The sequence below is a fragment of the Phymastichus coffea genome, unplaced genomic scaffold (assembly GCF_024137745.1).
Source record: "Phymastichus coffea isolate CEN01 unplaced genomic scaffold, Cenicafe_Pcof_1.1 PCOF00036, whole genome shotgun sequence".
NCBI lineage: Eukaryota > Metazoa > Arthropoda > Insecta > Hymenoptera > Eulophidae > Phymastichus > Phymastichus coffea.
The window spans coordinates 103,950-245,428 of NW_026706847.1; the positions used below are offsets into that span (position 1 = coordinate 103,950).

General features: G+C 37.4%; 14 protein-coding genes across 26 annotated transcripts; 8 read left to right on the forward strand and 6 right to left on the reverse strand.

Annotated features, from left to right (window-relative positions):
• Positions 1-2,364: 2,364 nt before the first annotated feature.
• LOC131663485 (synaptic vesicle glycoprotein 2B-like) lies at positions 2,365-7,648 on the reverse strand. 5 transcript variants are annotated; one of them, XM_058933927.1, is made up of 12 exons: positions 7,134-7,644; positions 6,991-7,044; positions 6,352-6,513; positions 6,085-6,262; positions 5,899-6,020; positions 5,016-5,260; positions 4,770-4,930; positions 4,534-4,696; positions 4,300-4,417; positions 4,050-4,209; positions 3,834-3,961; positions 2,366-3,759 (listed from the first exon to the last, which is right to left on the reverse strand). In XM_058933927.1, exons 1-12 carry the CDS (start codon positions 7,195-7,197, stop codon positions 3,686-3,688), a joined length of 1,629 nt encoding a protein of 542 aa, XP_058789910.1. In that variant the 5' UTR covers positions 7,198-7,644; the 3' UTR covers positions 2,366-3,685. The 5 variants fall into 5 exon arrangements, with proteins under 5 accessions (XP_058789914.1, XP_058789910.1, XP_058789911.1 ...); XM_058933928.1 differs by lacking the exon at positions 6,352-6,513 and having other exon boundaries at positions 7,134-7,646; XM_058933931.1 differs by lacking the exons at positions 4,534-4,696; positions 4,770-4,930 and having other exon boundaries at positions 2,365-3,759; positions 7,134-7,648.
• Positions 7,649-12,828: 5,180 nt separating this feature from the next.
• LOC131663556 (kxDL motif-containing protein CG10681) lies at positions 12,829-14,233 on the reverse strand. 3 transcript variants are annotated; one of them, XM_058934024.1, is made up of 5 exons: positions 14,074-14,230; positions 13,819-14,012; positions 13,360-13,559; positions 13,146-13,274; positions 12,829-13,046 (listed from the first exon to the last, which is right to left on the reverse strand). In XM_058934024.1, the coding sequence occupies exons 2-5, from the start codon at positions 13,971-13,973 to the stop codon at positions 12,916-12,918; spliced, it is 615 nt and encodes a 204-aa protein (XP_058790007.1). In that variant the 5' UTR covers positions 13,974-14,012; positions 14,074-14,230; the 3' UTR covers positions 12,829-12,915. The 3 variants fall into 3 exon arrangements, with proteins under 3 accessions (XP_058790007.1, XP_058790006.1, XP_058790008.1); XM_058934023.1 differs by having other exon boundaries at positions 13,819-14,233; XM_058934025.1 differs by having other exon boundaries at positions 12,941-13,067; positions 13,819-14,233.
• A 3,418-nt stretch (positions 14,234-17,651) lies between these two features.
• On the forward strand, positions 17,652-19,643 carry LOC131663497 (ubiquitin-conjugating enzyme E2 C). The gene is made up of 4 exons (XM_058933945.1): positions 17,652-17,890; positions 18,103-18,217; positions 18,289-18,493; positions 18,847-19,643. Exons 1-4 carry the CDS (start codon positions 17,787-17,789, stop codon positions 18,969-18,971), a joined length of 549 nt encoding a protein of 182 aa, XP_058789928.1. The 5' UTR covers positions 17,652-17,786; the 3' UTR covers positions 18,972-19,643.
• Positions 19,644-19,859: 216 nt separating this feature from the next.
• LOC131663496 (valacyclovir hydrolase-like) lies at positions 19,860-21,753 on the forward strand. The gene is made up of 5 exons (XM_058933944.1): positions 19,860-19,941; positions 20,042-20,132; positions 20,238-20,558; positions 20,650-20,905; positions 20,991-21,753. Exons 1-5 carry the CDS (start codon positions 19,906-19,908, stop codon positions 21,079-21,081), a joined length of 795 nt encoding a protein of 264 aa, XP_058789927.1. The 5' UTR covers positions 19,860-19,905; the 3' UTR covers positions 21,082-21,753.
• A 2,931-nt stretch (positions 21,754-24,684) lies between these two features.
• LOC131663657 (valacyclovir hydrolase-like) lies at positions 24,685-25,922 on the forward strand. Its single transcript, XM_058934171.1, has 5 exons — positions 24,685-24,804; positions 24,898-24,985; positions 25,061-25,381; positions 25,462-25,717; positions 25,788-25,922. The coding sequence occupies exons 1-5, from the start codon at positions 24,685-24,687 to the stop codon at positions 25,894-25,896; spliced, it is 894 nt and encodes a 297-aa protein (XP_058790154.1). The 3' UTR covers positions 25,897-25,922.
• Positions 25,923-42,713: 16,791 nt separating this feature from the next.
• On the forward strand, positions 42,714-51,331 carry LOC131663514 (tubulin beta-1 chain). Its single transcript, XM_058933966.1, has 3 exons — positions 42,714-42,916; positions 48,849-49,513; positions 49,590-51,331. The coding sequence occupies exons 1-3, from the start codon at positions 42,860-42,862 to the stop codon at positions 50,209-50,211; spliced, it is 1,344 nt and encodes a 447-aa protein (XP_058789949.1). The 5' UTR covers positions 42,714-42,859; the 3' UTR covers positions 50,212-51,331.
• Positions 51,332-54,054: 2,723 nt separating this feature from the next.
• Positions 54,055-54,945, forward strand: LOC131663591 (uncharacterized). Its single transcript, XM_058934069.1, has 4 exons — positions 54,055-54,178; positions 54,245-54,418; positions 54,538-54,649; positions 54,724-54,945. Exons 1-4 carry the CDS (start codon positions 54,122-54,124, stop codon positions 54,795-54,797), a joined length of 417 nt encoding a protein of 138 aa, XP_058790052.1. The 5' UTR covers positions 54,055-54,121; the 3' UTR covers positions 54,798-54,945.
• Positions 54,946-55,607: 662 nt separating this feature from the next.
• On the forward strand, positions 55,608-67,444 carry LOC131663441 (tubulin beta chain-like). The gene is made up of 4 exons (XM_058933853.1): positions 55,608-55,846; positions 63,684-63,792; positions 64,789-65,288; positions 65,350-67,444. Exons 1-4 carry the CDS (start codon positions 55,790-55,792, stop codon positions 66,049-66,051), a joined length of 1,368 nt encoding a protein of 455 aa, XP_058789836.1. The 5' UTR covers positions 55,608-55,789; the 3' UTR covers positions 66,052-67,444.
• Positions 67,445-67,616: 172 nt separating this feature from the next.
• On the reverse strand, positions 67,617-88,047 carry LOC131663440 (organic cation transporter 1-like). 4 transcript variants are annotated; one of them, XM_058933849.1, is made up of 11 exons: positions 87,493-88,047; positions 81,148-81,347; positions 79,928-80,536; positions 78,749-79,213; positions 71,924-72,182; positions 71,760-71,851; positions 71,484-71,687; positions 71,155-71,410; positions 69,909-70,040; positions 69,479-69,836; positions 67,617-69,408 (listed from the first exon to the last, which is right to left on the reverse strand). In XM_058933849.1, exons 3-11 carry the CDS (start codon positions 80,051-80,053, stop codon positions 69,129-69,131), a joined length of 2,172 nt encoding a protein of 723 aa, XP_058789832.1. In that variant the 5' UTR covers positions 80,054-80,536; positions 81,148-81,347; positions 87,493-88,047; the 3' UTR covers positions 67,617-69,128. The 4 variants fall into 4 exon arrangements, with proteins under 4 accessions (XP_058789832.1, XP_058789834.1, XP_058789835.1 ...); XM_058933851.1 differs by lacking the exon at positions 87,493-88,047 and adding an exon at positions 84,346-84,765; XM_058933852.1 differs by lacking the exon at positions 81,148-81,347.
• Positions 88,048-90,979: 2,932 nt separating this feature from the next.
• Positions 90,980-91,875, forward strand: LOC131663529 (large ribosomal subunit protein bL27). The gene is made up of 3 exons (XM_058933989.1): positions 90,980-91,164; positions 91,349-91,512; positions 91,587-91,875. Exons 1-3 carry the CDS (start codon positions 91,083-91,085, stop codon positions 91,791-91,793), a joined length of 453 nt encoding a protein of 150 aa, XP_058789972.1. The 5' UTR covers positions 90,980-91,082; the 3' UTR covers positions 91,794-91,875.
• Positions 91,802-93,423, reverse strand: LOC131663528 (tRNA-splicing endonuclease subunit Sen34). The gene is made up of 6 exons (XM_058933988.1): positions 93,249-93,423; positions 93,029-93,170; positions 92,684-92,955; positions 92,394-92,604; positions 92,155-92,313; positions 91,802-92,080 (listed from the first exon to the last, which is right to left on the reverse strand). Exons 2-6 carry the CDS (start codon positions 93,114-93,116, stop codon positions 91,878-91,880), a joined length of 933 nt encoding a protein of 310 aa, XP_058789971.1. The 5' UTR covers positions 93,117-93,170; positions 93,249-93,423; the 3' UTR covers positions 91,802-91,877.
• A 794-nt stretch (positions 93,424-94,217) lies between these two features.
• Positions 94,218-102,921, forward strand: LOC131663439 (centrosomal protein cep290-like). Of its 4 annotated transcripts, XM_058933847.1 has the most exons (21): positions 94,218-94,371; positions 94,452-94,640; positions 94,790-94,925; positions 95,000-95,136; positions 95,210-95,454; positions 95,534-95,669; positions 95,747-95,937; positions 96,003-96,379; positions 96,453-96,618; positions 96,700-97,743; positions 97,972-98,269; positions 98,338-98,728; positions 98,827-99,241; positions 99,835-100,038; positions 100,220-100,400; positions 100,471-100,667; positions 100,780-100,927; positions 101,014-101,388; positions 101,811-101,977; positions 102,043-102,469; positions 102,676-102,921. In XM_058933847.1, the coding sequence occupies exons 2-21, from the start codon at positions 94,578-94,580 to the stop codon at positions 102,745-102,747; spliced, it is 5,370 nt and encodes a 1,789-aa protein (XP_058789830.1). In that variant the 5' UTR covers positions 94,218-94,371; positions 94,452-94,577; the 3' UTR covers positions 102,748-102,921. The 4 variants fall into 4 exon arrangements, 2 of the variants coding, with proteins under 2 accessions (XP_058789830.1, XP_058789831.1); XR_009301856.1 differs by lacking the exons at positions 102,043-102,469; positions 102,676-102,921 and adding an exon at positions 101,478-101,742 and having other exon boundaries at positions 101,811-101,944; XR_009301855.1 differs by lacking the exons at positions 102,043-102,469; positions 102,676-102,921 and adding an exon at positions 101,478-101,737 and having other exon boundaries at positions 101,811-101,944.
• A 1,812-nt stretch (positions 102,922-104,733) lies between these two features.
• LOC131663566 (peroxidase) lies at positions 104,734-113,145 on the reverse strand. Its single transcript, XM_058934037.1, has 18 exons — positions 113,142-113,145; positions 112,708-112,814; positions 112,223-112,245; positions 110,216-110,389; positions 109,621-109,700; positions 109,399-109,492; positions 109,140-109,331; positions 108,538-108,734; positions 107,605-107,857; positions 106,890-107,035; positions 106,563-106,804; positions 106,358-106,490; positions 106,150-106,277; positions 105,770-105,879; positions 105,523-105,615; positions 105,155-105,324; positions 104,973-105,081; positions 104,734-104,902 (listed from the first exon to the last, which is right to left on the reverse strand). Exons 1-18 carry the CDS (start codon positions 113,143-113,145, stop codon positions 104,779-104,781), a joined length of 2,379 nt encoding a protein of 792 aa, XP_058790020.1. The 3' UTR covers positions 104,734-104,778.
• Positions 113,146-120,541: 7,396 nt separating this feature from the next.
• Positions 120,542-121,521, reverse strand: LOC131663592 (mucin-2-like). Its single transcript, XM_058934070.1, has 2 exons — positions 121,419-121,521; positions 120,542-121,187 (listed from the first exon to the last, which is right to left on the reverse strand). The coding sequence occupies exons 1-2, from the start codon at positions 121,500-121,502 to the stop codon at positions 120,699-120,701; spliced, it is 573 nt and encodes a 190-aa protein (XP_058790053.1). The 5' UTR covers positions 121,503-121,521; the 3' UTR covers positions 120,542-120,698.
• Between the last annotated feature and the right edge of the window lie 19,958 nt (positions 121,522-141,479).

The window sequence follows — 141,479 nt, forward strand, 5'->3', positions numbered from 1 at the left end:
CATTCATTAAAAATAAAGATCGGCAACTTAATTTTACTTCATGAAACTACCTATCTTTCAATGAGTAATAAGTTTTATATAATATTAGTAATAAAGATAATTATTCTTCCAACTTGGATTCTTTTATAAAAAGTATTTTCTGACAACGTCTTCTAGCGGCCGTTTGAAATAATACTTCACTTGGATACGAAAAAATATTGAATAAATATAGCGAAAGCGCAAGTACGAACATTCAACACGTGTCTATTATGCTGAGAATGAACTATTATCAGATAAGTGGCTTCTCCGCTAATTTTTAAAAGATTATCATTGAGCGAGCTCATGATCGAGCAGAAGATTTGTATAAAATTATCATATCGATATCATCCGATTTGCGATACGATCGTAGCGCTATAAATTATTCATCGAATTCTAGCAAGTTCCAAAGAGGAAAAAATCAGGAGGAGCAGCGAGATTACTTGTAAAGTCATTGGACAGAGGATGGGCGGCAGAGTGACGCAGCTTATCGCAGCTTATGCTAGGCAAAGAGCGGCCTGTGCGGCTTGCGATGCACAGCGGCAGAGCGGTTTTAGAAACACGTGCGCGCAGGTGCAGCAGGTGCTACGTGCAGGCAGCAACGAGGAAGAGGGAATCTGTGCGCGACGACCGATCGCCGGCTGTTGGCAGAAGACCGAGGAAAAAAAAACGCGGAAGTTACCGTGCGCCATCGGTGGCACTACGCGCTTCCTTTTTTCTTTTTCACTCCTCTTTTTAATTCTCTCACTCTCTCTCTCTCTCTCTGTTTTCATGCGGGAGCTGTTGGTTCTAGATTGTCAATGACGACTATCATGCTATGTAGTTGATATTATGTTGATTCAGGGCCCACGATATTGCGGGTATATGTGTGTGTCGATGGATGAATGCGATTAACTTGTCTGTTTTTTCGTGCGTTTGTATCGAGTACAAGCGTCGGAAAAACGCGTGCGTTCTTGAAATGAATGTATCCAGCGTGATTGATGCGTGACGTTTTTTGCTGGAAAATTTCAATCGCAAAAATCCGTGTGCGCTTGTGAAATTGGAATGTTCTGCCAAGAAATGTCGCACTATGAAAACTAAGATCCTGCATTTATTCAATAAATGGATTATTCGTTTTTTCCTTCTTCTTTAATTTGTCACTAGAGGTCACATTCGATTAAAACGGCAAATAGAAAATATCGATTCGGCACGAATGAATGAGAAGAGAGCGCGAGAAAGCGGAATCCCACTCTTGCGGCTGGCAGCGTTGGGGTAAGCACCTGAGCCACGTGCAAAGTGCCGTCCGAAATAAATAAAAATGTATCGAAAAAATTCGGAAGCGGAGCCACGGACGTAATCCACGAATGGTTGAGCGGCAGCGCAACTTGTGCAGCTTGCATCGCGCAGATGCGCCTCCCTTCGCTTCGGTAATTGACTCGTGATCGATCGAGCGAAATCGGCCGTGGAAGCGCACGGCCGCTCCTCCACCTCCAACTTTGTCACCGTAATCATTTTACTTGTTGCCGCTGGAACGTGACGCGCCTTGTTGTCGATGTGGCGATATCGGAGCTACCACATTGGTCGCATTTCACCGAACGATTGATCCGTTTGCCGCTCGCGACTGCGATAGGATGATGCTCGTCGTATGACGGGCGCGTTTAAATTAAGACGCAGAAGCGGCCGAGAGACAACGCGCGAGAGTAGTGCGCATAGCGCTTACGAGAACGCGCGACGTACAAGGATGCACGAAGGAGAGAAAATCGGAAGTGACGCATAGGTCTGGTGCCGGGCAGGGCATCGAGAACACAGAGATGAGGAGGAGAAGGAGGGGGATGATGTGGGCTATGTAGACGTGTCGATACCACGAGGAGTGGATGTCAATTGCACGGGGGTGGGAGGGAAGTCAACTGCAGGCGCAATCACGGCACCAGCAGCGCATAGTGCACGTCACTCGCAATTTATAATGAGACTGAGAGAGAGAGAGAGAGAGAGCGCGCGACTTCGTATTTCCCGGCACCGTCGTTGGGCTTTTGTTGCTGCTGCTCGCGCCGCAGATTGCACAATGTTTGCTCATCGGATTTGTACGCGCGTTGTCATTGTGTGCGCACGTACCTGGTACTTCACTTGGCGAGCTTTCGAGCTTGAGCGCGTCATAATTGTTTGCCGAATCAATTTCGAATGCTCCTTGCGGTGCAATCCCGTTTTTATTTATTTATTCATTTTTGTTGTTGTCTGGCTTTATCATCGCACAATCTTGACGCACTAATAAAAACGTGATTTAGAAGACGCGGAACTGCACAGCCAGAGACTTTTATCTCAGCTTTGACATTTAGAGATCACTGCGATGGAATGTTTTTTTTACGCTTTATTTGAATGTGGATCCGTTAGATAAAACATTAAAAATAAGTTTATCGAAAATCGTATTGCCATTAGCAGAATTTACATTTATAAATTAAGCGTTGGTAGGTTTTCAACTTAAGTACCGTCTTTTTCTTTTCTTTTTCAGCAGTCGTTGACAAATTAAACAAGCGCAATTGCGCGCGCACACGCGGCATCCCAAAGTATCAAATAAACGAGCAGGTGAAGTGTGCGTATAAGCTGGAACAGCTGTTTCACAGAATTTCACTCTCGCGCGGCTCTCTCTCTCTCGTCCTCTCCCCGCTGCGTCGCTCTCTCGGCGTTTTTCTAGATTTTTCCCTAAGCGGCGCAATCGTGTCGACGATGATCACAGAAACGGTACCTCATAGCTCCAGGCGGTGAGTTCGCCACGCGGCGAAGACATTTGACGGTTGTTTGTTACGTATATAACAACACGTGTGACGCACGTGTGCCGCCGCGTGTGCGGATTTCCTCCGGTACCTCGCGCGCCCACGAGGCAAGAAGCCCATACGGAAATACGATATGAGCGCCTTGCTGAGCGATCTTTAAAGAGGGATGTTTGCGAAATTAAATTTTGCCACGTTTCAGAGAACCAAGAGGCTTTAATGCTTCACATCTGTTTGTCATTATTATGCGAGTATTCTGCTTGTTTTTAACAAATGATTTCATTGATACTAACAATATCATATGATTATTTGTATATATATAAGGTAATAGATGTATAAACATATGAAATCTTAGAAAATGATAGATTTCTCTAGCGCTAATAAATCTTAATGGTACGACTTGTACAAGTGTAAATGGGTTATTAATTACAATGATGCAAGTGAATATACACAAATGGCTATATGAAAGATGGTTTTTGTTGTTTATAAAATCTTTCGTTAATAGTGACTGTTTTTGGGGTCACACTGTCAACTCACCCTTTAAATCGACAAACTTTCAATTGTTATATATCTTCGGAATGTTATCCGATCATTCAGAGACATAAATCATTTGCTTTCTTACTTCAATAGCAAGCATTTAAATCTTAACATCTTTGTCTGCCGTCACTCGTGTTTCCTAGGCGCAGCTTGATAACAATCAAGTTTGATGCGATCTTTTCCTATCCTTATCTTTGATGCTTGACAATGAATATAGGTTAGCTCTATTGACAATTCTTAAATTATTTTTCCCTATTTACATACCAAGATTCACAATATTTTGTCACAAAAATACCTTTTCCCGTAATTTTATGTAAAAAAAAGTTACTTTTTTTTACCAAATCGACATTATTTCGTGTAGTAATGCAAATCCGTCAAAATTTACTCGTTTAGAACCTTTCGATTTTCACTTTATCATTTTCAGGCGGTTTCTTGATTAAAAAGAAAGCTAAAATGTAGCAAACTGAAAGTATAAATTTTCTCTGTTAATGCAAGTTTAGTGACTATAAAGCAAGGAATCGTGAAATTGTGTATTACCAAACGATAAACATCCAATTTCCATAAATGCAGTCAGACAGCTTGCACCAAGGACCACAGAAAAAAGTATTGGACCTAATGCCGCGCCAATGTGCCCAACAAAATTCAAACTATGGTTCACAGTGGGCCTACGTGCAAAAGAACAATTTAATGCTGCAGATTATTGTGAAAAAAATAACACAGTGAGAAGTTCATTGGTAATTGATATGGTATTACCTTATCATCGTCGGTGTCACATCAGCAACGTATGTCGCAATGATGTTTGCAGCTATCTTCATTGTCACTATGATCGATGACAGGAATATAAGCATCCAAGGTATTTCTATTGCCCAATTAGCTACCACGCTTCCAACCGTCGGAAAGAGAAAGGAGAAAACTGAAAATAGAATTGATTTCGAAATAAAGCAGGTTCCATTAAATCGTGGATTTATTTACCGGAAAGCCAAGAGAGAAAGAAAAATCATACTTATAGCCGAAACTTTTCGCAAGCGCGTGTTTGCCGCGAAAGTAAAAATAGAGCTAAAAAGTATTGTCGCTGATGCAATGATCATCGAATTGAAATATACCGCTGATTCGATTTGAGCCTGCAATCAAAATATTTATTATTCGACGCGAATAAGCTCCTAAGTAAAATATTTGTACGCGACGGAAAAGCCGGCGTTAGTACGCAATGGCCAAAATAACAATGTGACTTGGTTACCGCGGTATAAGCACAGGATGCATAATCTATGTTCTCTATGCGAGGAAACAGCATTTCGCACATAGTTATAGCTTCGCCGGGAGGATACGAGGGTCGGTTTATCGAGTGAAAATTATTTAGCGTTATGAAAAATTGCGGCACCCACAATCTCATCGTATTGAATCTGAAATGTGAAAACATATAGAGGTGCGAATGAGAAGGTACGATTGATAGTCGCGTAAAAGTCATGTCCGTACCCAACCATACTTGAAAATTGCAGGAGTAAAATGATCAGAAATGATTTCTGATAAGGTTTCGACAGCGCTATTCGCAGATTCGAGATGCTGCTTTCTATTCTGTCGGTGCACAGCTTTCTAATGCTGCGGCTAGTCTTCTGCTGATGAACGAGCGTTGAAATCTTTAAGAAGCATCAAAGCGCGTCTTTTCAGTTTAAGTACACTGTGCCCGAGCCACGACGGCCCCGCTGCATATCATATAATTACCTTAAATGAGTCCGGCGATTCGAACTTATTCATGCTGTACATCATTTTGAATACCCGCAGGGCTTCGTGATGCTCTCCTTTCGTTAGAAGAAACTTGGGGCTCTTTGGCATCAAGCATACGGTTAGAATGCCCACCGCTGGCGGTATCGTGCATATAAGCATGTAAATGCGCCAAGTCGCATAGAAGCGGTTAAAAATTGTCAAATTAAACCAAGAGGTGTGCAGTATCAGTAAAGAAGATATCGCTAAAAAATTAGATTTTTTTTAGTCAAATGCCGTTTGTCAATAAAGAAACAATATCTGTTCAAATAGCTATTAAAATTATGTCAATGACATTAAAAGTGATTTTGTTTAAGCGATCAATTCATAGAAAAAGTTATTTTTTGAGTGACCTGTCATTTCATCTATTTTTGGCTCTTGGACATTTCACACGTGTATTCTAGATATAATTTTAGGTCAACCAATAGAGCCACTTCGATCCATACTTTCTAATTCAAATAATTTGTGTCCGTAAGGTTGTAATTTGTACAAATATTACGTAAACAAGTTTAATTTATTCTAGTCATACTTTCTAATTAATTTAAATTATAACCGAGGTTTATTATCTATTTGGGCTTCACCGCATCGAAAAGTTATTAATCTGGAAATTGACATTAATTTATATAACGATACCGTATTTGTGTAGTTTCATGTTCACAGTTGTAAAGATCCCGGAAAAATAAAGTGTACACTATTTTCGAGCATACTATACTTAAAGTGTTAAGATCTAATTTAAAGAGACGGCCGTTGTTAGGGGAGTTATTGTTCACTTAAAGTCCATAGGTTAGAGTACACCACATAGCGAATGCCATTAAAAAAATAAATGTCAATTTATCGAAAATACCTGGTGGGAGAATATTGGAAATCGAAAAAAGCACACCGGCCCATTTGGCGAAAGTTGGTTGATACGTCGGTGCATGAAATTCGGAGAGATAAGGCATTAGCACAGATAATGGACCAGCGATTCTGTAAAAAAAAACGCGCAAAGCTCAAAGTAACTCTCTATAGTAAACAATTCATTTACACTTACAAGATTCCGTTGAGGAATTTAAATAGAATAAATGTGTAATACGTAGTTGCGTGTGCCCAAAGTATGTTACAAACGGAATCGAGTATCAAGCCCATAATCATCACATTGCGTTTTCCGTAGCAGCTTATAATAACGTCTTGAAAAACAAAGTCCCATAATGGTCCAGCTATCACCATTCCTGTGATATTTTCAAAATTTATCTTCAAACATTCTGACTCTCATTAAAAGTTGTTACTTTATATGTTTATAATACAATAAAATGAAAACCTATGTACACTACGCCAACGGCAATGCCTCTCCGAAATAACGTTAATTCGAAGTCGCACTCGGTTGACTGTATGAAAAAAGTCGTTACAGTTGTATCTAACACGCATGTCCAAGCAACAGGTACGGCAGCCAAAAGCATTAAAACGTTGAAAAGTCCATAACCTTGATAAATGAAAAAGAAACTGTATATACGAAAGTTTTCCACTTCAACATTAGCAATGATTTTTCCATTACGAATAATCTCGACGCCAATTAAACATCTGATAAGTTAAATTAAGTGTAATTTTTTATCATTGGAAAGGTCTCAAAGAAGATATTCACAGGCAACGTTTTTTAATGTAAAAATTACGTTTTATTTATAAAATTACCATCATGAGTAGTCCATGAGTTAAAAGTTAGGCCTAATAAGAAAACGTATTGAAATTTTGATAATGGCAATGTAGCATGATTTATCTGATGTTTGCAAAGGTGTTTCGTACGAAAACTGAAATTATTCGATGTGTGTAAGATTTGAGTAAAATTTAGATAAGATTAATGGAAGTGTTCAAACTATATTTTCTCGCCTTTATCAGATAAAACCTTCTGTGTAAACGAAAAATGACTTAATGTAATTTTAACGAAATGTTCTAGAAAACTTACCAGTCTCAGCGATCGCTTTTTCGTAGTCTGCGGGATGCTGCTGCCTATCATTTTCTTGTTTCCAAACAACAACGAATAGATTATACTCGATAAAATTCAAACAAAGAGATCACGAGATACATATAGATAGATAACATCCTCACTTATATCCTCTCCGACAGTCCAAGGGATGCTGATTCTACGCAAAGTTTGAATTTCAGTAAGCATTCTATCTCGGTGGGCACGACACTCGCGAAAAGTATGTGAAAAAAAAAACAGTCGCACTGGAGCTGCAGCTGCTCGTCACAGAGCCTCGCGGAGCGGAACAAGTGAACGCGTCGACAGCTCGTTACAAAATGTGTGGGGATACAATGAGAGGCTTACGCAGTATCAGCACAAATATACGTCAAGACGCATATCAATTTTCATTTTTCCTTCTCGAGGAAGAGCCCGAATACGCACCGTGCGTCCATTTCGAGGTCGGCGAGGCGACTGCTGGCTGTTACAGCGACTCGAACCGATTTCAATTTGTCTTGAATTCGCACGAGCCCTGCCCGTGCCGCGGCGCCTTCGGCTTTTTCTCTATGTCTCCACTCCCCTCAGCCGTCGACGCCGTCATTCGTCGCGGCGGTGAAGAAAAACGAAAAAAAAAACAACATAAAAAGAAATATCGTTAGCTCCCAAATATGTGTCCACTTCGCGAAGCACTTGTCAGCGCTCAAATATGCAGATTGAGCTACAATAATTTCTTGCATTACGTGCGTCGCTCGGACGTGACCAATCAATCCGAGCTTTCCGTTTAATGCGTCACGGCGCCGAAAGAAATGCGCGGATGCGGAGTCTCCTGCGAAGGCGACGTTGGAGCTTTCATAGAACGCGCGCCGTTCAATTGTCTACGGAAAACTCGTGATTTGAAATTCTGCCAAGGACATTTATCAACAATTAAAAGTTTATGCTCCGGAGTGCATAAAGTGACGTCAGGATCTTTCATTTGTTTGAATCGTCTTGAGAGCCTAGATACATTTGACCTTAGACAACAGAATGCAAAGCGCGTAACTTCATTACCCTACATTTCGCTTCTTCGGCAAGAAAGCTTGCATTTGTTTTTTGTCAAGATCCTTATGTCATTCGCATTGATTACGTGTTCGAATTTCGTCGGATAAATTTTCGGAACTTTATTTGAATGATCTTAATTTGTGTGTTAACGAATATATTAACATAAAAATGCCCTCGTATGTTCATTACAAAACAAATGATGAATCAAATTATTATTATAAGAATGAGGAACGGTAAAAAAACATCGATACGCTTCGGTAAAAATAATATCCGCAATAACGGTGAAAGTACTGAACGATGAATATACAATAGTAATAACTATAATATGTACGCATCGTATATAACAAAAGTTATGCATATTTTTAGTCATGTAAACTGCAACTACACTAATAAGAACAGTTGAATACGAATCAATATTATCTTTGTTTCTATTAGTCTTGTATTTTATATCGGTCTTACTTCTCTTCCAACACTAGAGTAAAGATCTTTTCATGAAACGTCGATTTGACATTGAAAATGGCAATGAAGAAAATAACGCATTTCAATTTTCATAAGTCACTTTCTATTCCAATAACAAATGCACTTTTTGCAGCTGCATTGTCTAGAGGTAAAATAAAACATTTTATTGGTGTTAGTTTTATTTTGCATAAAATATTCAAAACAACTTTATTAGCAGGCAAACTTCAAGTCATTTTTCAAAGGCTATGTATAATATTGAAATGTCAATGTTTTCGGACTATTAACTAATATTGATTACACGGTGTAATTTTGATTTGATCGATACCGAAGTAATTGATTGACAGTTATTAATAAAAGCGTCGCAACGGCAATTGGCTGAATTCTCGCTGCACCGGCGTGAAAAGAAGCACGAGAAGCCAATCGCGAGATCACGTGAGATCTTTAGAAAAGGAAGATGAGGCGCGCTCGCGGCCTTCCAATGAAAACTGAAGGGGTCGTCGCGATCCGATTGAAATTAGAAAATCGCCCAAGCAGGCTTAGTCAGATCTACGTGTATACGCGTACACATCCTGCTAAGGCAGATAGGCAAGGCTCGTTGCGGCTTGCCCACTTCCGCGCAAGCTGTGCTCCGTCTATATCGCGCGCGCACTTTATCCACGGAAAAAAAAGCGTGTATAGGTAGGTGCGCACACTGGCAGGCGAGAGCTCTGGCGCCAAGACACTCGAAATCACCGGCCGGAGAACAGCTGAGACACAGCTGGCGCGTGCTACGTACAATGCGCGCCGAGCACACGTGCCACTGGCCTGCCGCCGCGGACACTCAACTGCGAGAGAGAGAGAGAGAGAGAGAGAGAGAACCGCCTATATAACTCCGTCTCATGGCTCTTTTTGCGCCGGCTGTCGCACATTCGGCCCACTATCATTTCGTTTTTGCTTCTTTCCTCGTTCGCTTGTTCGCTCAGTCGTCGGCTAGGCCCGCAATGTCAATTGATTTACACCGATATAAATGGCTTCATTGAATGCGTGCTCTGTTCGGGGCGCGCAGCGATTCGAGACTTGCGGTCGCTATGCCCATTGACGATTCTTTACATTTGTTTTCGAAATGTACACGTGCACTTAGCAGTTTGTGCGTCTAGAATACTGCCAATTTTCAGAGTTACTTACGATCCTCCGTAAAGACAATTCATTTAATAATGTACTTTAGTAATCTATGCTTATTTTGAGCGCGAACATTTCATTCATATTTAGCTACTGGAAACAGTAGACGATTGACGCACCGATATTATTGTTATGCAGATTTTTAATATGGGGAATTGACCGAATCTTTTTGAAAAGCGAGAAAACAAAACGAAAACCAAATTAAACATTGTAAAATGAGATCTAGAAAGTGTTTGCTTCATTTCTTTCAAGGATGTTACACTGATATACTAGAATTTCGCGATTCGGGAAGTTATTTAATAATGATACATTTGCGGCAGTTGAAACTGTTTTGCGATTAATTATCTTAATTGTTAAAACTCCTTGATCTTTGAGTTTTTCTTTGATGAGAAGACGAATGCTCGACAGTGATTTATTAATAGGATAGTGAATAAGGTGGTGTATCGCTGACTGCTAAGTTTTTCCTTTCAAAATCTAACCCTACAGAATTATTGCTTTATCAGGTAATAACGAGCTCTCCCAGAGAACAAAATTTGCATATCCAAGAATTTAATGATATTGAAGTTCACCTTTCTTATGTGCGACAAGTTCGATTCAATTTTCGCTCTCGTTAATAATTTTAGTAGAGATTGAGAGTATTGTTCTAATTTTATTTGTTTTACTGCTACACCTATAGTATTTGACCACCATTCATTAATTAAACAGCCGTTATATCGTAGTGGGAGGTGAAAGATTTTAGTTACTTTATTAATTAGAATTAAGTTTAGTAACGTTCACTTTATACATTGTCAGTGCATGATGTAACGCCACTGTTAGTTGTGGCGAATACACTGAGTCTTATATCCAAAATATGCTAATGTTCGCATATTTTATATATGCACGTATATGAATTGCATTCATACACCATAGTTATAACGCTAAGAAGTGAGCAAATGTTACGTTAGTTAAGCTTTAAAAATAATTTCTAAAAAAATCATCTAATTCTACGAAATAACTTGTAATATTTCTACTGTAATATTCGAAACAGCTCTGATATAAAAAAAAATTAAGTTATTAAATTTACAAACTAAAAGATAGCAGAAAGATAAAAGGAATCTCAAATAAGTATTTGCTTAAATTTAAAGATTCTTCAGTGAAAATTCAACATTATTAAGACATTACTGCAATTAAAATATAACATGTAGGCCATATATGTAAGAAGAACAATTTTTAGGGTATGTTATTGATAATTTTTCGAAGTTGCAGTCATTTTTTAATTTAACCAAAAATTGTGATTTCGTCAATTTACAAAATGACATAAATTCGAAAATAATCGATAAAATTCCTAATATTTTTTCTAAATACTTTTGTATATGTGGTCTATATTATATTTCTATTTTATTGACATCTTCGAAGTTTTGATTTTCCGTCGAAGAAATACGTTAAATTTATTCAATGTCGCATCGACAGTTAGTCCATTGACGACAAAGTATTCGCTTCTTACAACCCTAGCTCAGCTTTTACTACAGAAAGATTGTTGAAATTTTGATGCAGTCAAATTTTCTATTGTTACGAGAAGAAATACACTGACAGACATTTATTGTTAGAAGCTTGTGCAAATTCGAACGTTTTATGAACATACGAGTATATCTGAAGAGCAAAATATTATCTTGAAGTCTAATGCATACATCTGACGTAAATTGATTACAATAATATTAGTTCTTAAAGAATGTATAATTAGTATAATGAAATTTTCGTGTTTCCGACGATAATCTCATTCAATGTTATTTTATTCGATATAAAACGGTGTATGTGAGGTTCAAATATTTATCGTAATCAAAAATTTTTTGATTTTCCTCTACATATATAATTTTAAAAAATATAGTAAATTAATATCTCTTAAACTTTTTTCAATTCAGCATTATAAAAAATTAAATGGCTTTCGAAAAATAAAATGATGAAAAAATTAATCATAATTTAGTACTAAATTTACTAATCTTCAATAAATATTATTTTTTTAAATATCCAAGTATAGAATTATATTTCGAGTTCACAATGATTACATATATCTCTCAGAACTGTTATTGAGATGTTAAGATTTTAGAAAAGATCATTGTGGTATGATAAGTCGCGAGACTTGTACCACAATGATCAACAAATTAGTTACACTATCACATATGTAAATAATCTGAGATCATGCGTCAATGTGTTTGAAAAATTATTGATTTGAAAATATTCTGGTTAATGATATTTATCAAGTTTAGTAATCTGTTTATTTTATTTTTGAAGGGAGGTATCATACTTCATACTTTTATGCTGCATAAATTCATATTAAATAAAAATATTAGTTGAGAATACAAAGTAAAATTTTCCTTTCACTGGCATTAAAATAATAAGCTTCTAGAAAATTCAAAATGATAATAATCATGTTGAATATTAAAACATAGATAGATTACTAAAATTTATTTCAAAATCATTTAATTTACTTATAAAAAAATTCAATGTTGATTGCAACAAATTACTTGGATAATACATTATTTTGAAGATGGATATTATGCAAAGAATGTTTTTTTTTTTATAAAACTATATTTGCCAAATGAATTTTCAGAAGTGGAAAAAAAGTAATTGTGTTTGATTAAATGTTGCGTCGAGTATATCGGATGTATACGTATATGTGAAACGTATAATTTACGACTTCAATACCATCAACCAGATTAACTTTCATAAATTACAACCGTGTACACTGTTTTGCAGAGATGCAAGTTTGATTCGCGTTTGTTAACTTGGGTCAATTTGGATATAAATATTTCTAAATGGACATTTTTTCCTAAACTACCAGGAAAGCTGATGTTCTTAATGTTTATAACTTTGAATATTGTTTATTAAAAATCCAGTGAAGGAACTTATTATTAGTCTTAAGTCTATTTAAGAGGTAAATCATTAGCTACATCTTCAGGTGCGAAATGTTTGATTTAAATAATTTTCACTCAAGAATCTAGTCAACCTATTCATTCCAATGTGTAAACATGATTATCAATCTGCTGATTGCTCAACAGTCTACTCATAGTATTGAGAGCAGCGCTAAATAGAATATTTTTGTTTATCTTATATTGATAAACTAGCAATAAATTGACAAGTGTACAAAAACATAACAAAATTAAAATTAAAATTTAACAAAATTAATCATTATATAAAATTTAAGTTTTTTATTGTGACTTGATGAAATGAATTTAATATTATATACAATGACGTGATGTTGTTGAAATTTAAATTGTTAACTTCAATTGCTTGTGTTTAATTAGTATCAGAAGAGTATGGCGATGAATCTTGTTTAGCTTGGTCATTCTCACTATCAGTTGATGAACTATCTTTTCTTCTTGTACCCTTGTCACATATTTTTGCAAATTGAACTTCTTCTTTTGGAGCTGTAAATTATAAATACAATACTTTGAAATATAAATGAGGAATGAATATAAGTTAAATTATTATAAATTTAACTAGATAATTAGTAAGCTATTTGTTACCGTTAGAATCAAGATTTTCATTTGTAACAGTATTAGTTTGTGATTCCAATGATTCTTCTAACACTGCAGGTTTTGAAGGTGATTCTCCATCTTCAACAACTTCTTCAGCTAAACTACTTCTCACTGCCTCTGCAAAATATAAATATGAAATTAATTTCACTAAATAGTCAAAAAAATATTAAGTAACCTAAGTGTCAAATAAAAATATCATTACCATTGTATGCTTGTGGATACTGTTGACTCAATTTAGTTTTTAAAAGTCTGATTTTTTTAAAAATATAATCGAGATCTTTCTTCATCTCAACTAAAAGAGCAGTATGTTTTTTGAATTCAGTCCCAGCTGCTTTGAGTCGAGTCACTGATAGCTGATTACAGTTTGTCAGCATTTCATTAGTTTTTTCAAATCGCTGAAGCCTGGAAAAAATTTACAGTGCAATTTTAAAAAGGTTCAATGAAATAGTTTTACTATATAAGTACTATTGGTTAATATGAATATCTAAAACTTGGAGTCAGTAGTAGACCAAAGCAATGGTGAAAACAAATATATCAATTAAAGGCTTTTTCATTTACTAGATTATTTTATAAACTTGTATATTTGAATATATCAAGCACTAATAATGAAACAGTGAATGCGAGATAGAATAAAACAATGAAATGTTGTTTAGAATCTAACATTTGTTTTTGAGCACGAATCATGGATTCGACGTCCTGTTGATCGACGATGCCAGCGAGTCCCTGGATAAAGACTTCAGGGGCAGTGTAATTTTGAAAGCACTCAAAGCTACAAGCTTCGGACTCTGGTGTTCCATGAGTCCCACTAGCCATCATCTCTTCCTCCTGATGTAATTCTTCATCAACGCATGCCGCCTGCATTTAAAATTGTCATCCTCACATCACGTTGCGATTTTCTACCTTATCGCGCGCGCACCTATTATCGAGCGTTATTATCAAAGCCTGCGGGCTAGGGTACCATCATCGCGACGCTTTTCTGCTTTCCTGATTTCACCGAGACTCCTCTTTATTGATATCCGATGGCTCAATTTGACTTGTGGCGTTCGCTCTGCAGCCGAATTGCTCCGAAGATTATGTTTACGTTCTCGTACGCATGCGTACTATGTAACATGCTGAAGAGACCCACCGCCATCTAGTAAAGTAAAGTAAAGTAACATGCTGAAATATACGTCACGTATTTTATGTATCGCCATATGTGTCATCGTAAGGTAGAATACTCTACATGAGATTTTGATATTCAGCACGCACTAGATTCAAACAAATACAAGTTGAGTGTAGAATGCATATGCATAGCTAAGTAATCTGTAGATAATATATATTTGTACCGTTAAATCGTAAATGTAAAAAATCACTTGGGAACAGGGAAAATTTCAACAGGTCCTAATAATAAAGATTGCTTGTTCTGCACATTTGCAATTCATAGACTGCTGAAATATTGCTATGTTCAATGCGTTAATATTTTACGAGTCTTTGAAGTGCTCGTCCGCACCGGCAATCGGAAAAACCCTAGGAAAACAATAAATCTTTAATAACCCTTTCGAAACACGTACAACATTCCTTTTCTTTGATCATACGTCGGATCCAAGTAGTCAGTCCCCTCCTGTGTTCTCGCTCTCTCAAAGTGAGGCGAGCCAGAATGCACCCTTTGAGGGCGGCAAGGGAAAGGGGAGGCATGTGGCGTAGGGAAAGATGCAACAGTCAAGCCGAGAAGAAATCCAGGAGTTAGCAGATAGTGACGAGTGTTCACGAGAACAAGTCGATTCTTGATATTTGTACCTTTAAGAAAATAAATTAGTATTTCGCCTTTACTACTGAAGTCTTGTCATTAGGTTTTTTACGCTCAATTTCATTAACTGACCCAGTATTCATTTTAAATGACGCTACCCTTTTAAACATTCAAATCTAACTAAAATTACACGCCATGTTCCTAGAGAGGATATCTGGCGGTCTTTTTCAATTCAAGTCTCAGTTTTGGAGAGCTATCGTCATCTAGTCAAATAAAAGTTAAATGCAAATATTCATCTTCTTAATTTTTAATTTGTATCCTCCTCTATCTCAAACTTGTTTACACACCACCTCTTATTTACAATCAATTTTAAATACCATCCAGATCAGTTCCAGAAAGTGTTAAAAATAAAAGAAAATGTATTTTTAATTTTAAATAATTTTACTTGTTTATAGATATACATATATATAAATTTATATTACGGATCACTTAAAGTGTAGTATGATTTTTTATAGGCTGTTTTTTATTAGAAAAGCAGCCATTAGAACATTATAGAAGAATCTGTAAATCGATTATACACTAGCAAATAAACACATGCACCTATGTAGTACACTCTCCGATAACTATATAACTGATAGACTATTTAAAAAAATTAAATGTGATTAGGGCCCTACGAAAATATCAAATAACATAGTCTAATATATTGATTAATAGTTTACGATTAAAGGCAACGTTATTAAGTATAGTTTCTTTAATTTTATATATTGTTATTAATATAGTTATTTGTACCATCTAGGGATAAGCTAGATGACGTTTTAAATTCGATATTTTATGTATTATATAGTTATTAATTCGTTATTTATTGAAAAAATATGTAAATTTACAAATGATGCGGAATACGTACTGTGTCAACAGGACCATGAATAGTTCCAACCCATTTGAACAGATTTTCTCCGTCTGGAAAAGCAGAAACGCTTTTTTCCGTACTCGTCATCAACGCCAGAAGTTCCTTTTGCAGTCTAAAAAATCGCGTGAACAAATACTTTCATTTACCGAAGTAAAAAGAGAAAGAAAGAGAATGAGTACCATAGCAGCAGTTTTATTTATTGTACTGAAATACCATAAATTTATTCAAATACGTTACACAAAAATTGTCTAAAATCAAGAAACAAATAATTTTAAAGAATGTATGTATACAGACATTGTAATTAGCGTAGTAAAAGTGAATATATATTATTTCTTACTTTTAAAAATAGCCCATTCTGCAATTTAGAACTAAGTCTATATTTTTCTGTGACTAGGTCGTTTGTAATTTACATGATTGTGGTAAGGGATATAAGAAATTTGCTAAGCTTTTCATACAGCGCATATTTTTATTTCTTCATTAAAAAATCAGATTGGTGCCTGGTTGAAAATACCCACGTAGTTTCCCACGTGGGATCCCACGTGAGTAAAATTCCAACCGGATGTAAAATCTATAAGTGTTGTACATACTTTTTTTCGTTCAATTTTAGTCGATGTCTTTGTTGTACATACAGATGTAATTGCTTGTGACTAAAACGGTGATCTGAAATCTCATAGTAAGGCACTCGCACGAATATTCAAATATTGTAAAGCACATAAACTATTATAATATTTTTAAATTATTTTCAGAGTTTGTGCATACTCACGGTTGTAAAAGTACATCTACTTTTCACGAAGCTAAAACAGTTTTTGAAAATCATGATCACTTGAATCGCGACATGTTCTAAAACCTGACGGCCCATATGAATTTCATTTTCATCTTGAAAATAAACAGCTTTAGACAAAAGAAAACTCAATCGTCGTCTAAATGCGATTTTATTATGATTTTTCCCGAAAAGGGTATATGAGGATGTTTTCGTCGCTGAGATTGCACGTATTTAATTTCAACAGGTGCGAGAGAAAGGAAAACCGGAGAATAGCCCGCGACCGAAGGAAAAGGAAGAGGAAACCGATGTACGAATTTATTCGCACGTGCTGAGAGAGAGTATGGGCTATAGGCTTTTTCTCCCACGCAAGGGTCGTAGCGGCAAACATCGGAAGCTATGACTACTGACTCGTTTTTCTCTCTTAAATTTATATTTTGTACTTACGATATTTTTTTAATACATAAAGACTTAGATGGTTAATCTATAAGTTCCATTTAAAATTAATTTACTGGAGTTTTCTTCGTAGAACAGTTACTTTTCGTTTAATAATAATCATTTTCGCAATCTGAAATTGAAATCAGCTCAAGACACGCGTCATATACATCCCGACTGAGAATATTGCAATTAATGTGTGCGACGTTACAGACTTGGTGATGGGTTTGTACTTGCTAAGAGTATATTGAACTGAGCGTTTAATCCATTGAGCCATGAGTATCATTTCAAATGAATTCTTACGTTTGCGAATGAACGTTACGATATATTTGCAGCATTACTTTAGTACGCATATATATTGCGCGATAAATAAAACAAACCTAGTATAAAATTCAAACTTCAACAAATAAATGGTTAGTAATAATCAAGATCCTCGTTTATAAAAGTAAAGCACCCTTGCATCTTTATTCTCATTATCGAGTATATTATCCTCAACGAAAAAGTTATATTTCAGAGCAAAATATATCATGAATATTGTAAAAATTATTACAAAATTTTCTTATAAATACATAAACGTACATTTTTAATAGCGCATGCGTATAATATGGCGTCAAAGATAAACAGCTGTTGATGCGTTAGTGCACTTGCATGTTTTCACGGTGACTAGTACGGGCAGAGGTATTCAAATTTCTGAAACTTCCAGTGACTGTTGTGCATCTCGCGAAGCGAAGACCTTACACGAGAACTTTGGATCGTCTAGAGGCGATTTTGGTGATAGTACTATCAGTTTTGTCGAAAGATATGGCACAAAACGTCAATCCGTACTTTCCATCGCGCGGGGCATCAGGCAAATCACAAGAAGAGTCATTAAGTATGCCCAAAGACAATCACGCAGTGAGCAAACGGTACGAAAGGGTGATGATTTAAAACCCATCAATTCGCATTTCTCATTATCATATTCACGCGCTTTTCGTTTAATAAAAATTTCCAATTTTATAACGTTCGTCATTGAAAATGATTTTTCCCCAATATTTGGCTGAAATTTTGGCGCCTAAAAGACGGTTAATCAAACATAACCTACAACTTTGTAAACTAACTTGTTCACGCGATTTTTCAGACTGCAAAAGGAACTTATGGTGTTGATGACGAGTACGGAAAAAGGCGTTTCTGCTTTTCCAGACGGAGAAAATCTGTTCAAATGGGTTGGAACTATTCATGGTCCTATTGACACAGTACGTGTTCCGCATCATTTGTAATCAAGCTTTAACCTTGAAATGATTCAATATTTTGTTAATTTTTTCAGGTGTATGCTGGCTTGACTTATAAATTAGCATTAGAGTTTCCTCATAGCTATCCATACAGTGCACCTGTTGTGCGATTCATCACTCCTTGCTTTCATCCCAATGTTGATAATGCTGGTAATATATGTTTAGACATTTTAAAGGATAAGTGGAGTGCTCTTTATGACGTACGAACAATCCTGTTATCAATTCAGTCACTACTTGGTGGTATGTGTTTATTACTATTAAATAAAAAATTTAGATTATTATTATTAGTTAGTTTCAAGATTAGTTTTTTTAAGATCTTTACTTTTACATTAAAATAAATTAAAAGTTTAATTTATTAAAAGTTTATTAAAAGTAATTTATTAAATTAAAAGTTTAATTTATTTTAAATTTTAAATTAAAATAAATTAAAAATTTAAAATAAATCAAGTTCATATTTACTAAAAATCTTTTAGAACTTGTACTAAAAAAATAATTTTTTCTCGTGTTTCTTATACTTTAGTAGCTTTAGATTTAATTATATTTTTTTCAAGTTTGTAAATATACTTCTAAATTTTGTATATTTATGATTTCAGAACCAAACAATGATAGTCCTTTAAATCCAACTGCAGCAGAGCTGTGGAAAGACCAGAAAAAATACAAGAAACATTTGACTGATGAATACTCCAAAGCACAAAATAAACCAGAACAAAGTTCATGATAAGCAATATTCACTCTCACTCATAAATCATTCATTTCACTTCATTTAATCTTGTAGAAGATCTGTTTTGAAAAATTTATTTTGATTGGTAGTAAGAGTCATTACATTCAAAATGAGCATAGTTTTGTGCTATGTCTTAAAATTCAAAGAACTTTTCCACAATTTTGTGTTGCTAAAACTTAGTCAATATAAAACAGCAATTATAAAATAACTTTCCTGAGTCCTAATAATGAATCAATTTTTAATTAAAAAGAGGTATAAATTATTTAAAAATATTATACAAATACGTTGATTCTCTCTATATAATAGGTAAAGGAAATTTTATTTGTATTTATTATTTTATAAGTTTATCACTGTATCACAATACAAAGAGCACTTTGACAATTTCATTTTTAATTTGTAAAACATGTGAATTAAAATTCAAAAGACTATCATTAATTTTTGTAGATTTTATGTTTATTGAATGAGGAGAGCGTCATTTTTTATAAATTTTTCATATGCATACTTTTAAATAGTGTTTTCTAAGGCTAGTATATTTGCATACCATAAATTTTGCAATCTTTACCATTTAGACTCAAATAGTAAAAATTGATCAATATCAAATCTGTATTGATCATCAATTATGTAACTTGCAACGCTCAACTGAATAAAATAGAGCAAAAAGTATCAGTCTTTGATTTTAAGTGGACCTTCCTACAATAATTTTAAACATTTATAATATCTTCCAAGTATAAAGTAAAACTTGGCAGGTAGAATGTATCTGAAGTTAAAAGATATCAGTTTACTCACATTATAATGTAGATGAAAAGATGTTCACTTAGATACATTCATATTAAAAACATTTATAATCATGTTATCCACTGTTAAGCATTTTTCAACGATTTTCGTAAAAAGTAAAGGGCTTACAAATTTTAAATTACCAAATATTAAAGTAATGAATAATTTGACAACACAGGCAAGCACAATTGAAGTAAGACATTATTTATCACCCATTTCATTGAGAAATGACGGAATATTTCTTAATTGATTATCTATTATTTTTAAATATATTGTATTGTTAAAAATTACAGGAAAAAAAAATAAATATAGATGGAGTTAGTATTAACTATGCTAAGGCTGGGGTAGGGGAGCATGCAGTACTTTTATTGCCAGGGGCAATAGGTAGTTTTTTAATACAAATAAATTTGAACAATTTGATCTTTAAAATGTGTATGTTTTTACCATAACTTATATTACTTTCATGACTGAAACTAATTATTCAATTAGGATCAATATGGACTGATTTTAAACCTCAAATTGAGTTTCTCAACAAAGAAGGATTAACAATAGTGGCTTGGGATCCTCCTGGTTATGGAAAATCTAGACCACCCGAGAAAACATTTCCTAAAGACTTTTTTAGAAGAGATGCCACTTGGGCTTGCAATCTAATGAAGATTTTGGGCTTCAAAAAGTTTTCACTGATAGGATGGAGTGATGGTGGAATAACATCTCTCATTCTTGCTGCAACATATCCTGAAAATGTTCGAAAGATGATTGTTATAGGAACCAATGCATACATAACACCTGGAGAAATGGAAATATATGAAAGTAATTAGAACTTTATTGTTAATTACAATTTAAATTAAATTTAAATTTAAATAATACAATACATAAATTATTTAATACCTATTTTTGTTAGAACTAAGGGATATTAAAACATGGTCGGAAAGAATGCGAGTACCTTTAATTGCAATATATGGAGAAAAATATTTTCAAGACACTTGGAGTAATTGGATTGATGCAATGAGATTTATTTTTGAGAATAATAATGGTAATATTTGTAAAGAAGACTTGTGCAAGATAAAGTGTCCGAGTCTCATCGTACATGGAGAAAAAGATACAATGGTTTTTAGAGAACATCCTGACTACTTGAAAGCACACATAAAAAACTCCAAGTATTATTCTTTTTTATCTCGAAAAATAAATTTAATCATACTGATAGATTTCTATGCTATAACTTATAATTTTTTTGTATTTTAGACTTGAAATATTTAAAGCTGGAGCCCATAACTTACATTTAAAATATTCAGATGAGTTCAATACCATGGCTTATAACTACCTTCTTGATTAATAGGATCCAAAGCTACGATTCCGGTAAACATAAAGCTTTTATTCTTTAATGTAAGACTTTAAGTGATATGAAAAATGTGATTTTTTATAAAATATGGGATAACAATATTTTCTGTCTTAATTGAACAAGGTGTAAAGTTGTAAACTATAAAATGGCAATTTTTGAAATATTTTTTGTGAAATCTTCTTTTAAGTGAACACAGAGTGAATCTATAAAAACGAATAAATAAAACTTTGCAATTAATATATTTTTACATCCTATTTATTAGGTCTTTATTGATTCAATTAAGAAAAAATATGATATTTTAAAATCCAGTCCAGAAAATGCTACATACGAATACTTCTCTCCTTTCATTCTCAATATTGGTATTTATAGTACTAAATATTAAGATTTAGGTACAGTAGAAAATGAGAGAAAACACACATTGAGGTATGGCCTTTTCCATACCAGACTTGTGAAGATAAAATTTTGTTCCACTAACGAATAGCTGTATAAAATACAAAATCTATTGCAACATAGTTTGACATCACTAATCTTTTAATAAAAATAGAAATTAGTATGGAAGTTTTCTATGAACAAGGGTTACAAAAATCATTTATAAATATTTCATGCATATATATTATTCAATAAAACTTTGTAAAAGGATACAGTAGTACATTAAATACATTAGTACATTGGGATACCATATATATAGTAATTTTAAGTTATTTTTTGATTGAATAAGAAAAATGAAAGATAAAAATTTTTAAATTAAAAATCCATTTACATTCAACTTTTTAATATTCAAATAAATATTTTATAAAATATTTTTTATAAATATTTTAATGTTCAAATTAAATGTAAGAGTATAGTAACGTATAGCATGTACAGTATTATATATCTAATAAACAATCCAAAAGTATCTTATGAATTGTCTTCTGCATATTCTATCTCAGTCATTATCATTGGTATATTCAATCTTATTGAATATCAATCTAATTGATTATCATATGCGTATAGATAATGTCAAAATAATTTGTAGTGATATTTATCTTCCATACAAAGCACTTCCCAGAGATTAGTAATTTATAAGGAAATGTAATTGAAATATGTTCATGTTTACAAAAATAATTCAGGAAAAATAATTGTAATGTAGTATATACTTATATATAATAATTTATACTATGTATACAGTATAAATTATTATATACACATATAGAGTATAAATTATATCGAAAACTGGTGTATGAGAATACACTAATTCTACTACAAGAAGTGGTTGGTAAACATTATGCATAAAACGTTTTAATAAATCTGACCTTTAGAACTAATGTAGCTTCTAAATATACAAAGTTGTATCGTATTGGACCTATTTACATAATGTACATAAGTATATCGTATGAACAGGATCACTTTGTTATAAAACAAAGTAAATATAAATATCAGGTTTTTCGAACTATGTTAGTGCACTAGAATATCAATAATCGTCAGTTTCCCGCCTCGTCTCTTAAAAAAAATTAGCTGATAATCTAAACATAAGATTATCACAACATTACTAAAAAAAATCCCCAATTGAACTCTTTAATTTGAAAGAAAAAAAGAAGAGAGAAAAGATTGAATGTACCAGTAGTTCGCCCCTACTATAATATTATTATACAAATAGATTATATATTTTTATTCAACAAAATCATCTTTAATGTATCCAATAGATTTATTTTATTAATATTGAATTTATTTTTTGCTTCTATATTACTGAAACTTATTCAATGAAAAAAATTTGATGAAATTGGATGAAAAAAATCAAATGAAAAAAATCAAATGAAAAAAACCACCATCACGAGTTGAATATAAAAAATATTATACCTAAATACATCTCTTTCGTCTCTATTCTCTTTTTCTATTTCGGACACAGAACTATCACGAGATTATGCTGTACTGAGACTGACTATTTCTTCTGTTGATTATATAGTTTTCTTTATTATTTATTTTCTATCCCCCTGATAAGGGTGTTAGTGATTTAATAAAGTACTAAAATTACATAAAAAGAGACCATGTAATTGAAATCATATGGAAGATCTTACATATATAACGTCACTGAAATGAATTACGTTTGTATACTATTTTGTGTCATTTAACATTTTACGCGTAGAAAGATTTGTTAGCTTGTGTTAACTTTTAATTTCTTTATTTATTAAAGGCTGGCAAGTAATTTTTTAAAATGTATCTTTACTTCCGGAAAGTTAACGGTTTGTTCTGAGAATAGTTTAAGAAAGATTAAAGTGTTATTGTTGTCAAATTTAAATTATCAATGTTATTTATGTTTGTTTTTTTACTTTTATCAAATTCTATTGCTTTAATTAGCTCGTAATTGTCAGTATATACAATTTAGTAGTAGTGTTGTGTAAACTTTCAATAATTTTATACATCAGCATTTCTAATAATGTTGGTAAGCTCACAAGGGAACAGTCCCAACTGTCCGCCTCCGATTTTGCTACAATTTGGATATGTTATAGCTAATTAAAAAATAAAAGATACCTGTTTTTTTTTCTTTTTTTTATCGTCGGAAAAGGCTTTCTAAAAGGTGAAAGCCATCCTCGAAAATCACCCCTCAGAGCCGTTTTCTATTATTATTTTTGGTTTCCACTAATATTTTTCAATGAAACAAAATGGAACAAATTTTCTTAGGAAAAAGCAACTGGCTTCTATTTTGTTTCATTAAAAAATATTAATTGAAACCAAAAGTATTTATAGAAAACTGCTCTGAGAGGTGATTTTCGAAGATGGCTTTCACCTCTTAGAAAGTTTTTTCCGTCGAAAAAAAATACACGTATCTTTTTTTTATTTTTTAATTAGCTATAACATATCCAAATTTCAGCAAAATCGGAGGCGAAAAGTTGGAAACGTTCCTTTGTCAGTCAACACGTCATGTTTTGAGGCAAAAGGTAGTTACTATATGTTTATATTGCCTGAATATTGAGTTTTCAGTTCAAGTAATTATTGTTTGTTACTAATTATGAATCTATTATTCTTGAGTTAAAAATTGTTATTATATAGTTTGTAAATCAAAAATCACATCTCTTTGATCTTCAATTGTGACTCTTTTTCTCTTTGTAAGAGTTATATGAAAGTCGATGAATCAATAATTATTTTAATGTGAATTTCCATGAGGCATAGGAATAAAATTTAAAAAATATTATATTTTATAGTTTCTAAACTGTTTTCTGTAAAGAGATCTTAATAAATAAATTTTGTAAATTTGACAAAAATATAATTATATACATTTTTCTCCGATGTTTTTGTATATTAAGATTAGCAAGTAATTCGCTATTCATAATTGCTAACATATGGAGACGATGTATTTTTTATATCTAGATTGAATAAAAAAAAATTTTCAAAAATAAAATAAACAAATTTTTCTGTTTAAAAGCATTTCAATGGTCTTGAAAATACTATAAAATTAAATAAACTCCTTATAGCTTGTTGGTAGCCATGTTTTTGTAACTACCAATCTCAAAAGATAATAAGATATTTCACGTTTATAGATAGTCTGTTTCATGCTTACATAATAAATTGTCATCTGCATACGCTTAAGGTGATAGCAAACAAAAAATATTCACAATTATGATGTCAACAGTGATGAAGCGTCTCTCAAACATTTTGATAAAAAGTAAAAAAATAAAAAAATTACAATTTGAATGTGTAGAAATAAAGAATAATTTATCGACGCAAGCAACTGCAATTGAAGTAAGTTACTATATACAATCATTTATATTTTTATGAAATAATGTGTTTTCAATTTTTATGTAATAAATATTCCATTGATATCAATTTTGAAAGTACAAAGTAAATGTAGATGGAGTTGATATAAATTATGTAAAAACTGGTTCAGGAGAACATGCAGTGCTTTTACTACCAGGAATGATGGGTATAAACATTGTATGTATAATAGCTTGATATATACATTGAATATCTACAAATTCTTGTTTGTTGACTCAATCAGGCACCATATGGACTGATTTCAAACCTCAAATTGATAATCTTAACAAAGAAAAGCTGACAATAATTGCTTGGGATCCACCTGGATATGGAAAGTCTAAGCCACCAAATAGAACATTTCCCAAAAACTTTCACAGAAGAGATGCTACATGGGCATGTAATTTTATGAAAACTTTGGGTTTTGATAAGTTTTCATTGATAGGATGGAGTGATGGTGGGATTACATCTCTCATTCTTGCTGCAACATATCCTGAGAATGTTAGAAAAATTATTGTTACAGCAACACATACATACATTACACCTCAAGAAATGGCACTATATGAAAGTAATTGAAACTTGTCATGAAAACTATAATTTAGTCTAAAAGAAAATTATATATAAATGTTCTGATAATAATAATTTTAGTATCAAAAGATCTTAGTACATGGTCAGAACGAGTGAGAAGATCTTTAATAACAATTTATGGAGAGAAATATTTGCAAGATACTTTAAGCAGTTGGATTGATGCAAGGAGATTTATTGTGGAAAATAATAATGGTGACATATGTAAAGGAGATTTGAGTAAAATAAAGAGTCAAACTTTAATTGTACATGGAAAAAAAGATATAATCATTCCCATAGAACATCCTCATTATATAAAAGCAAACATAAAAAATTCTAAGTATGTCTTTCTTGTTGCTAAGAATAGATTTCAATTATATATTCACAACAAACTAAATTTCCAATTTCAGACTTAAAATATTCAACGACGGTAGGCATAACGCGCATTTAAAATATGCAGATGAATTTAATGCTCTAGCTAACAATTTTCTTATAAATGAAGAGGATAAAAAATTGTGAATTAATTTTATAAATTAAATATTAAGTGGTGGTGTGCTAAATTATTTTTTAAAATGTATATATGTGTATATATATATATATATATATATATATATATATATATATATGTATATATATATACATATAATTTTCATAATGGTAAATATATATGTGATTTTTTTAATTCATTAAATAAAAAATTTATATTTCTAATCTTGTTTTATGTTTATATTCCATAAAAGTTATATGAAAATATTTTCAACAGTAACTTAGCTTCAATATATTTTTCAATTTTTCATTAGAAATTTTTTATCTCCCTTTCCCATGAAAAAGAAGATATAAGTTTATCGTAGTGTTGTCTGATAAGACGCAATAGAAATTTTACGAATAATTCTAATTTAAAAAATTCCGATAATTATAATTGTAATATAGTAATTTTTAACTTAAAGTGAATCAAAGATGTAAATATCTGAATACAGCCAAAAAGTTGCTATTTTGTAAATAAAAAATGTGGAATTCACTATTACATTTATTTTGATTTTCTATATTATTTTAACTACTATCTAATTTTCATTAAATTTTCTTCATTAAAATCACTCAAATCAAGAATTGAACGATGCAATAAATAATATATGACACCGTTTTAATTTTAATACATTTCACTTTTTACAATTTATTATTCATGTTATATGACATTTCTATTGGTAATATGAGTGAAAGAATCGTGGAAAGCCATATTTATAGTTCCTTAATTGGATTTTTGATTATAGTAAATTATGATGATGATAAAATTGTAACATGTGTTACTGATTATTACGTGTCTTGTATCATGAAGTTGATGAATAAGGGACTTTCTACATAAGAGCCACTGAACATCGGACATCAGACGTGCACGAAGGTGTAAAAATGAATTCATTATTTCATATTAATTCGTAAAATAAAAATAAATATTGCACATGGTTTTTTCAGATCATGTACTAATCTTTGGTAAAATAATGATAAACGATCGTTTTTTTACCCTAGTATTCATTAACATCCTACGTCCGATGTTCGATGGCTCTTATATAGAAAGTCGCTAACAAAATTTACAGATTTTCTAATGTATATTTAGTTTAAACTGTCGTAGTGAATGATTTTTTATTCAACTTGTAATTTTATTCAAATTTCAATAGTTTGCTTATTAATACAACGTTAATACAACGTATGAAAATAGGGTTTATAGATTTTAATACATGTATTTATATTTCAGAACAATTATTCACATTTATTTTCAATTTTATTCATTTTTTTTCTTTTTTTATAAAAAAAAAAACGGGTTTTTTTCCAAAATAATTTGATCTGAATTCTCTATTAAAAATTTTTTATTTTTTGTAATTATTTTTCTATAAATAATCAGAATATTCAAGGATGATTTTCCTTTAAAGGCCTGGGCTCGGAGAGGGCCATTTAATAGTAGATTTTCTTACAAGGGGGGAAAATGGAACTTTCGCACGAAGGTGGTATGACGGCCGAGGCGAAGCCGAGAAGGATAGAGAAAAAAAATTTTTCAAACTCCAACATTCATTGATTGTGCTTGGTTAGAAATTATTTCTCCAAATTATTGCGGTTCAATCCGAGTTCCCAATTCCAAAGATATACTCTCAAACTGTGCAACCGTATCGCCGTATAATGTTCGATCTAGTGTTGTACTTGCTGAGCTATACTCAACCGTAATCGACTGCTGACGAGCTTTTCATCAAATTTAACATTTAATAATTAAGTATACCAATTATGGTAGTAAAAAGCTAGATTAAAGAATTGTAGGTTATTGTATAATATTTATTAAATCATTTTGAGTTATGACTGTGTTCTTTGATAATTGACCAGGTAAATGCAATATACTTTTTAATTAATATTTATTTATTTACTTATTTTAGAATTAGAGATATAGAGGTTATATGTCAAAAGGTTGCACTCATATACCTTGTACGACTAATTAATGAAAAGCTCGTCAGCATTCGTTCGTTTCGTTTCGTTTTAATGGCTGTGGGTGCCTGAGGACTCCGATGCACCACAATTCAAATTTCGTCAGCATTCGAATTAAGTTACACTTCAGTAAGTACGACACTGATCGAGCATAAGACAAAGTTTGAAAATTTATCTTTGGAACTGGGAATTTGGATTAAACCACACTAATTTGGTGAAATAATTTTTAGGGACCCGAGAGATATCTTTCGAACAGCCATCGTTGGTGGACGATTGAAATTTAAACGTTTGATTTGATTGGCTCAGACTTCCTATATATAAGAGCCATCGGACATCGGAGATAGGATGTTGGACAAATACTGAGTTAATAAAACAAATTGCTTGTTTGTCATTATCTTATCAAAGATTTCTGCGTAGTCTGAAAAGACCATGTGCAATATTTATTTTTATTTTCCGAATAAATGTCAAACAATTAATTCATTTTTACACCTTCGTGCACGTCTGTTGCCGATGTCCGATGGCTCTTATGTTGAAAGTCCCTTACTGATGTGGTATCAAAATTAGGCACGGGTTCAAAATTATTTATTTATTGGGTACTGAGCAACGAATAAATTCAATTTAACTGTTATTGTCTTCAATTTATTCATTTTACAATGATTGTACTACATTTTAGTATATTTAACCAATATTTTGCTATTAAAAATAGTAACTTACTTGTGTCTAATAATAATTACTGTTTCGTTAGTTGATAAAAAAATATTTTCTTACTGTATAATACAGTATTATAATTTTTTTAAACTCAAATCACGTAAATCAAAGTTGTTCAAACAAACTATGAAATTAATTTAATCGAAACATTTTTTCAGACGATTCAATAATATATTTGATGATACTATTTCTAGCATATCTATGTTACTAGAAAAAGGCAAAGAATTTATCCAAATTATTTAAAGAGATGGTGCTTTAACTCAATGCTGCCCCAGTTGAAAAATAAATACTACTCATATCAAAAGCATTCGTGATAAACTTAAAAGAGATAAAGTTAAAAAGCAACTTACATCTACGTGATGTTATTTTTTAATTTTCTTGCACTTGCTTTTGGATCGTATTACATGTTATTTTATGTAATGTGAATCCGTAATTTAATGTGATCATAATTTAAGGTGAATCCAATTTACGTAATTGTATAAGTTAATATGATAATGATATTAAAATTATTGCATCAGAAACCATTAAAAAGGTACGCGTATATATGATAGTTAACGGAAACAAGTGCATATTTTTCTTTGTATAATATGTACAATAAATAGCAATTGAAAATCTAAGTCAATTACAATACATTTATGATAAAAATAAACCATTTTTTATTAATTTTAACGTTCAGTCTTGATAAAAAATGTTATTTTATTCAAGTTTGCTATTTAAAAAAATAACGTTCCGTCTAATATTAAAATTTGACTGTATTATGAATTCAAAAAGAATTTAAGATTTTTTCAAGATTAGCTCTGCACTTTATTATATTGCGACATAGTCGGTGTGGAAGAAAAACTCAGCAACCCCCTACTTCACGAAAAAAAGAGGCTTTTGTTATGCTGAAACTATTGAAGTTTTTCTAGGTTTCTAGGGTAATCGGTATAAAGGATATCGATACTAAGATATACTATTCAATTTATTACTCAATTTGATTTATTATTTTTAGATAAATTTATTATTTTTATTCGTTTTTTGTTCGTTATTTTTATTTTTAATTGATTTTTGCAACGTATATGCAAATTTGCAGTGACGTTTCAAATTCGTTGTCGATAAGTTTCTTGCCGTTGTAGAAACGTTTCAGTTTTTGAAGGCATAAAGAAATTGTTTTTTCAAAAAAATTTGTTAAACTTTCCAGTGACGTTGCATGCATATATCCATCTTTTAACCAGTCTGAAAATCCCGTTTATAGATATTGTAGGAAGGTTTTAGACAGGTTGCAAAAACATTACCGACTAACGTTGCTGCAACGTTCTCCAGATCAAGATTGAAACGTTTCAATGATTCACCTTTTGAAACCGAAGCGGACATTCAGAGGTCGCTAAAACCTTTCTGAAACTTTTCCACCTCGTTTCTGCGATGGTTGCTATTCGGTTTTATAATTACCGTTCATGTAGCTTTTCCACAAAGTATAGTGTTATTTGGAATTTAGGATGCTTATTATTGAAAACAAGAAAATAATGGTAACAAATAAAACATACGCATCTTTAATAAAGACTACCGGTGAGATAGATTAATAATTGAGAAAGATTATTAGTACAGAATAATATGAGTATCACCCCTGAAATAAACCTTTATTAAATGATGAATGTATTTTTTTCGATCCCAATTTCTTAAAGTCCAAAGGAAACAATATATGGTCTTTGCGAATTGACTAATAAGTAACTGAAATAAAATAAAAATGTTCATTATAATAAAATTATTAAAATTAGCAAGATGAGTCATATAAATGGTATCTGTATAATATTAAATGCATATTTATTCAAACTGTTCACATAAACTTACAAGCTAGTTTGGTAAAAACAGGTCTGGCTTATTAAGCTATCCTAATTATATACTGTAGTATATCATTGTGTTCTTCCATACTTCGTCTCGATTATGTATGTTCAATTGTTGTTTCATTTATGCGAGTTTTCTACTTCAAACAATTTGAGCGTCTTGAATTTTCTTTTCATTATATGGGAAATGTTTACGAATTAAAAAATGAGTTAACGTGTTCAATAATTTAAATATTTACGATCATTATAAAATAATAATAATTTAAATAATTTGTTAACTTAAATATTATATTGTTCCAATGAAGTTTGATAATGATTTTTTTTACGATAGATTAGAAATTTGGTCGACTCAAAAGTAATGCTTTCATTTATTATTATATTTTGTTGTTTGATGCAATATTTTTTACTTTTTATATGGAGAAGTAATGAAATACTATTGCATGAATATGTACAAGAATATTATATTGACATACTATTATGCTTGTCTGTCAATTGAAAATTATAATCGTATACTTCTTTATTATACTTATTATATTATATAGAATATTAAATCATTATTCGTTTAAAATATTCTGAAGATAATATATAATTTCTATAATAAAAATAAGCGTATAAATCAATAATAAAGATAGATTCTTAAATTCGTATTATGATTTTCTATGCGAGTGTATATGAGACACTAACGACAACATCAGAAAAATAATTATGTGCGAAAGTCTTTTGTTTTTTTCAACAAACGTGTACCGATTCGAATGGCAGGTTCTTTATTTTCTTGGATCAAATAGCAATTCAATTAGACATTTAATTTCAAATCTTTGATTACTGATCAAAATTTAGTGAACGTCGACAGATCTAATTATTAATAAATAATCGTGAAATGAGATAAAATTTTTCTTGATGCGTTTCATTTTTTCGGATAGAAAACTTAAAGGTAATTTCCCTTGGTTACGCTTCAACTCAGTCTCTATCAAATAGACAAGGTTCTCATATCGTTCTTATATTTTCTACTTAATACTATGAAACATAAAAAAAAACACAGGCAAGAATAAAAGTAAAATATGGCCCACCGTGTCACATTATTTATATTCGATTGAGCACATACTGTTTGTATTACATATATATTTTTTAGGTCACTGCAATTGTCACACGTCAATGCGTCATCGTTAAATTTATTTGTACGTTGAAAATGTAAGCGAGTTTTTATAACATCATACCGTCATGGTTTTATAAATTAATTATAAATGAGTTCAGTGATATAATACTTACCAAAATCATATGCTATAGAATAGAGGATCTTTAACCGCGAAATTCCGTCTAGTCCACCTAGATATCTAATTGGATCTTCTGGAATATCCAGCTGGAAATCCAACTGGACTTTTTCAATAGCTTGTCGATCCAACGTGGAAGATAGAAAGTAAGGGTGCTTAAAATTTATCATGATGTAGCTAGGCTACATAAGTTTTATTCAATTTATCTGAATAACGGATTTTGTTCAATATACGGGAAATAATATTATTCTATATCTAAATCTTATAAATAATATTAAACCTTTTTTACTCCATTGAGAAATTATTCCTAAAAATATAAATCTAATTTCTTTAAGTGACTTTGAAATACATATGGTTCAAAAACCGAGTACCAATCCGCCAAGGAAAATATTAATGCAACGAATGTTTCTTATTTATTTCAAGTCACTGAATCCTAGAAATACTACCTATATTTTCGAAAAACTAGTAGTACCGTTTGAAATGCCATTGTTTAAGCAAATCGTGAAAGCAAATTGCTTTCCAGTTGTTTTTTTCCAAACAAACTCATGGATGTTTATAACTGCTTTTCACTGTAAAGATTCCAAGTTTCAGAAACGAAGTACACTTGAGAAAGAACGCCCTTGTTGGAGTATAAGGCACGTAGGCGTCGTCGTTCCGAAATTCCTATGACAACAGCAGCAGCAGTTGACTTTTTTCAGCTTTTGCTGCCCACATGATTTCTCCCGTAACCGAAAATGTATGTGTGTGTGTGCGCATATATCACGGTCATGCAGTCGTAGGTGATGCTGAATTATGTTCCATTGATTCGTCATGAGTGCGCAGTCGTGGCTAATAAAATTGCACTGCCGCCAGTAAAATTAAAATTAGCGGCAATGCAATTTCCTTAGCTCTGACGAGACAATCTAGCTAGATAATTATTGTGAATTCGTTGTTGATGGAAAAAACAACGAGCCACGATTGGATTGAACGATCACGATGATAATTATTTTTCATTCAAATATACGTGCAAGCGCAATACTGTTAAATTAAAAAAAAAACATTTGACTCATCACTTAACGTCAGAGAACGTAAGAAAATGGTCAGTGGTTTCACGCAGCGACGCGAGAGAGCTCATTTCTCGTGTCTCTTTAGCCTTTCCAAAAGTGCACACATTTTATTTGCAATCTCGCGTTGCCAAGAACAGAGATAAGACCACGAAGAAACGAGTTTCACTGGAGAGAGGTCGCTACATCGTTATAACTGTACATGCACATATCTATACATGTAATTTTATTGCGCATTGAAAAAAATTGTAAATTTGAAAATTTAGCGTATTCCTATAATTTATCTTCGCGAAAACGAAGAAAAGCACTATCAAAGAGTTTTTTAATTAGTCATTTAATTATAGTAAAGTGCGTATGGATTGAATTAATGTTACAATACATACACACATTTTTTAACTATGTGATATAATAAATAAGAGCTTTATCCTTAATTATGTGAGAAGAATTAAAGTTATATCGCAAGCGCGTATGTAACCAGTATCTTTATAGAAATTTAGGTATAAAGAGAATTGAATTATTGAGTATGGTTGATAGTTTGCTTTAGTTAAAAGAATGGAAAAGTAAAGTAATATTTATTGAATAACCATACACTTGAAAGCTTCTATATTTATACTGAATTCAAATCTTTTGCTGAACATAAATGTAGGATATTAAATATTTAACGTTACTTATTCTAGAAAATCAAATATACTTATTCTTATCCCCAAACTACTAGAATAAGGTTATTATTACAGAAAGCCTGCTGAAGTCTGCTATTTACATAGCTACAGTAGTCTCTATACCGTTACTAGCACTTAATATTGCCTCCGTTAGAAATTAATGTTATATGATAATCAATTGAATGAAAATTGGTAAACACAAGTATTACCATGTAGCATTCTATTTTTATTTTTGTACAGGAAATTTTTATAATATTGTTACAATATTGTTACAATTTTTATGAATAAAATTTTATTTATGACTTTGGAATTATAGATACTAAATAAGATTTTTTTCTATCAGTAACGAAACGATAATTCTTGATTCTAAATATGACAAATTAATGACATATCATATTTATAAATTAAAGTAAATGTCAGCTAAATCAAATATTCATTACTCGATTCCTCAATACAATCGAAAAGTCGATGAATTTTATTAGCATTGACAAGAGGTAATTTTAAATTATTGCGCCCAATTCTAACGTCATATCAGCAAGCCAAATCACCAACTTCGATGATTAACTAATCATTTTTCAAAACTCTCTTTTTAAAAGTAAAATGAAAATAAATTCAAAAAATTTTATAGTATACGATAATATGATGATAAAAAAATATAAATAATATTATATATAAAGGAACATAAAAAGTTTGAAAAAATAAATAACAATATAATGCAATATATATAAAACTTGTTGACAATGAGTCAAGTTTGAAAAAGCGAAATGTGACATCTTTTTTAACAATAAATGAATAATTTTGAAATAAATTGAAGATATTCTGCACATTGTCGCTTTTTGACTAAATAAATCTTGAAATTTTGAATTACAAAAGTTGTTCATCAAGTCTAGATAAATCGAAATTTAAGCTCGGTACCGAGTTTCACATTGCCGAAGTTTCACTGTACCCTAAAGCGTTGCAGTTAACAATAAGCTCGCAATAAACAAATGCAAAAGTGAAAATAGGCTTGGCTAAGGCTTTAAATCATCCATGACAACGGCAAGCAGGCATGAAGATAGTTTGTGAAACGAGCGTGCATTCAAGATGTTTTTGTCACGAGGTCGTCGTGCCACATATATCCATCGCGCAGCTCGCTTTCCAACATAATTAAGGAATGGGCAAAAAGCTACCGTCGCGCAGTTACACGCTGGACACAATGTGTTTGCAAGTAACGAGTTTACGCTTAAAATTCAGTCGGACGCGTGTAGCGCGAGAATCGTCCGTGTCAGTCGCGCAGACGAAAAACGAAGTCGCGCGATTGCGACATATCGCAAGTATTGGCTTTCGAAGGTGTAGATGCGCGCAGAATACGGCGAAATAAGAACGCTGCCCGGCTCTCTCGCGGGGATGAGTCACGCGCGCACGGCGGCAGCTCGAAAACCCCCCTTCGCCAGACGACAGAGGAGGACGTCACCATTTACGGAAGCTTGCGCCGATTCGGGCACAGCTCCTTTTTCCGACTATATACGTCGCGAGAAAGCGACGGGGACTCGATCTCGTCGGCGAACTGCTGTTGCCCTCGCGCTATCAAAATCTTGCGGCCTCGATATCATTACCCCCTTCGAGCCACTCTATCTCTCTTTTATGTAAAGCACCCAGACGTCGTGTGTTGCTTCATCGACCGCTGAAATAATTCCAAAGGGATTTATTATTTTCGTTGGTGATTTTTTGCTATTTTGCAATTCTGCGCAAGCTCCTGACACGCTCCACGAGTGTTTGACTAGGATATCGTCCGTGACGTCGTTTTCTGCTTTTCATCTTGACATTGTTTTCTGCCAGCGAACATCCTTAACATTGTTGCACTCTAGATCACCTCGTTTGCATACATACACTCTTTTTTTCTTCATTGTGTTCTAAGGTCACGTGTCAGTGGTTCTTCACTGACAATTGAGTCTTTTAATATTGCAATAAGTCAATTTCGCTAACACAGATATGTGCATTTTCAAATTCATAAATTTACGCCTGTGTCATCACTGAATCCGGTATTTTATTTTGGTTCGCATTAATCTCCAATTATAATTGATATGCTAATGAGTATAGTTTGCAAAAATCCATTCGCGATCCGCAAATTTCGTTTAAATATTAGTTTGTCGCCTTTTTCGTCAAAAAAGAAAATATCTTTATAGCTATTTAATTAACGCGAAACCGCAATACAGCTCGTCAACAAATCTGATCTCATCGTGAGTTTAGTCTATGACTCAAAGACCGAGAAAAGACATGCAAACAACTCCGTTTCGAGGCACACTCGCGCGTAAAGGTATATATCATCCAGGACAAATGTTCAATTTATATAATCGAAAGGAAAGGAAAAAGGAAAATGGAGGAAACGAGCTGTTGCTCGTCGAGGGCTTTACGCAACATTTCCCAAAGTTCGATTCGTCATTTTCCATCCAGACATCAATCCTACACACTCCCGTCGAACTTCACAGCACCTTTCCCTGAAAGTCAAAAGTTGAGCGCAGGCACGCGAGCAGCCCGGTGCTCACAGCTCGCTCAATAATAATATCCACAATTCAATCGAGCCTCGCGTCGAGCGTCACGTCAGACGGAAGCGTCGCGGCGCCAGCCCTGTGCCTGTCGTTTTCGATCAATAAACACGAGTAGCGTACACGCGCGAGCGACACCGCCTTCCCTCCTTGTTTCTTTGGTTTTTCAATATGTCCGTGCGTGGTCGCGTACCTGCTGCTAGATAGGCGGCGCAGCTCCGAAATAAAGGTCGGCTGGCTGTGTGCTACGTAGCTCGCGGAAACCACCCCTCTGGCGATCGATTCGCTAGCCACGTGGACTCATCGGTCCGTTTTGTCCTGGCGTCGCCGTCCGATGTGCGGCCAGATTGCGAGGCGTCGATTCGAGGACGGCCGTTCTTATTTATTATTATTCTTTTATCGGGGCTCAATGCAACGAAAACCGCTGAGTAATGGCTCGCGTTATTTTGGCGCGCAGGCAGAACCATTATTTCTTTGTTTTTCCTTCTTCGGTTGAAAATTTGTTGGGCGCGCTGGGATCGCAAATAAAAAGGCAGCGTCGATGAATTAAACGCCCGTAAATTCCGTCAAAGCCATTAACATGAGTTACAGCCGGCTTCGATTTTGCCAATAACTTGGCGAAGCCCAGCAAAGAGTAGAGAGCAATTGGCATATTGTGCCGCTCGGCTCGTGAAAAAGGCAATCCACCGTGGCAAGCGCGACGGCAGCTATGAGCGGGCGGCGGCTAAATCATTATCTGGAGCATCGCGCTAATTGAAGTGCGAGCGTGATGTCATTGCAGTCAGCTCCGTTCCAAAGAACAATAGGCAATGAGATAATAAGCCGAGCGTATCGGCCTGCTCGCGCTTTCGGCTCGACCACGTCCTGTGTACGTGCGCGCGTCCGCGCGAACATGCGAGATTCGCTTGCGCAACGCGGCGACGTATACAGCAGCGAGCGCAATATTGATATCTCGGCCGGCGCGGCTGCCGCACGAGGCTATCCTACATGTACGCGCGGCGCTCTCGCCGCGATCTGTCATTTCCTTTTACTCCCATTTCGCGCGCGCGCGTGCAGCTCGCTGTATGCGCGGCGGCGAGCAAGCCTCTTCGGTGATCCCCGCCCGTTGCGTAACAGCGCACCATTGTGCCAATTGCCACGACAGACGCAGACGCCCGCGACGCGGGCGGAGCGTTTTACTTCGGTGACTTCGGGCTTCGTGCTTGAGTTCGCTCCGTTGTTCCATCGTCGTTGCCCGCGATAATCTCATTACGTTGGCACTTGATCGCGCCGACGCACAAACGTGAAATTTCGTTACCACGAGGTCGAGCATTTTATTTTTCAATTAAATCCGTATCCCGTTCCGTTTCAAGTTTGCACCCGTACGAGAAATTCGTTCTAAAGGCAATCCCGCTGGTTTTCTACGTGTCAAGCTCTCTGCTGAGAGCGAGAAGCAGCTTTGAATCCGATCTACTTTCACGCTCCTATTTTCTGCCTCTTTCTATACATCCTCGACGGCGCCTCGAAAAGGAAACGAAATTTATATTGTCAAATCACAGGACGAGACTCGATAGATACCCACGGCACGATTGCAGATCCTGATAAGCTTTGATCCGTGTGTAACCGTTTAATTGACTATGAAAAAAAAAAAAAAAAAAAACGAAAAAAAGAAAAAAATCTATTGGCCTGTAAATGAAATCGATCGCAGCGCAGAGTTGAGAAAAGAAACGATAGGTCAGGTACTTTAACGAGGGAGCGCTGAGAGAGAAATGCTGATGGGGTTTCCATTGGTGCGCATCAAGATCGAAGCTTGAGAATGCAGGCACCCATACAGAGGCCGATAATCTCGCTGCTCTCTCGGCACGAGCTCGAGCGCGCCTCGCTTCGATCCGCGTCCGGCACCGTTAAAGCATGCCTCGCGTCTGTCTGCCTGCTGATGCGCCGTTAAAACTCGCAGTCCACATACACAAAGATCCGCGATTTCTCTCAGTCAGACGCATACACACTCGGCCCTGTTAGTCTGTCTGTCCGAGGTGCAATTACGGGTTCTCGCGTCGGGCTTAATTACTTCATATACCGCACGCACCCATAATACAATTGTCGATAATCCTGAGTCCACGTCGAGTCGTCAACTTTTTTTCCGTCGCCATGCACGCAAAGCAGTCGGTCGATATCTTCGATGCCGTTCAGGCGAACTCTTTTGTCTTTGTTGTCGAAAATTTATTTACTTTTTTTAGGTAGTATATGCATATATTTATTGAGCTATTCAAGGGACATTATGCGATCAATTTCACGTATTAATTGTACGTCTCAGCGGTTTTACGCGTGACATTCAATCTTGATTGGACATTTCCTACTGGGGATTTACTAATGCCTTTCTTTCAATGCACGTAAGAGGTTCAATTCACTTTTCTCGTTGTAATTGCTATACCGCGAACGCGATGAAAAAGATCGACTAACAATTAAATTTTACAGCTACGCAGCACTGAAATCACGTTGCTCAAACGCAGGCCTGTGCCTCTCGTTATAATAACAGCGTGAGTTTGAAGAGAAAAAAAAGAGGAGGAAAAAGAATTCCCTTGACTCTTTTTTTTTTTTCAATGTAACGAACGAGCCCTGCTGATGCGCACACTGTCAGAGCGTGTAACGCACGCACAGCGAATTTTTCAGCGAGAGCGCAGCGAAGGCGACGACTGTACGTTCCATACATATAAGGCAACACGAGAGAGTCGCCGGCACGAAGTATATAGGTATACACCGAGCGAACGACTCGCTTGCAACTCTCGCGCGAGAGGAGACAAGCCTTCGAGCTGCATGCGTCGGCGCCGCTATCTGCGCGCATTGCAACAAAACGTCCGCGCCGCTTGTGCTCCCTTATACACCGCGGCCAGCCGATATACCCGGCCTCCGGTAAATATTTGTCGTTCGCGGTGCCTATACGCGTCGCTCCTCCCGTGTCCGCGCGAGCAGCTTCCGCGCTCGACGACGACGCCAATTAAAAAGGAACGAGCCGCCCGAGCGCGCGCACCCCGGCGTTCGAAGCTCCCCCGAAGCGTGACACCCGCGCCGATGGGACAAGCGAGCGAGCGTGCTGCAACGCGCGCGTGCAACGGCAACGATAAAACAAAGCATGAAATACGGCTCGCTCGCGAAGGCAGCACTCGGAGGGACGTTTCTCATAGCCGCGCGCTGCGGCCTGCGAGCTGCCGTGACGAGGGCATATTCACGACGGGAGCGTCCATTACGCGAGTGTGCGGCAGCGTTCCGTGTAATAACGAGAATGCCTGTACAACGCGAGCGAGAGAGAAATATATATCTTTCCGCGTTTTATTATTTCTTGCCCACACCCAAGCCAAGCAATGCCGGGCATGACACGGCCTGAGAAATCGCATTGGCAAAGGGTGCTCCTTCTCCTATGCCAACGCTATCGCATTGCCGCGAGCTTCAAACCTCCGCGTTATTTTTTTTTTTTTTTCATCGAAAGAGATCATTTATTCACGCGCCTCTGATAGCTCGATAAATACTTTGAATGATCAGTCGATTGTGCGGTTTTTCAGAGTGTAAAACGATAATACCGTAAAAGTATGTGTCCTTTTAAGTTTTATTATTAATTCCACGAAACGGCTGTTAATGAATTTAAATACATCGAGGTAACAAAGCATCATCGCAATGGATATATTTAAAACAGGAATAGTGACTGTCGTCTTTTCTGCTTCAAGTTTTTTATGAGGTGCACGTCGATACACATGTTTTTATTTAAATGTTAGTTCAAACACTTTTATTACAATCTTTACAAAATGTAAATTCACTAAAGAAAATCAAGATTTCATTGTGAATTCAATTGTCGGAATGACCTTGAGCCTGTCAAACACGCGTTCGACTGAGACTGATATTATAGCGATTATTGCCGTCGTTAAAATATTTCTCACGTGCGAGAGAGAAAGAGAGGCGATCCGATCGTATCCAATTTGCTGTATTGACGTGCCGAGCTCACACTGTAAAGAGGAGTTTTAACGTAGCACGGCTGGTCAATAAAAGTCGCATAGCCACGCACAAAGAAGCGACTTATAGAGACAATGTATACGTCCAAATCGATTTGACGATTTGGTTGGACTCGCGATGACTCTCGGAGCGCGTTATAGTATGCGTATACGCGCGTACGCGCCGAGAAGAGTGAGTCACGCATGTCGACTTTCTTCTCCGTCTCTCTAGGCCTCCCCTAGCGCGAAACGTGCACTACCGGCATCGCCTCTCTCGCACGTTTACGGACTCGCGATTTCATCTATATGGAGGTGACGCACATTTTGCTATAGACGCGAGGTACATTTGCTGTGCTAGTCGTCCCTCTCTCGCTATCTGTTTAGTTTTGCGAGTTAAATTTAGGTGTATACGCCTGCCTCTTTGTCGTGCAGTTTTAATTGAACGCACGCGATGCCCTGAGCAAATGAAACGTATCAGACTTGAATCTTTCATCTGGCCTAGTGATAATAATATGTTCGTGTAAATTGTTTGTTTTTGTTATACCGTGTACCCTGTTTCGTACTTCTCTTTAGAAAATATATACCATGGAACTTCGGATCCACATATTTTCATGTTCATTTTATACAATACTTTATACAATATTCTGTACGCAGAATAACTCTTTGGCAAGTGCAACTCCATCAAATCTCCGGCATTTCATAAATCTGTTAAGCAAGAAAATATATTTTAAAAAAGAGTCTTTCAGCACAGCTAAAAGCTGAAACAAAGGGAGAAAAAACAAAGCCGCTTGAAGCTAGATGCAAAAGCGGTGGTGAGTAAGAGCGTTCCAGAGGGGGAGGGTGGTGGTGGAAGAGGGAGGGTAGATACATGCAACCAAAGGCGAGCGAGTGGCAACGCTGGGGGTGAGTCATCATCCCTGGGGGTGATAGCAGGCTGTGGCAGTCGACTCACCCTCCCCGCTATTAAACTATGAAAAAAAGCCAAAAAAAAAGACAACCTGTATGCGCATCGCTCGGCTGACGCAAGAGATGATTTCTCTACGATGTAATCTCATCCCTTCTCTGTGTCAATGTGACGTCCACTTGGCAAGGGGTAGCTTTTCATCGTAAGCTCTTTATCGCAGGCTTGCACATGAGCAGCCAGAGGAGAGAGTATTATACAGTTACATTTAGACAGCTCGTCGCCCGGGAGAAAGAAACCACGTGTACGCTACTCTCTCATGCGATTGCTAATGACTCGACGATGATCGCCAAGCCGTAATTGGATCAAGCTTGTGAGCCTTTCATGTTTCAATTAAAAAGTTAATTGGCGCTGATACCTACTACTACAGGCAGGCCTTTCAATCTCGTATATTATTATATATACTCGATTTGTTTTTCTTTTACAGTCATTAGTGTGACTTTAAATATTTATACTCTAACTGGATATATGTACAGCAATGCATTAATGACTATGTGTTCAGTTCATTTTTTAATGCTTTTTTCTTTCTTCAAGAAAAATTACAAGAGCGTTAAATTTCTTTTTATTAGACTATTTTATTTTAACATTAAATTTTACATTTTATCTTTATATTGTTTTGGATTTTTATACTTTTTGTTTTGAATAAGGCTTATTTAGCGATTTATTTATTCAATTTGTTTATTTTCGAGAAGTTCGTTGATACGAATATCTGATTGCAAGTACATGTTAACCCCGCGTAGATATTTTTAAATATACACTTTCTTTCTTTCGTAATAAATTACCGTGTTTTATTTATTTATTGAGAGTAAGTGTAAAATACACACACGCACGCACGCACGCACGCACGCACACACACACACTCCGTAAAAATTATAATTCGACTCGATGAATTTTAATGTTAATTGGTGAAAACACCCAAAAATATTAAAAGTAGAATATGACAAAGAATAATTAACGCATAAGTGTGTCATTCGAATGGACATTGTAATTACAGCTCTCATAATAATAAATACAAGCAATTGCTCATGATTGACGAAATTAATGAATTCATACGAGACAATTCTTTAATGAATTGAAGGCATCCTCTCTACGAAAGCACGAGACGTAAACAACAATATAATAAACTCCATTCACACATAAACATAGAAGTAGGTATATAAGCTTTTATAATTCGGAGTGGAGACAGAATAAGAAATAGTGATCAAATAAAACAAGTTCGTAAATACTCGAGCGCGAGTTTTAATACAACACTTGTGCGTTTAGAGATACAGAGTCAATAGCTGATCAATCTTGGATCATAAACATTAATCTGCTCTCAGCGCCTACGGAGAGAGAATTTGATTTGGCATCGTATAAAAAGAAACAAGCACATTACGTACATGCAGCGAGAGGCTAGCGTCAACGTATACCCATAGTGCAGTGCACCAACATACACACACACACACACACACACACACACAGGCTCGTACGCACGCACGCACAGCATATACAGCAACGTTTCTCTCTTGAACATTATAATTGCATGACTAGTGCAGCTAGAGAGCATGTATAAGATAAACGTCAGTGTGTGTGCGCGCGAACGTGTACCTATTCGCGAACAGACGGCGAGAAATCGAAAAGTTGGCAACACTGCAGAGCCTCGCTGCTCTCTCTCTCTGGTACGACGACGGCCGTTGCTCGATCGAGAGCGAGCACATACGTACATTATATAGAACTGAGCGAGAGAGAAAACAAAAAGGCAAAGTCCAAGAGAGATAGCATCATTGGAATCGTGCGAGCGGCAGAGCGAGAGAGAACGAGGCAGACAGCGCGCGGGCGCGAAATTCGAAAGTAGTGGGAGATCGAGTCAACCAATGAGAATGCGGCATTTGTACTTCCCCCGTGTCGGCCCACTTGGAACGAGTTCGGGCTTGAAAATCTCTAACGGACGCGGCGACCGGCGGCGCACATTCGTCTCCTGGCACTCGCGACGCGCAGAGTTCCACGGTCGTACGAGAGAAAGCGACGCTAAAGACAGAACCCACAAGAGGTTTTTTATATACACACGAAGCACACGAAAGACAACACGACACAACCATGAGGGAAATCGTGCACATTCAAGCCGGCCAGTGTGGTAACCAGATTGGTGCCAAGGTGAGTTCTTTAATACAGCGCTTCTATATTCCCTATTAGGAAATTTGAGCAGACACGAAATTCCATCGTATCCGCCTTTCACGGTAACCTTGATGTTCCTTTTCTTTCTCGTCTTTTTCGTCCTACGTTTGTATGTCGGTGTGTCGTGAAGCGAAAAAACCGTTAGACGTACATTCTTTCTAGAGAGAAATTTGCACTTTTTCCACGAGAAGACATTACGGCTTAACCAGCCCCCTCCCCTCTCAGTTTTTGGTAGCGACAATGGGAGAAAAAACCGTTGGCAATGCGGTAGGAAAAACTGCTACAGAGGTGGGGGGGACGCGACACGATACAAGTACACAAGTACAATAGAATCGACCAGTAGTCTGTACGGGGGTTCGGGAAAATGCATCTCTATTTTCGCGCGTGGTGCAAAAATGTGCAAAAAGTGATGGAGTGCCGGGTCGAGGAACTTAGCATGGCGACGCCGCAGTTTAGCGCGCGCGCAACATCGAACGACCGAAACGGAGAGATAGACAAAAAATGCGGGCTATTTGCCGGCCGGCACCACCTTTCAATGGCTTTTCATAGAATAAGATTTTCGAAGTCGTAACTCATCGGTAATCTGGCCACTCGTTTTAATTTATAAATCCTTCAGTGCGGCCCATTATTTATTTATAAATCGTCGATATATATAGGTTTTGGAGTATCTTAGTTGCCGCCATTTTCACAATGGAGCAGTAAGGTCCTTCTACGGGTCTTTGGGACGGTGGATTAGCTAAGCATGTTGAATCAATAGCTCGAAAAGGATATTCAAATCTAATGATACGGCCGCCGAGCAACAAGCGGCGTGAGTCAGTGGGTGTGTACATGTATGTGCCTGGGTGTGGCAAAACGGGCGTACTAGCAGATCTTTCTCCGTGGGGAGGACGTATAATACACGCTCCAAGCGAGAGAGAGAGAGAGAGAGAGAGAGAGAGAGAGAGAGAGAGAGAGTGTGAGTGACGCGACGAGGGGCCGCAGCAGCGCTCACCGTCGTTGATGCGGCAACGGCATCGAACGGTTGCGCGCGCAGCTCCGCTCACCAGCTCGCTCGCTCTCTTTCTTTCATACACATGTTCCCATCTATTATACCGACTGTTGTATCGCCTTTCTCTTATCCTTTTTTTTCTTTCTCTTTCGGTCTACTAACGCATTATTTTACTCATCTCGCGCTTGCGTACCTAAAGGAATTTCTTTACGATCTACAGCCGCGTCATCCAGCCGTCATTACTTGGCCCAGGTGTGCTCTATCGCGAGAGAGACCGGCATTCACCAGCGGTTCTCATTCGAAGTAGAGCTTGTATACAGTTGACAAAAGAGATGGATGAATTTGATTTGTTCCTCTGTCTGGCTTACGCCCGATCAATTTTAGTTCGGGAATATTTTTTTTTCAACCTTCGGGTTTTCGATCTGTTTTTTGGTTTTTCTGCGACAACCCCTTCTCTCGAAGTAATTATATATATATGAGCTACCTCGATACACGACAACTTTGTCTCTGAAACTTTCTAATGCGGTTTATAGAAACGTTCAAGATTAAGAGGGAGACCACGAAAAGGCTTGCCTAGCATATATTTCTCCTTGACGACACGACCTTACCATTGATGTATTTTCTGTGTAAAGTCGCGATTTCACTGTATGCTGATGCACGATTTTCTTTTTTGTCTCATTCTACCTACCAGCGAATGTCTTGCTGACATGTCATATTAAAATAGCTATTTTTACCGAATATATCTAACTCGTAACGAGATAGAATTTGGATAACGATGAAGCATATTTTACGTGAATTATCGTATTTTGTGGTTCATATTTTGTGTATTTTTTATCCAACTTTGTTAAAAATTATATATGACTTTACTAAATCTTTAAATTAAAGTAGAATGATATTTCGAATTAAAATTATTTTTATGATTAAAATATTAAAATAATAACTGTTACTGATTAGTCCAACTATGTTTCGACTACTCCCAAATTCCAAAACGTGTAAAAATTTTGACATCGCAATGCGCAACTTATGACTCGTAACAGTTTCCTATCTCGCGAAAAGAAATTAATGCCTACAATTCCGTTATCAAGACAACGATATATAATACTAATAAAAATAAATTAAAACGAATTTTTGTCGAATAAAAAACTGCCGTTTATCATGCACATACTTCTCGATGAAAGAGAAAAGAAAAATGCATCTCTTCAATAACTTGTACACGTGTGCGCCTACGCGAGAGAATCGATTTTCCTTGCTCATTATCTCTGCAAGATTGCAATCTTTTTCTTGCGAGCATCGCTATACAATGGCCGCGATTACTTTACCCCTCTTCGATACGACAGATGTGTGGCTTTATGGACATTTTGGTTTGGCAAGGCTCTCGCGAGTCGGCGCCCGTTAAAAAGATGAAGTAACCGCGCGTATCGTCACGCTTCCGCGGCTTTCAAGGATATCGCATCGAAGTCAATGTCCGCTGGCCGACGCTGCCGCTGCATCTTGGCTATGCTTCGAGAGAGGTTCGGAGCTTCCTCTTCTTCCTCGTGTGTGTTTTTCATCCCGGATGCCGAGCTTTTTCCTGTATTACTGCCGCTGCTTAATTTTTATTTGATCGATCGCGTGTGGCGTAATACGTTCAGTGCTGTAAACCCCTTAATTGAACGACCGCAATGACCGCGAATGGAAAAAAAATGCACTGCTTGATAGCACCTTTCCCATTTTTTTGGTTTGCAATTTATTTTACTGCGCGCGCCTCGTTACGGTTTAAAAAAAACATTGTTTTTCTTCTTCGAGCTAAAATATTATTTCACTTGAAAATTGTATAAGCAACGGAAACTATGATGTGGGAAAAAATGATTACTTGATTACTCTGCGTAACGCGTACAATTTCTCATTGAAAAATTAGATTCTACTACTTAGAAATAAAACGATGAATGAACACGAGTGAGTAGCAATGTGATATATTTCTAAGATCGCATTCATGACAACTCATCAAAAGCTCTACTATTTCACTAGATGTAATGAAAGCGCACACGAGGATTCAAAACAATTTAGGTCTTATATTTTTCAAACTCGTTCGTAGTGATTCGCATTCATTAATTTAAATTGCATGGTACCGTGGTGTAACGAAAGAGAGCACGTGAGTCGCATTTATCGAACAGCTCTAAAATCGGACGTCCTGTCGCTCGCCGCTCGCTCGCGATCTGGTTGTAACGACGAGACGACGACGCGACGTTGTTACGCAATGATTACGCGTGTGCGTGCCGCGGCCGTGCGGCGCGTATGTCGCGACGACATCTTTGGGCCCAAGGACGACTACTGCCTCTCACGCATTCGCCGTACAATAGTTGGATCGCTGGCCAAATAAAGTGAATTTTAACGAGATCTCTTGTAAGCAACATCCGAGAAAAAAAGACGACGATGATGCGTTGTTCACATAGTATTTCGCTCGAGGTCACTGCATGTCGATAAATGACATGTTGATCGTGGTCTGATTACTGATTAATATTGATACATGTTCGTTTTTTGCGATCAACACTTTACTCGCAGCGGGATTTCAAATATAATATAACACTAAATCGCGTGTAGATTTTAAGCGGAGAAATTTTCATTGCAAGAGTCGTTGGCTCAGGTTCAGCTCTTCTATAAAGGAGGAAGCGTCTTGCAGCTGTTCCTCGTTCAGCTGTCGTCAAGGAAATTCCAAAGTCTGTTTCTCCTCTTTCTCTCTACTTCGTGTTACCTATACCCTTCCGACCTACTATCCTTAGTCCAAATGTTGGTTCCCCAGACAAATTTCTTTTTTGAACCTTCCATTTAAATTTACATCCTGTCGGAAGTATTCAGTTTTTTCGACTTCGTTTACCTCGGATCACCGAAGTGTGGTCAGCGTAAAAAGTAGAGTAATTACGTCTTGAAATGTATAGGGGGAAGGTGGAAAAAGCAGCACTCAAGTGCAATTTGAATAAGTGTTTTAATTATGTAAATACATAATTAGACTAGGAGCTTGAGCTCGTCGTACGGGTCCATTTTGTGAATCATGCTCGTGTGCACGCGATCAGACTCTATTATTTTACAGTTTGAATTGATTTCCTGATAAAATTGTTAATTGGTAAAGCCTATGTTTTTCAAGTTTTATTAAAATTGCTTGACTTTTCGAAAAGTTTATTATTTTTATTCGTCGTAAAAATCGATTGTCGATAATAGATTTTCGAAATTTTCAATTAAAGTATCGTAACATACAAATTATCATTACTTTTACCTAGTGCTCACTTGCAAATTTAATTAAATAAAGATGAAAAAGTTGGGATTTCACGTTAATTTGTAGAGCGGACATGCAATTGCAAGAAAAGACCCGTTATCCGCTCAAACTAAAAATCCGCCAAAGAAACAATGATATTTAAAAAAATCGTCAAATTTACATAATCTCTCGAACAACTCTTACAAGTAACATCTTTGAAAGTCCATAATTTCTCTCTTCCCGCTGGGCTTGTTATTTTTCTTTTCTTTCTTTTTTTTCGAAAGAGCGCACACACCTATCTCTTTTTCACTCATTTATGGTCAAAGCGCATTGCTATATATAGCGCTGACATTGGTGACTCACCCTCTCTCCCCTTAAGCGCTCTCGCCCGACTCGACGTAATAAAACGATCGCGTGGGAGGTGACGGCGGAGGAGGCTCACGGCGAAAGACTCGATGCACTTATATGGGCATCTGCTGTCAATACACCATCTCGCGCCTTTCCATTTACGACGGCGAGAGAGAAAGATACCTCTAAAAAAAAGAAATTTCTACGTTAAGAGAAGGTTATTATCGGATCTTTTTATCGGCTATAACTCTTTTTTTTAAATGTCCCACAACGCCAACTTGAACTTGAGATTTGGCCTACGGCCTTGTTAAGAATCTCGTCTTGATTGATAATAGAACAAGAGCTATCAAAATTTCTATAATAGTAATTCTCGCACACGCAACCACTTGATTCGAACGATTCATACTTTTGGAGTTATCTGTTGACATTTACGTAATAGCACGAATAAGGCCAAGTTTTATTACTCTCTCAATAATCAAAATTTCGTGATTGTCAATGACTTTACGAGCTCTTATCCGCAGATGTGAGTCGACACAGCTTTTGAAAATTCATGTTTGCAAGCAAATATTTACTCGTGCTTTTGAACTAACGCCATTATGTATAGCTGCGAAACACTTAATAGTGTAAGTCTTTTAATAGCGCTACCTCGTTTAAAGAGAGATCTGCATGAAAAAAGATATGTCGATCATGAATGTAGGAAGAAAGAAAGAAAGGAAGGAGGTAGGTGGGCAGGCAGGCAGGCAGGCAGGCAGGCAGGCAGGCAGGCAGGCAGGCAGGCAGGCAGGCAGGCAGGCAGGCAGGCAGGCAGGCAGGCAGGCAGGCAGGCAGGCAGGCAGGCAGGCAGGCAGGCAGGCAGGCAGGCAGGCAGGCAGGCAGGCAGGCAGGCAGGCAGGCAGGCAGGCAGGCAGGCAGGCAGGCAGGCAGGCAGGCAGGCAGGCAGGCAGGCAGGCAGGCAGGCAGGCAGGCAGGCAGGCAGGCAGGCAGGCAGGCAGGCAGGCAGGCAGGCAGGCAGGCAGGCAGGCAGGCAGGCAGGCAGGCAGGCAGGCAGGCAGGCAGGCAGGCAGGCAGGCAGGCAGGCAGGCAGACAGATAGACAATCGACAATGCTCGGCATTATGCAGTAGCAGCTGGCATTGTTGCCGGTCGGTCGGTCGTGCACGTCCGGCCGCGGACGGGTACTCTGCCCGGTCAGCAGACGCTAATTGATCTCAATTGCCACTCGACTGAACCCCTCACTGTCGACCACGAGTATCGCGGCCGAATGATTCGACGCGCCATCGTTTTTTTTCTCTTTATCGATTTACACAGACAATAAGGTATTAAAACTTGTGTTTTTTTTTATTACAGTTCTGGGAAATCATCAGTGACGAGCACGGCATTGACCCGACTGGAGCATACCACGGAGACAGCGACCTCCAACTCGAGAGGATCAACGTCTACTACAATGAGGCATCGGGTGGCAAATACGTGCCCAGGGCTATCCTCGTGGATTTGGAGCCCGGTACCATGGACTCTGTCAGATCTGGCCCATTCGGTCAAATCTTTAGACCTGACAACTTCGTGTTTGGTCAGTCTGGCGCTGGTAACAACTGGGCCAAAGGTCACTACACCGAGGGCGCGGAGCTCGTTGATTCGGTCCTCGATGTTGTCCGCAAGGAGGCCGAGAGCTGTGACTGCCTTCAAGGCTTCCAGCTGACCCATTCGTTGGGAGGTGGTACTGGATCCGGTATGGGAACCCTTCTCATTTCCAAGATCCGTGAAGAATACCCTGACAGAATCATGAACACCTACTCGGTCGTCCCATCACCCAAGGTTTCCGACACCGTTGTCGAGCCTTACAACGCTACCCTCTCGGTTCACCAGCTCGTTGAAAACACCGACGAGACGTACTGTATTGACAACGAAGCCCTTTATGACATTTGCTTCAGAACGCTCAAACTGTCCACCCCCACATATGGTGACTTGAACCACCTTGTATCTCTCACAATGTCTGGTGTCACAACTTGCCTCAGGTTAATATTTTTTTTATGTTCTTGGGAAGATGAAAAATGAAAATGAGTTTATAGTAACAATAATTTAATTTTACAGGTTCCCCGGACAGCTAAACGCTGACTTAAGGAAATTGGCAGTGAACATGGTGCCGTTCCCGCGTCTCCACTTCTTTATGCCTGGCTTCGCCCCTCTGACCTCTAGAGGCAGCCAACAGTACAGAGCCCTTTCGGTGCCCGAACTTACCCAACAGATGTTCGACGCCAAGAACATGATGGCCGCCTGCGACCCACGACACGGACGTTACCTCACGGTCGCCGCCATTTTCCGTGGACGCATGTCCATGAAGGAGGTCGACGAGCAGATGCTCAACATCCAGAACAAGAACAGCTCATACTTCGTCGAATGGATCCCTAATAATGTTAAGACCGCCGTGTGCGACATCCCACCACGTGGTCTCAAAATGTCCGCTACCTTCATAGGCAACAGCACCGCCATCCAAGAACTGTTCAAGCGTATCTCCGAACAGTTCACTGCTATGTTCAGAAGGAAAGCTTTCTTGCATTGGTACACAGGCGAGGGTATGGACGAGATGGAGTTCACTGAGGCAGAGTCCAACATGAACGACTTGGTCTCTGAGTACCAGCAGTATCAGGAGGCTACCGCCGACGAGGACGCCGAATTCGACGAGGAGGCCGAGCAGGAGGTCGACGAGAACTAAGCCTATCGCTATTTCATAGGATTTATTCTTTTCTTTTTTCTCACGTGCATCCCCAGCTCCCTCCAACATACACATGCCAAGAGAAAAAAAAACCTCTACACACAAATTATAAAAACTATATGATAAAAAACAAAATTCCGCTTCATCTTCGCCTATTTATCTTTCTCTCAATTTCCGTATTTTATGTTCCCTCTATTTTGCCCCTTATTCTTTTTACTCATTACGTTTGTTAATATTTTTTACGAATATAGTGCACCTGGTTGCGAATCTCTGCGAGACGCGCGTGTTTTTACTTTTATTTTCATTTACCTAAAATCCTATATTTCTCCGTCCTTTTTTATCTCATTTTTCAAATTTAGTTTTCTTACCTGTCTGTCAATCATTGTCAAAGTGTACCATCAAATATGTGAAGTGGTTTTCTCTTTTGTTAAACAACAAAAATTGCTGAAAGTAAACACAATTCCCAATGTCGTGATTTCGTTGTATATTTTCGAGATTATTATTTTGTATAGCGTCGACTCGAAATCGCTACTAGCTACTTCAAGCTGCCACTTGTCATGAATTCTTATTCGAATAAAGGTACATTTGATTAACAAGCAATTGAAATGGTCGAAATATCCTTATTATTTTTCTTTTTAGATAGCTTGGAATGTGACCTTTTTAGGGCTTGGAAAATATTAACTTTTCGGTTCTTTAACTATTACATTTTCCATTCGGAGGCATTAGATCAATAAACCAATTAAAAACCAATGGTAATGTTTTCAAACTTGTTCATCAATTGCCACTAAAACTATTTTGAAAACGTTTTTCTGTACAAATAGTATCAGATTTTTCAAAATTTTCTAATTAAACTGTTCATGTCAGATCATTTCCAGTATAAGGCGCATGTGACTTTATCTACAGTAGATATGTGTATAAGTTGGATATAACTGGTGAAACCTTGTGCTATCAGATGGCTGTTCTATCTTTGATTTTCATATTGTTAATATGCTTTAAAACTACTTTTTTATTTTTATGCTTAATACTGAAACTCGATGTAACATATTCGCTACGTTTTTTAAATTAACAATTTATAATTTAAACGCAACATCAGAATCAAATAAAGTGTATTGCAAAACAATTGAAATTGTTTTTAGTTTACTTAAGGTTTCTAAATGTGATAAGCTTCACGTTAACGTAAAATATATTTTGACGCCTTTAGTTTTTGAAATATTATGTAGTGAAATTTTCAATTTGCAAACAAGATTTTTTTTTAATTAAGTCTGTTTATATTTTATCAATTCAGTGTCGCTGAAATCACATTTATTTACATCCACATTGAAGTTGATAGTAGTTATTCGTTAAAACATCGATACATCCACCGTTTATCAAATTTATGATGGAACGCTAAGCGAAATTTTTTATCCAAGCTTGAATTAAGCAAGCCTGCAAAAATCGAACTCTTAACAATTTCCTGTAGGCAAGCCATTGAAATTCCACGTCACGTTGAAAACCCAACAGTGTTCTACAGTTGCTTCTTTTTTGTAAAAGTGCTTCGCCCTTGCTTCTTTTTTGTCTTTACAACAAAACCTGGCTCTTGGTTTTTTTTTTCTTTTCGAGCCGTCTACTGCAAGGAGGAGAGACGAACGAGCAAGCGAGTGCAGAATAAAACGAGCAAAGCGAGAGAAAATGCCTACAAAAAGAGAAGACGCTCTCGGAGCTCAAGCGGCTAAAATCCATTTTCGAGATCTGCAGCTCGAATGTCTCGCGCTCGAAGCGTCGAAATGAAGCACGAGCCTTCTTGGCTCTACTCTTCGTCACTATAAGCTTTCTTATACTCTTTGAAGATATTACTATGCGTTTCGTGGTGGCAACGCGGGCGGCATATGGACGCCTTCAGACTTCAGAGCTTTTTATGACTACAAGAAACGTTTTGTGTTGATGTATGATAACAAATTCATTTGTAAATTTATTTCGTTTATTTATTTTACAACCTACAATCAGTTAAACCGGTATGACCAGTTTATCATCAACGTACAGAGAAGGAATTTTCTGCTCTTTGTAGGAATTGGTATAATGCAAACATGTACATGTAAAATATAATACTATAAACTTAATCTAAAAAAGTTGGTAGTTGAGATTGTTTTTAAGTATTAGTAAAAAATGTAGTAACAAAAATGCAGCAATGGGAACACAATGCATTATTTATCGTAGAAGGCGTATTTGCTACGATTCCTTGCCATTTTTCTAGTTTTAATTTAACTCTTTTTTTGTAAAATAAATTTGCAATTGAATTTTTTTTACGAGAAACTGTTTGAATATTGATATATAATAAATTCGTAAATTATCATAACGATGACTGGATTCATTGTTTAAATTATGAGTGTCTCAGAAAAATAGGGGTTTCACCTAATCTAAACGGAATATTAATGTATCAAAAAATATTCTTAGTCACTTTTTTCTGTTAATAATCAACGTAATTCAAAGTGTTCGTTAAAATTGAGCAATATGTTAATTAGTTATTATTAAAAAATCGCTCACAAAGATATTTTTCAATAATTTCTTTCATTTGCATTAAATAAGAAAATTGAAATAAAACTAAAAAATGAGGTACTTTAATCACCGAAACATATGTGTATTTTTTTAATTGAAATTTCGCATATGTAATAAACATTGACATTGTTCGTATAAAAGAGGCTTCGTTGTGAATATCAATAATTTTTGAAATAAGGACAAACGTTTTTTAATTTATTAAAAAATTATTGAAAAATTACTGTTTATTATGGAACATATATAATTAGTTATCTTTATAATTAGTAATGTACAAAATTTATCTTTGAATTATACTAATCTCTCAAAGATAAATTTGGAAAAATGGCTCTCTAGCTTTATTTATAACAAACTTACAATTTTTGTTGCAAAAGTATTTTTTTATTCAAAATTAATTTAAAAAATATTCAAACAATTTTCTTTCAAATAAGGGTCAGTTTGATGTAAAATATGAATAACGAGCACACCCATAAGATAAAATTACAAGCACTTCATTTTCTGTAAAAGAATACGGAATTTCATTAACTTTTTTTATTGATCGAAAATTCAAATATTTATCCGGAAACGTTATAACGAATATGATGAATGTATGAGAATTTCTTTTTATTAAATGAAATTACAAAAATTGTTATACGTACTAAAACAACGAATTAAGTTAAATGAACATCCTTATGGTAATTTAAGGATTTATTCTACATCGAAATTGATACAGATTTGTAAAAAGAATGTAATTGCAAATTTATTTACAAAATACATTGTACGGAATCTAGGTTGCCTTGACTAATTATGCTTTCGGTGCATTTGATCGCACTGAAAGAAATTTAGTTGATTTTATTCAAAACAATTCTATATATAATTTACGATTTAAGACACCTATAATTAAGAACTGCATATTACTGAAAATAAAGTGATTTAAAGTAAATACGTTTAGACGTAGGCTAGTTATACTAGTTATACTTTTATCTTATACTCTGTAATGAAAGCTCAGTAAAAGATGATTTGAAGGCTTCCATTCAGGTGCATAATTTTATATAAATTTCAGTTTACACCATAAAAATTATACAAAATGTTTATCATTGGGCAGAAAATGTTAACTGCGATATACTATTGTCAGTAAACATGTATTATATAGTAATATTCAATGACTCTTTCAGGAAAGCTCGTTGATGAAAACCTAAAAAAATAACACATCATTTCATTTTGGTAAATTGTTTCTGCCTTCTGGTTGAAGCTGTTTCAATTACTAAGTGTTCATGACTAGGTATGAAAACTTATTATTCAATCAAAGAGTTACGTTGAATTTCCGGCCTGTTACAATTTTCTGCAATAAAGTGCATAGATAGTTGAACTAGACAGTCAGTGTACCGTTAAAATCCTCGCGATGAATACCTTGACAGTGTTTCTGCTGCTATGCGCAGTAGTTGTAACAAAAGTGCAAGTAAGTGCTTCAATGTCCACTTGAAATTAATGGCTCGATAACGGTCGACTTTTTTACGCATTGCAGGCTAATATCCCCAAATCGAAGTTCAATCCTGAACTAAAAAATGTATGGGATAAGTGCACGAAAGAAGCTAAGCTTACTGAGGCTGAGTTAGATATAGTTCTGGAAAATTACTCCAAAATTACAGATCAAAGAGTGAAATGTCTGAAAGGGTGCCTTTTCAAATCACTCCATGTTGTAAGATTGTACTCATTCAATCATTGTATTACGTTTACAAAACATTTACATTATCCTCTATGAGTAAATGATTTTTACAAATGTTTCGGATTAATTAATTTGACTTTTACTTGATGCAGATAAATATTGACAATAAGGTCAATGAAACTGCAGCCGAAAAGTATTACGAAGGTGTTACCACTAAAAAAGAAACTATCAACGAGGCAATACAAAAGTGCATACCAAAAGCAAGTAAGAAAACTTTTTATGATGTATAACTAATGAAATTGCGTAACGGAAATTTGATCAAATATTTTGTTTTCCAGCTGGAAATGATCATTGCGACATCGCTCAAAACTTTGAATCCTGTCTTTGCTCTGAATATATTAAGTGTAGCTAATGTTAGTGGCGTAACATTACCAAAACAGTTTTATTAATTTTTGTATTTTATTTATTAATTTTTTTATAGTATATGATTTGATAGTTCACTAATTATGTTTAAAAAAAATATATTCATATATTATTTCAATAAAATTGACTTTCAACTACCTAAATTTGTTCAAATTGTGTAATCCTTGTTTTAAAATTTCAGGCAATTTTTACTTTCAATTTTGCTAAATGTGTATATTTTTCAAACAAAAAAATTTAGCTGTATAGGTTCGAGTATATTTAGCTTTTGTTGAAAAAGTGTTCTTTACAGCTTGACAAGTTGATTGATTTTGCCGTTTTTTCATAATTTTAATAAATGTATTTCTATATGAAAAAAAATAATAATTATACAGATGGTGACTTGGAGTTAATATAACTAAATAAATAGTAACACTTTTGGTATCAATAATTTTAAATGACTTGATCAGTTAATTATAATAAAAAAAAACAGTAAAAATAAAAATGACATTTCCAATGTATCCAATAATCCTAGAAGAATTGTAGTTAATAAATATTATAAATTCAAATGAAAGCACGTCTTTTCAGAACTATAATGAAATTCATCAGACGAACACACGAAAGAATGATGCAAGCAAAGATAAATTCGAAAAACACGTACATCCAATGGTCAAACAAGCGTTTACGAGGTCTCCGCAAACGGAAGCGATTAATCGCGCAGCAGGCACGAACGGGCGTGGATTTCCAAACAATCATCGCGAGAGCAGTTCGCAGCTCTGACAGATTGATAAAGAATCGGTCCGCGGGCGAGCTATCAAAGGCGCAGTGGAGACGCGGCACTGGGATCGTCGGCACTTGCGCAGTTGCAGCTGGCGCGCGCGCGCGCGCTCTCACTCGCTCTCTCGCGCTAGTTCACCAGGACTGGGAAGCCGCCGGCTTTGCCTGCGCCCATTCGTGCTCGAGACTTTGACTAGAGTAGCAGCACCACCACCATCACCCGGCAACATGAGGGAAATCGTACACCTGCAGGCTGGTCAGTGCGGTAACCAGATCGGAGCCAAGGTAAGTACGCAGTTTTTTTATCCGCGATTTGCTTTCCTGGCGTTCACGCGTTGTTTGTGTCGCAACTCAAATATACGAGATTGTGATAAATTCGCTTGACTCAGATTGTCAACTCTTGGACGTATTATCGAGCCTTTTCAGAAGCTTTCTACCGTCGTTTCATATTCTTTCAAGTTTAGCTCTGATCTTTAATATTTTTTCCAAGTTAACTCTTTCCCTTGTTGCCTCGTGTTTTTTTTTTCAAATTCAGGCAGACTTTTCAACGTTTTGTTCGAAAGAACAGACGAACCGCTATCGCCGAACGAAAACCCGTAGCTTGGCAAATAATGAAGCTCGCGTCCAAAGAGAACGTGGCACGTAGCACGTGTTGCTACGCGAGAATGAAACGATCGAATGAGAAAGAGAGAGAGAGAGAGAGAGAGAGAGAAAGGCAAAGAAGCGACAAGATCGAATTAACTGCACGAGAGCGAGGGAAGCTGATTGAAAGATTGCGAATAAGAGAATACTCTGCATGCTTGATTTAATCGGCTGTTTTTCGCGCTGCGCTGCTCTGAGAACCGACCACGACGCCGATTTTCTTTCTACTCGCGAGGTGAAACGTTACTTGTCGATTTATTGCAAAGCTTGCACATCGTTCGAATACTTTTTAGCGGGTTGTTTTCGTGACGAGAAATAAGCGAGGAAATGCCCGTGGCTGCGAGTTTCGCTTGAATACAATTATTGAAGTTTCTAAAGCACATGAAACGTCGTATCGCCAACTTACAAATCCATTACTGAAATTGCTAATTTTGTCAACGCGGGACACGTCACACTGCGTGAAACGCTTTTATGCAGTACTAGCATTCGACTCGCAGCTGTTGCATGCATACATATGTGTGTATTTTGGAACGTCATCGTAGGACGGATCGTTACTCATCGCGCTAAAAGAGAAAAAAAAATGATTGAAACGCGTTTTCTTCTTTCACGCGAAACATCGACACAACATAAAAATATAAGCCCGACGCCTACATTTGTTGACGATATTGATGTCGCGCGACATAAGAAGGACTCGGTTCACCATCCACAATTAAAACGGAAATACGTAAGCCGATACTTTACCTGTATCCGTCCTTGTAGTACTTCCTTGGCAGCGGCAGCCTTGGAACGCTCGACAACGAAAGTGCAGCCCTTCGGCTCTCAACGTACTCATTGGAAAATTCGATACGTCTTCGTTTCACCGTGCACGCGAATAAATTCCTCGACGTCGCTGTCTTTTAAATTAGTTGACAGCCGGCGAGATCATCGAATACGCGGAGAGTGGTTCTGCATCGCTGCCACTTTGTCTATTTATATAGCTCTCGAAAGCGTCGATGTGTCGTCCTCGAGTATCGGAGAAAATGACGTATCGATGATAGTCGTAAAGTAACAATTGCCGCGCGCGACGCAGAAAATAAAAGGGAAGCGCCGGGGCAATCGAGAAAATCGAAAACAACGCCGTCACGATTCGTCAGACGACACGCTTGCCGTCGAACAGTGCCCGCGGTCTCCGCGCTGCGTTATCGCGCGACGGCGACGGCCGTAGAGCCTATACTTAGCCTTTCGAGGAAAGCCGGGCGATGCCAGTGACTCTTTAAACGCGAGCCGCGGATGCACGGCCGAGCTCTCTGCCCTCGCTTTCACGCTCGTGCAAACGAAATTTCTGCCGTAACACGTGACTCATACGCGCGCCCGTCTGCCCTCCGAGCGATATCGTTCGGCATATATAATGCCAGCCGCTTGAATAGAGGGATAGTCTCCGACGCGCCGTCATTATGCCATAAGTAAAGGTCTCGAAGACGAGGCGAAATGATTTCCGGATGGTACTCTTTTTATTGGAGAGCTTTCCGACGTTTTACGCGGTGTGTTACGTGATTTTACGAGGCTTTCGTACGGCTCCAACTCTTTTTCTGTCTTCTTTTTTTTTTTCTTTTTTCTGCTGAAGAGAGTCTCTTGGGTGATTTAGGAACGTAACTAAGCGTAAACTGCCGCGAGAGCTTGATTGCCCTGTAAAAGTACTCAGCGGGCTTGTATGCTTTTTTCTATCTCTTCGAACGAGTTTTATAGTCACGCAAAATTATATAAAAATAAAATCGAAAGAGTCAATTCTACGTCGAGTTTAACGACGTTGTAAGTTTTATAATGAGACTGATAATACGTTATCAGAGAATTCAGATGGACGATTCATCAGCGAGACAATGATGCTCGAATAAAAGTTTCATCTTAATTATTTTTGGCAGCTGTCGATGCGAAGACGAAATAGAAATCGAAGTTGTATTCGACGCGCGGTTTCGTGATTGTAAACAATCTCACAGCTCGACGAAACTATAATTGACGACAAAAAGCAGAAGAAATGGCAGTGGTAAGGAGAAAGAGAGAGAGAGAGAGAGAGAGAGAGAGCAAACGCACAAGTGCTTTATTAGTCACAGTCGTTTGGCGATCGTCTTCACAGTGCGGAGCACTGAGAGGCAACTATCTCGAGTCTGCGAGGCTCTTTATCGCGTATACGGCCTGACTCAACCTCTCTTTCATTGTCTAATCGCACTCGTCTCTCGTTCTCTCGAGAAGATCGGCAAAAAAGTAAATCGCGGCGCGTTCGCCAAGAGAAGAAAAAATGAACGAAGAACAGAAAGGAAGAAAATTGTAGCCACACATCCGCGTCTGGAAGCGAGGCGGCGCGCCTTTGCTCATTAACCGGTGAAAGGCTGGGAAAAGCTTGGAGTGACGCGCGCGAAGGTATTCCGATGATGCGCGAGCCGCGCGCGGATTTAATAATTTATAAGCGCGCCGCCCGGTTTTCAGCAAAGAAGCACTTCCGATCAGCTCTCGCATTTTTTCTTCTTTATCGTCGTCGACTCGACGCGCGCGAAGGTATTCCGATGATGCGCGAGCCGCGCGCGGATTTAATAATTTATAAGCGCGCCGCCCGGTTTTCAGCAAAGAAGCACTTCCGATCAGCTCTCGCATTTTTTCTTCTTTATCGTCGTCGACTCAATATTCAAATCGCGCGCGGGTCGGCCAGGCGCGTACGAAAGTGTAGGTACGTTCGCAGAAGTTTATTTTGAAAGTTAAATTTTCTTTTTTCCATGCGCGTGCCTCGGCTCGCGCTATTGTGCTACTTGCAAGTGCAGTTGCCGCGCGACAAAGCTCCGATATGAAACAGCTTGGTACTTGGAATCGCGCGACGCGCGATAGGCTGCGATGAATCGATCGATCGATCCCCGACCGTAGGATTGTCATCGGTACGACTGGATTATTTCGGAATGCCAGTCTAATGCGTTTCTAGGAAAAGTAGTATAGAGGAATGAATCGCAACTGACAGCGACAGATGAGTCGGCGAACGACGCGATTAGTCGCTATATAGCGCAACGATCCTCCGCTGTTGGCGGACGGCTCTCGAACGTAAACGGCTCTAATTGGGAATGCGCGCGAGTGTCGCGTGCCCCAGGTGGAATAATAGGCGTGTAGCGAGGCTGCCCCGTGCGGCGGCGCGGCGCCTCGCTCCGAAGATCGGCGAGCTGCATCGCGGCTAATTAACGCACGGCTCGAGGCGCGTTACGCAAGCGCCAAATTGGCGCGCCGAGAGAGTCTTCTGAAGAGCGGCCTTTGTGTGGTACGTTAACCTCGACGCTTATAAACTTATGGCTTTGGCGCGCGCGCGCGCGTACGTCCGACCGCGGCTGCACCGGAAAGACATTTTTAGGCTGAGGACACACCTATGGCAGTAGGCCTAGGCGCGAGCACGTCACATTTATATTCATTCGGCTGTTAAGCCGCCGCTATCTCTATATTTAATTGTACCGGCGGCTCGAGTCGATGACTGCTGATTCGCCTCGTTTTGGGTGCGCAAGCAGCACTCTCAATTGGCCGCGTACAACTGTTCCGGCGCGGAATTCGTTCTAATTGGCCGGGCTCTATTCTCAAAGTACGTACACTTGCTGTCATCAAAGGGAATACTTTCTTGATTGACGCGCTGCTCGGCTGATGTTGTGTGCTTTTGCAATTGGCGGTCATTGTCGCAGAAACGCGCAAAAACGCGGCAACTCGTCCCGACCGTTGATCGCGATCGCGGGACCAAGCCGAGCGGCGCTGGCCTTACATCCAAAGCCCGCCGAATGCACGGGGCTCCGAATCATTGACGATTCAGTTCGTTGCGCGCCGAAAAAACAAAGGAACGGCACATCGGCCGGATATATCTCGACGCGAAACGCACGTGTACGTGGAATCCACATGTGCGCCGCAGCGAGATTTACCGTTGAAATAAGCGCCGCTCGATTTTCCGCACGACGAGCCGTGCTGCTCTCGAGCTTTGTAGTTCGTGGCGGGATCGATGCCTCAAAGCTGCAGCCGGCCAACGTTCCGTTTCATAAAACGGATTTTACGGCCTTTCCTCGTAACCAACCCCCTTCCAGCCTGCATACTTTATGCGGAATTAAAAAGAACAATTGTAAACGGCAGATTTATATTTGTCCACAAAAGTCAAATGTAAAATAACAAAATGTTATGTCGAATATAAAATCAGGTTGAATTGCCCCGTGGCAGGTTTTTCATAAAGAATTAATGACAAGGATCACTACCAGTGAAAACTTCAAACGCCTCTTTCCATATTTATTAACCCTATCAGTCACAGAAGCCACTATAGCGACTATCTCATTTATTTTATTTTCTTGGTCATACTTTTTTTTATTTCTTTAAAATTTCTCGAGTCTTTTGCATTTTTAAAACATAAGAGACTCTTTTTGAATCAATAGCGTTTATTTATTAGTTTATAATTATTTATAACTGTTATAAGTATATTATATTTGCACTTCCAAATTGAAAAATATTGAATTTTAATCCTGTCAATCACGCAATTCAATCTTTAGTTTGGAAGTGCAAATGTACGGTTCCCTTGTATTTTTCGACGCTGAATCTGAATCCTATATGAAAAATGAAATAAATACAAAAACAACTTCTATAATAAAGTAAAAAACATATCTTTTTCATAATATTAATTTTCTTTATGTATTGATTTATAATTTTTTTTACAATTATTACATTCAAAATTTTTACATTTAAAATTACTTTATTTTTGCTTCCACAACAAAAAAATTTGAATTACGTGACTGAAAGGGTTAATCAACGTTTTTAATTCAGGTAATAAATTTTAAAATAATTGCCTCCAATTTGATGTCATTTACCCAATTAAACAACGTAAATGATATTGAATAGTTTTTCCTTTTCAACATTTATTGATTATTGTCGAACGGTTCAACTTACATTTACAATTATGCATGCACTGGTTTGACCAAAACACTAAAAGGTTATATCACACTCATCAGTATTACCTTTCTGCGGTCATTTGATTAATTTATGTGTACACCTTTTTGAGTGGTGAATTGAAATATAATAATCGAAATTCACACTAAAATTCATTATGATTTTAAAAATTACAAATATTTAAAATCAATTCAATTCAAGTAGGTATTATAAAACAGATAGAGGATTTTTGAAGTCTTCATTAATAGCAAGCATTATTATTATTTTTTTGTGAAAAAAACTTTAACTTTTGAAATAAATCAAATTTCACATTTGAATCGGGCAAATTGAAAGCTATCAAAGATGCAATTTTTATTTTCAATTTTGCATGACTTACGAAGGTTAAAAGGGGACAGGTTTCCTCGTAGCTCTGCCTGCACTCGCCGCAGCTATACTATAATTATATACGCTTTTCTCTCTCTCTCTCTCTCTCTCTCTCTCTCTCTCTCTCTCTCTCTCTCTCTCTCTCTCTCTCTCTCTCTCTCTCCAGCAAGCAAAGGAGAGGATGCAGTTATATGGCTCTGTGTGTTGTTAAGTTATGCCTGCAGGGCCTCACTCTCTCTCCCTCTCCCCACTCGCCTCATTCTTTCTTTCTCTCTCTCTCTCAATCTCTCTTTCTCTGTTTAATTGTGCGCTTCTGCGATATTGCGCTCTTGAGAATTATTATGCACTGCCGTATGAGTTTTCGTAAGAATACGTATTTTCAGGTATGTTGAGAATTACAGTATTCGACGAACTCGTCGTATATTTTTATAGATAGATAAATAAGCTCGTTGAATGTTTTATTATGATTGCGGAAACTGAATTGTAAAACGTTTTTTAGCACTGGCCATGCAAAGGAAAAACGCAGGAGCGGGAAAACGTTCGAGTGTAACTGTAAATAGCATGGAAAGTACGGAGCGATTAAGATCATCGCGGAGAGTCGCGAAGCTGACGATTCATAAATCGATCGAAAGTAGGCTGCGAGAGCCAAAGCAGCGCGGAGCCTAAATAATTTTCGCGTCCGCGCGCCTCGCTAAACCAGCTCAGATACGATGATAAAACGTTAACGCGTCAGAGCAAGATCGTAATTATCATCGGCATAGCGGCGCTTCCGTTCTCCTGACCCACATAGCGCGCCTGGCTTTCTTACATAGCGGCGAATTTATGGCCGATAACTCCGTCAAATCGAAGCGTCTTCCCGCGTCGGTGGGGCAAAAGAGGCGAGCAGTCGGGGCCGACGAGAGCCGCCGAGCGTGCGAATTGTAAATTGCAGGGGCGATATCGCGCCGCGCCGCGTCCCGGTCGGAGCGCGACGGACGCCCCGGCATCGGCTTTTCGCGCGGCGCTTTTCGGAACGTCCACGACGCGCGCATACCAGCGCGAGCCGCATGCGCCGCCGCTATGGGTCAACGCCTCCTCCTTGTTCGCCGCGCACTCTCGGCCGGCGTCTCTCGCTCTCCTCGCGTTTCCTGCGCGCGCGTCGCTGCTCCGCCGATTCGATGACGCCAGCGCCGTTTCGCACGTCGCGCGCAGTTTTAGGCAGCCGCGCTGCGCGGACTTGTCGATTCCGCGCGCGCGGCACGCCCAAGCCTTTTCGGCATGCCAAGCAGCTTCGCGGCTTTCGTGCTTCTCGTAACGATTGGCCGCAGCGCTTGTCGACCTATGCAAAAACGATATGACGTTTGACCGTGGGGAGGTGGGGGCGTGGTGCAGTCATCATTTTCGCGACTAGCTCGGTGCGCGCAAACGCTCGCGTTACATAAATTCTAATCAATGAATCTCGCTCCACCTAGAAATATTCTCGGGAAAGGCCTATTTATAAGCGAGGCAAGAAATAGAAACGGTACTCGCGCGACCGATGTGGAGCAGGAGAGAGGACTTGAAGGTTCTTCCAGCCAAGAAACCATGCGCACTGCAATGTAAATCCGTCCCCTCTTCGCTATTTTTATCGAGGCTGCGCATCAGCCCAAGTAAATCATTCTTTTACGTTAATAGTTGATTTTCGAATGTCAGGCGCTTTCTCACGGGAGAAACCTCAAACTGTCATTATAACTACAAGTTCAACGAGACCGACACGCTCGAGTTGATCCTCATCAACCCTTTTTTTCAAATATAGGTACTAAAATAATACTGGGCTTGTGGTACTTATAATTGACGTGTTGTTTAGCTTAGCCTTTGAATTACCATTATTTCAGGTTCTTCTTATGCTCGGTATTAACATTCATTGACAAATGAAGGATCTACGGGAAAAAAAAATTTTGTTTTGATTCAAATAAAAATCGACTATATTCTATCGTTGTTTTCTCCATTCAAAATACATGTCCAAAGCCATTATTTCAAAGACTCATGATGTATCGCAAATGTAATTGATTGAACTTAAATGATCGTGCTTAAAAATCGATTACAAACATATTTCCAAAACGACTATTTTCATTTTTTTTTTGCACTGCTCAATTACAGTGGATTAGTTTTTCAAATGAATGTGGAGGAAAGCGAAAAGCGTTTACATAAATTAAAAAAATTATAATTGTTTTTATGACAGTTCTGGGAAGTAATCTCCGAGGAGCACGGCATTGACCAGACGGGCATTTACCATGGTGACAGCGACCTGCAGCTCGAGAGAATTTCCGTTTACTACAACGAGGCATCCGGTAAGCGGCATCTCTCAATTTCCCACAGCATGGTTAAAAGAAAATAATTCAAATCCCATCGTGCCATGATCCTCGGCAAATGTCAATACACATATAGAATCGGTAATCAGGCGCAAGTCATAAAAAAAAAAGAAAAAGAAAAAAAGGAAAAAAGCAGAAAAGGTGAAGTGGCCACGGGTGGAAGGCGAAACATAGTCCCGGCTTAAAAATAGTCCACGCAGCGCGAGGCGCAGAGGCTGACATTTTTCAGATACTTTAAAGGCCAATGCCTGAAGGATGCACTTCGTCTCCGTCCGATGCCTCGGAGGGATCTTTGCGCGGGCAGCTCTAAAAACGGAGCGCGGGCACGGGAGGGATTCCAAAAGCGAAACAAACTTTCTGGCCCGGCGCGAGAGGGGCCGGCGAGCCGAGCCGAGCCGACGGAAATAAACGCTTTGTAGGAGTTGCAAAGCTCTCCTTTAGAACTCAATTTTTGAGAGTTCTCCGCGCGTCGACCGCGACCAAAAGAGATGGCCCGCGATGCGCTCTCCGCGCGTGTCCCGCGAGCTTCGCGCAAGTGTTCAACTTGCGCTCCCTGCAAACGAGTTAATTTCGTCGAGTCTTTTTAAGCTTGCGTATGTCTTTTTTTTCCAGCTTCTTTCTTTTTCGCTGCGAACGGCTGTCTATTTATGGACGGTTGAGAACTTAATTACCACTTTACTCAAAAATACAAGTTTATCAGGCACTTTCAGCTTGTAGGGTGGTAACGCGATTCTTTTTTATCCAAGTGTCATTAAAAACCTTCGATATTAGTTTATCAATGTTTTTACTATCTACGAAAATTGACATTGGTATATCTGTGAGACGCCTCAATTCAAAGAACCGCATTGCTTATAATAATCGTTTGTACTAAAGTTAATTCACAGATTTAACATGAGATTTCTTTCCGTCTGAAAGCTCACATCTGGTAGTGCACTTGACAAAATGTAAATAGAATTGAAATTTCTTGCTGTACAGTGGCGACTTCAACGAATGGAGGAAAGTACGTTCCCCGAGCGATTCTGTTGGATCTCGAGCCAGGAACGATGGACGCAGTGCGTTCCGGCGCCTACGGCCGACTTTTCCGACCGGACAATTTCGTGTTCGGTCAATCGGGCGCTGGAAATAACTGGGCCAAAGGTCATTATACCGAGGGCGCCGAACTCGTCGACTCCGTTCTCGACGTCGTGCGCAAGGAATGCGAGAACTGCGACTGTCTGCAGGGCTTTCAATTGACCCATTCACTCGGCGGTGGCACTGGATCTGGCATGGGAACTCTGCTTATTTCGAAAATACGCGAAGAGTACCCTGATAGAATTATGAACACTTACTCGGTCATGCCATCGCCAAAAGTCTCGGACACTGTGGTGGAACCTTACAACGCTACCCTGTCGGTTCACCAGTTGGTGGAGAACACCGATGAGACCTACTGTATTGATAATGAAGCGCTTTACGACATCTGCTTCAGGACACTCAAGGTATGAAATATTTGTTTATTAAGCGATTGCAATGACTTTGACAACAATGAGTTTTCCGTAGGTTTCCAATCCGTCTTACGGTGACCTCAATCATCTGGTCTCTCTCACGATGTCGGGCGTAACAACCTGCCTACGCTTTCCCGGTCAACTGAACGCCGATCTTCGCAAGCTCGCTGTCAATATGGTGCCGTTCCCGCGCTTGCACTTCTTCATGCCTGGCTTTGCGCCACTCACGTCGCGCTCGATGCAACAGTACTCGGCACTTTCGGTACCAGAGCTTACCCAACAGATGTTCGACGCCAAGAACATGATGGCAGCTTGCGATCCGCGCCATGGCCGCTACCTAACTGTCGCCGCGGTCTTCCGTGGTCGCATGTCCATGAAAGAAGTCGACGAGCAAATGCTCAGCGTTCAGAACAAAAACAGCTCGTACTTCGTCGAATGGATCCCGAACAACGTAAAGACCGCTGTATGCGATATCCCACCTAAAGGACTGAAAATGTCGTCGACTTTCATCGGCAATACGACAGCTATTCAAGAGCTTTTCAAGCGTATTTCTGAGCAGTTCAGTGCCATGTTCAGAAGGAAAGCTTTCTTGCATTGGTACACGGGTGAAGGCATGGACGAAATGGAATTCACGGAGGCGGAATCCAATATGAACGATTTGGTTTCTGAATATCAACAATACCAAGAGGCTACTACCGAGGAGGATTTTGAAACGGAGGATGCTGGAGACGATTTCGAAACGTGCGAGCAAGAGTAAACAACTATACAACTTTATAGCTTTAATGTTTATCAATTAAGAGTTAAACCTTTTTTTTACCGACTTTATTATCGATTTTTCTACAAATTTTATAATTTATCGAAAAGTTTTTAAGATGGAACATTTAAAACTTGAAACGTTAATATGTAAAAGACAATAACTACTGTAAGCGTATTGTTTTTAAAGAATTTCGGTTGGAAGTATCTAATTATTTAAAAACAAGAGTTTTTCACGAAATTTCGTGCATTCTTTTTAAATTTAAGACACGTCATTTAAAAATATTGTATCGGTACTTACATAATCGCTGATTATATAAAATTATTTTTATGCGAATCTCGGAATAGAGATTTACGTGGATATACTTTTAAAAATTACTTCATACGATTACCTACACATTTTGATTTACGTATAATTAATTGTAGTTTCAATCAACATGAATATTACATATCATTCATTCTAAAAGAAAATATAACAAATCGTTAAATTTCAATATGCAATTATTGAGTAATTATTCATTTAATGATATCAAATTGCTATAAAAAATTAGTTAAGTGTAAGCACGTTTTAAAGCTGCTTGGTTTTATGCTAGGATTATAAAAATATAAAAAATAAAAAAAATTTTGCATTTTAGTAGACCATTAAGCTTTTAGGATACGGTACTCGAATAATACATTTTTCTAATAAAGTTTGAAAATCAGCGTTTCCCTATACACAAAATGAAATATTTTTCAAAAAGTATCACAAGTCCATTGATAATTTAGCCAATAATTCAAATTTTATAGTAGTACCAAAGTATATTGGCCAGAAAAGTTATTGTGAGATTATAAATTAATTAAATCACTCAATAAAATATTTGATTATAAAACTTAATATTCACGAGTGTATAGACTGATGATCGTGGCTAATTTGCCTTTGCTTTTTTATGAAATTCCATTTTGTCATTGCCAAAACAGTAATTGTTTACTTTTTAACAGTAATAAGCATTTACTTCTACATGTTTTATTACACAATAAAGTATATTAGTACTCTGATTTATTATTAAAAACACTATATGTAAGAAAAAGTTCAAGAAATTTGAATGATATAATAAAATTTATTAAAATAGATATCTTTAGTATTTTTTATGACTTTTTTTTTTAATGTGTAAATTGATCTTTAAAAGAAATTCTGGGGAGTGTATTGTTGAAAGTTTTGGGTTTGATCGCGTATATGTTGATAAAAAGTTGATCGACTGAATGAATTATGCAAATTTTTCAAAAAAACATTGACTGAGACGTTATTTTTCAAACAAATTCAAAACAATGAATTAAAATACTCTAAAAATTGTAATGCATACTGCTATTATACCACGATTTGGTATATGCTTAATTGAATGCTGGTGAACATAATGGATCTAGTGTTTCTCGGCTATTTTTCTGTAGAATAACGAATTACACAAAAAATACAGGAGAAAAAAGGATCAGCAGAAAGATATAATAACAAATATATAACAGGGCAGCAGTTAGTATTTATACAACTTATTATAATGTCATATATTTTTACAATACATATATAATAATATACATAGTTCAATTATACATATATTATCCGACACACATTTTTTACAACTGACGGAAGGTTACGCTCAATCATGTTTCCGTATCACTTGTTTGCATAAAATTACATCATTTAAAGAAAATTGAAGTTTTCAAAAATAGTATTTCTTTAATATCCGTCGATAATCATTGTCAATTAAAAAAAAATATTATATCATAGAAAATAGTACGTGATTTAACAAGAGAGTAAATTCAATTTTTTCCGAACATTTTATTCGCAGAAAATATTAATTTTACTCTCGAGTTACAAAATAGATTTGCAAGGCTTATACTTAATATTGGTCACTTTGTTCATTAAATAGGTGGGATTTATTCAGTGGATTAGTTTAATTGTATCAAAATATACATATATTATCATTATTGTGGAAAATGAACGCTAATCGACTAAACATAAAACAACTAAAATAATTCAAATAAATCGTCGTAAAAGTAACTATTTCGAGTAATTGCTATTATTTAATTTTAATATTCAGATCAATATAGTGAACTATAGTCCTGAATAATATTTTGAAGCACTTATATTTTCCGGCTCGTGAAATTTAATTCAATTTTTGATTTGTTATTGTTTTCTAAAATTTAATCCATTGGACAGTTCTACTTTGACAGGCATACCAGCAAAACGGCGAAATATACAAATAGCTAATTACATTGCTTTACACATAATAAATATAAATCTCACATTCATTATAATACAGGGAAGTTTATTAATGATTGTTTTTAATAATTGAAAGATGTTTTGAAAGTGAACGGAAGTAAGTATATCCTTTAAATAGTTAGTGAATTATAAAACTTAATAGAGTTTTAAAATAAAAAAAACTAATTGTGGATAATTAATTACTTAAGTAAAAATAATTATAAGCTAGTGTTTACATAGTTTTATGACTTTCTTTCCGCCATACACGTAATAAATACATTATCTCAACAACATTATTTATTTATTTGAACTTTATCTAATGTTCAACACTAACTTTAAACTTTGTTAGCGATTTAACAGTTCACGTCATCATTAAAATATGTATTTATGTATATTATCTATAACTTTGTTAAAATTAATAATTTTTTTAACAAAATACTGTCACGTAGTTTGATAAAAAAATATGTTATTTTATCGTTTCCGAGAAGGTTCTATATGGTCATACTTTTTAATTCGTTTTTTGTCTTTTAATTCGCTCTTTTTATGGAGACAAATGATCATGGGTATCTGTACATAAGTTTAACCATCACCTATTTAGCTACCTAATGTACTGAACACGTATTTATACACAAATAATTGCATACATATTGATCTCTTGCGAACATCTATACGCAGTCATTCTATCACCAGACAAAACAAAATTAATAATATAACAGACTTTTGCAACTGAACGAATTGTCAACAATCTATGTAGAAAAAAAAAACTGATCCATCAACAATTCAGCCGTACAACACTTTCGTCGATCGGTAAACATAAAAGTCTTTCGAATGTCTACATTGCAGCAGTTTCACTTTTCAGCACGAAGCTCGAAGAGAGTCGCGCGAACCGGGCCCTCAACAAGAACAGCTCGACGACACTCGATTTTCGGCGTCGTGAGATTTAAGTGCTCGTCCTCGCTGCTCGAACTTCGAGATAAGCAGGTCTGGAGTTGGAGCGACCGTTGACTGCCGCTATTACTGCTGGATTGATTTTCCACAGCTTCTCCGGACCTCGTGCCCGATGCTCTGTCTGTACCACCGTTCAAAAGCTTCAGCGGGATGCGTTCTGAACCGCCCCGCTTCTTTGCCCTGTCAAGCAATGCACATGTTGATTGTCAGTAGTACGATAATCGAATTCGAGGCTTTCAGAATGGCTTACTTGGTGGGCAAGGTCGGACATGACCACAGTTTGAAATCAGCGCCAAACTGTTCGCCCTCTTCTATCGTCTGTGGCAGGTGTATGTTGAGAGTTTCAGGTAAAAAAATTGACGTGACGGCTCCAGCAACACTCAAGGAGCCCATCACTATGAGAGGTAATACCCTCCAGTATACCGCTAAGTGGACGATGTAGGGAAAGGTAAGCAAGCCAATGCCAGCAATGAAAGAGGCGATTCCCATCGCCTGGGACCTTAGCACCGTTGGCAATAGCTCGCCTACGAAAACGTAGAAGACGGCAAAAGATGCAGCTATACCGAACTTGCCGACCATCGCAAGTGACACGGTCACCCATACAGCATCTGATTTGCCAAACGTTGACAAATTAGAAAATTCGAAGATTCGGGTACTAATTTGCAGGTGACAAGACCAACCTTCGGGGACGAACATGCAGGACACACAAGCTACTCCACCGAGAAGCATAGTCATACACAAAACCCATCTCCTTCCTATTCGGTCCATGGCGTACCACGTAATCACGTACGATGGGATTTCGACTACTCCACCTGTTAGAATAATGAGCAAGGTGTTGTAGATTAGTTTTTGTAATGAGGTTCTGTAACAGACTTTTGACTATTTTAGGTAACAGATACTTCATTTTATAACAGATCGATTCGCGCAGTATATAACTTTGAAAGAAAGTTTGAAAAAAATGAAATAAAATAAAACAACGGTTAGCTTCATTGTGCTGGATTATCATGTCTCGTTACTTAAATAATCAGTATTTTACTGCAAGAACTTCTGTAACTAGTTTGACCTGGTAGTAAAGTCATTGACTTTACTACTTACAACTCAATGATTATTAATCTGTATTTTTCACAATTTTCATATCGGTAACACCAAAGATTCCAGAAGTTTTATAAAGCTGACACGGTCTTACAAATATTCCTATTGCAAGATGACCATTTTCAGACACTAACGAATCCTAGATAAGTACTTATTTTTTCGAACTTTACTGCTAAAATTGCTACTATTAATTCTCCCTTTCTTAATGGAAATTTACCAAGTCGACATGTACTGTATTCTTTCAATACTTTTTGCTTGATTACCTTTACCTGATATAAATTTTTTTCTACTCAACTCTATTACCGAAGAAAAATATTTCTCGATATTCCAGATATCAGATCATATGATCTGCAATACAATGACGGCTAGGCCATAAATAAGATAACAAAGTTGTTTTATTAGCATACAAATTGTTCGTCACATCCAAGCGTGCAATCTATCGCATTAATCGCTTTATTGTCAGTCGCATAAGCGTCGCATTTTTCAAATCCACTACTAAAATATCAATTTAAAATTCTTCGACTTCAATAAGCTACTTCATCGGAATTATGTAAGTAATAGAAGTTTTTAAGACATCATTTCGGTAATAAAAAATTTTGCTGCCTATTGTACTATCGCAATAAAGCTCCATCGTACGAAATGGTCTTTAAATTAGCACTGAAGTTCCATCACGCAAAAATAGCTACTACTGTAATACTGCGAACGAGACCAGCATCTCGCTTCAAAATTTAATAATTATTTCGTGTTAATTCTTTGCAACGCATTTATCTTTTAATGTTTTACAATTCCAGGACAATATAGAGTTTTAATGCGAAACGACATGAAAAAACTTACCGATAAAGAAAGCGAGGTAATCCGAAACGCCGAGATTAGTTGTGTTGTAAGACAGTCCATTATAAACTACCGCATTGGCAACCCAATCGAAGGCAAGAATAAAAAATTTTTTTCGAATATTAGGATTCTTTAAAATGTCCATCGGCGTTGCCGAAAGAGCTCCTTGCACCCTGTTCTCCGCTTCGAGATCGCCGTTAGTCACTTCGCCGGAATTCGTGCCGTTGCACGCCACTCCTTGTCTTCGCATTATCTCAAGCTAAAGTTAACGAAAAATGTCGTTGAGCGAATCGCATAAATTGAGTAAGTATAAAAATATGGTTGCATTTCACCTCCATTGTTCGAAGAAAGTTTGGTGGCACGGCTTTACCATTGACCCTTGCCATTGTTTGTACTATCACTTCCGCTTCGTCTATCCTGTTTTTACTAAGTAGCCATCTCGGAGATTCCGGAATAATCCAATAATAACTAAATAGTAAGACGAATGGCACGGAAATGGCAAGTGAAAGGCTGTACCAATGCCTTAGCAGGTAACTCTAAATGCGAAGATTGATTGTATTGGAGCAATTGCTGATGATCGCGAACGACATGACATTGAAATTACTTACTAAAAGAGCTAATAACGACATGGCTGTGGCAAAAAAAATGCATATCACCATACCGGCAAACGTCCTATACCTTGGACCCATTAGTTCCAGGGCTGAAAGCGAACGCAGGAAGTTAGCATTCGAAAGAGAAGAGTGAGCTTTTAAGACGTGCAGCGCGAGCTCACCGAGAATGAAAGGTATCTGGTAAATGGCAGGAAAAAAAAGACCATTCACGGTCCTCAGAGCAGTGTAAACGACGTAATTCGGACTAAAACTTGTTGCTATCGAGAAAATAACCTCGAAAAAGATAATCGCTAAAAAAGACGTCCTTCTGCCCCATTTGTCGGCGATCCAACCGAATACCACATTGCCGAATAGGCTACCCACGAAGAAGAACGTTGTCGACGTCGAGGGCCACCAGCTGTTGTCGCATACGAGATCTAGCTATGTAAATACAAAATTCAATTACAATGACAGCACATTCTTTCATTGCTGTAGTCGTATGCTATTCATCTTCACTCCATTTTTACAATTTCAATTATATAGGATATTTTTACCATGATTATCTCGCTAAATGTATATTTTCAGATTTCGATGTATTCGAAAATAACGTGGAATGATTTTTCGTCTTCATTTTGCGAGTACTTTGAACCCATGGAAACAACCGGAACTTCATTACAAATGAAAATTTAATTATTTAAATGTCAAAATACTAGATAATCCTTGCCTGCAAGATGTAGTATCTTATTCTCATATAAATGACCAATTATGAACTTCAAAGATACAAAATTGATCATATTCGAATTTGTCAATCAATTACGGAGGTCATAGGTGATTAATCACAAACTATCAATGTCAGGAACAATGGCAACAAATGATGTAGTTACTTTTAGTTTTTCGACTCGTCAATGTCTCTTTACCTTCAATCTCGCGAAATGAAAACAAAATCATTAACTTCGTAATTTCCAGTCGAATGTCACTCTATGTTCAAATTGCATTCTACGTCTAAGTACGCGATTGAAAAATCAAATATGAGTAAAACACGGGGTCAAAGCCGTGAGCCTTCAGCGACAGCAGGCCGAAGTACAAATGCAAGCTCGAGCGCGCGTAAAGCTCGCTCGGCTTTGACGAACGTGCGAGCGAAAGAGCTGCGTCGGACGAATCGACGTGCAGTCCGTCTCATGGCGCGGCTCGCGCACGCGTGGCTCCCACAGAGAGGTGTACATCACCCTCGCTTGACAGCAGGAACGTGGCCCCTTTTGCCTGGCTTTTGCAACGTGCAGTCACTCTCTCTCTCTCTCTCTCTCTCTCTCTCTCTCTCTCTGCACAAGTATCGCAGCTTATATACTCCGCTTTGCGTGCCACTCGAGAAATTTTATATTGCACGCAGCTCTACGCGTCTGATCAAATTTTAAACTGATTATGCGGATAAACCGAGCTTTCTCTCATCTCTGTACTCTGCGCGGCGCTATCTACTTTGCTTTCGTCAATATTTCCTTTTTCACGAACAATCCGACGACGTAAAAATACCTTGATTCTATTTTTCAACGAATAATTATATATATTTATCAAGTAGACGCGCACAAATAGCGGATCCATAAACTTCCTATCTCATTTTTCACGATTATTGGTTTTCCTCGTTACGTACGTTAGCGGTGTTTACGTCAATCGCCAGTAAACATTGCAGTAACACGTGAGTTACGTTATAAACTTGCCGAAAGTAAATTTCTTATCGACATAACTTGAGCTTCGTTGACTTCTGTGCTTTATAAGAGTATTTAGACTCACGGTCAAAATTACATGAAAACTTTATTGTTTGAACAGTTTTGGGCAACGTATTTACATAGAGAATCAGATCACCGGAAGATGTAAGCTTGACGTTTTATTCGAGACTGTGTTATTGTACACCGACGTGTACAAAGACATTTACAGTAGGTGCTGGGATTTCTTACTTTTGATCTACCTTTATTTCAACGAAAGACAGTAAGCAGAGAATATTTCGCGTGAAAAAAATTACAAAATAAAAATAAAATAATGATGCTCTTCCATATTGGCTGTTTATCGTGTTACATTTGGTCTTCATTGAGAGGTCCAAGACCGATGCACAAACTCAAGCCGATTAACAGATAAAGTAGCGTTTAGAAATGCTTGTAGCGAAACAGCGGAACGAAAGCACTGACGCAAGTGCGTAACTGCGACAGCATCGCGCTTTGAATAGCGAATACTGCGACGAGACGTATAATGACGTGCGCTTGCAGAAAAATCATTTTGAAATCTCCGCGGAATAGCATCATTGAAAAAGAGCTGAGAGGAGGGAAACTAATTCGTATTATTTTATCAAATTACTCATTCGAGCCCATAGTAATATAACGAGTTCTCGCTATTCCTATTGCAACTTGTCGACTGAATCTATCGCAAGCGTGAAGAAGGAAATAAAGAAGAAGAGAAAGAGTAGGAGTAGAGAGAAGAGAGAGAGAGAGAGAGAGTGTGTGTGTGAGAGAGGCAGACAGACAAAGAGGCCAAGTGCAGTGTGTTATGTAGAATCCGTCAAATTCGTTAGGTATACGTGAAGCGCTAATACTTAAAGCGAATGGAAGATGCGCAAGCTGATTCCAGGCAATTAATCTTCGTTAAAGGGATGGGGCGTGAAAAGACTTGTGTTATCATGCTTTTTCTTAATCGATGCACTGATTCAGAAAAAAAGGAGACAGTGGAAGGGTATAATGCAGCAACAATGAATATATAAACTTGCGAGAGAAAGGTAACGAGAACGAGATGAAAGCTCTTCTTTTTCACGACGGATAGGCGCACATAATAGCCGAGCACGCGACTTTTAGCCTAATAGTCTGAGTGGGATATACTCGATATAAATACACAGGTCTATATAAGCGAGCGACCAGATAGCCAGCAGTAAAGTAGATAATGCTGCCGCAGCCGAGACCGCGTGCGCGCATATCAAATAATACACAGAAGCTGCTTCGAGCCGCGCGCAGCCGGAGCTTCGTCACGTTCGAAGCCGCGACGATCGTCGCTTCGCGTTTCGGGAAATAGCCATCCAGTTCAATTAACGAGGAGCGATTATTTTCTCGGAAGAAAATTATTTTTACGTCGCGTGCCGCCCGAACCGCGTAGTCGCCACGGCGATCAGCTCTCATTAGCCGAGTTGTGTGCTTTTGCAGCGAGGCTGCTGTCGGGTGACGCGACGACGAAATTTTTTTGCCGTTGCCGCAATACCATAGTCTCGCGAATGCTATTGCGCGATAAGGATCGCTAATTGCGACGTCGCGAGACTGCATAATTGCCGACTTAATGAATTCAGAAAAGCTCTGCATCTTATTGCCGAACCAGCAAAGGCAATTCGAAGCTTCTATCCGTTTGGAGCGATAATTTATGTACTTACAGATTGCTCGGTAGAATATATCGATGAAAGTGCGATAGATTATTCCGCGGCTGACCGAGTTCAATTTGCATATCGAGGAATCGCTGGCATGCGAAAAGAAAAAAACAAAACTGCAAAGTTTCCAATCGAGTTTGCACGCAGCTGAATGGAAGAAACGAAGCACACAGCGCGTAGTAGCTTTTCAGACAACACCGACAGTCCCGACGGCTAGGCAATGATTGATTAGCTCGTCGCGCAAGTTAAGCTTCTTTCGGCCGAGGATGTTGCGCATTTGCCACTGGCACGATAATTGATGTACACGGCGAGCGGGAAACTTGGCGCGCAAACTGTACGAGCTGCAACGTGTGTACGCGTTACGGGGTTGACCGGAATCGCTTCTTTAGTTCTGACCTAGATTCTCAGCCGAGCGATCGCTTGCACTCTTTTCTATTTTCTTTTACTTTTATTACTTCGTTATCTTTTCTTTTCTTTAGCGTTGGCTATTAAAGTGTTTTTACGCGTAAGTGGCAGTCGAAGCATGCGCCACGCGCGTAAATTGCCGATTGCCAATGCAAGCGCTAAGATAACAGAACGATAATGAGATAAGGCTATTTGAATGATGCGAAACGAGTGACGTCTCGCGCACCACGGTAGCCAGCGACTTCGCGATCGTTTTCGCTCGTTCGCAAGCGAAAGGGAAAAGCGCGCAACTGCCGGAGAAAGAAATCGGGATGAGCGCTTCGCTGGACTTCCGAGTGTCTTTGGGGCGGAGATCAGCGGCGCGCAGCGTTGCTTCCGTGTCCCCTTGAGGCCGAACCGCTGCGGCACGCTGCATCGAAGCCGACCCGCGCCGCTGCTTTACGTCACGCAGAAGCGAAACCAGAGCGCGCGTAAATACGCGCCGCTGGTGTCAGCTGGTGTCGCTGGAGCTGCGCTGGCTCGGCTCGCGTAACGAACCTCGCAGCAGCGACACGAGAGAAAGAGAGTGAGATCGCGCGCTGGAACAAGCGTTCTGCCGCGCGCGCGCGCGCGGAATAAACCATGGTAAAACACCCACGACGTACGCGTCCTTACCACTTTGCTCGCCTATACATACATATATATGTATATATGTATATATGTATATATGTATGTATGTATGTACGTATGGCAACGTCACACACGACCGGATGCGGGGGTAGGTAAATTGGTCAGCAATTGCGCTGACGCCACGATCCGCCAGTCACTCTCTACTCGACTATATCCACGTCTCTCTCTCTCTCTCTCTCTCTCTCTCTCGTACTTCTCCAAAGGATTGCTCGTAGTACACGCGCACCCACTCCACTGTACTCGCTTTGACAACCGTGCTCGGCGTCGCCTTGTGTTACCCTCTGCTTAACTATACCTGTCGATGACCATTTGTCTCAGACCATTGCTTCCCCGGAGGCTAAATCGAGATCGATTGTTTCTGTGTGTGGCTGTGCGCACTGTCCAAGATTAATCGCGTCATCGCTCCTCAATATCGACAGGAAGACATTAATTGACCAAGCGTTCGAGGTATTGCTTCGCGCAATGTCATTTCGCGAGATCGCGAGAAGCCAATGCGTCCCAACGTAGAGGTAAACGAGAGCGCGGCTGCGCGCGGCCTCGCATGACCATCCGAAGGCACGGCGCGAACGCAATGTGTCACCGCGAGCCCGCACAGGTGAGATAATTGCCTAGGTGAGCTCTGCGCGGGACGAATCTTCGAGCGGTGTCCGGTTGCCGTGCCCCATGACGTCCGCGAGCGAGTGCGCGTCGAGAGGCGTCGAAAGCTTGCGGTGGGTCGTCACTTCCTCCTCTGTGCGCATTGACGTCCACGGAAGCGGCCACCCAGTCGCGCGAGCGCGCGCGCAACTTTCATTCCTTATTCCCTCATTACGTACTTCGTGTCGCCCCACGCGCGCGCACCGCGCGGCCTCGACCATTATCTTTTCGCGTAACGATCGACGCTGCTTGCTTAATATTCAAACGCCGAGCTGCAGCTTCACGACGGTTTGCCGTAACAACTCGAGCTTCGAGACTCGCTTTCTCCGAGCCGGCGAACTTACGCGAGAGTAAGAGCGAAGGATGCCAAGGTCTGCGCTCTCTGCAAGCTCCCGCCGCGACGAGTGCGCGTGGATAAACCGGAGCCAAGGGCCAAGGCGCGACCGTCAGCCTGAAATCCAACGCTCGACGCGCGCTCCTTCCTCGCCCGGCGAGGCGAGCGTCGTCGCGGGTAACGTTGAAACGCGCGCGCTAAACGAACGCTCGAACGAACGACCCAATGGCGTTAGCTCAGCATTCGGATCCGGAAGTCAGCTCGGTCCGATCCTCGTCGCGAGTAGTCTTTACTCGGCGCTGCTTTCCGATTACAATCGGCAAATTGCCTCGGACGGGATCGTAAATAACGTTTATCGATCATCGCGAACTAATTGACTTTTTATTGCCCCGTTGCATGCGTTCGAAATTTAGTAGTCGTTTTTCAAGAAGGCAACAGCGACGCTCCAAACGCGCCCGACGCTACGTCGTTTCGGCGTGTTCGTCATTCCTTTTTAACACACACGCCCAATTGAGCGTTTTCTCCCGCTTCGCAGATTCGATCCAAGGTTGAACTTGAGAAACGAGTGAATTTTTTCCCCGATTGTAATAGCAATCAGCAAGCTGAAAGATTTACGACGTCAGGTATTTTCTTTCTCGCGCGGACGAGAACGCATCGGTGTTTGCACTTGCATAATGTCATAATTCCTCGTGTGCCCGCGAGCCGATTGATTTTAATACTCGCTTCAATAGGCCTGCATCCTCGATACAGCGTACACTCTGGCGATTCTCTTGCGTTGATAGTCCGACGGAGAGAGAGAGAGAGAGAGAGAGAGAGAGAGAGAGAGAGAGAGAGAGAGAGAGAGAGAGAGAGATTTACACGTCGAGAATGCCGAGGATTGATATGAAAATTATCGTGATCTGGACGATTGCGTGGCCAACGCGTTTACGTAAAAAACTTAACAAAGTAGAGAAGAAAATATTGCTGCTGATATCGAATGCGAATAATGGTTTTTGAATGCCTAGTACTTATGAAAAATTTATTCAACAGTCAGAAGTTGAAGAGTGCTACTACTATCTATAGCAGTACATCTTTACAACAATAATGTTTTAATTATAACTGACAGAGGTAGATACTATTCAATGTCGATGCCATATATTCACTGCGTTTGTCAGGAAAAATAAATATATATATTTTTTGTGTGTCGATCATTCGTTTGATTTGCGGATCGAAAAAAGAAGGTCAAGCAGCGAATTGAATACCGTTGAAAGGGCATGAAGGGCACGTATTTGAAGGATATATAAAAAGCGACTACGGTGAAAGCTCTGTTATATCCAAATAGACATTGAAGCGAGTACTTGGATACTTTCGGAATGCATCGCCCGTTGTGCGTTCCCTTTTCGATCGACAAAGCGCTAATTAAAAATTCGGTTGAAAATCGTAACAACGCACTCCGTTTGATCTTCTATGTATATGCGTACGTTCAATCGCAATCGACAGCAGATGCGAGCGTAAAAAAGAAACGGTTGGAGCCAACATTTAGGAATAAGAGAAAGCTAATGGCGAGCGGAAAGCTGCTCTTGTCGAGTTTACCTCGGTGACAAGGGTGCTGTCGTAGTCTCTGTTGTCGTAGTTCCAACCCCATTTGCACTGAACGATAGGCCAACTGGAATCGCTGACCGGCGGCGGTGGCAGTCTCCTTGGGAATCGCAGCAAAGACGTGGGATTGGCCGTCGAGCCGTAAGACTCGTCGACGAAATCCAAGGGCACATCATCCCTGGCGATGTCCTCGTAGTGTCCGCCCGTGTCGGCGAAATCAGCTATACCAGGACTACTGCCGCTCGTGCCGTTATCGTAGTAACCCGCCCTCAGCCAATTCTCTATTATCGCCGTGTAATTCACGTCGTACATCAGGCACTTGGAGTACTCGCGTTTGCCGTCCGACTTGTTGCGGTACGGCAGAGATAGTGCCTTGCGATCCTCCAGACCCAGAATTCCCGTCAGATTGTCCAATTCGGGGATCCTGCACCAGTGCTCCGGTGACGCGCTCACGAACACCTGCAAGAGGTCGAAAAACCAGACCGTTTTGTCCGTTGTTCCGTCGTGACGCTAGCGTCGGCATTTACGTCGGGGAATTGCTTTGTCGCACCGGTTCTAGACGCGCTTCGAACGCCTTTCAAGCCCCGATATCCTGCCCCTTGCGTTCGGTCGCGAGACGGCTTTCTATTCGTTGTCATCGCATTTTTGCGCTGAGAAAAATGGCAAAGAATAAAGCGATATTGCGCGTCTGCCCGAAATCGCAACTTTCTACTTGCTCGGCCGATCGATCTCGCTTTTTCGTTCGCGAAAGTGCATTCAAATGCACACCCACTCGACTCCTCGGAAACTCCAACCAATAAAGCGGAATATTCAAAGCTTTCTTCGGCAATGTACACAAAGCACTTGGCGCGCCAATTGAGGTCCTGCGAATTATTGATTTGCGCGCGGCGCGGCCTTCAAAAGGTTCCTCGAGGGCTTATTCAACAAGTTTGATGCTTTGCTCGTGCCGCTTTCGAGCGCGTCCCATCAAAATTGTTTGTTTCTTCCAATTCATCGCGCGCAATATCGTGCAAATATTGGCTTCGCAGAGCCTCGTTTTCGACGAAATCCCGAATTGGCGATAAAATTGGCAAACAAAGCGAAGAGTCGTCGTAGTAAGCAAAATCTTCCGCCGCAAATCATAACGTTGCTGGAGCGAAATGGAAACGCGAGAAGAACAGATAGGAAAGATACCTGAGAGAAGGCGAGAAAGGCGGCGGGTAAGGTAGCCGGAATGCAAAGCAGATAATACATGATGTTCTGATATCTGCCCTTCTCGCCAACGTGCACCAGCACCTCGTCGAAGTCGATGGAGCTCATGGCCGTTGTTCTTGTTGCTTGTTATTTGTTGTTGTTGTTGTTGTTGTTGTTAGCCTGAGATGTCGAGGCGGCAGCGACGACGACGACGACGACGACGACAGCTATCGGCTCGCCTTGCTGGCTCCGATTCACAGCGCCGCATCTCCCGCGTGCGTCATTCCACCGAAACCCTTCGGACTAAGACTTGTCAACTCGTATTGCCACTGCTTATCACCCTTGACGGCCGACTCTCCACTCGCACTTGTTACTTGTCGCGCAAGCTTATCGCTCACCGTGTCGCGCACTCGCGAGACGCAGCGCGCGAGTCGCTCGAACGAGGAGCGCACTCGCGAAGTGAATATCAAGCCGCCTTCCTCCTTACGGATTCGCCGCTGCGCCTGGTGCGCGTTCGGTGGCGCGCGTCGCACGAGTCACGAGCGACGCTCGACTTTCGGTTCCCCGCGGCTGAGCCAGCTGCGCCCGAGCATACGTCCTTCGGTATACCTGTTGGGCACAAGCGATCAATTGTTTTTAACTCGTCGGCAAGATGCGCGCAAAGACCCGACAGTGTCGCGCTCATCCGTTTGCATCGACTGCGCCGCGCGACTCTACGTACAACTCGAGCGGAATAATCTGCGCTCGGTGCGCGTCGTCAATTACGGCCTCCAAGCGAGAGCATTCGGAGACCGAGACAAGTCACTCGGCGGAGTGCCGCGATGCGCTCGAAGCCTCCATGGAAATATTTTGACACTCGCGACCGTAAAGATCATTGTTTACGGTGATTCTTTCACCTGGCCAGAGTGAGACACGTCATTTTTCACTCGTTATTTATTGCTTCTCCACGCTTGTTACTCGGAAACTCCGGCGCTTCTAAGAATACACCCATCTCCGCGGGCATTCGTCAGATATTCTAATTGCGGCAATGGGAGCTAATAACGCTCGCGTAAAAATTCATCTCGGCGTGGAGAGAGAGAGAGAGAGAGAGAGAGAGAGAGAGAGAGAGAGAGAGAGAAATTGGTGATGTAAGCGGATAGCTCGCGTGCGCCGGAGCACGAGCGAGCGCCGCGAAGCCAAGTGGAAGCGTTGCCGCCAGCGGCAGCGAACGTGACGCGTACCTGGCGGTCGAGTGCTCGAGGCGTTTGCGAATTGACTTTAATCAGACGTCGGCCGAAAAAACGAGTGGCCCGCTGGCCTCTGTCATCGTTCTTCACTCTCGCACTCCCCCGGCCGCCCGTCGCCCGCTCGTCGCCCGCTCGTCGCCCGCTCCTTTTTCTTTCAGTTCGCCACGCTCGCAGCTTCCGCTCCCGCTGCCTCTCTGCGAACAACAAGAAACGTCGTGACTACGTTCTTTTTTCTCGTCGCTACTCCTCGCGAAGCCAGTCTCTCTTCTTTCCGACGTGCGCGCGTCTCGTCTCTATCCGCGTCTGACGCTTTTCGCGCCTCTCCCGTGCCTTATCGGCGCTCCACGATTCCAAGCCGAAAGCGAGCTCGCGTCGCGAGATTATGCACGCAGCGGACCTGGAAAACGTCCGACGCAGGTCTCTTGCCGCGCGCCACGCGGATCGCAGCGACTCAAGCTCCAATTAGTTCGCTTTTGGTATGCAGATGGAATTTCTACGATCGACATCGCGCGCCTCGATCAAACATTTTTCAAGCACGTCATCCTATTACGTTTGCTCGCTCGATCGTTCGGAAGACAATGTTTTCGCGCGCAAACAGAATTGGTGTACGGCTTTAACGGAATTTCCGATATTCGTGTGACCATACTGTCACAAGTCTGTAATGAGAGAATCGCAGAATGTAAGTGATGCGAAACTGAAAAGCCACTTGAAATTGGCTTTCGAGCAAAGCGTCAAAGCGAAATCACGTTGAAACACGGAAATATTTTTAACAATGGAAATCAAAGTTTATTTTCTATTTTTATTTTGTCATGCTAAAGCTGATTTCACGGAAAAGCTTTTATTGGCACGGGGGCATCTGTCATGAGCACAACAAATGTATCGTCTATCTCATACGAAGCATCCACGTGGAAATTTCGAGGAGAAATCCAATATTACGCGCTGTGACGCCAAGATTTCACTGATTCGAACATAAAAGTGAACAATTTAGTGTATTTGCGTGAACGCCAGCAACATAAGAAATTAATGAGATGAAAACTCGGAAGCCGAGTGCCATTCAATTAACTTGTTTCCATTTATTTTCAAAAATAAGGAGATTACAAATATGATGTTGAATTCTATTCCGACCGCAGATCATTATTTAGTTAAATATTTCAACGACACTTAAACAATTGTCTTCGTTAAATTTTCAACAAATTTCTCATTGACTGTCAGATGAAGCTATTATTCGCGCAACCTAATCCGATGGCTATGGAATAACGTCTAATCCCCATCGCATAACGTATCAATGGTAATCTCGTATACGATGCTGAAAGAACACGAGGTAACACCATTGATTTATCGAGGTATAGTTCGCAAACCTTAGTCAATGAGATTGCAGCACTTGGCACTTGAAAACGAATGAAATAAAGAAAGAGCGTTAGTCGTGTGTGCAGCGCGAGAATTCTCAAGTTACTCGAAGGCCTGGCCGGGGAAAAGGAGATAAAAGACCTTAGACGAGTTACAGGCCAGTCCACGAAAGCCGTTCGAGCTGCAAAGCCTCGGAGAGTCGAGGGGCGCACCTGCGTAAGTATACTGAAAAGGATATCGGATGCGCTGTTTCGCCCGGGATACGGGCACGAGGTGGCACGCGACGAGCGCTCGGCCGGAATCGGGACGGACTACTAGCGGGAAAGCGTGGCGCAAGCGCAGTTTTTCAGGCGCGCGCGCTCTCCTCGCGCATGCAAATCGCGAGCACGTGCGTGACGCACTCGCTCGCTGGACTCTCCGCGCGCCTTTGCGAGAGTAAGCCCCGCGGGACGCACGTGCGCTGCGTGTGTATACGTGCAATCGCGCCGTGCCATTGATTGGAAAGCGCGCTCGCCGCGCGTCGCAACGCCCGCGGCTGCGGCCGTTGTTCTTTGCCGCGATCGACGCCGACGTCAATTCGGTAAAGCGATCGACGCTCGCTTATCGCTAATTGATTTTCCCTTCGGATCGTCGAGCGCCGAGTCTGCGGCTTTAATCGATCGTTAATGAACCGCGATAAAATCCGACGAATCATACCGACCATTTTGATTTTCGACTTGTTCGCCAATTCATAATTATTTAAATGTATTTTAATGAAGACATTTATTAGTTTTGACGAGTCTTGCGCAGTTGCGAAAAGACGCGCACGTCAGCAGCTAGTACACAACTTATTCGCGCGTAACTTCAACGTGTTATTAGAATTTCAAAATCAAAGTCACATTGGCAGCGAGTCAAATCAATTTTTCAATATCTCGGGAATAAGACGTGTTTTTTCAAAGCCGACAATCTCAAGCTGATTAATCCGACGTCTTGCTCGTACGATTTAACGCCACTGCATTGGAGAACTAAGTACCTCCAAGTGGCAAATAAACATACTTAGTGCGTGTTCGTGACAGATGGCATTTCAATGTAGCACGTCGATAAACAAGTCAAACGCTAAAGGACTCGATTAAATGCATGCTGCTTCGGTACACAATGAAAACATAAAAAGTAATACTTATGCGCGTGGCTGTCAATTGGTCAGCTCTCCCGTTACGCGAACGATAACGATAATTATCCGAGGAAGGTGCGACGGTAGCTTTAGGTGCGTATACGATCGCAGACTGCGAGATCAGAGGGAGCCGAAAAGTCTCAGTCGCGGACCGCGCGGTGCAGCGGCTAATCGACGCGATCGTTTCTCGTGCATGTAAGCGCGCGCGGGTGCGCACTCCCGACTGCGACCGCCGGGGTGCGTGGTCCATATCGCGCGCGCGTCGGCCGCGTCGACGCGCGCCAAAAGTAAATCGCGAATTCTCCGCGGAAAAGAGAAAGAAGAGGGACGAGCGGAATCGGCGGATTATTGCGCCGGCGCTTACGACCGATCGGCCGTTTAAAAGCCCTCGCGACGGCGAATGGCGCTGAGCTTTCATCGCGATGAAGATGCATCGATAAATGAGCTTTTAATACCCGGCGCCGCTGAATCGCGGCCTTTTTCGTTTCGCTTTTAATCCGGATTCCAAGTGCACGCGATCCATTTTTTTTTTGCGAGGCGAGGCCGTGATTAGCAAATTTTCGTCGACGCCCGAGAGTTCGACTCGACGGATTGTGCGCTCTTAAAGATGCGCTCGGTTATTAAAGAGAACACAAACAAGCAAACAAACGAGGCTACCGGCAATTTGTATTGCGATTGTCGTGCGACATAATTACCTTTCAATCAGAAGCATGCGATCATTTCAGCGATAAGGCCTGCAAACGTCATGGTGAATCAATGACATGAATTCGCTATTGAATGGGACTGCTGGAAAGCAATCGTAGACGCGCGATCGGATGGCGTAAAAATGCCTGACACACGCCAATAAGCAGATCGATTAGAGTGGCTTATTTATACATCCAAGGGAATGAAAACGAGCGGCAGTCACTGTGAGCGGCACAACTTTACTATTTTATTGTCGCACTCGATTACATCCGCGCGAGCGCGCAGTCATGTCACCTGGTCGACACTCGGAACGATATATACTTTTCATTGAGAATATCCGTTGCGCGGCAGAGCAGCGACTCGAGTCGGTCAGTTGCGAAGATGCGCAGCGTATTGTTTGTTAAAGAGAGCGAGAGAGAGAGAGAGAGAGAGAGCCGGGAGCGCGCGCGGGCCGCGCGAACTCGCAACTGGCAGGTTTAACAACAACGTATGGAGACGCTGGCATAGAGCTTTAGAGAGGCAGGCGCGTGCGCTCTATCTCTCTCTCTCTCTCTCTCCCTCCCTCTCTCTCTCTCTTGCTCTCCGTCTCGCGTGCAAAAGCATGCTTGCTTCGCTTTAGCTCTCCCGTTTCGTTGTGGGCTCGTTACAATTACGACCACGTCGCTCGTAGAGCAAACAATGTCTTGTGTACCGCGCATAATCGTCGACCATTCCGGAGCTTGCGCGAGGTGTGTATCTCTCTCTACATCTTCTTCGATGTAACACTCTCGCATAATGTCTTTCCAGGCACAAAGTCTTTCCTTGCGATTAATCCAAGATTCGCGCCATGTTTTGGCATCGCAATGTCAGCTTGAGCATCGCTAATGAACTGGACAATCCAAACAGCTTGTTTATTTCCATTGGGATATTTCGATCTAAAGACGTGAGAATATGTAATGACGCGCCGATTGGCCTATCGAGCTTTTCAAGAATGCGTCCCCATCTTTATTCGGCAGCTTACGTTTTTTTTACGATTTACTTTTAACTCGACTTTCCGAATGTTGCTGTTAAAAGAATAATTCAATTAAACTCAATTCTATTGAGAACGTAATTGTCAATCGAATTGAGAAAATAGTATTTTGACTTTTTTTTATAGTACGTATACTTCATGTTTAAATCATGAGTAGATTTATCAATTGATATTAATACGAGTTGATTTCCACGCTAAAAGCATTATTTTAACTGTAGAAGCCTATTGCTTGTGGTAACTTTCAAACAAATCTAGTTTCATAATACTGCTCGTGCTGCACAATGACACTGTCGCCAAACTTTCATTTAGCACTTTGGCGATTAATCCGAAACTTTCTCTTGACTTGACACAATCAGCAAATTAATGTGGCAAAAAAGCAGAGACTGTTAAAATATCTTGATTTACATCTTATCCGAACGAAATGAAGAGGAAGTTTATCATTAAGCGTTTAAGCTTCAACTTCAAATAGATTACACGTAAAGCACTCGAATGATAAACAACCCGAGAGGCGTGATGTCTGTTTATCGTTCTGGCGAACGAAGATCTCGAAAAAGCGCTGCAAGCCAAGGACTCGTGGACTAGAGCAACCGGACAAGACGGACCGGCGAAAATAGCGCGTGCACGGCATCGGCTAATTGTTCGAGAGCGCGCAATTGCAGGTTGGCGGTACGCGTGTGCGCGCCTCGAAAAAGAAAAAAAGCCCAATGAAAATAAGCTCGTATCTTCGATTAGGGAGCCCCTAAACTATATGCTTCGAGCACGAGGCAGGAAGTGTCGATCAAGCCGCGCGTCACACACGGTATCTCTCTCTCTCTCGCTCTCTCTCGCTCTCTCTCTCTCTCTCTCTCTCTCTCTCTCTCTCTCTCTCTCTCTCCGCTATCCATGCACATATGCGTGTCCGTCTTTTTCTCGCGCGTGCTGTGTGTTGCGACTACGTGTGCTTGCGCGATGAAGAAAAGTTCTGAAATCGCGACTGCGTCTTCTTGGGGACCACAGACCAAGCTTCCGGCGACTGCTCTATTAGGCCACGACCGACTAATTTGCCCTCTCTCTCTCTCTCTCTCTCTCTATCTCTATCTATAAGCCCCACCAGTACTACTACTGCTCTTCGCCGTCGTGTCGTACGTGTGTATAATGCGCTTATCCGTCTGCGTGAGCTGGTCGCGATCGTGATGCTATAGGGCCACTCGGAAGTTCGCTGGAAGTCGGCACAGACCTCTTCAGCAGAATCAATCGAATCACCATGCCAAGCTACATCCGCTCGTCCTTAGCTTCTCCAGGCTCGCACACATGTATTTGCCTCAATTTCGCGTATGGGCACCACTTTTTTTCCCCGCCCGTTCGGGTGTGCAGCGTCGAGTGATAATTCGTTTTCGCGGATTTCAAACGAGTGTATGCGCGCGCGCGCGTGTGTGTGTGTGTGTGAGTCGCGCGCGCGATCGCACCGATTTCGCCAAAAAGGCCTGATTGCCGTTGATTTGATGGAAAGAATGTCATTCGATTTGCCGTCACCGGTCGGCGCTTAATTGGACCTTGCCCGCTACTACGGCTGCTTTTTTTTTTTCTTTTTTATCATCGCCTCCCGTGGAATTTCGCCATTTGCATACGCTGCAGCTGAAATCCCGTTATTTTATTATATACACGTGCCCGCGACTGATTGCTTTATGGAGCGGTCGTTGCGCGATTGATTTGTCTATCCTCGTTGACTGGGCGAAGCTGTAGCTTTCTGCAACAGCCCTGGAGATTGTTGCGTGTGCGACATTTTGAAAAGCTATATATGTTAAGCCGGATAATTGTCGCGCGAATGAATCGTAGCAAAGTGTGAACATGAAACTCGAGGCGGGCGTATTATGAGTCAGGCAAAGGCGCAAACTCCACTTTCCGGATTACAAGTCATGCATATTTATGATGTTTTATACACTCTGGCATAATGCAATCAAGATTGAAAGTCACCGTACAACATACTTTGGATATAATTTATTAATGCATTCGCGGTTGTTCAACTCACGGATTCCGACGTATAATCGAGCGCGCGGTAACTTTGAAGGTGACTCGAACAATTACAAGGAGCTTTCGCAAGTGAGAGCTGGCTCTGTCGCGAGCGACGTTCGCACGGTAAAGCCTTCTCTGTCTTTCGTGCAGTACTTACCTTTCGGAAAGTTCGATCCGCCGCCTCACTTCGCCGACCTTCCCTCGCTGCCCGTTGCGCTCTTATACTCGCAGTTCGATTTTGCGTTCGTCCTCGCCTCGCACATCTTGAGATTCTCTCAAGAGCGCCTCGTATGTTCTTCGCTGCGAAATGATATCAGTCGTCGTGGCGTTCGCTCGTCGTCACTGTCATTCTCCCTCGCAGCCTTTACAGTCCCATCGCCGAAACAAGGAATAGCCGAAGGACACGCGTACAAGGACAAAATCACTGGCTGTTTACGAGAAACATTCTACACGGCGCGCAACTTGTCGAGCGAGCGCTACGATCGAAGACGAAACCGCTGCTGCGTTGCATTAAGGATTGCCGGCGACCGAGCGGGAGAGCGAGTCATAGGTGCGCACAAGCTGACGGATTAATTTTTCTCTTTTTTATATGTATATTTTCCTCGCAGGCACAGCGTCTCCCTGTCGGCTCCGTTCTTATCGTTCAAACGCGCCTCTTCCGACCGAAAGCTCGCGCTGCCAAAAAGTCATGTATATCCTAGCTGTGAGCGCGTGCGGCTAAGATAGTAGCAGCGTCCATCGCGGGCTGTGATACTGAATCACTGATAAACAGAATAAGAGAGAGAAAGAGAGTGTAAAGCTCTGGTGGAGGGGTAGCATATCCTATTCCGTCCTCGTAAGCTATCATTTTGAATTCCCCTTCCCTCTCTCTCTCTCTCTCTGTCACTCACCGATTGTGTCACTCTCTTGCTTATTCGCTCGCTCGCACTATACCTTGTCGTAGTGTATATCCCCCTTTCCTCGAGGCCCTCATCAGCGTCACAGTCACTCTCGACTATTAATATAAAAGAGGGTTCCTCGACACTGTGCACGGTAATTGTACTCTCTGGCCGTATAGTTCGTTCTCTTTCCATCTCCGCGCGCCGATTCATATACTATACACACACGCGCGCGAGCGTAGCCACTTTAGGGCCATACGAGCTTTTTTCCGAGTTCCAGGGGGTTGGCAAGCTTGCGCCTGAAAAGACGATACTGCTTGTACTCTTTCCTTTTACGAAAATCTTCTAATACGGTTTCGAGTGTCACATTATCCTAAGAGCTAAATGAAATGCACGTGCCAGCGAGAACGATGTTCGATAGAGCCTCATCACAGCAATACCCTACATCAATCGGATATTTCATACATTCCTACAATCATGCTCTTCGGATTTGCTTGAAACGTTAGAGCTTCATTTTACTGTTCAGATGATTAAAATTTAATGAGATTCCAATTCAATTATTCCTTTTTTTCGTAATCAATTACGTATAGACATAAAAATATTCCTTGAAATCTAATTAATTTTATAATTTTCATACTTTTTTCTCTTGTAATGAACCACTGTACTCACGTTATTGCGCAAGTAGAGTGTTATCGAAAAAGATAATAATAACTTTACGTAGAAATTCAGATGAGGTCTTTATACTACAGCGACAGCTTTTAAAGTGCTTGAAGTCAAGATTGATAAAGTTAGATTGGGTAAAGAAATATGAAGAGAGGATCACAAAGTTGCCAAGGTTGATACGTTATTTTGATCATAATAAACTGAAAGGTATTACAGTACGCGCGTCATTATTTTAAGAAATGTTCTTTTTTTATTATTTTCCGTTCTGAAGTTTTATTTGTTTTCAGATTATTCTGAAATTTATGTTAACCGAAGTAACACCCCCTCTCCCTCCTTCTCCCTCCGAAAGCATAAACAAGGAGTCTGCCATTCGAAATTCAAGAGGATTTAACTTTCGTTAGGGGCTTTCGTTATTTGTTTTCTTTACTATACGTAGGGAGTGGTTTGAGTTGTATTTTCTTTGTAAACTATATAGTTGTTGATTTATGCATGTACTAGATACGTTCGTTTTATCAATATATTCTGTGAATGAAATTTATTAGTGATTACAATATTAAATAAAATATAACTTAAACCTGATCTACTTATTGGGATAAACTCTTACATGCCATAATCAATGATTTCTTAATCTTATTAAATAAACATTTCAGTTTATATCAACTTATATAGTAATTAAAAGTATTTATTACTTTATTCATATTTGATTAGATCGATTTATTATATTCGATGTACGTACGATATGTTTGAAATTCCTATATTTCAATTTGCTTTTACCTTTTGAGGCAGATTGAAAAAACTTAGATTTGTGAAATTTGTCTAAATATTAAATAAATCACTTAATGTATAAGAGTATTCAAAAGATACCCAAAACAAAACTCTTTCCAGGTATTCCATTTTAGTTGGCCAGATACAGAAGCTCCTCCATGGTAATTTACAGCGTCGAAGCCGCCAGGCAAGAGTTTACACCCCAAGGAAGGGGACTGCACTTAAACCGTGATTAAAAAAAAATATTAATTAAAAGTACCTAAAAAATTAATACGATATATCGCATGATCTTATCCAATAGCTTCATCCTAATTATGAAGAGCACGTGACAATAAATATTGCTGAAACAAAATATCCGAGTCACGCATATCTCATTTTTGACAAATGTGAAATGTTTAGTATACGAATAGTATTCACTGCTTTTATAGAATAACATTTTACGTATTTAATAACGTATAAGCGTAAATAATATTATACTTTAGTTTTTTATCAATGATTATAGGAATTATAAAGTATTGAAATGACTTATAAAATTATTGTCTGTAATTTCACATGCGAAACATATCATTTATTTATAAGTGATTTAATGGATTATTTTAGAGAATAATTTCGTAAAACAATCAATTGTAGCTGATGAAAATTATGCAATCTATTCTGTAAGCATATTCCATATTTTATCGCGAATATATGAATAATCTCATTAAAAATTAACTTTTAAAATAATATCTACAAAATATTCGTTTATAATAATAGACTTTTATTTAAAATCTGGCAAAATATTCAAACGAAGTAGTTCTTTAATACAGGAAGGAATATTTTCAATTGAAACTATTTCATAATTATTCATTTACGTTAGAATCTTCAAAATTACTCCTAATTCATAATCCTAAGGCTATATGTTTAAGCCGTATACACTATAATCGTTCCATAATTATTAAAAATATTGATGCGTACATTATTTAGATATAACGTTTTCCTCCCGCAGTTCGTAGCTTTTCAACATCTTTCAATTTAAATTCATAAACAAGTCTGTGATGTAGGTTTTTCAAAAATACCAAGTTGTGCTGTAGTAATCATAAAACCAGTAAAATTAAGTAATTTAAACGCCGGTATAGTGCTAAGCTACTAAAATTGTAAGACAACTTGTCGATTCTCAAGCATGTACGATAATGTTAAGAAGCGTGTTCTTTATTATAAAAAAGCATACTTATTGTCAACACATTGACGCAAGGCTTATTTAGTTGACATAAATACGATTGATGGTCAAAAATGTTATATAGCACCTTTCGCGCCATCTAGCATTTAAGAATAATACTACTAGTGCAATCTGCGCCGAGATTGCCGAAAAGTCTTCTGCTAAACGAGATTCTGCTTATTTACTCGCCGTATGTAAAAATTGTACACAAATATAGTTATTGTGGTTGCAAATAACTTTCTCAACATGGCAACATTAAGAAATTTGACGCCGAAATTTTTTCTTAATCCCATTGAATCCCTAATCAAAGTCAGCACTACTCTCTCAGGTTTGAAATCTTCATTAAATAGATGTTAAAATAGGTTATTTTACTTGCAAAGATAGTTCAAATTTATTTTTTCGAATATATCAATAATATCTTGATATATTCGCATGATATAACATATATAATACATCTATGCAATTAAATTTAATATGTAAATCTGAAGTATAGCATTATTTTATAATTTCAGTACCTTGTCGTTATGCCTCTAAAAAAACGGCTGGCGCTGGAAATAAAAATGCTGGAAATGCTAGAGCCAAACATAGGGGCTGGAAGAGACAAGATGGTGCCATAGTAACAGCAGGAACTATCTTGGCTACTCAAAATAAAACGCGTTGGCATCCTGGTCTCAATGTAATTGAAATCTATTCATTTAATGTATGGAAAAGTTATCAACTATATCAAAATAAAAATAAATTCAATTACAGGTTGGATTTGGAAAAAATGGTACTTTGCATGCACTGGTTTCGGGTAAAGTAGTTGTAACATGTGAAAAAATTGATCCAAACTGGGATCATACATGGATTCAAAGAAATTATGGTGAGGAGAGGAAAAATCAAGTGATTTACAAAAAACATTGGAATGTCATTCCAGAACCTCAACATAGAACATTCAAATTATTGGATAAAATATAATGTGAGGCTTCTGGCAATGTTGTAAAATTTAATATATTTTCTAAGTTTAATAAATGTAATGTGTTTAGTCTTTGTACAATTGGTCTAAATATCTCCCATTGACGAATCTGCCCATCTGCTTGAAAAGTAATCAATATTTTTACCGTCTTCAGAAAGAGTAGCAAAAACTACAATCTTTCTTACATGACTGCCCATGCGACTGAATGCTACAAGCTCTGGTACAGATATTTCTTCATTTCTATTTTTACAATGAATTAATAGCTGAGAATGAAACATTATAGGATCACCTGAAAACAATTATAATATTGTATTGTAATCATTGAAGCCCGATAGTACTTTTCTTAAAAATATTTTTAGTTACCCGGATATGCTAAAAAATCACAGCCAAACTTTTGTCCAGTTGATACAAAGTAACCTTGATCCCAAAAATCCTTAAATACTCTATATCTAAAGGATTCTTCCTCAGAAGAAGGATAATTCCAATTTTCAACTTTGATTGCATCAGTATGCCATGGATAAGCTAAAAAGAAATTATGTTTTATCAATTAGTACTTAGTCAATTTTTATTTTTTAATTTAATTTTCATTAAATGTACAATACCCGTTGGTGTTTGTATTAATGCATCTTGTTTTTCTAACTTTGGTAACTTAGCTAATTCTTCTTCCAATAATGCATCTCTGTCAATTTCTATACTGTCTAATGATTTTCTTGTTTCACTGTCAAGTGGCTTTTTCAAATTCTTTTTTGTAATGTGCAAACCTAATATTTTTCTTCTTTTACCTTCAACAATATTATCCATTACAGAAATGATCTAAAATACAACAAAAAGATAGATATGTTCAATTTATTTTTCAATATATAATAAATAAAGCAAAGAAAGTAAGACTCACTTGAGTTCTTCGTTGATCGACTAAACATTGTTGCTGCTCTATAAATAATTTATTTCTATACTCTTCAAACTTCTGTTTCAATGACTCAGTTGGTGTTTCTCTTAACATAGGTTGTTGAATCATTCGCACTACACCTTTATCTAACAAGAGTTTGGCTTCTTCAGGATGCAAGAGCATTGGAAGCCCAAGAAGAATATCTTGTCTTGGTTTTTTTGCAATACAACCAATACAATCACCTAATATTTTATATTTCTGCCTTAACTTAAGCCAATCTATAATAAATTATTACAATGATTCAATTAAAAAATAAACAAAAGTTTAATCCTTAAATATATAAATATTAACCATCAGCACTCCAAATAAAAATTTCTGATCCAGAAAGTATTAAATCAATTTTCATATCATTATTCACGTCGTTTTTGGTGTCATCCATGACTATGATAAGAGCTCAAGGTATTTATTAAAATTACCTTACTATTGAAAATACCTTTATGAAGAATAACAAAACAATTGTGTTTTAAAAATTTGAAAAATCATATTATATTTATATTTTTCATAACCTTACCGTGATACAAATTTTCAGGTAAAATGAATAATCAATCAATATTAACAAGATTATTTTTATATCAAATAAACAAGCATGCCGGCGTTATAAAAACTAGTGAGTGTAGAGTTCTCCTTAATAAAAATAAGTCAAAATACAACAGCAATCTTTTCTCAAACAAAATACATCATATATAGTAAAGTCTGCCAGATGTCGCCACCATCTAGCTTTGTAAGTACGTTTTATTTCTCTCTCGGTTCAACGGTATATTCGTTTTCTGTCTCTTTTATGCTGGCCCACATCCTATACCATACTGTAATAAGTACGTCGCTAAGGATGAAATAAAAGCATAACATTAACAACGAGAACGTAGCAGTAGAGCTTTTTTAAGTTTTAGCATTAGATTTTTTTTACTTTCTCATTGCTGTCGTTCGATTTTTAGCATTATTGCGTATTGCTGCCGTTCAATTTTTAGCAATATTTTCTGACATTGAAGTTTTCTACCGAATTAAATTTCTTTTGAAGATTATAATAGCGTGAGACGGTATGTAGATATTTCTATATGTTGCACCTATTTCTAAATAAAAAGATACTGCACACATAAAAATTATATAGCTTTAAATGTTACTATTAATTAATTAGATATTATGACAAATAATATCTTGATTGCGAGCGTCGTAACTTTCTAAATAATTAAATATTTTGTGAAAAACGCATGTAAATAGAACATCTTGAGATTACTGAACCACTTAATGCTAATCTTATATATCAGGTATAATAAGGTAAGGTACTAGTGGTTCGAAGATGAAATGTCAAAATCAAAAATATTCAATGTTAATCGCGTTACTCTTTAAATAAAAACAGTTTGAAAATATTTTGTGACATTAAGATTATAATTCTTATAATAAAAATTCAGATCTCGGCATCAAATTATTTTAGCAGTCATAATTATAAAATATATTTTTCATAAGTAAGAAAGATATCTACGATCGCATCAATCGTCAAATGAAAGCAAATACTGAGCATCGTAGAATTGCAAATAATCGATCGAAGGGCTATCATCGTAGTCACGCAAATAGGCCTTCAATGCAGTTCTTCATAGCGATAGAATTTGCTGTGAAGTCGTTTTCAATCACAACCTATGGTAAAAGTCTTTCTTTCTTTGAATTTAAAGCTTATGCATTGAATAATCGATAATTTTTATAAATTATTATTTATTTGCAGAATATTTGTATTCATCATTAAGCTCTCAAATTGTGACTTTATAATGACTGTGATATGATTATTTAAGTCGCATATTTAAAAACTAAGAATCTTTGTAATTGTGTGGATATATAATTAATTGTGAAAATGGAAAGCCCTATTAGAAGAACTAAAGAGTCAAAGAAAAACAAATTTGTTCCAGATATGAATGTAAATTAATTTTTTCTTTTATATAAAAGAAACACTAAAGTCGAATCTAAACTTTCAAAAGTTTAATTGCGACGCACCAAATAACCTAATTATAACCTTCATCATTTGAAAATAATATTTTGCTTCATATAATTTTAAACGTTTTATAGAACATGGAACATGTTATTGCGCAATTAAAAGGAAAGTTGAAAGTGTTAACTTCTGAGATGAAAGATGCTGTAGAAAGAATGAATTCTATGACTGTGGAAATGAATACTATTAAAAATGAAAATTTAATAAACAAAGGTAAATTAATTATGAAAATGTCTAGTAAATACTTTTCTGGAAATTATTATTATTGAACACTAAAATATATTTAGATCGATTGACTGAGCTTGAACAGGAAAATGCTCTTCTTATTTCTCAAATAGAAGAAATGGCTAATGAACGAGCCGAAAGGGATATCATAATCGAGGAATTCGGCTCAGCGGTTGAAGGCAGATTAGTGGAATGGAAGGTTTGTTTTCTTTGTTTCTTTCAACATAAGTGAACAAGTTGGATTCTCCTTTAATACATACATTGTTTTATAGGAAATTTTAGACGAAAAGGACTCAGTGATTGCCAAACTCAAAGAAAATCTGTTGTCCGCAACTACTGATCGACTGAATAATGTCTCGACAGATGAAAAGAGTCACGTGGAGATCGATCGATTGATTCAAGACATCGACCGTCGTGACGAGATAATAGCCGAACTACAGGCTAAACTAGCAGAGGCAGTAATCGAAATCAATGAGAGTAGCCAGCTTATTGAGAAATTTAAGTCTGATGGCAAAACGTTAGTATAATTACTTCATATTTTGATTGTATGAATATGGATTGGAAAAACGATAAATGAAATATATGGTTTCTTTCAGAAAAAATACTTCGAAAAGAACTAGTAAAGATCAACAAGAGTTGAACAAAAAAATTCAAGATGCCACTAAGCGATTAAGTACTTTAGAAAGCCTATTAGAACGTGCCGAAAAAGATGCCAAAGTAAAAAGTCAGCAAGTAAGTAATATTTTCCCTCTACTGTAATCACAGTAAAATCACAACAAATATCAAACTCTTATTTATTTATTTTCAAGCTATGTGAAACCTTAGCAATATTAAATAAGTACGAAGATGAAAATACTAGTTTATCAGAAGCATTCGGCGAGATCAAAGCGTTGAAAGATCAGATGCATAAGAAAAATAAGCACATTGAGGATCTAGTTGATGTAGTAAATAGACTTGAGAACGAAAATTCTAGATTTGAAGAAGCCATAATTGTTTTACGGTAATTATTTCATGAAATCTATTTTTAGGTATACGTTCAATTACTAAACTCATATACGTTTAAAGAGAGAAATTAGGACTGACTGAGGAAGATTCGTCTTGCATAGACGATTTAATTCTCCAACGTCAACAAGCACAAGAAGATAAAGTCACGGAAATGCAGAGAAATTACGATCAACTGTCAAGCGAAAATGTAGACTTGAAATTTCAAATAAGACAGCTAAAAACTGCCCTGAGAGAATCGTTAAAGCACAAACTGAGTAAAACTAACGGCATATCAAGCGATGGTGAACACATTGAGGAACTGAGCCACAGATCTGAATCCAAGAAGGAACACGTGGAATTACGTCGCATTAAAGAAAATGTCAAGTGGATCATCGAAGAAAATGAAGCGCTGCGACAAGGAATGCACGAAATTCTGGATTCTATTCATAATCAAGATGGTACTGGATTCATTTGCGAACGATCGATGTCGAGTAATTGTAATATTGATCGAAAAAATTGTCGTAATTTTAGGAAGGAGTATGATTAGTATTCAATCGAAAACGTTAGAAAACTTACTCGAAGCTTTAGACGCAAGGCACGTGGCTGGTTGGTATCAGCCGGCTATGCGCTTACAAGGACGAGTGAACTATTTGCAGGGAAGTAACGCGGAGTTGCGGGAACAATTGCAGCAAATAAGGTGAGTTTTTTTCGCAAAAAAATAAAATGAACTTGTCATGAGCGATCATGCAAATATAATTATTGAATTTTGAAATGTCAGAAAAAATCAGCTGCTATTTCAATCGGAAATGCAGCAACGCGCCAGCAGCGTAGAGGAGGGCGAGTGTTCGCAGCCAAGACATTCGCCAGGCAACATCAGTCCGGACATGAAAGTGTCACCGAGTTATTCGCGAAATTTGACGCCTAAATCAATCACAAGCGTACATTCACAGACCGCCGACTCGGGACGAGCATCAGGCAAACCCGCAGACATGGACGAAATTCAGCGCATCGGCACGATCGAGGACGAAGATCGATCTGAATCTATTGGCTCGTCGCCACTGGAAGACGAAGGATTCGGCAAAAAATCCGAGGAGCTTTATGCGATGGCCAAAGAGATCGTTGCTCAGGAGAGCGACTACAAGAAATTGCTGAACGATGCTGAGAAACAAAGGGAACTATTGGCGAACCAAGTGGTCGCGTTACGTAAGACATTGGCCAGTTTCGTATCATCCCAAGTTTACAACGAGTTGAAAGGGAAATATTTGGAGACAAATATGCGGCTTCGAGCAGCTGTTGAAGACAAACTAACCGTGATCGACAATACCGACGAGGCCAAGGACATCGAAGTCGTGAAAAGCAAGGCCATGCAGGATCTCCGAAACGAGCTGATTTCTATTCACAAACAACTCTCGGAAACAGCTATCCGATCCACTTTTAATGAAAACCAAATCGACTCGAAAGCAGCGATCGAATTAGAAACGAGTATCGCTGAACTGAAAGCAGAGAACGAGCGTCTGAAGAAAGAAGCGGAAATCGCGCACGAGGAAGCTCTCATTCATCGAGCCATAGACTCCACTGTGCTTGCGGAGATTAACGAGCTACGTCAACGAATTCTCAAATTTGAAATGAACGAAGATCAAGAAATCAAGGAGGCGACGCGACTTTCGCTCGAACTGGCCAACTACAAGATCATTGAGACTGGACTGCGCGAGCAGAAGAAAGTACTGGAGCGCGAAGTAGCAAGGATGCGAAAAGAACTTGACGACGTGCGAATGAATGACAAGGAGATTGCCGGAATAGCTTGTCAACAAGGAGATTGCAGGTAATTTCTGCAAATTGGCTTTCTGAATGAACTAATCCTTTATACTTTTGTTCGGGTTATCATACGTTGTAAAAATAAATTAAGTAATTTGGTAAGTTGCGTTATTGTTGACGTCAACCTTGTCTTGTCTTGGAATCAATTAAAAGCCTCTTTACGATCTCGTAATTTTTTATAATTTCGTTTCATCAATGTATTCTTTTTTATTCTTTCCAACTCTTCTTATTGCAGAAGGTATATCGAAATTATTGACTTTTTACAACATCAATACGCTGGTTCAACGTCCTTGAGCGCTTGGGAAAGATATGAGATTAAGTTGAATAAATTAAATAACGATCGGAACGAAGTCAAAGAGTTGATATTGAAAATAAACGAGCAGAATGAGAATGTAAAAATACAGCACGAGACACTCACTAGTCGACTGCAAATAGTGGAGGAACTTAAAAACATGTTAGAACAACAAATTGGTAGCGGTGATGTTCAAGATATCATGCAAAAGTTTTCGAGTGCAACTCGACAAACTCTTATGGTACGTCGCAATCTCTCTCGTTATATTACACTTGATTATTACAATTTCAAAAGGCTATCCTTTCGCAGGAATCCAAGTGTCATTTGCAAATAAATCAATTAGAAGAAAAAGTTCATCGAGCCAACATTGATATAGCTGATTACGAGACCAAATTAATGTCAATGGAAAAGGAAATGAGTAGGCTACAAAAAGCGTGGAAAGTTCAGAAGTTGTCTGGCACAAAACGACCTGCTTGTGTAGATAAAGTGATAGAAACAGATAAGATGAGTGAGGTGAAAACGTCGTCCCGACCAGCCGTTACAAAATCAACGCAAACCGAAATTAAGATACGTTCGATAGAGACGCAGTGCGTGATTTGCTGTAAGCTAGTTGCAAAAAATAAAGATGAAGTAGAGCAGATAGATGAAGAATGTGAAACTGACGTCGTAATTCAAGATGACGACGGAGATTTGTCAAAAGGTACGTTGTCATTTTTACTTGACCCATTTTGATATTTCGATAAACATTTCTTCTTGTATACGCAAACAATATTGAAGAGAGAATTGTTGAACTTTCAGCATCAAACGTCGCACTGCTTCAGGAGCAGCTGGGCCAAGCCTTGAGCCTAGCAACCGAGCGCTCGGTGGCTTTGTCCAAGTGCGAGTCGCAAATAGCGGAATATCGCGCCAAGATCGCCGCGCTGACGAGACTGCTCGAGGAAAAAGCCAGCAACAGCTTGGCCGGGCATCACTCCGACGAGGCGACGAAAGACGAGGAGAGCGGCACGAGGCAGGAGGCACTGCAGCTCACGATCAAGAGCCTACAGAAGATCATCTCGCAACGGGACGAGACAATAGCCAGATATCAGGCTCTGCTCAAGGATGACCGCGATAAGCACAGCGCGGCTGCTAGCCGTCTGCACGACGAGATTAAGAGCCTCAGGAATCAGATCATCGCCAAACGCCCCATGGCTTTCACCACTGATAACGCACTGTTAGCGCGCAATGTTTTACTCGCTCGCTTTATCTCTTGGCCCATTTCTTCCTTGAGTTACTGCCGAGCTTGTCCCTTTTTTTTTGCGGTTATACGGATTCGTAACGATTCATTGGACGGTCTGTTTTATGGTTTCATTCTCATCAACTCAAGATTTCCAGTTGAAATTAGAATTCTTTGAATTCTTGGGCAAATCGTTCAAGTATTCGTTTAATCGAATATCGTTAATTTGATTTTTAAACAATGACGAATTTCGTATTGTAGTATTTTTTAAAGCGATAAGCAAGTTACAGTAGAATATTATTTTACCAAGAAATTTGATATATCTTAAGAATGTAACGTATCTTTGAAAGTAAGGTCGTTAAGACACTTACATTTTATTTTTGTCATGCTGGGAAGTTTTATATTACTAATCGATATGCTCTTGAAGTGTAGTAATTCTCATGAGATACATATACATGCGATTTTGAAGTTAAAAAATAATAATATTTTAACAAACAGTTTGACTTTAGGGCTAAGTAAAAAATGGCAAGTTGTTCGTTTCGTGATACGCAAGCCTCGTGTAATATAAAATTTTCACCGGCTTTCTACAGGTCTGCAATCTCGGAACAGCCAGAAAGGGATTTATCCCTTGGAGAAGCCGTGAAAAGCGAGGAAAAGGTAGTAGAGGAGATGTCAGTCCTGAGGGAGAAAATTTGCAGGCTCGAGACCGAGCTAAGCATAAGCCATGAACTGGCTGAGAGGTGGCATCGATTGGCCGAGGATAGACTCAGGCATATGGATAGCACGAGGCAAAGGTTAGTTCAGAAAATATTCATAGCTTCCGTAAAGTGAAATTTTTCTTTGAAAAGAGTTTCTTTTACAAATTTTATCCGAGATATGCGCGACTTGGCCGCCCGCTATGCCGATTTCATTCGAGGAAAATAAAATGCCTTCGAATGCTTTGCATAAATATCGATTGGAATAATTTTAACGTAGATTGGAGGAGCAGCACAATGAAGAAATTGACAGTTACCGCAAAGAGTTGAACAAAAGGCAGCGCGAAGTAGACGAACTGAGACGACTCTTGTCCGAAAATCGTCGAGCTCCTTCGTCCGAAGTGATGTCAATTATGAAAGCTCTCCAAATCGAAGATAATCGCTTGGCAGACGAAATCGAAGTGAGCGTCGACTCTTTATCGTCATCTCATTGCCCGACAATTTTAATAATGTAATTAATGATTGATGCAGAGTGAGCTGGAGGAACGCGCCGCTATCACATCTCAGCAATTGTCCTCGACCTATCGCGTCGAGGAATCGAGAACCTACGAATTGGAGCAATTACATTCTCAAGTGGACAATTTGCGAAAGCAGCTGCACGGCGCATCGGACAGAGAAAGATCGTACAAGAGTGAAATTGCTGGACTAAAGCAAGAAATAAGTAAAAGGTCTTTTCTTTTAACGTTACCATTTTCAAATAGACGCGCCCAAGTCTTTATTTAGAGAACTGGAAATGAATCTGGAAATAAATATTTTTCGCGGTGATGCAATGCTTCGCAGGTATATGGCTGTGAAAGCGCAAGAGAAAAAGGCGTCTAGACGCGAAACGTATCTCGAGAAAAAAGTGAAAGAACTCGAGGAAGAATTGCACGAGACTAAGGAGCTGCTGGGTCGTCATTACGTGGCGCAACAAGCGAAGAGAGCCAAGGTTTGCGCGCTCACGCGTTAATTAAAAAATTAGAGCTTTGCGGGCAAAATTAAGCGATCGCTTTTGAATTTTGGTTTCATGTTCAGACTGCCGAAGATCTAGGCTTGTGGGAAAAGTTGAAGAAGTGGCAGCAGACGGCCGAGAGATTGAAAGAGAAATTAAAAGAGAAATCGGACGAGTGTCAGAGGTTACAGAACAATTACGAGAAACTACGGAGTCTCATAGTGTGCATGGAGCGGGAAAAGTGGTATCTGCGAGGAAAGTTCAGAAGCGAAAGTGTCCCGATACCCGCGTGGACCCCGTCGACCGAAGCTACGCAAAATAACGACGCCTTAGTGGAAGAACTGCAACGGGAATGCCAGGAGCTGCGAGATCGCGTGAGAGAGCTCGTCGCTCGCTTGAACAGTCAAGATAATGCCAAGAACGAGGAGAAAAAGAGACCTGCATCTGTCGCTTTCGAGGTTTGTTAATCGCACGCTGGAGTGCGCATCGCGTATCATTTACAGCGCCTCCATAATATTTATCTATTGCGTGATCGTATATTTTTTAGGCTTGAACTACTTTGCTACAGTAATTTGCTTGGTGTCGGCTATTTAAACTACATTAGGTTTTCTTTTAAATTGTAAGCTAATTTTTTCTGAATGCTTGTCAAAGCCGTAGCGCATGGCTAGTATTGAACGCCCATATCTATTTGAACCTCTATAGCTATTATTTATCTATCGAGCTACTGCTAAGTTTCTACTAGTTACTGCTTTTTATTAAGCTAAATAACAAATATAGATTACTAACAGCGGCTTGTTTTAAAACAAAGTAATGTAATGTATCATGTGCTCTGTGATAGATCGCTTCAAAATTTTACACGTGATAATGATTTTTATCTTAGGAGGATGATTATATCAAGGATGATATTAGACGATTGAAAGGCCTTATAGAGTTGCTAGAAAAAGAAAATCTAAGATTAGAAACTGAAAATTTTGAACTTCGTTTGGAACTTGAAAGGGCTAATGTCAATACGCCTCGGTATCAAGACAAAATTCAGCATTTAGAAAGGTATAAATATAATGGTATTTTTATTTGCGATTTTTTGAATAAACTAATTTTTTAAATCAAATTAGATACATAGAACTTTTAAAATCTGAAAAATCAATGGAGATAAATTATTCATCTTCAATGTCCAAGCGAGATAGCACTCAAAGAACAAAGGCTGAGCTTGAAAGAACGGTAGTCACATTGAAAAACTTAGTCGAGAAATTGCAGCTTGAAAATAGAAAATTGCGAGTTTCGTCTGTCCCAACTGTTCATGATTTAGATGTGCAGTGCAATTGTATATGTTTGAGAGAGGAGCACGAAGAAGCTTTAAAGAGAATAATATCTTTGGAAACCGAATTAAAATTAGCGGAAAAGAAAATTGCGTTGATGGAGGAAAAATTAAACGAAATAGATGTTTTAAGGCAACAACTCAGCCGAAAATCAGAGCTTTTATCAAAAGTAAAAGATTTACTTGCGAAGGCCGCTGTTAATGAGAAAGCGTTACGACAAAAAGTGAGTATTTTTGTATTATTATTATTTTTTATAAAAAATGTCTACGGTTTCTTTCTGTCTATATCTGATTTGAAAAGGAAAATAAAACAATAAAACAAACTAGATAAACAATTTATTTTTGAAAAGAGTATTATGTAAGTGCTTGTTAAACACAATGTTTATTTTTTTAATACTTGTAATAAACATTTTTCTATTTATTGTTACAGATACAGCAGCTTGAATTCAATCAAACGCTTTCTATAATATCGGAATGCGGTTCACCATTAGCTATAACGTAAATTTAACATATATGAAACCAATGCACAGTATTTTGATACAGATATTATAGTGACTTGTATTTTGTATAAATTAACTACTAAATAATAATTAAGCTTTAAGATGTGTGCTGCCGATTTTGATAACGTGGAAGTAAATATAGAATTAAAGTGCGATTACATTTGTGGTTTTATTATCTTACGATAACACTATCAAGCCTTACTGAACTTCATTTAGATTGGTAATGAACGGTGTTAAAGTATCGGGATCTTCGATATCCGGAGTCATTTTTCCCTTGAACTTGACGCAATATTCATCACACAGTCGTTTATAAAAGTAAATTCCTAGAAATTTCTTGCATTGCGACCAATTCCAGAAACAGTTACCTGAGATGCATTTCAGAAATAGTTCATAAAAATTTTAATTCAGATACATACGTTTAGCGCTATTAACATACCCACTGATGGATAATTGACTGCGATTGTTAGGTACATAACACAACAAACAAAATAAATGACTAGCAAACATTTTGGTGAAGTCATTTCTTCATGAATACATAAAAAATGTATACTGTGAATTGCACAATAACATGCCAAGCTCACGTTTGGGTAACTGTAATGCGATACACATAAAAATCTTAATATTAGAGCAAAATAATATTTGATGAAAAATATTAGAGCTATTTAGGTTATGTGATACACACAGAATTTAAAAATAAAATTTACATTACAAATTAAAAAAATTCCATTCTAATTTTGTCTTTGACTTACTGGAACTTGAAGACAACCTCGGTTATTTACTAATAAAACACTAGCGACCGCCAACTTTTTCTATGGTAGGAATGATGAAGAATATGATAGTTGAACGGTTTTTATAGGTCCTACCTAGTCCTACTCCTCAACGTAAATGAATTATATGTTCTTCAAGTAATATACTCCTGCGGAGATTTCTTTTGCGATGATTTAATTAGGTTTTTATGTATTTGGAAAAAAGCTAATGTGCACGCTTCTATGGAATAACAAATATTAAATTAATACTCCATTAAAGAAAACACTAAAATGCAATTTCGTATCGAAACAACGTTATTATTTGCTTTTTGAATAATTTCATTGATATATCACCTAACAGCATAGGGCGATGGATAGGTACGCATTTAGAAATAAAACACAGTATCTGTCAGCTATTCAATATAATGCATTTTTATTCGTCACAAATTATTTAAAGAAATACATGAAAATGCCTCCAAAAAATCCCATGTCGGTATTAATTTTTAAATACTAAATAAATCCTAAACGATTTACATGTTACAGAAAATTTAGAAAAACAAATCATGAGAGAGAATTAAACACATGTGGTATATATTGACTTATACATTAATAAAAACTATACAATATATAAAAATCATTTGACATCATGTGCCTCATTATATCTAATTCGATGGCACTGAAGTTGTCAGTACTTTTGATGTATTAAACAAACTTAAATTAAAAGTACAAAAGTACTTTGAGTTACCGATTAAAATGTATTGATTCTCGTATAAAATCGGACAACAGTTATGAAATTATACTGTAACTGCTTTAATCAAGCATCTTATATCGTCAAAGTTTTATATTGATATAAAACATAGAAAAACATTTTTTATTGAGGAAAGAATAAATCTTTATTCATTGATGGGTATTAAGCAGAGATAAAATTGTGACGCAAAAATGTTTTAGGTATTTAATTTTTGCGAGACTAAACGAATATATTGAACTGTTGGAGTAAAAATAGTATTTCGTTTAATTTTCAGTATTACTCGAATTACTCAGGCGTGAAATTCGCAGTTACACTCTTCATCAAATATTCAACTAGTCTTAAAATCTAGGCGTACGTACATTATTTTCAGCATCAAGGAAAGTTTCCTCGTTGCTTGAAAAAAAATGATTCACTAGTCTGAAATGGCTGTAAACGTTGGAAAGTGGTTCGCAGACTTTTTTAGATAATAATATGAGATTCGATGCATTGTTACGACATTGAAAAATCGGTTATCAATTATTTTACGAAATAACAGCATTTCACTTCACGAATTGTCTCGTAAAATCGTATGATCGAGCGTAGGTCGCTGACTGTGGATATTCTGCCCACTTCGTCAAATCGATGCCTGGAAGAATTCCACTTTTGCATGGCACACGTGGATTACTGCAAAAAGATATATGGATAATTTTATAAAAGAGAGGTATCGAAGACTTGTATATACTGATAAGCTTACACTTCGTAATCCGGCAAAACCATGGGATAAACTTGTATAGTGTCGATCAAATCAGTATTGTCGCAAATAATTCTGGCTAAGTGTGATTTTCTAAGTTCTTGCAGTTGTTCTAAAAATAATAAAGCAATTGATTATTATGTCATGGAGAATGTGGATTTTTTCAATAAAATAATTGAACGAACCAGGTGTGAAAGTCGACGGTTGATTGGGAAGTTCGTACCAAAAGCGGTCGCCTCTCCTAGAATTGCTAAATTGAGTAGCAATAACACAAGCAAAAGTCGGTCCCAACATACTTCCAGGTAGTGGCCTTTCAGAAACGCCACCCGACCAAAGATCAATATCCGCAGGATGTCTGAAAGTCAGTCATGTTCATGAAAACACATGCGTTGCAAAGGAAAGCCGAAAAGAAGTTATTTAAGAGATGCCCGAGGATTAAGCACCAAGTAATTGCTGCCTATAAAAGAAAATGAAAAGAAAACTGGGATGCCTTTAGGATTCGAAGTGCGTTGTATTTACGGTTAAACGCGCAATTTGCGAAAAAGCAACTCACTCGAAAATGGATTGATAGCGCTGGATAGTCTCGTTAGGCATCGAGCCATACATCTCCTCGAAGGTGTTCGCCCAAGGCAGTCCGCAGAATTTCCTAAAACGGAATTGAGTGAGCATACGAGAAAAACATCGTCGGCGGCTGCGTGCGCCGCGAATACGAATGTCGAAAGCCAGCGAGAGAAAGAGACTGACTGACAGTGCCGCGGACACGCACAAGAGTATGTAGGGGCGGGGTAGACCAAACAAACCTGAATTCCATGTATCCGGGAATGCCGAACTCGCGGCCGCGCTGCATGTTGAACGAGACCAGATCCATGCCGAATTTGGCGCCCGCCTTCTTGAAAAGGTGGTTCGTCACCTACGCCAGGGCGCACAGATACGGCTGTTTAATTAATTGCTTTGTCGCCTGCCTCGCAACGCGTGCAGCACAATTAGCACATCCCAGCGCTCCGCTGGCTTAATTGTCGCGACCCCTTGAGAACGGCCCCGGCCGTTTCTGCTTGGCTGCCTTAATCGTTAGGCGCGCGAGCCAATTGCTTGTGCAACCATTGCGATTCCGAAAAATAAACGTATCGGCGATTGGCGCAACGCGCCGCTCGCGCGCGGAAAAGTAGATCGAGCTTTATACCTCTTGCGTGATGGAGTCATCCATAGCCTGGGATACTTGATTAGCCAGACCCATGATGTATTCGTCGAAAACGCCAGCTCTGTACAAATCGAACGGCCTCCTGATCAGGTCGGACAAACGCTTCGTCGCTAACGGAAACGTACTCATTCGTCATGGCTGCTTTAATTGAATTCGATTATGCAAATGAAAGGGCGGCTGTCGAGCTTACCAATGAATTTGTGCGCTTTGCTCCACCTTTCGACGGCGGTTGGTAGCAGCGAGTGTCCGAATCGGAAAGCCGCGGCTGCGAAGGCATCAATGACTCCGGGGTTGACATTCGGATCGTATCCATCCCAGTATCCCTATTTGTCGACGGTCACAGTCGTCATTCCAGTTGGCCGAGTGAACATCGCGAAAATGCCAAGCAAACATACCTCCTTATCCAAAGTTAGGCCGAACTTCTGCATGACATCCTTGCCGAGCAAAATAGGCAAGAACTCGTTGTAGGTGATATGCTGGATCTCGGCGATGTTGATACGTCTGGCTTCTTGGAACAGGGTTTCGTCATCCCAAAGGGGGTTCACCAACGCTAGACCCTTGGCCAACCTGTTGTGCTCGCGAGCCATCAGCGTATGCATGCAGGTCAGCACCAGTTGCTCGTTCACCCTGATCTCGCCTTGAATGTCGACACGCGCGCGGTATAATCCCTATTCGCATGCGCGCGCCTTGCGCAATCGGCGATAACGGTGCACGACGCTTACCGGCTTCGAAGCAGTACATGGAGCGGTTCGGACGAGTGCAACCTTCGTCCGGGATGTCCAGTTTTAACGGCAGCAAGTCTTTCAGACCGTACTCCTCGAACACGGGATTCATTCTCAACAGGCCCGCGTAACCACTTCGCAACTTGCTGTTGGATTCGACAATTAATAGCCGGGCGTAAATGTTAATTGCGATAATTGGTATCAGCCGTAAGTTACACGCTTCACGGGAAAACAGCGCAGACAAGTTGAATAATTGCTGCAGGATGGATAGGCGTTTTTAGCCGATGACGTCGGAAAAAAGTAAAGTGTATACGCGATATCGCGCGACTTTTACTCGAGAGTTCGTATTGATCTCAAGACCAGCTACACGCGTCTCCCCGTGCGAGTGAATGGTTGCCTAGGCAACCCGAACAAAAAGTGAATGATTATGTACCACTTTGAAAAATGTCGATCGCGAAGTGCAAGAAAATACCTCGATGAACGAGAAACATAGTTCGATATCTATCAATTACGTACGAAATGCCGAAAGACTGTTAAGATATAACTTCCTTAAGATTATCAAATGGTCGGACAATCGATCAATTTTATAAAACATATAAAATTTCTTTCGCAAGTTTTTTATATAACTTGAAAAAATAAATGTAAGTCAATTTTTCGTAAAACGGTTCTTAGAGTTAAATTAAAAAAAAAAAAATTTAAATCATAATTGTCGTACCTGGCGAAAGCATCGCTGATTCCATAAACGGTATTGCCGTCAAGCACACCAGTAAGAAGGTTGAAGGGCACGCGACTGCCAAGACGACAGTTGGGTCTGACACCCGGAAAAGCGCGTACAAAATCTTGGCAGCGCAAGTTGAACAGCCGATAAAAGTAGTCGTCTTCGGGAATGATGATCTCGTTGCAGTACGGGTTCTTTTTCTCCGGCGGAAGATTGCAGCATTCCTCCGGGTCGTTGCGATTTCTTGGATCTGGCAATTCATCGGTGATAATGTCAAGCGAATGATCTGACGTAACGAGACAGTCAGCCATTCATCCCGCGTGCATTCAAAGGACATTGCGAGCGCATTTCGCGTCATCGCTCTTGATGTCGCTGTACTTCGCGCAATGCCGCTTTGTATTGCGAGGAGCGAAAAGCTTTGCGATCAATTATAGCGCGCGTTTGAAAGAGCACTGTCAGGACGAAAAAGGAGCTAGCGTGATCCGAGTGTTTTTGATATCGCAGTTTCGGCGATACGTTTGTCCCATTTATCCGCGTAAAACGAAACTTGGTAAGTAGTTTCTGTATTTATAATTTGTCGATTAACATTCTGACGATCGGTAAAAGGACTTTGCCGCTGCACTCTGTGCCTCCGTAAATTAGTTGGCACATTTCGTCACGCGCGCGTCGTCGTTGGAATTCGTTTTAGCTACGAACGCCCAATTACCGCGGGGAAGTAACACTCCGAAAACGACTGCGGCTATATACGCAACAAAAATATTTTAATCAGCTGCATATCCCCACAGCTATAAGGGCTATGGGAAACCACTTTTTCGTCTCATAATAACCCCAACGATAGTTGGGCAAGACTATCTGCAATCAATCACCGTTTCACGAATGAATGGCTCACCGGCGCAAAATTTGATTAATGAAAGTCAGAGAAAAGCTCACCGAGTGGAGTGGCGGTGAGAGTATAATCGTGGTCCATAAATTGACCCCACGCAATCACCATAACTGTGCCAGCGTGGTCGTGGAAACCGTCGTCCGGATGCATAGTCCTAGAAACCACGCGGGCCAGCGGCAGGTCACTGCCCGTCAGGGACATCTTCGGCGCGTTCATACCGTCCGCGAATCGTGGGCTCAGCAATCTGCAATTTTGCGAAAACTGACGTTTTCGGACATGTTCGGCGCGAGACCTTCGAATAAAGGAGCTTGCTGACGCAAACAACACTTTCACCGGCGCGCAGCGCAAACAACAGGAGCCGAAAGACGACCTTGCTTTCCCGACCCGCGCGCCAGATGCCCGCCAGTGACTGCGGCGACCGCTAACGGTCGCGGCAGCGCCCAGTTGGCGGAAGTGTAAAAGGACTCGCGCGTTCGACCCCAATGCGAAGGAAAGTAAAGGCGCGGGCCACGATGGAACGCGCGCACGCTATCGAATCCCACTGGCGCACCGTGCGATTCGGAGTTGAAAAGAGTCGAGCTTCGGCCGACGGCGACGCCTCGATGACGCGTGGAAACGAAGTCTCGTCGAGCGCTTTGCAATGGATTACCTGACGAACGGCGAGAGGCTTGCGCCCCACGTTGGATTTTCCAAATTGGTGCAAAGCCCATCGAATCGACGGTACTTGCCGGGCCTGCACTCGATGCTGTGCAAGAATGCCGGACACACGTCGCGGATGAGCGTTTTCGACGTGTCAACGAGGGGCAGGCCGTTCTCCACCTGGTCCACCGTCAAGCCGTATCTGAAAGCGTTCGTCACTCTGTAGTTACGACCCGCTGCGTCGATGCGGACGCGTTGGCGTTCCTTACGTTCGAGCAAGATTCGTCGAGATGTCGAGAAGCAACTCCCCGACGCTGGCGAGATATTCGGGCTTCCATTGGCCGTCTCCGGGAACGGTCACATCTGCAATTCAACACCGAGGTCCCGGTGATCAAGCGAAGCAAAATTATATCTAGCTGATCGAGAAAAGAATTTATCGCGGAAGAATGGGTTTCAAGATTGATTTGCGCGCATGGCGAAGAGAAACTTACAAATTCGCTTGGAGGCTTCGATGAAGGCCCGATCAACGGCTTCGTAAGTGATGCAAGTTTGCGATCCGTGCGCTGCTGGGCTAAATTGCAAAGGGAAAGAAAAAGAAAGAGCGTGATCTTATTCTCATTGTTACGCAAATTACGTGCGCGCGTTTGCGCAACCGAGGGCGACGCTTTTATGATTGCGCCTTTCAAACAGGTGCGCATGCCAATCGACGCCAGTTTTTACTCGTAATTAAAGCCAATTGTCGGCTACACGTATCCGTACTACGTATCCTTTCATTTATCAGCCGAAACATTGCGCAACGCCGGAATGAGTATATTCACTTGAAAACTGCAGGTCTTTTTAGGGAATACACGTAGAAAATAAAATACCAGTCATAAATGCACTTACTTCACGCGGACTTGCGTAAATCTACGTTTTGCATAAAGCTTCAAGCGGCTTGAAATAATTGTATTCCGCGTACTCCGCGCCAATACAATAAACATTGTGTGGCGCAGCTTGCAACGGTAAGGCTATACGAGTAAATGTCGTCGAGCGCTGGAGTTCCAAAAGCGTCCCGCCCGCAAACGAGACGACGATAGGTATACTCACGCGACGGCGCGCAGCAAGTTGAGAGTGTAATCGTAGAGGCTGCTACGTCCCGGGCCGTCGAGGATCAATGCACACCCTTCGGCACCCTTCGCGTACGCGTCAAGCGGCTCATATTGCAGCCCGCCCGCCAACGCCAGTAGCGTCAGCAGTAGCGCCGTTCCGCTATTGGCGAATCTGCGAATTGCAAATGCAAATTAGCCAAGCCGACCGTAAAAATTGTCGGCGCGCACTAATCTATTAAGCGAACTGTTCATCGGCAGGCATTTTCGTTCAACGTAACGCACGCCTCGAAAGCACGCTAATTTTTACATAGAGCCTGAAAATGACGTTCGATAACGTCGGCTGTCGCTACAACAGGCAATGGATTTGCTATCCTTGCTGATCGGCGAAAACGTCAAGATTGATAACGGCGATTGATTTACGCAAACGGAAAGGCGATCGCTATATGTACATCGAATATGAAACATTACAAATCAAAATAAACAAACGTCTTGAAAGAAATCTATTAACGAGCACGCGTTGATTCTCCAGATCAACGGGGTGCAATTATCTTAAGTAACGCTTGTTAGTAAATTAACGGACTTAATTTTCAAATGGTTCTTGCGCCTTATAATTATTTACCGTCAATTAGTCGCCGGAGTGCCGCTACCGTAATTAATTCTATCTACGTTCGTAATCTCATTTCGTTATCTCGTTCTCGCGCATAAAATTTCACTCGTCTGAGATATTGGCAAAAGACTTACGAGTGCGAGCGTTGTTTATGCAACGAGACAGCCCTAATCTCTCTGAATGCGAAGAAAGTGCTTCAAGCTTCCAAGACGAACGTTATTGCGCAACGTGTTTTCACCATTGTTACAAGATATCGATCAACATGGAAATAAATAGACATTGAGTGAACATCAATGTATAACGGCTGATTAAAATGTAGATTAGAGTTGAATAATACGTAGGTGTACGATATTCATACTCCCCATGTATACTCGATCGAGGTCGACAAATAGGACAATCTCTTACGAACGGAGCAATCAACTTATTGGAGTGAAAGAGCTAATAACTCTCAATTGACTTTTGAGTCCCTGAAGCAGGGTTGTCTACGTGCGAAAGCTCCCGCGCGCTTGTCTCAAGATGACGAAACGTCGTTTCCTTTTTCCCTTTTTCATTTTGGGAAAGTCAGGTCGAGGGCATCGATAAGCGACCCTGTCGTTGGATTCGCTGGCGCAAGAAGCTCCATTATTGGCGTCATTTTTCTTTTTTGCAAAGTAGCCGCAGACGTACAATTTCACACTCGCGCCTGCGAGGAAATACTTTCTCTGCGAGAGGGAGAAGCGGGGAGGCGGGGGGAGGAGGCGTAAGGGGACCTCTTTATTGTTGCTCGCTCTCGGACATATGCATTTTTTTGCGTCCACGGTCCTTTCACTTCTCGTATTCGTAGGTGTATCCCTAGCGGGTCACTCGCGCCTGCGGTTTCAAAAACAAAGAGGAAAAAATCGAGCATGCGCACAAATTGCAGAGCTGCTGCTCCTCGAGTGCTCTATACGAACATTTTTAGACTTCATAATCAGTTCCATATGCTGACTGTACTTGTTCAATTGAAATAAAATATTTTTGTTTATTCAGCGATGTAAGCCAGCAACAACAGAAGGTGATAGCTTTGTCATATTGATTTTTTCATATTATCATATTACTTACATCTAGGTCGTAGCACTTTTGCCTTGTTGCATACTTGTCGTTTATTATTACGGCTGGACATGTGCGTTCACATAATTTTTTCACATTTTATTAAGCTTTTATACTTCGAAAAATCCTGCTTATCTTTGTTAGGCAAAGTGTGTGCTTGTGCGTGTACGCGTGTATTTATAAACAGTACGGATACAATTTTATGGAAAGCATTACTCACAACCTTTACAGGTCTCCAGTGTTTCAAAAATTATTTAAAAATAATTCCAAGTTACTTTGGATTTGAAAGTTTCCAATTATGCAAATATATTAAAGATTTACTGACATTACGAAAGTGCTTGTATAGTTAAATCCTAAAAATAAAATGTTCAGTTGAAAAAAAGATTATGAATATTTACTTTGGTTCATTAAAGATTAAAAGATCATTGAACGTTCAGGGGTGCTGTAAAGTTTGTAACTGCTGAATACACAAAACGAGGTCACACGCTTTTGTAACACTTTTGATCTGCCACGATATCTCGGTATACATTACGTATTTAATAATTTCAAGGTAAATACCACGTTCGCCAAGCTTCGCGTACGAATGCATTTTCACTGATGCAATGGTGGTATTTCGGCGATTAAAAAGCGTACTTTAGAAAGAAAAAAGTAGAGTGCAAGTCCCACGGGAGGTAATTATCCGATGCATGACGGAATGCAATGGATTACTGGGCTTTTGATGGCGCTATGTAAAACTACCTAATGCACCGCAATAGTCTTGAGTGCCACACCAATTACTCGTTTTAACTCAATTAAACCGTCATAAAACGAATCACTTTGCGTGAAATAAGACGCTTGCCGCTAATTTTGCGCAATAGCAGTTGCGTTGACAGACGTGTGAAGAAAAGAGGAAAATAATGCACGTGCGAGAAAACGAAAGCGCCTGGTAGTGAAAGTTAAGATTTTAACTAATTATTTTCGTTATTAATTTTTTTTCTAAAAAATAAAATGCACGTTAATACAAAATTGTACAACGAATTTTAGTTCGATTCCGGAATCTCAATTTAAAAAGCGATCCGCATTATATTTCGATTATGCCGCGATCGATTCAATTGTTATACGTAAAAATCTCTACAGTAACCTACATCCTACATATAATAGGATATTTAGAGAGCTATTACTAATCATAAATCAGTGGGTGAGGGCAAGATTGCATAACAGTTAATTGATTAACTATATATTGCATACGTAATGCTTGTATCCTTGATACCCATATTACAAAGTCATTGGTTAATAAAACAACTTAGTATTCACGAAATATGTCTATATGAATCAAATTTGATTAAAAAATCCTATTAGATAACTGTAGGTTTCGTAGTTTTCTTAAAAATAATAATCTCATAAATTACTTATTCATAAAACTATTCGTAACGTACGTATGAATTTATTAATTATGATTATAGCGTACAACATTTTTTATTATATTATCCAATTATTATGTACAATCATTCAATAATTATTATAAAAAACGTTCGACATTTGATTGAATAACTATAGTTCACAATCATTAGGAAACATTTTTGTTTGGATTTACCCAAACTTTGACATAAAAAGCATCGTGAAAAAGCGAACCGTTAAATATCGTTATGGATCTGACTCATGAACTTTTAAATTTACACCTCCAGTACATAGCATCAACTAACCTAACGATACTTTCAACAGCGCGAAACATATTTTACATGCAATACTTTTATATTAATATTTTTTATGATATAATCTTGTGAAATGAAATCTTGTAAAATGAAATGTGACTTTTAAATAAATACGTTGATATTAGTTATTTTAATATAGGGTTCACATTTTTTAAATATTTAAATAATACCGTTACTTTATTAGTCTTTAAAAAAAATTATTTTTAATAATAAAAATCCTCGGGATTAACTATAATTATCGACAGTCATGAATAAGACTGAATATTTTTGTTCGAACCTGTTAATAATGTGAAAGAAATTCTAATTGATTAAATGAAAATAATAAAAATTGACGTACCCTGTTTTCATATTGCCTTGCCAATATTGCTCTAAAACTCAGCACAAGTTATCGTGGCCGCTTTATTTTGCACTTTCTACATTCCCGCAGCAACAATCGGACGACAAAGCAATTCAGAAAATCTTGTGAAAATTCGACAAGATATTAAATAAAACCCTTATTCAGCAGGGCGCACTCGCGTTCGAAAAGTCACCTCGTGTATTCATGAACAATTGCCATATAAGGTAGTTGCATGTAGGTGAAACGTTTCGAGCCTGTCCCACGAGGACAGACTTGCTCGCAATTCGGCTTGTCGGTCGAGAGTTAAACGATCACTGCGATGTTTCGTGGTGTCTACACATGCCGAGAGTGCTGGGCCTCACTTGAGATCGAGGGCTGCTCGGTGGAGGGATCGACACAGGCACAGAGTGAGAGGGCTCGGATGGATTAAAAAAAGGGGGAGCGCAGGCCAGAGAAAGAGAGAGGGAGGACACTTCCGAAAAAAAAGGAGAGTAAATGTTATTTGGTCGCGACGCCCGCCGAGACGCGAGAGAGGGAAGTCCCAAGGAAGGGAGTTGAGAGGTGAGAGACGGAAAGAGAATATCAAAAAGGTTGCTCGGAGAAATGAATCGACGGACGTGTCTTTGTAACGAGCTACTTTTGTTCTCCATGATCTTTCGCGATGCGAAATTGACAAGTAAAAGGGATTGTTAACGATGCTTGGCAGACGGGAATTTTAAAAAAGATTTATTTCAAGGATGTCGTTTCGAATTCTACTTTCTATACTTTACGATTACGGGAAATATTTGAATCTGATGCAAGCGTGCTATTTCGTTAATTACGAACGCGTATTGATACAAAAATAATATTTCCGCGTCTAACACATCAATATGAAAGGAATGGTCAATAAATTTACAAAAATGGAAAAACTTTAGCATGGTAAATAACATTTCTTTTTTAAATTAAACAAACATTTAATTAAACGAGAGGTTTTCTGATCATTTCGATGCCTAAAGGGTTAGATTGCTTGATATAAGTATCAATTTTACAAATCAGAAATGGTTCCAATTAAAAAAAAATCCATGTCTATTTTATAAGAGAAAAAACTGAAAACGTTCATTGCATGAATTCGGAGAAAAGAAATCTTGATTCTAATTTGCTCAGCTTGCGTCTGATTTGGAGTAAAGCGACCTCATTTTTTTTCTTCATGGTGGGCATAATGATATAATGAATAGGATAAATGCGTTTCTTTTATGCCTCACGTCGGCGAAGAAATTTCAATGCTCGCACGCTCGGAGAGATTTGCGACCGGTTGTTATGTGGTCAATTCTCTACGAGATCGGCACGATAAACATTGCCTCTACTGGAAATCGCGGTTTACATGCTTACTCAAAAATGATCGACGAGTGTGTGAAAAAACTGTATCGGGATTTGTTTCGATTTTTGATTGATTGTTGACGTTGCCACAGTATTACGTAAAATTCCACAAAACCATGCTTTATTCGCTAAATTAATCGTCTTATAATGATTTTAAATGCGCTGTCAATGTGATTAGTCGCATATGCCTCAATTTTTTTTTAAGGATTCAATCAAGAATATTTTGAAATAATTCAATCTAATTCGTGGCATTCCTTACACTTACCGTGGACATAATACAAGGCGAAAATAAAAAATTCAGAGTTATAAAATTTAATCCTGTATAGGTCCAATTATCGCAGAACATTGTATGATCAATGCACGTTGTAGCCACTATCGTGTTCATAAACCAGCCTTGAGAATTTAATGACGCCAAATACTGGCGACTTTCGATTCGTTAAGAAAACCACTCTTAATTGAACAGTGTTGCCCTTAGTGTATCGATTTGTGAGATGCATTTTTCATCTCACAAAAAATATGAAACTGAATCCTAATAACGTCTGACTCTGAAGGTGTGCGAACTTCAGTTACCTAACTAATAATTCGATGAATACATTGAATAAGTGTACAGAGGAATTTTTCTTTGTTTAGTTCACAATATATCTCAGTTTAAAGAAGCTATTAAGGAAATTCATGACGTTCTTTACAGCATAACTTATTTATTTATTTATTTATTTCCAGAGTCATATATATTAATGTTATATATGTAACATTAAAAAATTGTAATCTAGTAGAAGATGTAGTATTCTGTACACTGGTCTGGGTTGTAATTATAACTAACTTAAAAACTAAAATAACATCTTGTAAATAAATGCACCATTGTTTATGAATTATACATGTGTTTTTAATCTTCTTTTTTTTACCAGAATCTGATTAGATACTGTCTAGCTGTACTATAGTACTCCATTGACGCTTTACTATTTCTTGCGTATGAGATCCTTTCTATTGCACTGAGTCTTGCCGGGCACGTAAGGTCAACGGCACATGTTACTCTGTAATGCGGGAACATAGTTTGATGTTGATGCATAGAGTTATATTTACATTCTCAAATGAAAACTATGTCGTCCCAAACTATAAAACCTTTATTCTTTGGTTATGATTTTAATTCAAGTTTCTATAGCGTATATAACGAATGCACGAAGTAATATCAGTTGTACGCAATAAATAGTGAATAAAAAATGATGAGTAATGAATATCCACGTGCAAGTTTCAACATAATACTTTCTCGTGAAAAAAAAAACGTAAATCATCCTCTCGTCCATCCGTATAACAGTACGAGTTCGTTGGCACGATTGTCGAAAAGATAAATGGCTATCTTAGTTCTCATTTACACTCAGTTTACTGAAAAAGAGTTAGCAATTATCCGCTGGCTGTGGTGTCGTTTCAAAACGCAAGAGGCACGCACGCGCGCACACGTACGCTCGCTATCGCCCTAAATCACCGCGCGCGAACTAGGCTACGAGGAAAAAATCTGCTCGAAATTCCAATCTCCGGCGCAGATCTCTCGCGCGAAAGTTCCGAGCACGTCAATTCGTCGCCCTCCGCGGCATATAATAGCTCAGGTGTTGTTACTCTCGAGGCGCACACGCATTCTTCGGGACGATGCCCAAGGGGGATATCGAGTCCTGCCGCGGTGGCTCGACGTTCAATCCCGGCGCAAACATCTCCATAAAGACGCGTGGCGCGGCAATTAACGGCGCGCACGCGCCGCGACTCCCAAACGCGCCGAGCGCGCGCGCGGCGATCGTGATGTAATGGCTTTCCCGATGCAGCGAGCGAGCGCAGCACCTCGCGCCGACCCTGATCCTAAGCCGCGCGAGCATTAACTTTCGCCGCGTCACGTGAAATTTGCGCAAGTCCCGGTTCCCATCGACCGGTAGTGCGCGCTCGGACGCCGCCGCCGCCGCCGCCGCCACGGCTATCTCGTCCCTTGTTCATTTCGCCGCGCGCTTCAGGCGCTACTTTGGCGGCCTTATCTTTGGCGGCTGAGCGGGAGCCACCTATCGACTTTACCGTGTCCCGACTGTCGTGCCACTCTCGAGTTTAAATAAAAGAGCTGCGCCTTCGAATATGTCAGCAGCGCGCCGAAGACGACAGCCGCTGCATGGATTTTCATCTGTTTTTCATTTATTAACATTTAATATTCTAAAATATTCGTGGCAAAAGACCTGACAATTATTTTGCTTTTTAATGACAGTCATTGTAAAATATTTGACCAATGATTATGCGCAAAACAATAGTTCGAACATATCAGCGATCATTCTACTGCCAATCTTACACCTCAATGTAATCATAATTTGATTCGACACATCGATTAGCAAGTAGAACAAGTCGAGTGACAGATATATGCGAGGTACGCTTTTAAAGCAGAATCGTGGGAGAACGCAATTGATATGAATCAAAAATCCTATTTGTCTCGATTGATTTACGACAAATTTCTATCGTATACGTTAACTGGCAACTTGAACACATAAATTTCGCCTGATGAGTTGGTTGGTAAATTCCGTACTGCATTTGGTAAATACTAACTTTCGTTATTTCCGTGGTTTAATTGCGTCATTGGCATTAACGCCGCACCGGTAATCACGCGCGAAATCGGTCTGTAAGTAGTTATAGCAAAAAAACAGTTATTCAATCGGACTGTTTACATTTCATGCGTAAATTAGGTTTTACTAAAATGACGCCGTGGTACTGATTAAACCAACACTAATTAAGGCAATAATGACTTACATTCGAACATGGGCTATTTAAAATGCATTTTTATACATGAAAAAGGTCCGCGTGTGTTGCACACCGTTACTGTGAATGCAAATTTGAGTAGAGTTTTTATACATCGAAACTCTTGATTACGTCCAAGTGAATAACAATTATTTATGTATTCCGTATTTTCCGCTAACTAGCTTCTGTAATACTTGGTTGTTCGTATTGCAAAAGAAATCTTTTGACATTACTTGCAATTCTGAACTCACGCGAGCTTAGTTTGGATGTAAGTTCTTGTTTTTATGAATCTTTACCTCATAGAATTTATTTTATGTATTAACATGAGGAATCTAGTTTTTACTTTTGATTGCATATACTTTTCTTCAAAAGGGAAAAATCATTGCTGCAAGTTTCACAGAAACACTTGATTGTAAGTGGAAAATTGTTGTTTTTTTCACATTTAGCTTTTAGTGTTGAAACGGTAGCTGTTTATATTGAAATAATGAGTTGTGAAGTTAACGTAACATTTAATATGTAAATACATTGTAACTGAAGATGAAAGAAATCTTTAAGATAATTTTTTTTTATATACAAGTGAATCGACGACTCACACTTGTTCATTTTAAAATTATAATGTGTAACTTTAATACCATATAATCGTGAATTATCATATATATAATATGGCAGATGTAGGTCATTTGAAAAAAGCTTTTTCAAAATATGGTTCATCCAATTATAAATTAGTTATATAATTGAAATTATGTATTCTATTTCATGAAAAATAATCGTGATACTTAGATATTCCCACAGATCAATTTATTTTTGTAAATTCAGTATACAATATCAATGTCATGACAGCGATGTAGAGATACAGAATAATTAATAATGATTTTTTCCAAACCAAGTAGTTTACAATTCAATGGAGTGGACGTTTCAAAATTCTGCAAGAATCCTTGGCATAAAAAGGCACCCGAAGCTATGAGTGATATATTAAAATAGCAAACATTTTTTTCCTTTGCCACTTTCACTTATCGTTGCGCGCAGATCGATCAACGGTCGATCTATCGCTCTAGAAAATCAACGGCTGATGGTATGTGTGAGCCTTCCGGCCAAATAGGCTCACGAAGGGGCAAAAATTGAGTAGAACCCGATGGTGGTTCACGTAAAACAGCTTCAGGCGGATGCGGAAAACCAGTTTGGACGCTGAGTTTTGTAAGTAATACCGCGTCCGCATGCGTAAAGTAGATTCAGTCGAAAGAATCAAGTCACATGCTTTCTGGCAAGGACAAAATTAAGGATGATATTATCACGTGCTCAGCTTGAAGGCTGTATATATAAAGGAAGTTGTTAAACGACACTTAATTGAAATAAAATAAATTGACTGATCATAAATTATTTGATATTTTGCGATACGTAATGGCTTTATTATTAGAAAATTGTATTTCGATTAAAATAAAGCATATGTGGAAAACTTATTCGAGGAAAATATATGATTTTTAAATCAGTAGTGAGTCTCTGTACAGTGTCAATGTGACGTGACATCTATAATAAAAATTTTGAAAAATCGACGTTGCATAATTATCCGAAAGATTATCGCTACAAAATATGATTAAAAGAAAGAAATTGTCACCGATTTTCAAGTAAATAAAATATATAATCTATAATCGATGCTTTATTATATATTTAGTACATATTATCCACAAATTTAAGCTTTCATTCTAATTTTTTTCAGAATAGTGAACAGCTGTTTTTGTAAAAGTATATCGAAAATTTCTTAAACCTTTTCATAACCCATAAAACTTAAATACGGATTTTTTAAAGTTAATATCCCGAAGAACTTGAGAAACAACTTAAAAAATATATACTCTACTTAATGATCAGAGACAAAAACTATAGCGGAAAAACTTAGTAGCGCTCTGGAAAGGTTAGTTGGCGTTGCCGGCTGAGCTGTCTCTGGGGATAAATTGATCAAAACCTGATATTTCGTTTGGATACTAGACTTGTAAAATTACTCAAAGCATACACTTATACCAAGTATTAGGTACTGTAAACCTTATATGTTTACAAACTAAAGTTTTTCTATACGCATCTACAAGTTTAATTGTTAAATTTTTTACGCGAGTATTAAGTAAAGCAGAAGAATTGATACCTAAAGACATAAAAGCTAAAATTTTTGACAACTGTAGAAAACATAGCTTTGAGATACTTATTATAGATGTTTTCAGCAATCGAAATTTAGCGTCGTTCGAATGCTGAAAACGCACTTATGTTGCTAGTTAAAGGCAATTTGCGTATATTAGATTAAGCGGATCGTTTGGTAAGTGGTTTGTTTATTTTTGTAAAAGTAATAAAGTCCAATGCTTATTAACTAACGGTGATAATGAATATCTGTTTCTTCGGTTCATTAATGCTGCTTTTGATATTTATCGTTACCTCTATTTTGAATAACTAAATAATAATAAAAAAAGTTATATAAGTACTATATATTTTATAAGATTTTTTTATTTTAAATGCAATGATATTTTCTACAAATTTTCTAAGTAAATATTGTATTATAATGACTATTTCTAAATGTTTAATTTTTACATATTTAATTTTTTGTCCAATAATCGATTATTCATTTTTCTTTACAAACTAATCTTTGCTACAAATTAACTGACTACATTGATATTTCTGTATTGTTCTAGGCAGCAGGAACAGTTGGCGCAACAGTAGTGCCAGCCGTTTCCCCACCAGATAGAACTGCTGGCTGAGTAGCCATGGGTGCCGGACTAGAAAGAGGAGTGGAAACAGAAGGACTGTTTGCGGAAGCAGCAGTGGGAGCGGGCAGCGTGTTTCCTGGAGGTACTGTAGGTGGAGTATTCACAGTTTCTGGACGAGTGATTGATGGTGAATTTATGATAGAAAATCCCGGTAAATTAGGAATACCGGGAATGGATGGCAATAAGTTGAAACCTGTTGTCGAACTATCACTTGTCAGTGGCTGTGAAGTTGTATTCTGGTTATTGATTGATTGAACATTGGCAAAACTTGAATTAGGACACTTGAATTTACAATATGTTTGTAACGCATTTGCCAATGCAAATCTTGATTTTCCGCACGCAATATCGCAGTAATATTTTGAGATATTCGTAGCATAACCGAAGAATTTTGATAGATTTTCATTTTGCGCCTGTAAAATGTCAATATTTATTTGAAATATTCTCTTGCTAGTCGATTTAATGTACAATTATTCTAACAGCAATCTTAAAATTTCAAGTTGTTTGAAATTGCATATGAACTTCAAATTATCGAAATTGAAGTTACCGAAGTTTCATTATACATTGCTGTGCTTTATAAGTAATAATATATAAATAATTGATTGCTCAAAATATAGTGTTTGAGAAAAGCAAAAACATTTTACCTTACATTCCATAAAAATCCATAGTGTGATAATAATTTGTAAGCTGTAGACTGTGTGGAGATGGCTTCGTTTTTTGTTATACATTGTTATTATTGACTGATCTAGGCATACAACGGTTCGATACTATTTCACTCGAATCCACAGTTCTATATATATAGTTCTCGCGTTAAATATCTTGAGAAAAAAGTATTTCCTTCAAGTAAAAAGAGGTTAAAACGCGCCTAGGCATAATGTTTATGACTACGATAATTTTTATTGTTTCTACAAACATCTTTTCAGAAAAGGAAATAGAGATTCCATATCAACTTTAACTATAAATAAAAAGATGTCCTATGTTTACTATTATGTACGTAGATTTTGAATGAATATAGAACAACTTAGTATAAATATAAATTTAGAAGTATATACAATTAATAGTAGTAGTATATGTGAGTAAGAATGAAATGTTAAGGACTGACAAAAAAACTGAATATATGTTAGCAACGGTACGACAACCAATTCAAATGTCATGACTACAATTATTTTGTAAGTGGAAAAATAAACGTTTTTTATTATTTTTATTATAATAATAAATATATATCGGCACATTTGAATGTGCCGTTAGAACGTTACACGCTTGCTATTGCGATGTAAAAGAGGATTAACCCAACCTTATCATTGAAGCAGCCAAAAAGCATTGACGTCCATTAGAGAGAATGTAACGCTGCAAGTCCTATTCAATAGTTGAAATTATAGCATTCGACATTCAACGTTACGGCTTCAGTGCTGCAAATCTACAACATTTGATCCATTACTCAAGTTTCAAAGCTGGAGCTGCAGTGCTGGATTTTCCAGGATATAAAATCTGTGTAAGAAGTTTGTCATCAGTGATAAGCATGAACTTGACGTGGTATAAAGATAACTTTTTTACTGTCCAAATAATTTCTAATGCTTCTTTATTGATTTGAGGATAACGTTGTTGGGTTGCTGTCAATGTACGAGTAACATAAGCAATTAGACGTTCAATTTCGCTAACAAATTTGGTTGAAAACACTAGGCCAAGATCAGTTTGATAATTAGTGAGAGTAAAGACAAAAATGGCTCGTACGATATGAGAACTCCAAAAGAGATAAGTATTTTTTCAGATCTTCATTTGCTTTATTTGCTTCAGCAAACTACTACAATAGTTTCACAAGAAGGATATCTCTAAGTAAATGATGGAATAGCGCTACGTTTGGTGTGAATGAAGTGCAAATTGCTTTTCTAATGAATAATTCTAATACTTCAGGAGTAGAATGATTTGGTGAATTTAGAAATAACTTCGGTTTGTTCGTTGGATTCGTGAACACCTCGAGAGTCAATTTTATGATCTAAAACATCTATCGACGTCGATGCAAATATAGATTTTGAACAATTAACACGAAGTCCGTGAAGTTCCAATTGTCAAAACGGAATCAAGTACTCGAAGCAAGTCTTTAAAAGAATCATTAAAAACTTATAAATAGTCGAAAAAATCAGTACATATTTTTCAAAAAGTTTCAAATCATTTGAAAATTCAGCATTGATTTGTAATTGCCAGTAGTGTCTTCATTCATTCTTTAAATAGCTACTCAACTCCATCACTACTTTCTAGAATAAGATATGCGAAGTTTAAGCTTCTACATATATAAGTTAAAGTTCTAATGTACAATTAAAATCTGCAACATTTTCTAAATCAAATTTATTAAAAACTATTTCGAAAAAAGATTCAATAAAGACATTTAAAAATATTATCACTTAGTACGTACAATGTATGATATTCTCATGATTCTAATGTGGCTAAATGAGGAAAAAATGTCATTGGTCGGGTGTGTGTGTATGTGTGTTAATCATTCGAACTCTTACTCTTACGTCATCATTTCGTTGTTGACATTAATTATTTTTTCGTATTAGTCCTTAAATTCAAAATCTATACCTAGTATTATTTCGTAAATGTTTTTTTCAACTTTGTAATGCTTAAATTGACACGAATCACAAGTTATAAAATAAAAACAAAAATCACAATGAAAATGATATCTTAAAATGATTGATAAATAATATATATTTCATCAAGTTATTTACTTTAATATTGAATAACTTTTTTACGACAGAGCTATAAAAGAATATAGGAATTATATATGATAAGAATTGATGAAAATTATCCATGTTAATGTTTGAAAGGCGTTGTTAATTTTAAGATATTTTGATTTTCGTCATTTACACAAAAATGAGCAAACAGGTTGCTATAACCAAGTATAATTGAAACATTTATTTTAAGTTTGAATTTGAAAGCTTCTCTGATATACCGATCCAGATATCGTATCTGCAGCCGGTAAAGTAAGTTCCAAAATTCTTTAATCAATTTTTGTATTCAACTACAGCGGGCGACAGAGGGCACAGTCAGCCATTGCTTGAGCGATATTCGCCAGAGCAATGTATAGCGTTTGCTGCTGTTGCTGTCTGATAACCGGCTTTTACTTCACGCAGGCACGTTCTCCGCAGGACAACTGTGAAAACATTGATCCCGAATGCGGAACGTATCACCTGCTATATGTGCCGAGCGATGCACTGCATATCCCCTCGTCACTTGATCTTTAATCAATACTTTGAACTCACTATTTGAAAATTCATATTATGATCATATTTACATTTATGGTTAGGTTTTTATTAATGGGTAAGATTTATATAACTTGAACAGTTGATTTGAATAAATTAAATCATTAACGTGCAACTACTATTAATGTATATCAATAAATTGTAATATTTTTAGTATTCAAACCGAATGAATTTATATAAAAAATATCATGAAAGAAATCTTATACGAATTTAATCATCATTAGTTGCAATTCACTTCACACAGCGAACGTGATATTCAAACAAAGGAAACATTATTGTCATACTTTGATCGGTTCACAAAAATTTATATCGCAATTTTAAACAGTTTTTGCTGTTTTTAAAAGTATAATATATATTTTTAATGTAATTTTCATATCTCTATGTCATATTTTAATAGGTTCCATTTATGATTAGCCCTATGAATACTTACTCTGTACATATCTGTATACGTGATATACACATTACTCTATTGTTTCTACATAAAAAGTAAACTCTATTAGTATAAAACTCAAGCACATATTGAATTAATAAACTTATATTGCATTATAGAAATGTAATATACGTGTTGGAAATTTGTACTTTTTGAACATTTCAGTTTGTTTTGCGTGTAAAATGCTTTTATTATAAATCTAATACTAGAGAAGATAAATCTACAGATTCTACATTCTTATATCTTAATATTTGAAACAAACACGAAAAAAACTTTCAGATAATTTGCATTATCCTAAATTCTTTTAAACAAGAAAACAATTATATATCATCGATCAAAAGTTTTTCGCTTTGGCATTACGATGTCAATACTTTATCAAAGATATTATTCTACTTGAAGGTTACTTATTTATCATAATAATATGGGGTATTTAAAAGGATGTTGATTAATAAATTATTAACTAATATTGCTTCTAAATCTATTTATTGTTAATAGTTAATACTCTATTTTCACAATAAAGTTATAAATTGAAATTAGAGCATTCGAAAATAAATTGTGAATTTGAAATTAACGTTGATAGTAGTATAATAAATAAATTGTTGATCAATATGCCTTTTCAAACTTAAGGGGACCAACTAGTATTAAACAGTGAAAATTGAAAGTTTTCTTTGTTGGTATATTAAAACCTTTTTAATAAAAATATCGTCGTGAAACATTATTTACCTCAAAGTACTTTGAGTAAGTTTTCATATTTTTATATATGTCATTTTATTTATAGAAAAAATTTTACGTTATACACTATTCTGAACGTCAGTGTCAACTGAAAACATTATTTAAGGGGTCATTTTTCTGATTAGGATCTATAGTGTAAGACGACCAATATCATTTTCAATACATTTTTTCCCCATTTCAAAATTAGTTTTTCGGATTTTACGAAAACAAATGGAGAAAATTTTTTAAAAACTAGTTTTTAAAAATGAAAAAATATATTTATTGAAAAAGTACTCCGTTCATCTCACAGTATAGATTCTCACGAAATAAATGGGCTCTTAAAAATGTTTTCAGATCACTCTGACGTTGAGAATTGTTTACAGAGCCAAATATTTTCCATAAATAACATGATACATTCACAAAGACTTTGTGGGATGTATTCTCCCGATTTTGAAACTTTTAGTTAAAAGTATTAAAGCTTATTCCATTTATTAGAACGTTTTCAACATTTTAACAAGACACTTTCAATTTTCATTGTTTAACACTGGTTGGCCTCTTAATAGTTTGGATAATGAAAAGTTTATAAAATTGTTAAATAACTGAATTAATATAACGTACGGTTCATGATGAACAGTAACATTACATTCAAATCACCATTGAAGTGGTAAATATTTCTATAAAACAAATAGATCAATAAAAACAATTTTCACGGATTTATACTTTATATTTGGGGAGAATACGATTCTAAACCTACACTATGTTTGCCACGCTTCTTATCTCACCTGTTGTGGTACTCAACTATATGTACCATGATATGTATCAGCAATAAAACTAAGAAATTATCATCAAAAGTAGTAAAATGTAAAATCGTAAAACAATAAAATTGAAATTCAATGTATTACAGTAGAAACAATTGACTTCAGCATGAAAATTGTTTAAATGTTAGCTAATATGAATCACCTATAATACATAAAATTCTTTTTGTTCAGGTGCTTCATTTAAAGGACATCTTATTTAACTTCGAAGATAAAAAATATAAAAATATTCAAGAAACCACAACAATTCAACCCAACGCTTGATTCTTCAATAGTTACAGGTTCACTAAGTTGGCCAAATACTTGAATGTATTTTGTAATGAAAATATCTTGTTAACTGAATTACGTGGAGCTTTTGTAATGATATAAGTAAATCTGAAATCAAATACCTTCAAAAGAACTGAAAAAATGTATTTAAATAAATCAAACCATTCAAAAGTTATGCTTAAATAAAAGTTTATTAAATAAAATTTATCGACAAGTTATAATATGCACTTGTGAATGATACAACCTTTTCGAAAAATTTTGTTTCTATCTAAAGTATATAATAATATATAATAAAGTATATAATAGCTTTTAATTATATTATATACTTATAAAAAAATTTTGAAAGATTTGACTAAAATAGCCTATAACTACACGGAAAAAATAAATTTACCATGCTAGTATAAAAAATATTAAATATATTAGTGCTAGTATTCAGAACATGATCTTCGGTAAGTGACAGTTGGGGTTATAATAGCTGATGTACTTACACTTCAGATAGACGTTGGCCATATACTATGCGTATTCCAACAATTAGCTGTTTGCGAGGTCGAGTTCTCTTGGTCTAAAGTTGCGTCGTCTTGCACAGTCTTACTTATTAAAAGATATTTTGAAATTACAGGCAAATTGATAATTTGATTACGTTCCAATCTCACAAAGAAGTCAATTGAAGATATCAAGTTTACTAATAAATGTATAGTTATTTATGCACAATCTTTGAAAAAATTTCGACTTAGACTTTTCTTTACACTTAGAATATATAAAAAAACGATTACATATTGGACCGTAATTTCACTTCGTTATTATATTTTTAACTTAATATTCATATAAGTTTATAATTATTTAACGTATCACTATCAAATGACCGGGTTTGTTTGTTTTCCTAACAATGAACAGATTTTCTACGTCAAAGGAATCATTACAAAATCCACTTAAAATGCCAATTAGAAGTTCAATTTTAATTATAATAACTTATCGTAAACAATATATTTACAATCAACCTATGTTTTGGCAATTTATGGTTTATTTCAGCTACAACTAAAAATTTGCTAAATTAGAAAGACATTGAAAACCTTTGGTATTATAAATCGCTGAATATACTTACGTGCTTATAATTGCATAGACACAAATATGCTAATGAAGTCTGATAGATTTCAAAATTCAAGTAAAATAAACGAAAAAAATTTGAAAACTATACATAGAGACCTGAAATCTTGTGTTCAAGAAAATGTTAAATACGAAGTTGGTAAGTTTTGAGGAGAAATCCACCACGTGTAAGGATTTTATAATGTGTATAATATAACAAAATATATTTAATACGGTGTTTATAAAATATACCGGCATCATAAAATATTCTAATCTAGATACAAGTATTCCCAAGTATGTTGATCAATTCAATACAAATCTAGCATCAAAATTATTTGCATTGATTCAATCCAAACTTGACTATAGCTGCGCAGCATACGATTCAGCCAGTAGAAGCACACTCCACAAATTAAATATAATCTTACACCAAAATATGAGAATAGCAACAGGAGCTTACCGAACAAGCCCAATTAATTGTATACTCAGCGGAAGCAACATGCTACCGCTATATCTTAGAATAAAAAAAATAATAATGAACTACCTCAGGTAATTCAATTGGATCTGCCGCTATTCTACCGACCCAAGAGAAAATACTGCTCAAACTCCCGAAACACTACGGATGTCAAGAGACCCACGGAATTCTGATTTGGCACATTCTACGCAATGCCACGTTTCCAAATAGAACAATAATTCATACAACCTCAACTGAGTTACTCAACCAACTGTCATTCAAGTATTCTCAAAATACAACCATCCAAGGCATCATTAATTCGTTCCACAAGGAAAAGTGGAAATTTGCCTGACTGATGATAATCTCAACCCAACTACCCACGAAGCAGCATTACTGGCCTACCAACTATCCCACTACAATGAGTGCAAAATTAACAAAATCATAGGCTTCAAGAAGATAAAAAGACAAATAATTGAGGAAATGAATTGTCTCTGGATTGATGCTTCCAACAACAGCTCACTGAAGAATATAAAAAATTATGTATTTGCAAAAAAACCTGCTATCAACTTCAACAGAAGAGAACAAATCGACATCACCAGGCTTAGAATCGGGCATACAGCCTTAACTCGCCAACACCTACTAAACAAGGAAGAACCTCCACTGTGTGAGAACTATTTAACCAGACTAAATATATTGAACATTTGCTAATCCACTGCACCAAATACAGAGGCGGAAGACAGAAATTCAAATTATCCAATGACCTAGACACCCTTCTCAACAATCAACTCCAATGTGAAAGTGTATTGAAATTCTTATAAGAAACGAAAATAACAAAAACTCTTTAGAACTACATATTCACAACTCTGTATGCATCTATTTCATTTATACATAAGCAATCTATTGTAAATAAATATGCTATAACTCTCCTTTGTATCGTTTAGTACTGATGTCGCTAATACCCTCACGGGGAGGTGCGACAATAAATAAATACAAAAAATTATTTGACCACCACTTTGTGTTCATAAAGCCATATTATTAAACCTAGATTTTTCAATTTTCAATTGTATAGAACAGGTCTAATTATAAATATTATATATCTAGATTAGAGGCAATTTTTTATGCCATGATAAAATACTTATCTACTGTAAATATATTTAAACAATAATGTCCTTATTTTGCCGTACATTACACAGGTCGACAAATTTTACACTTAAAAACCAGACTATATATATACTTAAAGTACGCTGAATCCAAATCCGACGTCAAAATTGCTCTATCACGCAGAATTCCGAGATATTGCAACCTAAAAGTTTAAAAAACATTGTTTTTTCCTGTTTTTGGGCTCGAATAACTTGGCGAGTTTTGATTTTATTCAAAATTTGGAAAAATATTAGAAAGAGCCACTTTTAAACTTTTGATTTCACTACTCTAAATTGTCAACCCTATATATGAACGATGGGTTCATTGCTGATGAGTTTAAGGTTATATTTTTCAGCCTACTTGGGTGATAAGCAGGTAAGCTCTGCTTGTAAATGATTGCTTTAATAAATTATTCTTTGTTCATGATAAATTAATATTAATAAAAACCGAATTGTTAAATGCTGTAATTGTTCTATATAATGGTCATAAGAAAAAGTTGATTTTTTCATGTTTCAATCGGCGATATTTCCAAATAAAAAATGCAAATCACGAGTTAGAATAAGAAAATTCAAAGTTCAAAAGTTGTTCTTCCAAATAGTTCATCTGAATTTAGAATAAAATAAAAACTCGTGAAGTTATTTGAGCCCAAGAATAGGGAAAAGCAATGTTTTTTTGGACTTTCAATTTAGAATATTTTGGAATTTTGACGTGATGAAGCATTTTTGTCACCAGATTCAAATTCAACCCATCAAAAACCTTCGAGGATGTATATTCCTGTTTATGGGTGTGAAATAAATGAAAAATTTGTTGACCTGAGTTATTGAAGATGTAAACGTGAAAAGTCCTATTGTTTTGTTCAAGAAACGAAGTGTTAGGTACTTTTCCATCGTTTTTGCACTCTTCACATCTTATTAAAATTAGTTATAGAATAGTAGAAAATTTTCGAGTTTTCTGAAATAGGCTTTTAATTGTTGGGGGAATATGGACCACCTAGACTTGTAATAAACCTGCAAAGTAGGAAACACTCAAAAAATTTTGAAAAAACTATCTTATTTGTTCATCTTCCAACTACAAAACAGATTAATATTTTAAACTCTAAAAATTTTAAATAAAGGTAGAAATAATACGAGCTACTAAAAAACTTATTCCATAATTTATGTAAAATAATAACATTATTTTATTTACTATGTAAAGAGCCTAAGAACACTAAAATATCATATATTTCTTCTGAAAGTACAATACTATATTAATTTTGCTTAAATATTACATATGTATATTAAAATTTTCGTATAGAGAATCAATTATAACCTTTTGTATTTGATCAACAGATCATAAAATTATTTCAAACAGAAATTAAGTAAAAATAAACATATATTCATTTAGATTATTAGTAGATCATAAAGCTATTTTAAGGTATTAAAAAACGCAAATACCACATCAAATCATTCAGTCAAAAAAAAGTAGTAAACGTTGCAAATGTACTCCATCTTGTTATAATTCATGCATACCTCGTAAGCTTTTAGTAGTACAAATTAATATCATGTTATGCAGAACCAATATTTTACCAATTGTTTCGAGATAAAATAAAAAGCTGCTATTTATAAACTGCCAGATGCTTGTGACTAGCACGTTATATGACAAAAGTTACATGCGATCTGCAGTTGTGGCCATTTTGAGTTCACTGAATAATTAAAAGTCAACGTGACTCAATGAAGCAAACAAATACATGTAAAATTACATTTATAAACATAATCTTCGTATGTATATGCCATCAAATTAGCAGTCATCAAAAGTCTGTAGAGCATGTATCAACTAATTCGAAGTACACAAATAAATGAACAGTCAACTCAGTAAAATTGTGGCCAATTTATATATATTTAAAATTCAGAAGCTTCCCATTACACATTTTTACACTAGTACTCTTCATACTTTTAACCATACATCCGCAGATTTCGAATTATAATTTAATGAAAATCTATATAAATCTTCTAATATATATCAGTAAATAATAAGCGTCTCCCTAAATTCTTCAAACACCAATCGATATGTATATACAACTCTTGGAGTCTCACCATTTGACGTTTTTCTCTGGTTAAGTTGATTTCTCGTTTTTTCGTCGATGATGAAATTGTAAATGCCTTGACCAAGAATTTGTGCAGTTAACGATAGACGACCAATGGCCGTAAGATTAGAACTGAAGAAGCTAAGATGTCTCTCTGTCTTACATGTATGGACGAGCCCTTAATTAACTGGCAACGCGTTTTCAATATCAACGCGATCATTTTCAATGATTCGGTCCATATGATAGAATTGAATGTAACGGAACTTTTTGGTGGTCCATATTTTCCAAGGCCCTTTTTTATTGGAAAAAGTATAGAAAAACTCCCAATCGATGAAAAATAGTTTTCAAGATGGGGCATTATATTTGTTAATGATTGAATAAACTAAGAAAAAATACAGAAGTGAACAAATAGCAGCAGCACACTAAAATAAAAAAAGTCTCTGAACCAGAGATCCTACATACATATTTCCATGAATTATGATCCGCTGAACAGGAATTTGAAGTCAGATTTATTCCATCGCCCTCTATTTATTCTAAATCACATAAATTATTCAGAAATGCACAAAATGATTTTTTTTTTCGTGATTTTTATAGTATTTGCCAAGTTTACGAGCATTTTATGAATCTGAAATATGTTTTTCCATGTTTTTATGAAGCTTCTGAATTCAAATCCGGCATCAGATTGCACCAAGCGCTTTTCATTTTTTTATAAATTGCATAAAAGTACTGAAAAAATAAAAATATATCGATTTTTTCATGAATTTATTACTGTTTACAGACTATACTGACATTCCAGAGATATCTTGTAACGTATAACTTGACTCGCTCAATGTGAACATGGTATCAATTCAACTCCAAGACTGACTTTTTCATAAATAATGGAAAATTATCATAAATCGGCTTAGCAGGGTAAGAAAACGGGCTTGCAATCATCGTTATCCAACGACCGCAGCTCTATTGGTTGGAAACTCGGCTGGTACAGATTATGAAGCTACAAGAAAACAAATGAAAAATATGGCAGATACATCAAAGAAAAATGTTATTACGATACAGGAATTTAGAACTCCAGTACCGGCGGCTGATCAGAGTGAGTAATTAGGCCTGTAGTCATCTTTATACCACGATTACAGCTCTTTATCAATTTGCAATTTGGCTGGTAGAGAGTATGAAGCTACAAGAAGAATTACAACAGGTGGTGGTCGACCATTACATATGTGTGACAAAAACAAGAATTCATTTTGTTACGTTTACGGAGAGTATGAAGTAGGTGAGCTACGAAATCATGAATGATAAATCGATTGTTATATACATATAGTAAGTTTTTCAAAATAAAAGGTTTCATTCAATCGGAATCATACGGTCCTAATAGAATCTGTAGTTTTTATCATTCAATGTTGGATCGTTGGGACAAGGCAATGGACAACGTAGTACTGAAATATACCATTCCAATGGAATGACGTGATCCAGAAACAGAAGATGATTGTTATTTCTGTAAAACAGTAGTAGCAAGATTCAATGAGAAAAACAAATCAAATATAAAATATGCAATCGTTTCGTCAGTAATAACAGCATCTTTACAGAAATTATTGATGATGAACAAACGGATGCTAGTTCTTCTCCAGATAACAGTGATAAGACGGATAAGGCTAACATTGAAACCAAAATTGTAAGTGAAAGTAGTCAGGATATTGCAAGTAGTCAGAAACAATATCCTCTATGAGGGTAAAAAAATTATAGATTCAGTCAATCTTTTTGGTTAGGATAAATTGAATGGTCTTGTAGAAAGCATGGGACTTTTAAAGGATTCGGCTGAATTCCTTGCTAATGAATTAAATAGAGAGATGTTATAATCAGGGACAAGAACTGCTATTTGAAGAATGAAGTTTACTATTAGATTTGTCTAAACAAAGTCTGAAGATAGTTTTATTGAATAATGGAAATAAGTTTTCAAACATTTCCATCACTTATTCAAGTTTATTAAAAGAAAATTACCAAATTATAAAGTACATTCTCCACAAAATGAAATATTAATTCATTGAATATTAATTAATAAATGACAAATTTGTGATGGTTTAAAAATTATCTCAATTAATCTGGAACAGCAGTCAAGATTTACCAAGTAACCCTGCTTCTTCTGCCTGTAGGATAGCCGCGACCGAGACAATCATTACAAAATGAAGGAATGACCGACAAGAGAGATGCTCAATCCAGGAAGTCACAATGTGGTGCAGCGACCTTTGATAGATCGATTAAAATTTTATTGTATTGGGATTTTACTGTCCCCGCTGCATATTAAACTTGGTCTAATGAAATAGTTTATCAAGGCTTTAAACACAGATGGAAGCTGCTTCAAATACCTGTACAAAAAATTTCCAAAATTAAGTAATGCAAAATAAAAAATTGATGGACCTTGAATTGTAAAAATATTTGAAGATGAAATTTTCATAACAACAATGACTGACACAGAGAAAGCAACGTGGTTTCGTTTTCAAAATGTTGCTCAAAATTTTTTGGATAACCACAAAAGCATAGGGTACGGAGAAAATGTAGCGGAAATATTAACTTGCTATGAAAAATTGAAATGTTTAATCAGTGTGGAAGTTCATTTCGTACATTCTCATTTGGATTACTTTGGATTACAGTGAGGAGCAGGGTAAGCACTTTCACCTAGATCTAAAAATATTTAAAAAAAGGTATCAAGGGAGATGCGATGTAAATATGATGGCAAACTATTGTTGGATGATAAAAAGAAATACTACGGAATCTTTATCTGAACTCTCATGATCACTAGAAATAAATGCGATATCGACGTGTTGACATTGATCAATATCATCGGCATCAGCTAAATCTGCTATTTCTCCAACCCTTAGCCTTGATAATATTCGTTATTTCAGGAATATAAAATTAAAAAATGTTTCAGATAGAAAAAGATTTTTTCCGTTATTAGATGAAACTTAAAAAATCCAAGCTCTGCAACCTTGAACACAAGAAAAGTAAACTTCGAAATTTGAGGTAGAAAGAGCAATAGCCCGCCACTTAAACATGATCTTTAACACGGTTTTTAAATACTCAAACTGGAAAATGAAGTTTCTAAATTCACCCATTTAAACTTTTCGTTGTATTACTGGGGTAAGTACAGGTATCAAAAATTTTGAAACTACACATTTCATGGTCAGTTTACACTAACCAATTGATGTTTGATAAAAAAGTGTTACATACATTTTTTCATAATTTTTCTCGTAGAATCGATTGCGTCATCAGTTTTGAAAAATAATGATTTTTCGGGTAATTTTTTATATACAATATATACGCATTTATAAACAATATATATAATTTTTTACATACAATATATATACAATTGTTTATAAAATAATTTTTTATAAATAATTGCAAATAACAAAAGGAAAAACACGGGTATTATTTTTTGATATACTATGAATGGCATAGTTAGTTTGATATTTTATCCAGTTGCGGTATGGGTGTTAATGGGTTCACTGAGAGTTTTTATATTTTTTAGTTTTATGATAATTTACCGTTATTTATGAAAAAAGTCGGTCTTGGAGTTGATTTGATACCATGTTCGCATTTAACGAGTCAAGTCACATATTACAAAATATCTCTCGAATAATAATCTGTAAAGTACGTAAACAGTACAAAATTCATGAAAAAATCGATATTTTCTAATTTTTTCAGTAATTTTATGCAATTTATAAAAAAATGAAAAGCGCTTGGTGCAAATTGATGCTGGATTCGAAATCATCAGCTTAAAATACATGAAAAAAACATATTACGGATTCATAAAATACTGGTGAACTTAGCAAGTACCATAAAAATCATGGAAAAATCCATATTATACATTTTCGAACAATTTCTGTGATTTAAAATAAATAAAAGGTGATGGAGCAATGCTGACTTCAGATTCCTGTTCAGCGGATCAAAATATATAGAAATATATATGTGGGACCTCTGGTTCAGAGACTTTTTATTTTTGTGTGTTGGTGTAATTTACGAATTTGTTATACGTTGAATGATATTGAAGAAGCATTGATAGAAATTTTTTTTAAATCTATAGAAAATGCCAGTCACGAGCGATGGCCAAAAACTGATTAAATACGACGTGAAGTAACTAATAAACAGTAAATAAACATTCCCAAACCTAGAATACTTACCTTCAGAGAAAAAAAAAATATATATAATTATATAAAAGAACATTGATCATAATACCAGCTGGAAGATTTTTTGAAAATTCTCTGTTTTGGCGTCTCGAGCTTGCGAGTTGTGCGAGCTATAAATTTGTTTTAAAAATCCAAATAATTTAATTAATTTTTCAGCTTTCAAACCTATCAAATAATTATACTTTATTTGGCTAAGTTAAAATCAAACCATTTTTCAATTAGTTTAGAATATTTTAGAAAATTGTTAAATAACTTCACAGTTTTAAGAACCTGAAGATACGAGTGATTCCAGTTCAAACTAAAAAGTTCGATGGTGCAAAATCTCAAATCAAGTTGACCCCGACTGAAGCCTAACCTGCTTGAGCTTCCGCCTATATTGAACATATTTCTCTAACTTTGTGCACGCTAGAAACAAGTTTAAAATCATGTGTCGCATACATCGCAACAAAAGATTCTATTCGATTAACTTAGAATTACACAATAGATATAGATATAAAGAAAGAAACTTACATTCCAGTTTCGTGATGAACTCATAAGTAATTTTCAGCAAATAATTTCAAACAATTATAAATTATTTTTAAGCTGACAACTGTCCGATAATTAGTTAAATTTGATTATAAAAGATAATGTTTTACCTTTGGTGAATAATGTATTTATTGACAACAACGTGTTAACGATATTTTGTTAGAGTTCATTACAAAGGAAAGTAATAATACGTGATATTCTTAATTTTTGTATTATTTGCCTTTGTTTCATCGCTTACTCATTTGTCATAAAGAATTGTGAATAAACCAAATAGAACGAGATTTCATCAGATACAGCTAAAAAGTCGACTTTCTTATATCTAAAATGTAAGCTCTACTTTCTCAAGCATATCATTGTACAATGGCAACGTTTCTAACGAACTCCTAAAGAGTGTTCTATTTATGGACTATTCGGTACTTTCAATTAAATTATTTTTTCGTTTTGTTAATGTGTTGACTCCACTAAATACAATAAACACTATAAAAAGTGATGCATTTGTTATTCACAATCAATGGAACGTGTCGGAATACATTAAGAAAATAGGGTTAATGAGTAGATATGCAAAACATTTTGCAAATCGTATCTTAGACTTACCTTAGCAGCGGTCAAACAATGTCAGAACATTTACCTACTGCGAACATGATGCAGAACTTGGCGGAACATGTTGAAATTCGGTGGTGAAGAAGGCTCAAACAGTATACGGGTAGAACCTTTTTTTATAAGCATATTATGGCCTAAAAGTCACGAAAATCTCAAAGGCAGAACATTTTGAATCTGTAAAGATGTTTAGGAAGCCATCAAACATGTCGCGATAATCATCAATAAAAAAAAGTTAATTAGTTGACGGACGTAACTTTTAACTTTACGTGTTTTTTACGACCTGAAGGGCATGAAAATTGATTCTTACAGCTGATTCCTACAGCAAAGTGGAATACATCGACAAATATCCATGCGCAACGCGACACCATGGCAGCCGACGTGCACAAAACCGATATTTTCAAAATCCTGACAGGCAGAATTTTTTTCATGTGTTCCTGATGTTTCGAAGATCATAAAAATTGCTAAGGCAGAACTGGCTGCTGCTGCAAACTCCTCCCAGCGAAGTAGAACCCAAGGACGATGCCATGCACGCGAAACGAAACAGGCGGCGCGGCCAACACACATAATACCGATATTTTCATATACCTTACGGGCAGAATTTTTTTACGCGTTTTTCTTATGATCCGAAGATCATAAAATTGCTAAGGTAGAACTAGCTGCTGCTGCCAACTCCTCCCAGCGAAAAATAATGCTCCGCATACGATAAAAAAGGTGGCGATTTAATTATCTTTCTCTTATTGACTTAGTAGTATATTAGTTTAGTTTATTAATTATTAAATATCATATACTATAAGCTATTTGCATTGGGTAAGGAATATATAAGTAATATAATTTATTGTAATTTTCGTAATTCTTTTATTTAATTACATTTAAAATGTAATTTTCAATCCAACACAACTCCAAATAATTATTTAAATTACGCAAGATCGAACAATATTTATATATAGATATCGAGAATACATCAAGATACGCAAGAATATTTTATGTGAAAATACAATACAATTTTCTTCATAAAAAAGTCAACGCAATTTTACAATTTATTGTTCAGATTCATTCACTATATTCAAAATCGCTGTGCTCTATTTCTTCGTGATCGCTATTGTCACTTTCGCAATCGTGTAAAGGATACGCATCGAATTCTGCATCATGTAGCAAGTCATTCAGTGGTTCATTATTTTCGGCAAAATACAAATTTAATCGTTTTATATAAGTTGCTGAATAATAATAAATGATCTTAAGATTCTCATATACCTTTATCTAATGCGACGTCATTAATAATGATATCTTCCATTTTCGCAGACCACTGTGACCACTCAAACCAAAGAAATTTGTCGGTTAAATCTTCTTTTGTCCATCTAAAGTTCTCTGGTTTCAACTCCGTTGGAATCTTTTCTTCTGCATTGCCCCATACTGTTTCTATACAATGTGGCCGCAAGAAATGTTGTCATGACTCTACCTCACATGATATTACCGTGGAATCGATATTTTTTGTGCTGAGCTTTTCGAAATCATCTTCAACGGTATCGAAATCGTACTTATTCGGAAGATTTCACATCGAGCGGAATTAACTTTTACGACAGTTTTGGTTAAGTATTAATGACGCATACAAGAGCTGGAATATAGTCAAACACTTTTTTTATCAAGAGATACATGATTCATTTTGGAGAATACATATTGGTATTTTGTTGCATTGAATAAAATTTTAAACGAAGTTTTTTTTCTTTTACGTTAAAAGGACGCATTAAACACATGAAATTCGGGAAACGCTTTATATAATTCTGTTCCAAAGTTAGTGCACTCGTATATATTATTTACAACAATGTAGCGTAATGTACTTAACACATCAAATCTTACAACGATTTGTGATTGAAATTGTAATTTATCCGTGTTTCCTAATAAAATAATATCTGTATCATCACACTAAATTAATATATTCACTTGACGATTGATATTACAAACGGTATGGACGATTCTAATGTTAGCTTCTTCGTGCCTAAGCGCTGTGAACAATGGGTTGATGGAATGTAAAATTTGATCCCTAAGTACTTCGTATTCGTGGCACGCATCATAATTGATAAAAACTGTTTTGTTGTTGAAAAACAGAGCCAATTCTGGATTTTGCCAATGTTCAATTATAAATTCAATAGAAGTTGTATTGAAATAAGTAATATTTAATTTTACTGAAAAGCAACTAGTAAAACGCATGTCCGCTTTGATTTTAAATTGTCGATTTGATGAAGCGCCACGCTTACTGCACTCATAGCCTTCAATCGACATCGAGAAATATTCATCGAATATTAAGTGGATCTCATAAGCAGGAAGCTTAGTTATTCTACTGAAAATATTTTTCAAAAATTTATCGTATATAGATTGAGATTCGTGTACCGTGTATAAATAAAAGAAACCATAATAATAATTACATCTTATACCGGGGTTCAATCTAACGACAATGTAAAAAGCTGTTATAGACATTAATTATTTACTTTTATTTTTGGAGAAAATAGATCCATCTAAATGACAAAAACATGTAGGCAGAGGTGTTAACGAATATGTAAAAATTTTTTAAATGTTAACTTCGTGCTTCATTCAATAATATTATCCCAAATAAATCACGCTGCATTTTAATCGATTTTTCTTTGTCGTTTGACAATCTGTCTCGTATTCGCTGATGACAAGTTCAAAAATTCAACTCACGAAATTCTTGACTTTAGTTCATTTGGAAACAATGAGCGTTTCTTTATAAATGTAGTTTTGAGTTCTTCATCTAGGGTGTTAGAGTTAATTAAAAATGATGCAATTTCTGTTGAAACTTGTTTATTTGTACTGATATTATAAAGATATTGCTTCTCAACCTGAGGGATCAAAAGGATTAATGTTTTCCTTTATGTTACATAATAATTTTTTTTACTTTAGCATTACTTTTCAAAGTGTTATGACGTTGAAGATTATCAGTCGAATCTGGCATATTTTGAGCCCCCGTCTTTTCGTAAATACTTGATATCACTGTTGTTTGAAAACAATGCGCAATAAATCACCTTTGATGCGCAGAAAAATTATTTGTGAAACATGTAACACCAGTGAATCGATGTCCCGCATCGGCATTATACGTTTGTTCGAGATCTACCGGTATTCGTGAGAAAGGTTTTCCTGTACGCGTGATACCAAAAAATCCCTTTTTCATCTGATACACAAGTAAAGGCTGAGTTTCTTTCACTTTCAAATGCTTATCTAAATAGTAAAGAACCCATCGACAATAGTTCACAAGATTAAATAGGAAAAACAAATCAGCTAATTTAAAAATCACAAATTGGTACATCTCAAAATTTCCCATGCCAATATTACACGAAAAAAGAGTAAGCCAATATACATTAAGTAATATTGAGGGGTCAGATCAAAATCGTCTTTCAACGTCTTCTTGATGTATTTCTCGTATTGTTCAAGTATCTCATCATGTTCTTCATTGGTTTCTAAATCGAAAAAAATGTGTCTTCAACTTTCTGATTCTGCAAATTTTTTACTAAAGTTTCAAGATCGTTATTGAGCTCTATTTTTTCATGAGCTAAAAAGCTTTCGAAGTGTAATATTTGCAAAGCAAGTGAAGCTATCACGGCAAAACCTTAAAATCCTATGTGTTTAAATTTAAACGTTTTAAGTGTGTAATTGTGACGTCACCTATAAGAAATACATTGTCGCTGAATTTAAACGTTTAGAAGTGTTTAAAATTGAGGATTAATTTCTTATGGATGACGTCATATTAAACGTTTAAATTTAAACACACATGGGTTTACCGTGTATAGGATGTAATTTTTGACAGCGATTGAAGTGAAGTATTCACTGATCACACGTTTATCTGCAATAACTTTACTTTTCAACAATCGTAGGTAACAAATTTTATGATCAAAAAAAAGGTTCGTCATTGCTTGAGCCATTCAAGAAATTCAAAACGTTCTGATTGCCTACTAACAACGCATGTCTTTTAATTTTATCTTTAATTAATTTACTACTTGATCTTATCAGTTTTTGTTTCCTACGCTTATGTGTCTCAACATTCATGAAGCATATACAACAACTGTATACAATTTCGACACCGTTATCGATATCAATTTGTTCTTGTTCACAATTGGCTTCTTCAACCTCATCATCACTTTGAATAGAAATAATATGTGGAATAAAAATAAAGAGAAACAGTAATTTACATGCAAATAAATGATAATAATAGCACGATCAACGAATAAAAAATATAAAAGGAATGAAATTTTTTTGTTTCTTTTTTTGTCTATGGACGTGGAAAAAATCTTTTCATCTAAACGATTATATGAACTGAATAGCTTGTTCAGCTTATTGGTTTATTAAGCTTCAATTTGGGAGGTTGTAGACCTCGATACGACAATTTGTTTCAGATATTATGGAGTTTTAATGAAAAAGGATGATTTTGCCTTTGATCATCTATATCTCAGAACCAAATTATCGCACAAAAAATTAAAGATAAGTTTGAAAAATTTAAATAAATGCTCTACAAAGATCGGTCATTTATTTTTCAATAAAAAATATTTTTCATGCTTTACATGAATTAGAAAAAACAAGAAATAAAGGGCTTTTGTTGGGAAAACCCGTACCTTAAATTAACAGTATCGCGAAAACCAATAATGTTAAGTATGCCTTTACCTTTCAATATACCTACATTAACATTCCCTAGTTTACATTAAATCCATCGAGTCGTTTCTTCGTTTTATTCGATTAAATTTTTGAAAAAATTGAAGGACCACTATTTTTTATTTTTAAATGCCCAGGATCTTAAAATAAAAGAACAAAACTTCTTTCTTTTTCTCATTTTCTCAAATTTCTATCGCAAACAGCGTTTGATTTTGTGAAAAAACATTTTTTTATTTTGGAAAAAAAATTTTGAAAATTAACTTTGAAAAAAACTTTACAAAATTGTTTCTGTGTGAATAACTTCATTGAATTAGTGAAATCAATTACCGCCGGCATTAGCATTATCCAAAGCGTATCACGTGGAGGTTGCGCGGTCGGATTTACGCTTCTTTCACACACTCATGCATGAGTGCGTGAGTGTGTCTTGTGTGTTGTTCTTTAGGAGAAATGAGACCTGATGGCTCGTCGGTTCTACCGTATTTAACGACTCCAAACTCATTCTCCAAAGAGCACGCGTGTGTATGTATGTTTGCGTC

Bases quoted from the DNA above. Each gene is read 5' to 3' on its own strand.
- LOC131663439 (XM_058933847.1), top strand. From the start codon at position 94,578: ATGGAAAGCCCTATTAGAAGAACTAAAGAGTCAAAGAAAAACAAATTT. The intron at 98,729-98,826 runs GTACGTTGTCAT...TTGAACTTTCAG, and splicing joins CGACGGAGATTTGTCAAAAG to CATCAAACGTCGCACTGCTT. The intron at 101,389-101,810 runs GTTTGTTAATCG...TTTTTATCTTAG, and splicing joins CTGCATCTGTCGCTTTCGAG to GAGGATGATTATATCAAGGA.
- LOC131663528 (XM_058933988.1), bottom strand. From the start codon at position 93,116: ATGGATGACACCAAAAACGACGTGAATAATGATATGAAAATTGATTTA. The intron at 92,956-93,028 runs GTTAATATTTAT...AATTTATTATAG, and splicing joins TTTTATTTGGAGTGCTGATG to ATTGGCTTAAGTTAAGGCAG. The intron at 92,081-92,154 runs GTAACTAAAAAT...AATTGTTTTCAG, and splicing joins TGATTTTTTAGCATATCCGG to GTGATCCTATAATGTTTCAT.
- LOC131663496 (XM_058933944.1), top strand. From the start codon at position 19,906: ATGAATAATTTGACAACACAGGCAAGCACAATTGAA. The intron at 19,942-20,041 runs GTAAGACATTAT...TAAAAATTACAG, and splicing joins CACAGGCAAGCACAATTGAA to GAAAAAAAAATAAATATAGA. The intron at 20,133-20,237 runs GTAGTTTTTTAA...TTATTCAATTAG, and splicing joins TTTATTGCCAGGGGCAATAG to GATCAATATGGACTGATTTT.
- LOC131663657 (XM_058934171.1), top strand. From the start codon at position 24,685: ATGTCAACAGTGATGAAGCGTCTCTCAAACATTTTGATAAAAAGTAAA. The intron at 24,986-25,060 runs GTATAAACATTG...TGACTCAATCAG, and splicing joins TTTACTACCAGGAATGATGG to GCACCATATGGACTGATTTC. The intron at 25,382-25,461 runs GTAATTGAAACT...TAATAATTTTAG, and splicing joins AGAAATGGCACTATATGAAA to TATCAAAAGATCTTAGTACA.
- LOC131663529 (XM_058933989.1), top strand. From the start codon at position 91,083: ATGGCAACATTAAGAAATTTGACGCCGAAATTTTTTCTTAATCCCATT. The intron at 91,165-91,348 runs GTTTGAAATCTT...TTATAATTTCAG, and splicing joins AGTCAGCACTACTCTCTCAG to TACCTTGTCGTTATGCCTCT. The intron at 91,513-91,586 runs GTAATTGAAATC...ATTCAATTACAG, and splicing joins GTTGGCATCCTGGTCTCAAT to GTTGGATTTGGAAAAAATGG.
- LOC131663440 (XM_058933852.1), bottom strand. From the start codon at position 80,053: ATGAGCTCCATCGACTTCGACGAGGTGCTGGTGCACGTTGGCGAGAAG. The intron at 79,214-79,927 runs GTATCTTTCCTA...GACCTCTTGCAG, and splicing joins CCTTTCTCGCCTTCTCTCAG to GTGTTCGTGAGCGCGTCACC. The intron at 71,688-71,759 runs GTAAGTAATTTC...CTTCGCATTTAG, and splicing joins TGTCGTTATTAGCTCTTTTA to AGTTACCTGCTAAGGCATTG.
- LOC131663497 (XM_058933945.1), top strand. From the start codon at position 17,787: ATGGCACAAAACGTCAATCCGTACTTTCCATCGCGCGGGGCATCAGGC. The intron at 18,218-18,288 runs GTACGTGTTCCG...TAATTTTTTCAG, and splicing joins TTCATGGTCCTATTGACACA to GTGTATGCTGGCTTGACTTA. The intron at 18,494-18,846 runs GTATGTGTTTAT...TTATGATTTCAG, and splicing joins AATTCAGTCACTACTTGGTG to AACCAAACAATGATAGTCCT.
- LOC131663556 (XM_058934023.1), bottom strand. From the start codon at position 14,018: ATGCAGGCGGCATGCGTTGATGAAGAATTACATCAGGAGGAAGAGATG. The intron at 13,560-13,818 runs GTTAGATTCTAA...AATTTTTTCCAG, and splicing joins ATTCGTGCTCAAAAACAAAT to GCTTCAGCGATTTGAAAAAA. The intron at 13,047-13,145 runs GTAACAAATAGC...TATAATTTACAG, and splicing joins TGAAAATCTTGATTCTAACG to CTCCAAAAGAAGAAGTTCAA.
- LOC131663441 (XM_058933853.1), top strand. From the start codon at position 55,790: ATGAGGGAAATCGTACACCTGCAGGCTGGTCAGTGCGGTAACCAGATC. The intron at 55,847-63,683 runs GTAAGTACGCAG...TTTTTATGACAG, and splicing joins GTAACCAGATCGGAGCCAAG to TTCTGGGAAGTAATCTCCGA. The intron at 65,289-65,349 runs GTATGAAATATT...AGTTTTCCGTAG, and splicing joins TCTGCTTCAGGACACTCAAG to GTTTCCAATCCGTCTTACGG.
- LOC131663592 (XM_058934070.1), bottom strand. From the start codon at position 121,502: ATGTATAACAAAAAACGAAGCCATCTCCACACAGTCTACAGCTTACAA. The intron at 121,188-121,418 runs GTAAAATGTTTT...GACATTTTACAG, and splicing joins GGATTTTTATGGAATGTAAG to GCGCAAAATGAAAATCTATC.
- LOC131663485 (XM_058933927.1), bottom strand. From the start codon at position 7,197: ATGCTTACTGAAATTCAAACTTTGCGTAGAATCAGCATCCCTTGGACT. The intron at 4,931-5,015 runs GTAATTATATGA...TGCTTCTTAAAG, and splicing joins AATCGCCGGACTCATTTAAG to ATTTCAACGCTCGTTCATCA. The intron at 3,962-4,049 runs GTAATACCATAT...TTTTGCACGTAG, and splicing joins GTGACACCGACGATGATAAG to GCCCACTGTGAACCATAGTT.
- LOC131663566 (XM_058934037.1), bottom strand. The intron at 109,701-110,215 runs GTGAGTATACCT...TTTGCAATTTAG, and splicing joins AACTTGCTGCGCGCCGTCGC to CCCAGCAGCGCACGGATCGC. The intron at 108,735-109,139 runs GTAATCCATTGC...GCAAAATTGCAG, and splicing joins AGCCTCTCGCCGTTCGTCAG to ATTGCTGAGCCCACGATTCG.
- LOC131663514 (XM_058933966.1), top strand. From the start codon at position 42,860: ATGAGGGAAATCGTGCACATTCAAGCCGGCCAGTGTGGTAACCAGATT. The intron at 42,917-48,848 runs GTGAGTTCTTTA...TTTTTATTACAG, and splicing joins GTAACCAGATTGGTGCCAAG to TTCTGGGAAATCATCAGTGA. The intron at 49,514-49,589 runs GTTAATATTTTT...TTAATTTTACAG, and splicing joins GGTGTCACAACTTGCCTCAG to GTTCCCCGGACAGCTAAACG.
- LOC131663591 (XM_058934069.1), top strand. From the start codon at position 54,122: ATGAATACCTTGACAGTGTTTCTGCTGCTATGCGCAGTAGTTGTAACA. The intron at 54,179-54,244 runs GTAAGTGCTTCA...TACGCATTGCAG, and splicing joins TAGTTGTAACAAAAGTGCAA to GCTAATATCCCCAAATCGAA. The intron at 54,419-54,537 runs GTAAGATTGTAC...TACTTGATGCAG, and splicing joins TTTTCAAATCACTCCATGTT to ATAAATATTGACAATAAGGT.